Source organism: Calypte anna, chromosome 3, assembly GCF_003957555.1.
Source record: "Calypte anna isolate BGI_N300 chromosome 3, bCalAnn1_v1.p, whole genome shotgun sequence".
Classification (NCBI taxonomy): Eukaryota; Metazoa; Chordata; class Aves; order Apodiformes; family Trochilidae; genus Calypte; species Calypte anna.
Window position 1 is genome coordinate 48,256,971 of NC_044246.1, and position 144,179 is coordinate 48,401,149.

At 40.9% G+C, this 144,179-nt stretch overlaps 1 protein-coding gene across 3 annotated transcripts; it reads right to left on the reverse strand.

Annotated features, from left to right (window-relative positions):
* Positions 1 to 23,468: 23,468 nt before the first annotated feature.
* Positions 23,469 to 106,517, reverse strand: CCDC85A (coiled-coil domain containing 85A). 3 transcript variants are annotated; one of them, XM_008493241.2, is made up of 5 exons: positions 105,693 to 106,517; positions 102,306 to 103,221; positions 42,883 to 42,959; positions 32,262 to 32,381; positions 23,469 to 25,351 (listed from the first exon to the last, which is right to left on the reverse strand). In XM_008493241.2, the coding sequence occupies exons 1-5, from the start codon at positions 105,909 to 105,911 to the stop codon at positions 25,262 to 25,264; spliced, it is 1,422 nt and encodes a 473-aa protein (XP_008491463.2). In that variant the 5' UTR covers positions 105,912 to 106,517; the 3' UTR covers positions 23,469 to 25,261. The 3 variants fall into 3 exon arrangements, with proteins under 3 accessions (XP_008491463.2, XP_030304583.1, XP_030304584.1); XM_030448723.1 differs by lacking the exon at positions 32,262 to 32,381; XM_030448724.1 differs by lacking the exons at positions 32,262 to 32,381; positions 42,883 to 42,959.
* Positions 106,518 to 144,179: the final 37,662 nt, after the last annotated feature.

Genomic DNA, 144,179 nt, shown 5'->3' on the forward strand with positions numbered 1-144,179 from the left:
CTGAAGTGGCCAGTGAGAGATGCAACCAGCACCAGCCACCTGTAACTGCATTGTTGCTATGTTTGTTTAAAGGTGATAAAAAAACATACTGCTTTCATTAATTTTTTCTGGAAGTTGCAAATACTGCCCTTTGGTTTCTGCAAAAATCATAAGAGCACACTCCTAACATGCTTTAAAAGGAGTTTTATGCTACTTAGAATTACAGAGAAAGAAGCTTTAAATGCAGAAGCAGATGACCAGTGAAACTTGTCCTGTTTTGTTCTTGACAGAATGATGCTCCGAATTCCCCAAGAAATGTATTTCCTTATACAAGTTGTAGTGAAATGAGGCAACCAGGTGCCACTAATTCCCAGGGAGTGGCATGAGCTTGTGTTAAGCCCACCTGTGCCTAATTAGGGTGGGCCCTCACTGTGCATGAGCAGGACCAGGGGGCCAATAAAAAGTAAGTCTTGAAGCACAGGCTCAGCTCAGTCCTGAGCATGCCTGCAGAGAGGTTAGTTGCTTCTCTCAGCACCGCACTACCTTCATTGCACCACTAGCACTCATCACCCTCAGGGTGAGGCTTGAGTGGCGCAGCTGGCTAGCATGCAGTACCGCAGTGCCGAGGCCTCAGGTTCGAGACTCATCAGAGCCTCACCCTGTGGGCGATGAGCGCTAGTGGCGCAATGAAGGTAATACAGTGCTGAGAGAAGCAACTAACCTCTCTGCAGGCATGCTCAGGACTGAGCTGAGCCTGTGCTTCAAGACTTACTTTTTATTGGCCCCCTGGTCCTGCTCATGCACAGTGAGGGCCCACCCTAATTAGGCACAGGTGGGCTTAACACAAGCTCATGCCACTCCCTGGGAATTAGTGGCACCTGGTTGCCTCATTTCACTACAACAAGTATTACTTTTAAATGAGATTAACATCTCACCAGGGCTCACCAGACACCCATATGCATGCAGACACAGATCCACAGAATGTCAGGGAAAACTCCAAGACCTCCAGTATTTTTGCTCAGAGCATAGTATGCAAAGCCCGTTTCTGATGGCACTTGTATATTTTTGCATCCTTATCCACCTGCTCCACAATGGAGCAAGTCTGGCTTTAAAAGGGTGTTGAAGTTACTGCAGAAGGAAAAGCCCAACACCCTTAACACATCTCCTTGCAGGACAGAAAGAGTCTACTTCTGGTGTTACTCCATGAACCACTTTAAACATTTAGGTAATAAAACTCCAGAGCCAAGTCCCAGCACTGCATATCCCCAAGAGCAAGGGTGTTTTGGGAACAGAATGCAGGGATATGGCTTAACAAACAACTTCTGGCTGTGTAATTATAAACTGCATCATTATGCATGTGCAGGACAGAAGGGAAGGACAATCTGAGGTCACTCAGGAAAGTGATGCTGGCGTTTCCTCACCTCCAAGTGTCTGACTTTGCAGCTTTAATAATATTCTTGTCATGGAGGGATTTTGTTTAATTTATATATAGCTTATGGGTTGCTGTCTATTGGCAGGCTCCTGCAGCATTGGCTGATGCAGTTTAAAACAGAGATCCTTCCCTGCTTTAGCTAGAAGACCATTTGACTGCAGGTGTTAACTGCACTCTGAATGAAAGAGAAGCCTAATTATGATTCTGTGATACGTCCAGGGACGACAGCATCATTTTATGTATCCATCAAAAGTTACTAACTTGATCGTAATTGAGTGGGGGATGGTGCTTCTGACCTTTCTTTTAAATTACCATCACAGACTTTTAATGGGTTTCTCAAAAGTTATTGTTATTAACATGAATATTATAGGAACAAAATCAGCCTGTTAAATACAGTTATCACAATGCTTAAACAAAACTGATACCTGCAAATAATCTGCTGAGGTATCAAGAACTGTCTTGTTTCTAAAGAAAGACTAGATTGAGACAAATATATTGACTGGTAGAGATAATAATGATATCAACAGAGTTAATCAATTGTTCTATAGAAAGCACTAGAGATAGTGAATTAAATGGGACAGAATTAAAGTGAGGATATGAAGTTATGGACCCCCTGTCCTGTGGTTAATAGGCATAAGCTGATCTTTTGCATCTTCCACACTTGGTTTGTTCATGATGGATATTAGCTGTGTGGTGCAGGGTATTGACCTGCTATGTACACTGTGAACCTACAGCTATTATCCTGTCAGATCCTGCAGCCACATGTTATTATTAATGTCAGATTTGCAGGCAAGGTTAGAGAGGAAACAAATTCCTAAGCTACTGTTAACCTCAATGGTAACTGAACCTTTTTTAAGATGCTCCCTTTTTATTCTTCTTTCTGAATTAGGAGTGAGTAAAATGTGCAGTCATCCAAGAGGAAGGAAAAAACCTCAGTCACATCCAACTACCTGTTAGTTTGCTATTAATCTTTCTTTATTACTCCTAACTGCTAGGATCAGTGCTCCAATGGGTCTCAGCATCTGCTCTGTGTGTATCTCATGTTCTCCTCACTGGAGGAAAAACTACAATAGTGGGTTCGGAAGATGTCTACTTATTTAGGGAAGACGTGAGAAAAGCAGAGTGGTGGTAATTACTCCCCCAACCAACTCCTATAAGCACGTCTCAGTCCTAGGCTGAAGTGACCATCTCTAGGTTCAAGACGTGTTTGTGTTTTGGCCTTTTCTGCTGAGAAAGAGGCTAGTTTTCATCATGTGCAAGTTTTTTTTATTATAGTCTCTAATTTCTCATGGTCCCAGTAAAGAGCTGCCAGATCGCTGCCAGTAATAGCTAAGCAAAAACAGAGCCCTGACTGCCCTATGTGGTCAAATAGCCCCTTGTCCAATATTCCTCTTTACTTGATCTAATATGCTAAATGCCATCTTGTGAACTAAAGTACCATTTACAGAAATCAATGTGTAACTAAGTTACTGGCATGTGAAATTGGCTACAAATAGCAAAAGCATTCTTCCACTGAGGATTCAAATTTTTTCTACCAGGCCATAGTTTCCAGCTATTATGGCTATTTCTTAAGTATAATTATATATAGTTGGTGCTCAACTGAGTTTACAACCTTCTGTAATTCCCTCTCCTCATTTATTTTTCTTCCCCAACCAGTGTAACAGCCAATAACAGGAAACATCCACCCCATTTACAAAGAGAAAATCATTATACTTTATTCCACAGATGTATCAACTTAAATTCCATAAATTTTAATATGAGGCATTGAAAAAAGACCCTTAGCCATGTACTAGCTTGTTTACACTGACTCTGTATCCACAATGACTGTGTAATACAAGTCACTAAAGACACCAAAAGCTGTCGGAAATGGAGCATATCTGGATCTGTGAAGCACCATGCCAATAGCTGCCTTAGCATCCAACCTTTTACCTGGCATTTGGCCAAACCTAATAGAACTAATTACCCTGAGATGTTTTTTTACAAATGGAAACACTGCAGTTAAGATAAAATCTGAGTGCTCCACACTGAGCACTGTGCATCAGGCGAGCAAATGACTGCCAATTTTATTTTTCCTGTGGAGAAAGCAGCTATTTGCTCCCACTCACTCCAACAGAGAAAGTCATGGAGCTGTTCTCTGGGTCTGCTGTTCCTGGGAGACAGCAGCAGAGAGGCTCAGCCTTGTACCATTACAAAGAAGAAGATTCTTGCAATGGTCTTTACTGAAACACTTCCCTGCAGATCCCCTTTCATTATATGCAATTTCTGGTTGCATTTTGCAGGTGACATTTTCACACATCCTTAACAATATCACTGCTGCGCTGGGTTTCATCTAGTCAGGTCCAACACACAGACACAAAATTTCCTGCTACAGAGGATCCCACAGACTCCTTCAACCCAGCATTTATTTATAAAAGCTTTTTGATAATACTCTATCTTCTGCATGAGCTACTGCATTTCACATCACAGCTTACCATGTGGCTTATGCTCTGGGTACAACCTGCTGTCAGCACATGGCAGTGAACCTCTCGGGTGACACAGGGCTCCTGGCAAGGGGAGCAGAGGTCCAAGCAGAGCTGCTGAGCAGCTCCAGTGCCTCCAGCTATCACCTAGGACAATCCATAGCCATCACAGCAGCTCAGCCTGGTCTCAGAGCCAGGATTGTGTCAGCACCAAAAAGCACTGTTGATATCTGTCCTAACTCTCTGAAATAATTAGTGGCAAAGGAAGTGAAATACCAACGTGCAATAAAAGTGTTTCTTTACTTAGGATGACAAAACCAGGAAGGTTATTTGATCAATAAAGTAAATCTGTCTCCTTTGCACCTGGGGGGCAATTTTTTTATATTGGGATGACACTGAGAAGCCATTTTCACTATTCCATAGATGCTCTTTTTTGGTCTGTGACTACAGACACCACGGTTAGAGCTATCACATACAGGTAACCTATCTCAAGTTGTTACAGAACTCACCTTGACACTACCAAAACTGTATGTATGACAGTAAAGTGGCTGGATAGCAACACTGAGTGCCTGAATTCAGATACGCACTTCAGCATCTCCTGGGTTTGGACTGGGATTGCCCATTGCTTATTTGAGAATATTTACCAGAAGGTGCCAACACAAGGAATTTCAGCTTTTCACTTATTTGCCTTAGTTACTGCCCACATCCTAAGGACCCTGCACTGAGTCCTCTAGGGAATCCATCAGAGATGCATCCTCTCCTACCAAGATTAGTCCAGGAAAAAGTGGCTGGTAAAAGGCAAAACCCTGGTAAATGGCAAATTAACAGCAGTGTTTAGCATAAGAAAAACACAGTCCTTCTCCTTCATAACTGGATCTGCATCTAAGACCATGCACCTGGCTGTGCAGATTTAAAAACAAACAAATCAAAAAATATGGTATAAGGAAGGACACACAGAAAGGCTCTCAGGAATCCTTTTGCCCAAGCATGAATCTTTTCCTGGGAGTCTACAAAATACTATTTTTTGCCTTGCCTGCTGTCCCACTTCCTACATTGTTGTACAGTTCAAGAGAAGTCAGCTCAAAGTGTTCAGGTACAAGTGAACACAGTTTTCCATCACGACTCTCCAAAGGAGTGCAGGCACCACGCTGCCATGGACACCTTCAGACCCTGGGGGCTCGGACCAGGATCTGTCATTTCTGCAAAGCTCCAAGGACGTTCCCTCCCTCACTCTGCATGGTACAAACAAGGCAGCCCAAGCAGATGACTGCACCATTTTGGAGAACTTTTCCCACTGCTGCGGACATCTCTGCAGCCTGCAAGTACTTGGGCTAGAGTCTCCACCAAAGTCATATGAATTTTGAAACACAGTGACTCTGCAGCCTTGGCCAAGTATTTCAACTGCATTCCCCAAGCATTATGCTCACTGTGCTAAAAAGCACCTGCAAAGCATTTCTTTGTGATATTTACTTTACAAAATTAAAGCACAGGGACTAAAAAAAAGAATCAGTTTCTTTCTGCTGTTCCTTAGTTTGCATAATCAGTCGATTGTAAATGTCAAACACCAGGAGTGAATTAGAAAAGGATCCCACATAAAAACTCTCTCTTGTAGAGAGAGCCCAAACTCCTCAATGGCCTCAAGACTGCTCTAATTTCACATACAACAACCTACATTAGGACCATGCACAGTAATGCCTAATTTAGCCATCACAACTCCAGTCATGTGAGAGCTAAAAAGATTCCACCAGTACACATGTGGGGGGTTCACCCTATGCTAAATTTTAGGCAGTGCCCCTCTGCTTCAGATAGCTCTGTCTAGGTTTGACGGGGTGAATGGGGAATACTGTGAGAGCTGAGCTCATTAGAGGAGCAGGTGGAGATGACTGCGGCTGAATAAGCAGGTTGCTTTGGGAATAACATGAAACAGATGTCCTGTCTTCGCACTCCCTGAACATTTTCTTCAAATAAATTGCAAGTGCAGGGTTTAAGGCTGAGTCTGTCATTTATCTCTTTAGCAACTCCTGCTTTATTCTGCTTGTTTTCTTTCAGGGTAGCAAACTTTTTCTGTAAAAGGATGACTTCAGAAGCCAGAAAGCAAAAAAATGCTTTTTGATTGAGCCAGAGAAACAAAGTGCTCCTGCTAAATGAATTTACTGAGGCTGCAGGTAGAGAATGGCGGGAGATGCTCTGCACATGTTAAGATAGGCACATATTCAACAACCTCAAAGCTCACTGAAGAAAACCACATACTAGGCTTTACTAAGGGGATTTCCCTTTCAAAGTATTTTCCCAGCAACTTTTATTGTGCAGGTTGGAGAGGGTGTCAGGTTTTCACATAAGCCATGTATAGCTTGTGGTCTTACTTCAGCACACCAATGCACTTATTTATATCAAATATCTGAAACCGATGAAGGGACACTGGCTCTGTTTACATACCCAAGTCCTGAGAAACATGCGGGCAGGTCTAGAAGAATTTATAGTTACCAAAAATGTGCTCTAAGCAAGAGATTACTTAAGGCACATACAAGAGCAAAAGAGACTTGATTCTTCTTCAGGCATGAAAATTTTATTTTGAACGACTAAAGCACCCAGAAGGCACCTACTGATCATCAGAAAGCCCCTACACTCTCCATCTACAAGTGTGCCAATGAGGTTCCTTGAGATTAGGCAACCAGTTCCTTTTGTCAAGGTCCAGTTAAAAGCAGATTGCACAGGTACTGTACAAGGGACTGAAACAGACAACAAACTTCTTAGACATATTAGTGGATAAAATGGGATTTACAGGCCCATTGTCTTTGCTTGTGATTGACAACTTAACCTGCGGTGGTGTAGGAATGTCATTTACTATGTAGTCTACTGCCTATGCTGCTGGGATAACCTTTTTGATATGCAATGCTCTTGATAACATGCAGAATTCAGAAACATGCAAAAGAAACTTTCAAAAATCTGCACAAAGAATTAGTTCAAGACTCAAGACAAAGAGACAATAATTCATAAATTCTATCAGCACTACCAAAAGTTAATGCAAAATAAATTCCATGGGAATTTACAAAAATGTCAGATGACAAGAATACCATAGTGAGGCAGAGCATATTTTATGCATCTAGATCATTAGCTGTAAAGCCTGTCTGCATGACTGTTTTTTCTCATTTGAATTAATCACACTGTGTATTATGGCGAGTCCCACTAAGCCCTTTAGTACATAAATCATTTAGAAGATGTTAATTAAAAAGTTATTTTAAAAATTTGCAATTACACATCTATTTGTATACTTGCATTTATTGCTTTTCTTGCTGCCAGTCTGCATCAAGCTAAAGATACAGGAGCATGTTTAGAGAGATGAACATTTGCAGCCATTATAGACATGCTTGCACAGAAGTAACAGTATTATTCTTCTGAAAGGCTTTAAATTTTAAAACCCAAATCACAGAGCAGCTGTTTGGCATAAGTAGATTTGTCAAACTATTTCATATTAAGTTTACACAGCATCTCAACTTTGATATGCATCCCAGTTCCAAAGCCAGGAACCTAGAAAACCCATGTTCAGTCTCAGCCATGAACAGCACCAGCAGTCTCACCACAATGCCAGGTACTGACTCTCCTCTATGTGCAGTTATCTCAGCACATCTGGAGCATTCAACCTTAAAGGCACAGAAAGGGCCTTTTGCAACTAAACCACCTCTGTACCAATGTACATCTGCTTACATGAACTAGGTGTCATTTCTTTTTATCTTAAATGGATTTTTCTCTTAAGTGAATTTCTTTTCATCTTAAAAAGATATTTCATTATTTGCTTCAACCTTTATAGGAAGCCACTTTTGCTAGCTTGAAGCCTTCTTGCAACTGATAAAATGCAATCACTGCTAGTTTGTCCCACTTTGCTCATGCACCAGATTGCACTTCTGCCTCTCTGGTGTTCACCCCCTATTTTAAAGACAACATTATAAAATGTCCAGCCAGCCCTAAAAGAGTGACTTGGGCTACATCCTCATTTTTCTGTATAAGACAGACAAGAGTAATTTCCGCACACAGAGGCCTTCACTCTGCTAACATTATTAAAAGATAGAAAATACCTTAGTTTCACAGCCCTAACAATCTTATGAAATTTGTGAAATACAACAGACAAACAGTTTCACTCTGGTGCTCACGGACTGTGAGGGTAAAGGTTGACACAAGGACAGCAGATCTAAGCACTAAATGGATAAAATGGCATCCCCAGCAGTTTTTTTCCTCATTCATTATCAATGCACTTTCAGAGTCACCACATAATACTGCCCACCTTTCCCCACAGGGATATAAGTATTGAGCCATCCGTCAGCAGAATATCATCATGTTTTACAATATCACCCTTAAATAAGAGAGCCCTCACAGGACAGTGCTGGAGGTTATTGATTTTGAACCACTGATGCAGCAGGCAGCATCCCCCCATCAGGAGAGATGCCCAAGGTCAAATGCCTTCTTCAAAATACACATTTGGCTACTAGGAGTTTCATTACGTTCAATAAACTATCAGATATTGACTGGCAGCACTATTTATAAAAATAATCAGCCTGTACAATACTGACCCCTTTTTTATTTAATTAAATTTGTTTTCTCTTGTCAGTGTCAGGTATTTTGAGTTAGTGAAATTCTGCGACCTCTTGCATGCTAAAAATGAAACTTTATATAAAGATTGTCATAAAAGCCCAGCAGTAGCAACAGCTCCCAGAAATAGCATATATCTATTTAGGTAATGCAAACAAGATGTCAAGTCTTTAAAAGTGTAAGCTGTTAAATCAAGCGCCAAACCATCCATAAATTTTTGCATACCACAGAGAGAGAGTGAGCTCTCTCCTTCATTCAGCCTCTATGAAATAAATAATATAATATTCACAAACAGAACAGCAGTGACAACAGAACATCCTGAATTAAGACACTCAAGAATTAAAGCTCTCCTTCTTTATGCATTTCCTAAAGGAAAATAATTTCCTAAGGGCAGTATTTCTTGCACAGTAGCTACAATGTCTCAGAACATTATGGCCCCAGCTAGAGGATGCTTGTTGCAGGTTGGCTTCAGCAGAGTCACCCAGCTCTGAGCTCTGAGTGCTGGGCCAACATTCTGCTGCTCTTAAGCTCTGACAGTTTCTTAGTTCAGCATTGCTTTCTCCTCCTTATCCTAGAATTGGCAGGAGTTTTGCCTACTAGAGGCTAACAAAAACTTGTTTTGAATTAACTAATGGTCCTTTATTTCTATATAGACTTCTCTTATTTCTAATTCTGTTCTTCATGCCTTGCTGGAGGAGATAGGGATCCCTCTTCTTCCTCCCATTCCACTCTGTTTTGCTGACTTGACCTTTAATTTCTCCTGCAAGATCCATAAGGGGGGGTGGGAGTAAAGATATCACAACAAAAATATCCGGGAAACAAAAGCTTATAACTTCAGGCCATACTGCATTTAGCAGCTCCCTGGTGCACTGCTATGCTTTTAATTGCTGTTGTCAGAATTTAAGCAGGAGAGGTAGCTGCTGTTTTATGAAATTAGAGCCTTTTATACCCAGGTGTTAAGTGCATGCCTGTCATCTGACCAAGTATCAGGAGCAAGAAGTGTCAGGGTCCAATACAGCACCCAGCCCCTGTTATTTGCTTAAGGCACTGCTCTGCTCTGCTTGCCATGGAAGTTGGTTTTGTTTCTGTGCACACAGACAACACTTGAAGGGAAAAGGGTGCATTTCTGATGTGTCTATACATATTTATACAAAATATATTGCATCACTGCCTTCTGGTTTGCAAGTGACCACTGTTCAATGATGTAACACGTGCCATGTATATGGGAGATGGACAGAGTTATTACTAGATGAGATTAAAACTGGCTGAACTGTACTGATATGATTCTATGATTGTATTTTTGCATTACTGTCTGTCTGATCATCCATCTTCCCCATTTCCACCCTGCTGCTGGGCAGGAGGGGGTACACGATTTGGCTGAGACTGCAGAGCAAGGCACATATCTGCCTAGCAGAGAAAAAGCTGCCGGCATCCTTGAGTGGTTACAAATTACAGACCTCTCACGAGGGGAACAGACAAGAGGCAGGATCCAGATTTTAGTGTGCCAAAGCCAAATACAGCTAAATTATACGCTCCTCTGCTTTACCCATCAGCAACTGTGGCAGATGCCATCTCCAGAAGGTCCTTGCCCTGAGGCCACCCGACATGGCCATCCACACTGCTACATCCTCAAAGCACGGAGGGGCTGTGCTGCAGGGCCCAGACCCGCTGCACAGCCTGCCATGCTCAGATCAAGTTCAGCCCTTGTACCAGTGCATGCACACCTGTAATAGCCAAAATCACCTCAGGAAGCAAAAGTGTTGCACAATGCCAGCATCACCTGAGAGCACCATAGCCAGCAGCCACCACTGCACCAGCACAGAAGTCCTTTACAACCTAATAAAACTGATCCAGGAGCATCTCCTGTGTGACCAGCCAGTTCACATCCCTCCCCACTGTCTGCAAAGCTGCAGATTATTTGAAAGCAGGAAACAAACACAGCCATGCTGCCTTTTCCACCTTGTTAGCATTTGCCAAATATCCTTTCAACCCTAACATTACAGATGTTTAACAGTTCCATACTTGAAAGTCTTCGAACCTTGCAATCAATAGAACCGAGCCACTGCACAAAATTTACCATTGATCCGTGTTTCACTTCATTAAATGTTAGTTCTACAAGGTTCAAATGGGTCTGCTTAAAATTGTTCAACAACCTGTGCTTGCACCTCAGCTCTAAATGGCTACACAGGCTGAGGGCAGGCAAACCCCACTACTTATCTATTTCTTGTCCTACAACAATATCAGTTTGGTAAATTAACTTTTAAAATTTTGTGACATGTTCAGCAATATTCACTTTAAGGTCAGCTATGCTGGCAATCCTGCTTGGTGATAACCCTCTGGGATTCAGACCAAGCAACATCACACCAGCTGGTCCCATGCACACTAACCTGCAGCTACTGTGAAAGTAATGCCACAAATACTTTAATTACAGCCCTAAGAACTCACTGCCATACCAACTGCAATTCAGCTGTCTCCTCCATACAATGGAAGGAAAAGACTGTATGAGGATGGGAACAGGCTTGTGCCAGGGAATGTCGTCAGCTCATGCAACACACAGGGGCAGGACTAACATCTGAGCAGAAATGAGTTACAGAGACCCTGTGTGTTGCACCTCACCATGGATTATGCAAGATTCAAGGCAAATGTAAACCATGGGCCCATCTGCTTCTTTGGATGCTACTGCTCCCGAGCTCAGATGTGGATGAGCTGCCCACCCTATGGGCCCCAAGCAGAGATTCCTATTAAAATTATTCAAACTCCAAACATAGACTTTTAAAAAATGTATCAGCTCCTCTGGAGTAAGCAGGCACAAGACCTGCAGCATGTGGCATTATTCCTCTAAGGACCACAGGATCTTGAAGTGGATTGAGCCATAAAAATTTGCAGTAGTATTAACATGACCACTCAGCAAATTAATAAACAATTCTGCTTTTCTTTTTTCCTCATTTTAGTGTGAAACACAAAATCTTCATTCTACGCCAGGATGGTTGAGAGCATCTATCAAGCCCTTAGTCCACAGGCAATGCACTGCATGGGATATGAGGGCTGATAGCAAACCATCACTCTCCTACTGCTACTAAAAAACATGGCCATTTATCTTCTGGACAAGTCTAATATTTTAGTGCAAAGGGTTTTATGTACTAGTATTTCCTCATTTCAAAGGCCTTGGTTGCCAGCCCCTATATTTTCACTTCCACAGGCAACAGCTAGTAATGGAGAAAAATATTGTACATTCATTAGAGGAAAAAGAAAATGTTCCATATCACAATGATTCCTTTGTGCTTTGTTGAAAGGTTGGACTCTCCTCTTTACTCATGTCTCCTGTAATTTATTAAACCCTCTGCCACAATAAAATTAATAGTGAATCTTGGAGAAGGTAAAAATCTGTTTGTGCAAAAAATTGCTATACTGCACATGCCATGAGATAAAAATCAGCATTCTTTTAAATGAAATATATATATTTTTAAAGCATATTAGTTACTGAGGGACTTCAGCACATACCACTTGCAGATGCACTGGGGCACTCAGCCCCAGGCAGAGGTCTCCTTGCTGCCCTCCAACTGGGAACTGCTTTTGCACATGGAAATCTGCTCAAGTGTTTCACAAATTGCTACTCACTTTGCTTGTGCTGAGGATGGAGGTGACAGTCGAGCAAACTGGAGCCATGACAACACCTGGGTGTGTGGCTCCTCTTGGTGCAGAACCGCAGCCTCCAGAAGCAGCATTCCTGTTCAAGAAAGGGGTGTCAGAGGAGTAGGCCAGGCTTACAGCCCAGAAACAGCAGCTCTCCTGTTCCAAAGACAAGTAATTAGACACGGCAATAGCAGGGAAGTGCCATTTTTACATTGGCACTCCGTACTACAGAACTGTGAACTGCTCCATACCGAAATCTCCCAGGTGAGGTGCTACATTTCAGCCTTTATTCATTCCCCCTGTCACACATGAGGATCACTGAGTTTTGAGAGAAACATGGTTTTGTTGCCACAAGCTCCACGGTCAAGAGAAGGACATGGGTATGTACCTTCAGATTTGGAGGGCTGCACGGCACACACTGATCAAAACCACCCCTTCAATTACATCACAAGGATATTCATAGTGTCCACTGAAGTAGAAATAGCAAAGGCATCCAGAGAATTTTCCCCTTCCGTGCATTATTTTTCTCTGTCCCCCAGTTTTGCTTTGAGAGGGGAAGCCCAGGCAAAGGCATTATCTGGGAAGCGGTCCCTTTGACTTAACAGCTAAAGCATCAAGTAACACAACGTCTTTATTGTCACCATCTGCAGGATAAATGGTATTTCTCTGGCAGACTGAAATTCATACAGAAAACAAACAGATACTCCTACAGGACAAAAGGATGGAGGTCATAGATCAGCACAATATTGCAAGACCCAGCAGCCTCTGCCAATTTGCTTGGCACAGCCACAAAACTAACTCCATCATCAAGGCAGGAAAGGAAAAGGACTGAAATAAGCTCTCATCTGCAAAGTTTTATTCCTCTGAGCATCAACAAAAAGCAGATGGTCTTTTCTCTGAGTGAAGACTATTTTGCACCTGGAAAACTGAAGTCAGGAAGAAAGACCAGAAGGCAAAGGGGAAAAATCTGTTTGTACAGGTGCTTTTGCTTTATAAACTGAGCTGCACCCCTCTAATCAGCAGCAAATGTTCCTGTGCACAGCAGTAATGTGCAAACTAAGAGTGTCTCAGAAAAATTAAGGTCTTACTTCATGTAAATAAATATTTTTCATTGACTTAAAATAAAACAAAAACAAACCAACAGGTGCCTGTTAGAATTTCTTAAAACAGAGAAGAAAGTGTTAAAAATAAGTATTAATAAAGCTGCTTGGGATCTGAGTTTATTTTCTTAAATTACTTTGAAAGAACAAGGATGAAGTCAGTAGGAGACTGGAGGTTCCTTCCCACAGAAGCAGAGTTCTAAAAGCAGTATTTTTCTGAGCAGTGTTCCCAAGGAAAGGCCATCAGGGACTTGCACAAGCTCCTGTTGGTACCACAGAAAATAATACCACATCACATACTAAGATGAACACGAAGATAAGACCAAATAACTAAGTGTGTGTTTTAATACCAGGCTCCACAAATCCAGAGGAAACCCCATATGGACTTACTTGTCTCTACTAACAGTTTACAAAGTTCTGTCACTGATCACATTCACAGGGTTATCCCTCAAGGCGTTAACACACCCCATCTGACAGATTCTCCTGTAACAAGAAGTTTCTGCAAACCATCCAGTGATTCATAGACCAACATGAAATGAATTTCAGTTCTCATGAGCAGAGGAACAACCTCATCCAGGCTGCTGCCTTATTCATGTGAAACTATCACTGGTATATCTTCACTCCCTTGAGATGTTCTGAGCTGCATAAATTACAGGGAACAGGAGTGGGAGATATCTGACAGATCCTGTAAATTTCCTCAAGCCCTTTGAAAATGTAAGCTTCAAAATAAGGAAAACATTTTTTAAAACTCCTTTAAGATTATTTTTAAATGCTAAGTATAGCTCACTGCCCTCCATGCCACATTTTTTTTTTTTTGTTACAAAATAGCTAAATTTTGTTGCAATTCACCAAGAATTGTATGGCTTGTCTAGTACCATAGCCATCATCCCTTTGGTAAATATCTAATTGTTTTACTAAGCTCTACTATAGTTATTTATAAGAGTAAGAGCACCTGCAAAATACAACCATTTATGATTATAACGACCAGATTTTTACTGTTTATGGACCAACTTTTCCTAGCAGATACAGAGGAGGAAAATCCACTTACAGTAGAGGTGTATCAAATGGCATTAGTTCAGGAGATTACCTAGTGTATTTATCATCTATTGGAATAGCTCTGTCAGTTCCTTTCAACATGAATTACCATTTTTACCATAGTTAAAGGTTTACAATCTCTGTTGCCCTTCCTGGGCCTCAGGCCATGCCCAGAAGCTGCTAATGATGGTGATTTACCAATAGTCACAAATGATGGTCACTTATGATTCTTATGATTCAGATTAAAACTATTTCAGCTGTTTGCAGTACAAGAAAAGACTGGCAAGGTTAAATTGCATTTGAAGACTTTTTAACTACTACATTTGACAATTTCCATTGAATTTACCTACTCCTCAGGAAATAGCAAAAGACACACCAAAATCAGAAAATGCATAATTTTGAGATAATTTCCAGTGATTTATATCCATGAAAAACTGGTTAACAGAACTGTATCTATAAAGCAGAAATGAGAAGGGAAATCAGGTCCTTTCTTTTAAGTGAATACCCACCCAGCTAAACCAGCACTACCTTTCCTGGTGGATTTAAATAATGTATGACTGGGTTGCTCAGATAATTAAAGACAGAATAAAAAAATTAGTTTTGTGTGCAGTTATAGTTCAGCTGAGACTCTAGCATTGCAGTCATACTTTTCCTGCCCTTTGGTTATCTTTATTTCTCTGTAAAGAATGAAAACTTACAGAATACATTTGAACAGAGACCAAGCCAGAGTGTTATTTTCGATTGCTTTATACAACTCTCTTCTAGTATCATCCCTTAATTTATATAATTTAGGTCCTCTCTTGTTCAAGTCACCAGAAATCAGAGCCTAATAATGTCTAAAATAGGAATTACAACTATCATTAATAGCCAGTTCAGTCAGAAACCTGTTAGGAAATATATTTAATTATTACTAGGAAAAAACCTCACAGTCTGCCTAATATTTTCTCCCGTTCCAAATGAATAGCATGGGATAATGAGACTAAGTATCTTTCCCTCTTGCAGTCACTCTGATTTATGAACTACATTGTTTATGCAGTTGGTACAATGACGGGAAAGTAAAATGCAGTAAATATGATCTAGAATAAGTTTTTTTATAGCATGCATTCACGATTTTTTCCTCAGTCTTTGATAACGACAGCAGCTGTGCACACACAATTAATTACAGGCACTAAGAGGAGGCACAAACTATTTATGCATCGGCAGTTCTGCCCAAGGAAATACTCTTTTACCTCTATTACATGAAATGACAGGAACCCTCAAAATTATTTTTTTTTTTTCTTTCAGATTTGCACAGCTCCATTGGAAGGGGGGGGTGAGGAGGTGGAAATACCCAGAAAGGGGGACAGTTTGGGGAAGGAGGAGCTGGTTCTGGCTACAACACTGGCTGGGTGCTGTGGAGCCAGGCACCGTGCCTGTCTTTGTGGGGATGGGGAGGTCCTTCAGCTCACCTGAAAAATGCAGAGCTGGTTGTGAGACTCCATCAGCCTTCAGGGAGAAAAAGTGGGATTTTCAATATACATCACAAGGACCTGCCTTGTGGTGGGCATGGGCTGGGCTGTGAGGAGGGGCGAGAGCGGCTCCTGCTGGTTCCGGCTGGTTCCGGCCGGTTCCAGCTGGTTCCGGCCGGTTCCGGCTGCCCCACCACAGGGCACAGCCCAGCCCCTCAGCCCAGCCCGAGGCACCTCAGGGGGAGTGGGTTTAAGAACAGGCAAAACAGTGCCCAGCAGGGAGCTGTGAGGAAAAAAACACAAGAACCAGTCTTGCAATACCTGAGGGGAAGGTAGAAAGGACACAGCCTTGCTCTTCTCTCCGCTTCTGACATAAAAGCACAAGAGAGAAAACTAGACCAGAGCTGGCATGTCAGGGTATGTCCTAAGGTGACAAGCAATGAGACAGTCACCAGCATCAAAGCCATAATGACACAATCAGCTGGTCACAAAACCACAAAGCCTTCACCCCAACAGGGCAGACCCTGGGAAGCAAAAGTCCTCATGGTCTCCTGACAGCTTCCCAGGCTGGAGACATGGGCAGGAACAAGTCCCTCAGTCCCTTTGTCATCAACACAGGACCAAAACAGAGGTGATTTTCAACTGGCCTGTAAGCATCACTGAAAGATGCTCAGTGTCAATTATATCATCAAGATCAAAGGTATTCCCTTACCTGCACCAGTCTCAGCACCACTCAGAAGAAAACCAGATCACTTGAACATTATCAAAAAACAGCTTCTCTCTATTGTTCCTTCTTCCTGCTACGACAGGGATATTGGCAAAGAAGAAGTCAAGTATATGCTACTTGGATAGTCTGAGTATCCTTTTTTTTATCTTTTTTTATTCCTCTTTTTTTTTTTTGGGGGGGGTGGTGGTGATTTTTTTGAGGCAACTGCTTTATCTTTTTTTAATCCAGAAATTTCTCCAAGGATACTTTAAAGCTGCATATTTATTGCACACTGCTGGCACATACCTGCTTTTACATCAACCTCAATTTTCCATTAGCGCTTGCAGAAACATTTTGCTGGGCACGGTAAAGTTATTACTTCACAGAACCACATATGGATTATGGATGCTCTATATGAATATTCCTGTAGTTTCCATTCTGTCAGGGTACCAACGTTGCCTTTTTTGCCATGATATTACAGAGCTTATAAAATAGGGCTGATGGAGGTGATCCTTCCTCTCAGGTTAGCACTGGTGACATCTGGGGTTTTGGGTCCAGTTTTGAGCTACCCAGATGGACCCAGACAGACTGGAATGAATCCATGAAGGCCACCAGGATGGCTTGGAGCTGGAGCACAAGGTGTGTGTCTCTCCCCAGAGGTTCCCAGTGAAAGGATGAGAGACAGATGGGAATACAGGAAATTCTGGGCAGACATAGGAAACATTTTCACCGTGATGATCCAACTGGATCAAACACAGGGTAATGCTGTGGTTGCTAACAGGTGGCCCAGGTACAGGGGCAAACCCAGCACATCTGACATGGTTAGTGCAGAATTTAGAGAATTATTGGGGTCAGTGCAGAATTTAGAGACTGAACTCCAGGTACCATATGGCATAATTTATGATTAGAGTAATACACTGGTGCCTTCCTGCCTTTGTCCCTCTCTGCCCAGCTAAGCACATAGCTGCAAACCATGGGCAGTGCAGCGAGCCCTTTCCAAGCAGGCAAGGGATAGTGGCAGCTCTGCTTTGACACGTGGAGCCCTTGCTCTAGGGACAAGTTAATGGTCTCTTCCTATGGGACGCAGAAAGGATTTATTCCAACCATGGGGACCTGATGACCTTTCTTGATGGTATGTGGCATCTTCTGATATAAAGTGGATGTCATCCTGTATGGAAACAAACAGTAATGTGCCAATGTAGCTTTGCTCTTCTAGTCACGCCATCCCAGATTATACTGCCTTCAGCATCTATTGAATTTTTCTTCTAAAGTTCTTAATGGCATTTATGGAGACAAGGTTTAATCGTTCATCATTATTTTACATTTTCTCCCCCTTTTAAAACTATTAGTAGAACAGTTAAGACAAACATTTTAACAACATTTCTAGCTATAATTAATCTCTAGGAGGCAGAATCTTTCATGTTGTTTAACATATACCTGACTGTGGGTTGCAGACCATCCCAAAGGAGAACATTTTACTTTGAAATCACTCATTCAAGATGCCACAGAATGCCAATATACAAATAAGCAATTTGGCTACAGACTTTTTTACTTTTTTGGTTTTACTTTGGGTTCTCTTTTTATATGTTTTATATAAGTATCCTTATTAGGAAAGCCAAGAAATTGTGTTGGGACCCTTAACATGAGAAACATGCTGCCTTTAGGGCAGAAAACTGACTGCTTAGAAGAGTGTAACATCCCACCTGCATCACCCTCTAGCTGCACTCCACCCCAGGCCAGATGCTAACTTAAGCCTTCTTGTTTCAGTGGCCTTCAGATAAAGCCTGTGCACATGTGTGGACCTGCATGGAGACCCACAGAGCACATGTGAGGGCCTACCTGAGCAAAAGGGAGGCTGTACCAAACTACATATAGATCCTGACAACAAGGAAATAAAAAAATATATGATTCTCTTACTATACTGTGCATATGTTCAGTAGCAGATCCTAATTTATGAATCCTTATGAAAGGCTCCATAGCTATGATGTGTCTTTTTGTTTTTTTAACACACACACACAAAGTGTTTTCATCTGTAAAGACATCTAACATATGTTCACCTTCCAGTCTCAGAGACCTGTTGGCTATTCAAGCCTGCCAGCAGTCCTGCCAGCAAAGTGCAGTGCTCTGGTGCAGAAGGATGACATTGGGCACACCAACATTAATATTTTCTTCAGGGAGCTGATGGACAGGGGTGCCAGGAGGCAGCCAAGCAAAGGCAAGGAGGATTGTTGTTCAGTGAGACCGAAACTGAATCACAAAGCCTGAGATGTAGAGGCATATTCATGACATCTTTTTCCTTGGAGAGAAGACTTCTTCCCATGCTATGGAAGATTTTTCTTTCTAGATAGCTCCACCCAGAGCAGGGGTCCTCCAAGAAGCAGTTTTTGCAGTTATGCGTATTCAAAGCTTGAGATAAAAGAAAATAAGCCTAGGATAATCACTTGGACCTGTTACACAACAGTAAGAAGCAGTCTTCAACATATTCAGTCCTTGCTCTATCTTCTCATTCACTTCCCACAAACTAGGCTGCACTTAGTAGTTGAGCATTGCTCCCCTTTTCTGTTGGGACACACAATGACCTGGCCTGAACATCAGTAATTCCAGTCCTGCTGTCCAAGTGTGGTCAATCAGGTCTGAGAAGAACTAATTTCTGTTATTCAGTATCTCAGCTTCACCCCTGCCACTTAGGTTTTCTTTGCCCTTGGCCAGAAATGCTAATATTTAGCTAAGCTGCTCTGAGACACCACTTGTGTGCTGTAAGAGAAAAGCATAGGAGGAAAATAAAACCTCCAGAGTGCCCAAGTAGTGCATTCAAGACCCAAAATACCCAGCACAAAACAAGATCTTTAGGGAGAGAAAGCCAAAGGGATGCTTCAAAGTGGCCATAACAGTCTTAAAAAATAAAATAATAATAAAAAACCAAACCAAACAAAGAAAAAAAAAAAACAAACCACAAACCAGAAGCCAAAAGAAGAGGAAGTATGAAAATCACAGGAGAAAGAAAAGAATATATTGCTTTAACATCCGTGTAAGGCAAGAACATACAAGAATGTTTGTAAAGAAGCCTTTAAAATTAATTTCATTATCTGCAGTGATTGAAGGACAGGCCTTATTCAAGACCTCATTCATCCTGCACTTAATTGTAAGCACATGTTGGGGTTCCAGCTTGAAGCAAGGGGTTAATTCTCCAATTATTTTACAGAATTAAGACGTGGGTTTTTTTGGTTTTTATTGGTTTGAGGGGGTTTCCCCCCCAAAGGAAATGTAGTGTTATTTCATAACATAAAGCCCATAAAGACATGCTATTTCATCACTAATCCTAAATAAAAAGTGAATTCTCTCCTTTGTCTAAATAGTTTGCTTTGGCTCAGCTAGGAGCAGCAATTAGCAAGACAGCCTCCCTCAAAATGTTTGATCGGCTACAGGGTTTCCTGCTGTGTATCAGAAGTAAAAAACTGATTTCACACAGTCTATGGGGTTTATTTTGGCTGAATGTGCTATAATTAAAATGATCTTTTTTTTCCTCCCCAAGGGCTTTGTTTATATGCTTGAGACTTTTTCGTGGGGAGGCATGCATGCATGTACCTAATTTACCCATTTCGTTGATTTACACTGCTGTTCTTTACTGGTTCCCTTTGTAGAGTTCACCTTTTGTGGTTTTGAGCAGAAATTGGGACCTGTTACCATTTGTGTTACAGGTCTATTTTATTAGCAGGAGTCAAGGAACAGTTCCCATGGAAACGTTTCCATGTTTAATGGTGTTCTTTTCCTGGGATTTTAAAGATTGTGTAGGGTGGGCTCTGGGGCTTTCTAAGTGGGCACATGCAGCAGGCTGTGAACACTTCCCCTTCAGCAGAGAGTGAAAAATGAAATATTTTTAGACTGTGTGTTTCCTCTCTTATGAAGTCTAATGCCTGTGTAAACAGAGCAGCCTGACAGCTCCATGCCACAGACTGATGTTCAGGCCAATTCCCACCACTCTGACAACAAACTGGATCCGATTTTGAAAGGCCACCTAGAAAATTCAGTGTTTTTCTTTCACTGTCTGACCTTTCTGCTTAAGCCAGGAGTGATGCTATGGTTTATCAGGGCTCAGTGCGTTCACCTGAGCCAAAATGTCCTCATGTCACTGGGGACTCTCAAAGCTTCTTGAAAAAAACGTGCCCCCTCCTGCTCTCCAGCTGAGGTCTTCAGGCCCAGGGAGCACCTCTGCTCATAAGCCAACCCCGTTCTCTGGCATTTACCAAAAGCAATGCTAAAAAAAAAAATAAAATCTCTAAAATTGAATGTGAAAATAAAGCACCTTCTTTCTTACACAGCCTTTCTCTAAGTCCCTTGCAATTGCCATGCACACAGGTGAGCTGCACAGCAAATGGGTGGCACCACTAGTGACAGCAGCACTGCACAAGATTCACTTGCGGCTTGGATGCTGGCATGACAGGTCCGCAAACCTCTTCCTTTGTCCTCCTTCTTTCCTGACTCTGGGGATGAGTTCTAAACATCTTTCTTTTCCTTTACTTTTTCATCTGAAGACTTTAAAATAAAGTATTTTAAAATTTTACTTCAACCTGCTCACAGTAGGGAGTAAAACCTTCAAACTTCAGGGCCACAGCCACTCCAATGAAGAGATCCTTAAACCAAATTCTTATTCAAATGGGGAGTAATCATAATGTTCTAAGAAACATATTAAATAATTAATTATTATGATTTTGGCACTTTTGTTTGAACCAGGTGTTTAGGAAGCTGTTTCAGATGAAAACACATAACAAAATCCCTGGGCTTCCTCTTCACCAGCCAGTTGCATGAAAAGAAACACTCCAGCCTGGCCAGCAAAAACCTCATATCAATCTCTGAAGATGATATGGTTTTATTTATTTTTCATCATTCCCCATGAGTATTTTTAAGTTTTCTAATTGGTAAAGCTTCCACATTTTGAAAATCTCAGCGACTCCTTCTATTTCTGGGACATAAAACCCATGAAGAGTCTGGAGTCACAAGGACGAGGAGAGGTTACTACCAGCAAGATTACTTGCTCTTTCCTCCTTTTGTGGTTTCTACTTCCCCTTTGCTTCCCATACTGCATATATCAGATGGGAGTTGTCAGTTCTGGCAAACACCATCTAGTGATCATTTTTGGGCCTGACTGCATGGGCTAGCAAGTACCATAATCAAAAAACAACCCAGCTGGGCAATTAAATAATACAGAACCTCTATGTATGAAATCCAGTCAAGTCATCTCTTCTTACCTTCAGATTTTTGGAGTTGCAGAGCTAGTTGCTGGCTTGAGGACACTCATGGCTGTGTATGTGGTTCACCCAAGCCTGGAAAACACAAGTGTGAAGATGTAATGAGACTATTCTATACCCATTCTATACCCAGCAGCTGCATTTGCTACTGTGTTCTGTAGTAATTCACAATAAAGGACATCCTAAATCAATTTTTTCCCCTCTCTCAAAGAGGGGAAAAAAATGGCTGAACCACTCTCGTCTGTATCAAACTGGTAAGATCCATATGAAGAATTCACACTGCCCTGGGACTTACTTTGAAAACATATAAAGAATTCAACAAACCAGTGCCCTGGCAAGAGTGGTATTTGTTGGGGAGTCACCTGACAGAAGCCCGTGGAGTGTTTGGAGGTTCAGGCAGCATGAAGGAACAGAGGGCCATGTGTTGTCTCCATCCCACAGAGGCTGTTTGGGCTGGCTGTGCTCAAAATGTAAAACAGGGCACACTGGCTTCATGCCATCCTCATAAACATGTCTATCAACAGCAACCTTTGGGGAAAGGGCTCTACTGAAACCATTCACTCGCTGAAAAGCAAACTGCCACTCTTTATCTTCTAACTCTTAGCCAAAGCAGCTTTTCTCCTCCCTAAAATACAAAATGCCGTCACTACATCCACTAATGCAAGTGCTATTTAAAACTAACTTGCATAGTGAATTTTACAGCTCATTCATGCTCAGCTCAGATGCCGGGAATAGCCCCGTAACACCATGTACAAATCTTTGACTGAAGCAGAATTAAGCTAAAAACAACTGAATGAGGAGTCTGTGAGGTTTGGTGTGATTCCATTTGACTGAAAAGCACCTAACCGTGTAGGCAGAGAGCAAGACAGATGAGGTGAAGGTTTGTAACTGCTACAGCAATCTTTAGTCATTAGCACAGAGACCTATCAGCAGGCTACAGGACCCCTCCAGAGCACTGACCCTCTTCTCCACACACTGCTCACTCCCTCCTCTTAGTAAACTGTATTTTTAGGTGCCCCCACAGGATTTATAAATTGCTTGTACAATTGCTTGTACAAGACATTGCTTGTACTAAGTAATTTTTTTTCCTCAGAAAATTTTGTGCAAGTTTTCTGCTACCTGGCACAAGAAGTAGTACCAGGCAGCCCTTCTGCTGCACATTCCCCTGACACACACAGCCCACAAAAGGATACGGGAGCCTGGTCCTGGGGCAGAGATGTGTTGGGCACAAGAGGCAACCAACACACATTGAGACATAACCAACCCCCCCCCCCTCCGTACCAGGAACATCCCAGCAACTCTTACCTGAGCAAAGACAGCTCCAGGAGCTCCACATTGCCTTCTCCTTGCCTCAAAGCTGCACTCTGCAAGAAAGGGAGAGGAAGGATGCTGCACAGTGACCTAGGGCTGCCCTTGCAGCACAACTGGGGACTTCACACTCCTCACATAGGGCATGTGACTGGTGGCCTCCTGGAGCTGCCCCATGGTGCCCTGCTGCCAATAGATAAATGCATACAGTAGGTGCATCAGTTAGCATGAAAGAAATAAGCAAGTCCCCATATTGGGATTTTTGACACCTGGAAAGAAAGTGAAAAAAAAAAATTCCCAACATGCAGCTAACTTCTCAGCCAAGCAAGAAACGTTTCAAACAGCTCCTTCAAAGCAAATGCATGTGAGCCCAAGTGCCTTGCAGCTTCAGTCATTAAAGGAGAGCAAACAGCAGTGAGATTCTATAATTTATTACCATTGCTAAGATGAACACAGATACTTGATACTCAATCGTATACAGAACTGTAAAAAAATAGTTTTAATACAGTATCAAAATTTACACAAGTGTAGTGTCAAAAGACCAGCATCCCTCAAATCAGCCCCTGCACATACATACTGCAGGCACAAGTACAAGTTTTACATTTTTTCATACATATATATAGATATATAGGAATACAACAATTTAACTATGCAAACAATAAGTATGGGAGAAAACAACATGTAACGATAACAGACAACTGCTTGGCTAATATATAAGAATTATGTAAGAGTGCAACATTTCGAAATGGAAGGCAGGATTCTGCATTTCTAACTCAGACAGGGTGAACAGGAGTTTAGCCTGATAAAGCAATGCTGGATTAGAGGCCTTATGTCAAACGGTACCAGGTAAAAATAACAACAGAAACCATTATAAATACTGCTTCAAAGTAACACACTTTTTCTGAAGACAATTAGCAGCTTTACATGATACTCCTATATAACAAAAGGTTATACAGTGACCAAGCTACATTCCACTGCAAATAGCCCACAAATACAGCATGTTGCAAGCTCAGAAAAAACAGAGGTTCTGACTTGAGCTAAAATCTTACTAACCAAGAACAAACCAGAAACCCAGGAATTGTTGCATTCCTATTTTTTTTAAACTTTTATTAGTCTTTTTGATGCTTAGCTACAGTAAAAAGTTAAGCAACAGTATTCAGTCACAAGCCTGTTGCACATTCATACATGAAACTATCATTGCTTTTAGATATACACAAAATACCTATCATTGCAGTTCAATACACACAACTAGTATCATACACATAGATAAAAATAAACTAAGCACAGCTAGGGTGCTGTCTGGTCAAATCTCAGGCAATCTGAACAAGAGCTTTCTGCCTTATAGTAATGAAAGACATGCTCTGATTATAATAAACCTTTTTGGGGGGGGGGAACGCTACAGTAGCGAGAAAAGCTTTTTTTTTATAATGCAGTGCAATCTTTTAGATCCTTATAGGCTCTTTTTAAATACACCAGCGTGTCTCTAAATTAAACAGTAGAAATTAGCATCCTGACAATTGGAAAATACTTTCCAAAAACCAACTCTGATGGAAATTCTGATTTGAGACTTGCAATGGTGATACTTTAGTCTGTTCATTAAAGGGCTGTGCACATTATACACATCTTCAGAAGATGTGCACCAAAGTGAATGGAAAAGAAAGCTGGCTTTACTTTCATTTAGAAAGAAATTGCGTTTCACTACAAGTACTGTAGTTATGCTACACTACTGGCTGGTTGGGAGACTTCATGGTCTTCTAGCACCTCCAAAGGCAGGTATTCTACCAAAGCAAAAAAATCATCTGGAAATTGCCTAAGCACCATTAGCCAATATTTTACAGACTGAAGTGTGAGTAACCAAGAAGTGACTTTCTCAAAGCCGCAGACACCAAAGGCACAGTTTATCAATGTCTCTCCAGTCTGGTGAAAAACCTCTGTTAAATGCAGTGGAAAATTCATTCAGACTAGAACCTAGAGATTCATGTAACTAAGCAAAATAAAACTTATTTCATGTAACTCCTGCAGAATCCTAATTCTATTTTAGTTAGGATGGAAATACCTCAGTGTTTCTAAGTGTGGTTTGTTGAAGTGCCGATGCAGCAGCAGCGTTTCACTAGCCAGTGTACCAAAACAGCAGTATTCAGGAACACTGACCACAGGGCTCCTCTAAAAGACCTCTGTGCAGAATCTCCACTGGTTTCCAACAAAGTCTTGTGTAGTGCATACAGACATCCCATCACCATCTGAGAAGTCGCGGTGGGCACAATCAGTTCTTTCTGTCTAATCGGCAGTTCAAACACTTTATCTTCTGAGACAGGACTTGCTCAGGGCCTTTTACATAGGTCCTTTATATTGATTTCCTGACAAATGTTGTCTAATTCCAGGGCACGACCCTGCAGCATCTCCAAGTTTCCTCCACACAACCTAAAGGGAAGGATGGAAAGAGATCTCATTATCACCAGCTAGGATGTACTGGCATTCATATAGACATGCATCTGAAAAAGCTACACGTTCCTTAAACAGAGCATGCAGCACAGGTAAGGACACAGGAGAGGGACACACAACAGGAGTAGAGACTGTTTCTCAGGGAATACAACATTCCTTCTGAACACAAAAAGCACATGCTTCTAGGTAAAAATGATTAAAAACAGACACAAATGAACTAGCACGTGCATCACCACGATATTCTGTGCTTCAAATACAAGACTGGGACAGTTACAGGCCTCAACCAAAACTTCGTTCAACTATTTCCCAGACCAGATCTCTTGCAGAATGCAATTCAAAAGCACAAAGCTCAGTTCAGAGGAGTCTAAACACTGCTAGTTTAAAGAGCACAAAGCAGTTGTCCCCTTTATTCAAATAATTTACTTGATCTCTTAAAAGCAAACAAGGTATTAGAAGTGTTTGTTTTCTTCTATTTGTTCTTCCTTGAGATCAGAGGAATTGTGCATGTCACTGTTCTATACATGCTTGTGTGTTTTGTTCAACCAGAGCAAAATATACAATTTAGCAGAAGTGAGCAATTTGTCCCTCTGTGGACTATACATTATAAAGGTTTCCTTCCTCATACTCACATCTACTTGCATTCATGAGTGCATAACATCCATGTCACAATTACAGAATTAAAAACGCAGAGAAGTTATACCAACAATTAACCAAGTGTAAGCAGGAGAATCAGCAGCTTGTGTTCTATCACCAGGCTTCTCTTCCAGGAGCCACAAGAAACAAGAGCGGTGATTACCTCCATACTGTGTATTGCAAATGGGGATTATTTCTTTTTCATAATAGTCAACTAGCAACCAGCTAAAGTATAACTGCTACTAACCCACTCACTTATCTCTGGACAAATAGCAATATGACTATCAAGAAAGGCAAAACCTCTTTTCCTTAGTCATTATTTATTATTTGTATTTTAACAGGGCCTGAAACCCAGGAACAAAAGGAGATAGCATCAGCTGGGACTGAATAAACACAAAGCATCTGGATCTTGGGAAGTCAACATCCTGAAGAGACAACACCCAGCCCAGATCCTAGAGCTGATGAGCAAAGGCAGAATGACCCCAAGGTCCTTCTGTTATTCTGCACAAGAGATGGTAAAAATAACACAGTTCCTTTGAGCCTTTTCTGAAGAGAATCCAAGTATAAACATGAAAACCAGAAATACTCCTAGACTGGAAGCAGTAAGACTACAGTCTTACTACACAGGGCCAAACAAATTAAAGCCCTTTAAAGGTTATATCCACTAATGGGTGGATATAACCCAACCCCTGCAAACTTTTCATATTACCAGAACCTGAAATCAGAAAGAAAACAGGTGGAATGAAGTTATGATCATAAAAATATGCATCTGTTTCAGCTAACTTTGCTGTATTGCCAAATACTGTGCCACGGTGAAAACATGAAAAATGGTATTTCAGTGAAATTTCCTGAGTCAGCTGTCTATGGCAGAGCCATCGGGAATGGCAGAGGGCAGGATTTGACAAGACAGGCATTTCTATCCAACACATGATCGCGGATATTCCAAACTTAATATTATCAAAAAGAAATGCCTTATGGACAGCGTTTCTGAGAGGGCACATTGTACCAACAAATGCCTTTCAACAATTCTTCTCGTCAATAAACATTAGACAAAATTTACCAAGCAGATAATGCTGACACAATAATAAAGTTAAAGGTGACACTTTATTTCCAGCTGAACGAATGATCCCCGATTGCTAGGAAGGCACCAAGGCACACAAGACAGCCCTTGGAAGCTGACATCCTAAGCAGAATTGACAAGGTAGGGTCAAAAGGAATAGTCTCCTGCCATTTTTATGGGTGGAAAATGAAGAAATACTTATCAGCAACTACTTCAGCTTGTGCATACAGTGCTACAGATGCTTGAGTCTCGAAGGCATCACAATAATTTTATGTGCCTTCTTTTTAGAAACACAGGATGATATAGGTTAGGTTTATCAGACTGTAGCTTCCAACTCTCCTTTTGTGGTGGCAGTTCTTTGCACAATCATGACAGTGCACATATTGCTGTGCTCTGCACAGGTACCTATTTGGCTCTCTGTGCTGTATGTGTACTTTGAATCTGCATGTAGGGTTGATTTTTTTCAGTTCACCAGTTCAATACAAATTTGTCATAAGCAGCATTAATAAAATTGCTTTGCATTTATAAGTGACCAAGAGAAAAATGTAGTGCTTATACATTCCTGAATGTGTTTTAAATAGTTATTACAGACTAAAAAGCCCAGCACCAAAAAATTCATTCAAAATCTCAGCAGCAGCCTTGACTGTATAAAGGACAGCTCTGAGGTTCACAGTACAATCATGACAATTAATTTCTAGCTTACTTCCAACACATCAAAGTGAAAAGATGGAGAAATCTCCCTGGAAGCCAGGCAGAAACCTGAACTATAACAGCAGGTTCCAGCTGTGTCACCTACTGGCTGGGGCAGCACTTCAGGCCTGTGATGCTTCATGTACAGCATGGAAAACGCATGGAGATCTCTTGGCTCCGTGACCCCACCTGTCCCTTAAGGTGTACCCCATCTTCCCTTTGGCTCCCAGCCCATGGGATCATGGTACAGCCCTGTGAACAAAACTGACCAGTAGCCTGAGGAAAATCATACAGACCAAACATCCAGACTTAACCCAAACATTCTTATGCTTTGAAAATAGCTCCATGCTCACTACTACATGGTAAACTACCTCTAATCCTGCTGCTACATATTATTGCATTCCCCAGGGCAAGCAAGTTCATAAATAAAAAAGCAAAAACGTTCTCAAATACATTGTTGATAAGGTGGTATCAATATCATATGCATATCCTTGGTAAAATATCAACTTGATCATGTAACATCATGAAGTTCATACAATATGAGCTACACATACAAACTGAATTACAACACCAATTAAGACTATGTCATATGATGAAACTTGACATCATTCCATTGTTTTTACAGGAAAATTAATGCTGTTGCAAATGTTTCACTTAAAACACCCACAGGAAATAAAGCTGCAGCGAAAGAGTGAGCTACAAACTGGAAGGAACTGCAATGAAAATGAAAAAGAAAAGAAACATTACCATTAGTTTAGCACAAACCCATGGTACTTTTAACATGGACTAGATGAATATAAGAAAAAGTAAAAAAAAAACAGAAAGGAATAAATCAACTATTTAAAAAGCCTAATAAGACAAAAGTCAAATCAGACATAGATCAGAAAAGTCAGAAGAAAAGGTAGCACTTCAGTGCCAGTGGAATGGCTGGGAACCAAGAGACAAGGTAGAATACAAGTGTGTATTTGGGATTTACAACAATGAATTGCTAAGGTCACATTTAGTATATTAGCATTTTAGAAGCAGCATTACTTACATCACAAGAACTCTATGTATTACTATTAAATATGTATTGGCTAGAAACTGCTTTTTTATCCACAAATTGCAAAGCAATAGAGTAGGCAATAAAGTATGTAGGTGCGATTATACTGATGGGGAAACTGAGGCTGCCAAACTTTATAATATTAGCCAAATTTTATTCTTACATAGGATAAATCCAAGTCAGCTACGTCATACTTTATACCATACATATATTATCACACATAGATTTTTCTGATCAATACTGACCAACATATTAAAATGTTAGATTAAAATTAAAAATAACTAATAAAAATCCATACATATTTATATTGTTAAATATATATTTATATATTTTTATAGTAAATTAAAATATGTTAAAATTATAATGTTCCTAATAAAATAGGAATTGTATTACAGAAACAGTAATTGACTTAATTTCCATATAAAATCTTCAAGGGCATAATGTTAGCTACTAAACAGAAAATGCTTTGGAAGTTCAGGTGCTTCCAGGCCCAACATGGAATATAAAAGTAAACACCTTGAACTTACACTGTACATTTCTCCAATCACATCTTTTTCTGCCTTACCAAGGTAAGGGTACGTGTTTTTAATATCCTGATGATTCATATTTTCCTGAGCTTACAAAACAAGGATATCTTAAAAAAAATAATTAATTTTTCAAATTTGATTTGAACTGCAATGAATAAAAGCAGCAGTGTATTTAAGTTTTCATGGGTCCTTCCTGAGTATGAGCATAGACATATAACTGACCAATTCCAGATAATTAGACTGATTGCAGTGCTCTGGATTTCGGGGCAGGAGAGATCATTAAATCTTCTTGCCTGACCTGGGTACCACAGAACACTTACTTGTCTGCAGCAACTCTTACACATAGCCTCAGGCCTTGCCTTCAATTAAAGCATACCTCACCTTTATTTGTAGATGGCAGAGTAGAGAACCCAGCAGGTGACACTGAGCTCAGGATAGGAAAACCCAATGCACGTTTTGCAGGTAAGCCTTGGTTGTTCCGACAGTCAGACTAGATAATGATCATCATTCCAAAATTAGAAAATCTGGTCTGAAAAGCCAGTCAATGTGGAATATGCATACCTCCACACACAAGCATGTGGTTTGGTCACAGACAACTTGAAAAAAGAAACAAATACATCCAGCCATATAAAATAACTACTTCCAAATCCTAGTGGCAACCTAACGCAATGTCACTCACACATGGGGAATAATTCCACAACCACTGGCAGCGTGGGGAAGATTACCAAGGCCCAGGTATGGAGACACATGCAAGAATTTCTTCTTACAACCACTCTGCAGTACAGATCAGGCCATGGAAGAGCCTTTATCAGACCAGCTGCGTGGCAAAGCTCTTCCCTGTCTTTCCCTACTCCAGCAGTGGGAGGTTCAGGGGTAATTCTCTGAAGTTTTATTAAAAAGACTACTTCTTTTTTTGCCGGAATTCCAAATTGTCCAATTTGTACAGCAAAGCAGGCTCCTAACATTGGCTTGTTCATTCTCCTGCATCAGATTCTGCTAATAGATTCAGGTGTGAGCTCTGTGCTCCCCAGCAATGTAGGATCAAACCCCCATGCTTCACTCTAGGAAACAGCAGGGTCTCCTCCCTGGCTGAGGATGGCTGGGCAGTCTGTTTAGCTGACAGCTCACTTACCATTTCAAATACACCAGTATCATTTATATCTATTTCTGCCTGCTGCAACACCTCCTAGCAAACTAAAAGCTGAGTTTTCACATCATATTGAGCTCATTTCTGTGTATTTCTTATTAATCCATTCCAGCAAAAAAGGTATGACCCATTCTTCAAATATTTCACCTCCACCAACCATTACAGGTTGTCAAAAAACACAAAGTCAAACATTGCATTCAGTGCAGCATCTTTGCCAATGGGTATTTTAAGAGAAGCACAAAAGGCTTTTTTTTTTTTTTTTTTTTTAAATAATTATGCATGATTTCTTGACAAAATCTCTTGGCATAGCTTTATTTTCTAGTCAACAGCAGGTGGAATACATGGAACATGCACACAGGGCATTAAGTATTGCTGACCCGACATTCCTCAGCAGCCAGGAACGGGGGTTTGTCACACCTCTGCTGGACAAGGGTGTGACAGTGTGCTCCTGGGCAGAGTGCAGCCCATGGGGACATGGTAAGAGTGGCCATCAGAGAGGGGACTTTCAGTTGTGTGCACATGGAGAGGGGCTCAAGCACTCTGCCGCTGCTTACCCCAGTCAGGAGGCAGTGAAACAGGCAAGGTGGCAGCGGTAAAGCCCTGCACCTGGGTGTTGTATTACAGGAAGGGATCTGATTGCTGTAATTTGTGCAGAGTTCTCTTGCACAAACGTACCCTCCTCAGGCTGCACAGAGGAGAAGTCAATGTGACCCGGTCATGTGGAAGATAATTACTCTGCCCATGAACTCAGATGTCCAGGCAAGACAAGAGCACTACTGAGCTCTTACCATGCAACTCCAAGAAGCCAAATAACAGAACAAATGTCTACAGAGGTCCCTTCCAGTTCTCCCACAAAGGAGTGCAAACCCACCCCCTTTCAAGTAACCAGCATGTCTCCACAACATCTGTATCAGTGGGGAATGAGACTCACTTAACTCAAAGTATATTCAAGCAGTTTAGCTAATGAGTGAAGCATTTGGAAAGAAGATGACTGTAAAACGCTCATGACAGGGCTAGTGTAATAAGACAGGAATACAAAGACCACAGTCTCTACTCAGGTCAGTTTTTAATCCTCTCCAGAGGAGCATAGACACAACTGATGCCCATCCTGCCATGGGACAGCGAACTCAGCCATTTGTTGATCCAGACAACCTGATAAACAATTGCATCTTGTAACAGCTTTCTCAACTTCATTAGTCCCAACAGTTTCAGTCTTGACATAGGTAAGAATGTGAAGATTTGCCCCTCTGATAGCTTGTGTCAATTGTTTATCAACGCAACCCAGCTCTCTGCAATCCAACCTTATTTCAGAGTAAATCACATCTGCTCTCACAGAAGTTTCAACACTGACCTTGGGATCATGATGCATGGTCTTCAGCCCACAGTTCTGCTATTTTTATTATGAACATACCACGCGCATTGGCTTTATAATTGCTTTTAAGTATTTTTCTCTGCATGGGTTACCGGAATCCATTATATTCCACTGGAGAACAAATATGCATCCTAGATGAAGTAGAAAGACCTCCTTATTCAGAAAAACACTGCTTTCAGCTTCAAAGAAAAACCGTACAAGGGTACATAAACTGGAGAGCAGCTACAGCTGGTATCAACCCCATTGCAAGGGCCAAAGAACACACAGTCCACAGATGTGATGAGCGACAAACAGAAAAACAATCCCATTCATGACAGTAACATCCCAGTGGTGTCCACAGGAATGTTGCCAGGACAATACGACACGTGTTGAGTAACAGACACAACGTTTTGCATGGACTGTACCGGAGGAGCGTTACCTTCAGAGCATTTACCACTGAGTCAGACTGCTGAGAGGCTGAGCCATGTCCACTGACGCTAGCTGGCTCGTTTGCAGAGCAGTAACTCCCCTCCGCCCCTCCTGGCATCCTAATGGGATCCTTCGCAAAAAATTAAAAACTATTTATTAAAAGAAAAGGGTTGGTAACTAATTAAAACAGATGGCAATTTTGTAATTTTTTTTTAAAAAGCTCTGAAGCACTGCAGGCATTTTTCACTCCAATGTCCCCCTCTTTCAGTGCCACAGCAAGCAAGGTCTACGTGAGGTAGCGGAAGTGCTGCACTGCTGAGTGTCACGCCAACATTCTGACCCTCGAGGGTATCTGTCTGGAAAAATTAGGATGTAGTAATAAAACTCCTTATGTATGTACGTTGTCTCACAGATGTGCTCTCAGGTTCCGAGAGACAATTTCAGCTCAGAGAAAGGTTTTGAGAAAGACGAATTTTATCCCAACAATTCTGAAAGCTTTTCCTTCAACAGAACTTGTTTTGTTTTAACAAAACATTGCTGCACGGTTTTGCAAGCTCAGCCCCAGCCAAACAGGGAAGGAGCAGCAATCTCCAGGCTGCCAACTCACTCCTTCCCTGCTTCTGGATGCCTTGATGCAAGGGCACGTCCCCCTGCTCACCTGTGAGATGTCAACTGATACCCAACATTGATGACCTCAAGGGCTTTTTCCTCCCAGCAAACACCTGAAAGGGTCCTGCAGGACACTGCCAAACAAGCGCAAGCTACTTGGACTCTTACAGCTCAGTCACCTCAAACTTTGCAGGCTGTAAAGTGTCTCCTGGAGCAACTGCAATGCTGAAGTAACCTTAGTAAGCAGCCAGCTTCAGAAGAGTGCTAAAAATACCCCTGCTGCATCCACAGACAGCAATGTGATAGCTGCATGGCCCAAATAGGCACTGCTGAGGTGCTTTTGACCTGACCTGCTCTTCACTGTCATTCTTCATGCAGAATTTTGTTAAAAAAAAAAAAAGATAAATACAAAGAAAAAAAAATCAATGATTAAGAGAGAAGTTCTTTTCTTACAGAGGAAGAAACACTGTAGAAAACATTAAGAAATGTCCAGTAGTGCCTGCTGGAATGTGTGGGAAATGCATTTCTGAAGGAAACATAATGACAGTGGAAAGAGCCTCTGATCAGAATCAGTGCTCAGATGTGCACTGATCTGCCCTGCTGAGCAAGCGCACAGCATGTTGCAGTCTTCTTGGGTTGTCTATAATCTAAACAATAGGAAAGATGAAGGAGGATGTGGGAGAAAAAGGGCACGGACAGATGACAGGAGGCTGAACTTCACAGATACAGTCTGCCTGAAAATGTTAAACTGACAAGTACCCCAGCCCAATGCAAGTCCATATTCTGTGCATGACTGTCAAGGATATGCCCCAGGCTTCTGTATCCAAAGCTGCATGGCTCAAGGCAGCACCAAAGGAGCACCCCACAGAGGATCCTTGTTGCTACTGAACATGTTAGACTTGACCCCAGCAACTGTCTACACCCAGCCTGCAGGACACACTCAACCCACCTCCCCCAAAAAATAAAATTTAAAAATAAAAATAAAAAAAATAAAATCATAAAAAAAACCAGAATGCTGCATATGCTCAGCCCCTGGAAAAGTTACCAAAGTTACCTTGAGCCTAAATATTAAACCCCATTTGGTGTACAAACTCTCCTTCCAGTGCCGCTTTCCTGCCAAGTGAGAAGCCAATTTGGGAAGGATTTATAGATCTGTTTGTGACTGGGCAGAGTTAATGCTATACTTTGGGAAAGGAAATGTAAGAGGAAGGAAAAGGGGTAATAAAGCAGATTGGAGCCAGTCTGATTTAGAATAAATTTCCTCAGTCAGCTTGATCGTTTCATAAGTCAAAGTATTCTGTTTCTTTACTGACTCAAGGGCCAACAAAGATTTTGGTCAATTTTGAATGCTAACAAATAACTACTGCTATCAAAACGCTGGAAAATTACTACAGACCATTAATCTAAAGCCTCCTGAATATAAGAAAATGGAAAAGTCCTGCCAATTGTGCAAGTTCAGACCTTCGACCAGGCAGGTGTCCTCCACAGCCTCTGCTGTTCTGTTCCAAACGCATTTCTATCTTTCATGAGAATGACAAACTTCTTGTGAACAAACTACTTTAAGCAGACAGCATTCCCAACACATGTTGGTAGGAAACAAAAAATTAGTATTTCCCTTGTGGTCATCTTCCTTCTCTCTCTGCCCTTGATAAGAGACATAAGCTTTTCTTAAAAAACAAGGCAGGTTTTGCAGCCTTGGACCCCCATTACTTCAGCTCAAAAACTTCTCATGGCAGAAGAGTTCACTCTACAAGAGCAGTAGAGCCTCTGCCTTCTTTGGAAGAAGTTTATTCAAGTAGATAGAATGGGTAGAGTTGGAAGGGACCTTACAGAGCATCTAGTTCCAACTCCCTGCATGGGCAGGGACACCTTCCACTAGACCAGGGTTGCTCAAGTCCCATCCAACCTGGACCTGAACACTTCCAGGGAGGGGGCAGCCACAGCTTCCCTGGGCGACCTGTTCCTGTGTCTCACCATCCTCACAGGAAAGAATTTCTTCCTAATCTCTAACCTAAATCTCCCCTCTTCAAGTTTTAAACCATTTCCCTTGTCCTCTCACTACACAACCATATAAAAAACCCTACCCTAGCTTTCTTCTAGGGCCCCTTCAGACATTGGAAGGTTGCTACAAGGTCACCTCAGAGCCTCCTTTTCTCCAGGCTGAACAACCCCAACTTCTTCAGCCTCTCTTCATAGAGGAGCTGCTCCAGCCCACTGAGCATTTTAGTGGCTCTCCTATGGACACATTTTAGGAGTTTTATGTCCTTCTTATGCTGGGGACTCCAGAACTGGACACAGTACTCCAGGTGGGGTCTCACAAGAGCAGAGGAGGAGAATCACCTCCCTCCACAGGCTGTCCCTGCTTCTTTTGATGCATCTCAGGACAGGGTTGGCTTTATGAGCTGCAAGCACAGATTGACAGTTTATGTTGAGCTTCTGGTCCACTACCATCCCCAAGTCCTTCTCCTCAGGGCTGTCTGCAATCCTTTCTCCTCCCACTCTGTATTCATGCATGGGATTGCCTTGACCCAGGTGCAGAACCTTGCACTTGGCCTTGATGAACTTCATGCAGTTTGCACAAGTTCAATTCTCAAGCCTGTCAAGGTCCCTCTTGGTGACATCCCTTCCCTCTAGTGTGTTGACTTCACCACACAGTTTGGTGTCATCAGCAAACTTGCTGAGGGTGCATTCAATTCCACTGTCCGTGCTGCCAACAAAGATGTTAAACAGCACTGGTCTGAGTGCCAACTCTTGAGGAACACCTCTCATCACAAATCTCCATTTGGACACTGAGATCACAGTTCTTTGGGTGCGACCATCCAGCCAGTTCCTTATCCAGTGAGTGGTCCATCTATCAGATCTGTATCATTCTGAGTTAGAGATCAGAATGTCATGCAGGACACTGTTGAATGCTTTGCACAGGTCCAGGTAGGTGACACCTGTTGCTCTGTTGCTTTGTCCACCGAGGCTGTGACCCCTTCATAAAAGGCCACCAAACTAGTCAGGCAGGACTTGCCCTTAATGAATCTCTGTTGGCTATCATGAATCACGCCTTTGTTATCTGCTTGACTTAGCAGTCTTCAGGATCTGCTCCATGATCTTGACAGGTGTAGGGGTTAGAATGACTGGCCTGTAGTTCCTTGGGTCTTCTTTTCCCACTTTTTGAAAATAGGGGTTATGCTTCCTCTTTTCCAGTCAGCAGGAACTTCACCAGACTACCACGACTTTTCAAATATGATGGACAGTGGCTCTGCAACTTCATTTGCCAGTTCTTTTAGGAGCCGTGGGTGAATGCTATCAGGCCCTATGGATTTGTTCACCTTCAGGTTCTTTAGGTAGTCTCAAACCTGCTCTTCATCTACAGTGGGAGCATCTTCCTTTTCCCAGTCCCTGCCTTTGGCTTCTGTAACATGGAGGGTGTGACCAGAGTCCTTGCCCGTGAAGACAGAGGCAAAGTAGTCATTGAGTATCTCAGTCTTCCCTACATCTTGGGTGACCAGCTCTCCCATTTCCTTCTGGAATGGGCCCAAATTTTCCATAGTCTTCCTCTTTTCATAGACAAGATGGGAAGGAGACCAGCATTAACACAGGTCTCTTGTTCCTCAGCAAGTCCTGTGAGCCTTTAGGCACGTCAGCACTCCTGACTATATTATGAGTTTCTGAAGCAGTGAAGTGAAATAAGAGCAAAAGGCACCTTGCCAAAGCAGTGGTGTCTGAAAACAAGGTGGCTGAGAAGACTAGAAAAAGGGGCTTTTCAGACCTGTCACCACTGCTGCTCACCAGTGGGGAGCATGGCAATGTTTGTAATTTCATCAAAACTTGACCTGAATTTCCCTGCACTGAGTCTCTTCCCTGCTGCTTCCCAACCCAGATTGCAACTGGGTCCTGAGCAGGATGCTGGGGATGGGAGAAGAAGTCCTGTTCCCTTTCTCCTCTTCTCTAGCTCCACACACAGCATTTGCATTCAGACACGTAAAGCAAGCATCCCATGTGTCCACATGTTTTGGACAGCTCTTTTCATTTGTTATCCAACAAAGCTGTGGAAATGGAACCAAAACAGACAGAAGGGATGAGATCATGACTCCACAGTGCTGAAATGACTTTAAACATCCCAAGTAATTTTTAATAAACTGTGTTGCACATCAATGTATGAGAAATAACTTACTTTTTTACTCATCCTTCACTGCCAACCTTCCCTACTGCTCCCACCAGCCCTTGCACCCAAGATACAGCACAGTTCACATACTGTCATGTACTATGTGTGGATTAGACTGCTGCAGAAAGCACATTGTCTGAAGCAGATAAAACCCACATAAAAACTCCATTTCACCACAATGGTAAGAGAGTGCAGTCACTAAGTGTGCAGATCTATTTTTATATATATATATATATATATCCAAAATATCTGATGCCAGCAGTCTAATCTAGTGAATGGAAAGCATGGGAAATCTGACTCAGTCCCATAAGATCACATGACAAAAAATTAGATTAATGGAAATATAGCATCCTCCTCACATTCCCATAGCACCAGAGGCAAACCTTGCACTGTACTCTGGTCACAGTCAGATGAAAGTCTTGCGCAGAACAGGACAGCCTTTGATGGAGACAACTAAACATGAACCTTGTTGCTTGAGCCAGCAGAAAACATCATTCTTTCAATCCATGCTGTTGATAAGGGCAGTCATGAATGGAAACCACTATGGTACAAAGCCCACTGCACAGTTTGAATCAGGGGCAGTTCATCTGCCAGCTCTGCCAGAGGAAGCGTGCTGCTTGCTGCCTGACTCACAACCTCCCCATGGCCTGCAGGGATAGCTGAGGAGGAAAAAACACAGCTCAGCTCTGTCCTGAGGACACTTGCAGTCACCTGACCAAAACTTTGAAAGAACATGATTTCCCTATCCACCGGACAGTGTTCTGTTCACTTACCATCAGAGATCTACCTCAGCAAATACACAAGACCTTGTCTCAAGCCACCTTTTATCCCAGAGCCGAGTGGTTCACTGGGAGGCATTACCCTTCCTGCGGGACAGCTGCTGTGCCAGTTCAATCACTACTTGATTTTCAAAGCTTTTCTGATTTCCCCAGCCCTCGATTAACCCGTAAGCTCAAAGAAAACACAGGCTGTGTTTCTCAGCTTGTTTCACTCAGCCAGGCAGGAGAAAGGAGGAGAAACAGAAAGCTTCAGTATGTTGGTGTGTTGGATTAATTGCAGACTACACAAAATAGTAACCATTGTTTTAGGCAACATTCCTGTCAATTAAATAAAGTAATAATCTGTCCTTCTCCCTGAACTTCAATTACTTTGGTAAACTATTTCTTTCATGAATTTGTATCTTTGAAACATCAAACCTGTAAGCTCTTGCTATTCAGCCTGCCCATGTCAACCAAGGGGAAAAGCGCTGTGCTTAGGAGACCCCAGGACAGACTCTGGTCACAACCTCAGCTGCTGTAGCTGATGACCTATTAATTAAAACTGAGGGTGAGAGCACATGTGAAAATAGTGTAGGTAGATGCTTTTGATTTACTTTCAGCAAATATCTGATGACATGACTAGGTTAACCCATTGTTGAATGGGTTTTAATTACATTTTTGTTGAAGAATTTCCTATTCTTCTACACACTATGGAAGAGAAGAGACAAACATTATAGGAATGTGAGTGACAGATTTAAAAAAAAAAAAAAACAGAACAAAAAACCTAACCATACAGTTCCCATCTTCTAGTTAGATTTATAACTAAACTTATGCCATGCAGAGTGAAAAGAACACAGATGTCGGCAGAAAGGGTTTTGAAAAATTTGGAAATGAGTTGAAGTAAAATGTGATAATCTAATGGAAGGGGAAAGAAAGAGATATGGAGTGTTGGAAGCACTTAAAAATAAACTAGTGTGTGCCTAAGGATCATGCCTGCCATTTCACACTTACACATATCAGGACTGGAAAAGGCTATCCAAGGTGTCATAAAAAAAAAAAAATTTAAAAAGTGCAAGAAGCAACAGTGGAAATTAAAGATTTACAACAAAAAGAGATGGAACAGGACCAAAAGACTTGTAAAGGAAAGAATGAGGAAACAAGAGGCAGAAAAGCCCATGTGAGAGGGAGCAGAAGAATTCCAGCTCATCACCTGCCTTATGGCGTTGGTGCTGCACTCCATGGACGACGGGAGCTCAGCTCCCCACATCCAGCCTCAGGCCCCACTGATCCACGGCAGTTTGTTCACTCAGGAAGCAGCATCCTAGCAATACTTCCTTTCATTAAAAGGTAAAGCTTAGTTACAAGGACAAAGAGTTAGAATGGGGAAATGTCAGACAATATTTCATCTCTGCCTCTTGCTCCCTCCTCCCACAAAACAAACAAAAACTGAAGCAATTTAAATTGGGTGGCCTGCCAAGAATATTTTTTGCAAATACATTCACTGTCATTACATGACAGATGTCTGTATTTCTGTAATGTTTCAGCCCTGAAATACTATCCTTATGAACATTCAAGGATACCTTCAGTAAATTGACATGTGGGTGCCAGATCCTAATATTGCTTCCCCCAACATAGGGTACAGATAGATGTTATGCACCACACCAAGCCTGGGAGGACACTCCTGGTTTCAGTTAGCTGAAGTTACACCCTGACACAAGAGATCTGTCACAGCCCAGGAAGCTGAAACTGGGATCTGAATCCACTGTTTGGTCCCTACATATTTTCTTAATTCTTGCTGTCTATCTTCATTACAGCATGCACACACACCGTCCTGGTGAGACCACTGGCCATACTATGGTGTTTGGTTTTTTTATTTTAGCAGCAAAACTCAATCCACAGTGATGCTGTAGTTTTGTGTACATTCTGAGGCAGCAGAAGGCAGCAATACTGCTGAAGTCCATGGGCTGCAGAGAACTTTCCTGCTCCATGGGGGAACTACTCTGGCCTAAAATCCATCCAGCAAACTAAAAATGTTCGTGCACAAATACCTTTGCTACTTTGCACTGCTGTCACATACCCTTACCTACATGAGAGTTTGAGAAGCACCAGGGTAAGCTGAATACCCCTTGTCTCAGGCACAGCCAGTGCAGTTTGGCATTCTCAACTAAAGACCCAGCTGCATACCATAAATCTTGGGAAGTATCTGCCTCCTTGCACAAAAATCCTATTTGTGGCCAGAAAATGAAAGGGTCTGGATCATATCTTGTTACATGCTATCTGAGAGAAGGAAAAAAGAGAATAACTATGAAAACCAACTGAGCAGCTAGCTACAGCTCTCACCAACACAACAAACTTACAACCCACCTAGGGCTTCTCATAACTCCTTAACCTACTAGTACACTATAAACCACCACCAGAACTGTGAAATTTTAACGGGCTTAAGTGAATATGCACATTTTTTTACCTTTTCTACTACCTGATCAAACTAAAGTATTGACTCAGTGGTGGTACTGCATCTGCCCAGACAAATAAGCCCTGCAGTACAGCAGAGTGAACTAAAACTGAGATTCCAATTGAACAGCAATGGCAGCACTTAAAACCATTTTCTCTAAATATTAATAAAACCTTTACATTAGAGGTCTGTGGGGTTTTGAAAAGAAACTGTTATGTACAGAGGGAGAAAAGCAAAGCAAAAGGAATTGGAAAAGATCCACCCCTAAGTGACAGATGAAAGGAGTGATTTCTCTGAAGTGAGTGTCAACAAATGTGCCTGTGCATTTTCATGAGTGACACAAGCAGAAAAGGAGGGAAAGAAAGGATATTGAAAGCAGAGAGGGAAAAGAAGAAAAGCAAAGGAGGAGGAGGGGATAAAAAAAAGCTTCAGAAAGCAAGGCAAGGACTCTTCAGTAAAGACCTAGCAGCGGAATCTCACAAGTGTGTATCATCCTCTCTCTTTCTAAGTGCTGCCCCACAGCTACCCAATGCTCCCAGAGCTTCAGGACCCCCTAAGAGAGGTACTATGTGAAAAGCAAAAGGCACTGGTGACATTTGAAAGCACAACACTGTAATTAAGAGCTGTGCCAGAAATCTTCATCAGTTGTGGAGCTCATCATATATTTTCCGCTGCTTTGTCAAAAGCACTCAGGTTGGCTTAATGCCCATGAACTCCCATTCCTCCCATTAAATGGAATCAAACCAGTGCCAGGAGCTTATGAATTTCCATCCCGCATCCTTGTCTTCGTGAAAGGGCCTGATCACTGCTGAGAGCACGTTCAGGGTATCACCCACAGGAAGAACAAACCCCCAAAACAAACTCATGCAAATGTAATGCCAATGTAATCAAATGCAAAATCAGAAAAAGCTTTGTTTCTGCATTTCCTTCCTCTCCCCCAAGCAAAAGTAAGATATGCCAGGCAATATGAATCCTTGTCAGTTGTCATTTCTTACAATAAAGCATCCAGAGATATTAGGATATGTTTTTAGAACCCTACTACAGATCCTTGCGCCAACAAAATCAAACATCAGGCAAACTTTGACCCATGTATTGAAAAACAAAATGTAGTTCGCAGGCTTGCTCACCTAGTTCTTCCCCTTCAAAGCCCCATAATCTGTATATTTTGCTTCAGTTACTTTTGTAACAGTTACAGGTGCTATATTTTCACAAGCACTGTTTTCTGGGTAGAGCACCCCATCTAAAATGTTTTCAATCAACTCTATGCCTACAATGTGGGTGTTCCAGTCTTTGGCAATACCTTGTAACCTTTCATGGGTCTCCACCTGAGTACCTCAAACCCCAGACGAAAAAATGGTATGGCCACTTCTAAAGATTTTTCCCACAAAGAATGTACTGCACAATTTATCCCTCAGCGTTTTCCAGACTCAAGATAAATAGCATTATTTCTCAGGCAGATTTGTTAATATTTGCCCTGAATATGACTCTTGACAAGAAAATAATACTCTTTATCACTGAAGAACAACCTTTTCCTTTCTTTTGAAGACTGGATACCTGATAATGGGCAGGCAGTTAATCATGCTCGCTCTCCTTTTCAAGATCAACAAACTAGGGTACAGAGAAGTTAGATAAATTGTTCATGGTCAACTTGCAAGAGCTAAAAAAAAACTATAGAGACCCTTCCAACTGTCATATTATAGATGAGAAAAAAACCACCACTTACTTAAAATCTGTCTTAGGAAAGGAAATTTTTAACGTGGAGCTAATTGTGGCTTACACAAATTAATAAATCAGAGATAGTGGATTTTACTTCTTATTACATTTCACTGCTGTTTTAGATTTTACATTCAAGTAACAGTACTACATTCAATAAAAAGGATGTTTTTTTCTTCAGACCAATGTTTTCATTTAAAATAGTGTTTGATTTAAACAAAATGAAACTCCTTTTCTCTTCCAGTAAGCAACTTCATTTGGAGAATTTATGGGTTTTCCTAAGGATTACTTTATGAAATATAGAAGAAATATGCGCCGTTTTGTACGTGTGTGCATAAAAAAAATACAACTGTCTTTGATTCATTCTTAATGAACTTCAAAATTTTTTGTACTTAAAAAAACATATTGGGTAAATCTTCAACTTTTTATTTGCTTTTGTATTTGATTTAATCTCAGTATTGATTATACACCTAAGTTATTACTCCAAATATTAAAAATACTCCTACCCAATTATTATTGCTGAAAACATTTGCATTTTTAAAGCACAATATTTTGGTTAACTGTAAAAAATACTTGATATAGTAATAACAAAAAGCCCTTGGATTAAAACCAGAATGTAAAGGGTCAGTCACTGTAATTTTCAAACTTTAAATAAATCATAAGTAGCAGATTCCAGTATACTTTTTTTTTTAGCTAGGTATCAAAACCTGCAAAGGAAAAAAATTAATGAAAGCATTTTCATAGTATTAAATAAATATCCCACTCAATTACGAGCAAGATGAACAAACAGATGGGAGTGCCTTTGATTATCCAAATGATCAGCCTGACTGTTCAAAGGCAGTAATGTCAAATGACAAATAATACTGGGTTTATCTCATGCCTGAAGACTCGAGCATCACTGTCTAGCTGCTGGCTACTGTTCCCACCAACAGAAGTCACCCACCTGGGGCAGCATGCGATTTTCCTCCTCCAGCTGTCTTACTCTTGCCTCCAGCTGCCTAACATAGGACAAGGTTGATTCTAAAATCAAAAAGAAGAAAAACTCACATTATCCACAGAGATCTGCTTGTGTTTCCTAGTGTCAGAGCCTGCTCTACATTCTGACTTGTATTCATAGCAGATTGTCTCTCTCAAATGATCATCAAGCATTCAGCTCTGCTCCTCTCAAGGGCAGTACGCATAACACTGATGCTAGAATTAACCTAATTCCTTGCTGCTTGTGATTCTAAACTGCTGCACTTTAAGGTGGTCCCTCCTCAAACATAAGATGTCTTACAGAAAGGCAACACAGACTTGAGTTCTCCCATCCCATCTCCCAAGCTCTTGTACTGTATTTTGGAAATACTTCGTAAAAGTAATGCATTAACTCATCAACTTGCCATTGAAAAGCTCAGAAAGAAAAGAGTCTTCTGCAGGAAGATGAAGTCAGAGGTCTCTGATGGAACACACAGACACACATCCTTACAAGCCGTGACCTTTCCTGAGGGGAACGCAGCAGCTTGCCAGCATGAAGGCTCCAGCCACAGCCAGGCAGCAGACATGCTGGCATAGCTTGAGCCTGTGGTAGAAACCAGATGTGTGTCCCCAGGACCCTGAGAAGGTCTGGAGCCTCGCTGATCACACAACACCCCAGGGCACAGCACTGCTCCCAATGAGTTCTCCTCCAGGCTAGCACCATACTAGGACATGCTCCAACTGCACTGATTTGCTATGTAGGCTTGATTGAAGAGCAAAATCTTGCCCACCCTATTCAGAAGTAACCTCACTGACTTTCATAATATAATTAGGCTGATAATAAGAGAAGAAAATTCACTCCTAGTCTGCTCTGTTCCCAAGAACTTTATGTAAGCAGAATAGATTCATGATCCATAGCTAAAGGCACCTGAGAGCTTTCATGAATCGCATTTCTTGGGTCGCACAAAATTTATGCTATAAAAGTCCTGCATCTAAAAGAAATACATGCCTGAGAAAGTAGTACTCATTGACTGCAATAGAAAATTGCAGTCCAGAAACACTTCTCCGACTCTTGTACCTCCTTGTATATAGATGTACTCCATCCTGACTCAGTGATCCACTCAATTTTCTCTGAGATCACAGAATAGTTGGAAAAGATTTCTAAATTCACTGCATCCAACTGGCAGCATCCTCCTCCCCCCCACCTCTCAAGTAAAATAAAATCAAAATATATATATATACCACCATCCTACTACATCATGTTCCTGAAGTGCCTCATCTACACAGTTTTTAAATACTTTCAGGGATAGTGAATCTGCACCCTGGGCAGCCTATTCCAGCACCTGACTGCTCTTTCAGTGAAGAAATTCTTCCTAATATCTAGGCTAGACTTCCCCTTGGTGCAACTTCACAGCATCTCCTCTGGTCCTATTATTCACTTGCAAGAAGAGGCCAGCACCCACCTCATTTCAGGTAGTTGTAGAGAGTAATAACGTCTCCTCTCAGCCTTCTCTTCTCCAAACGAAACATTCTCAGTTCCCTCAGCCTCTCCTCACAGAACTTGTTCTCCAGACCCTTCACCAGCTTGGTTGCCCTTCTTTGAACTCACTCCAGCAGCTCAAGGTCTTTCTTGTAGTGAGGGGCCCAGAACTGAACACAGTATTCCAGGTGCAGCCTCACCAGTGCTGATTGCAGAGGCACCATCACTTCCCTTCTCCTGCTGCTGGCCACACTGTTCCTGATAAAAGCCAGGATGCTGTTGGCCTTCTTGGCCAGCTGAGCATAGTGCTGGCCCAATTTAGGCAGCTGTCAACCAACACCCACAGGTCCTGGTTTGGGCCAGGATAAAGGTGATTTTCTGTCTTGTACTTTTGCTTTTAGCTAAGTTTCTCAGATAGTGTGTGCTTCTAGGATTGATAACACTTGATGTTTATAGTTACTGCTAGAGACTGGTATGCAGAGCCAAGGACACTGCTCAGCTCTGAGGAAAACATTTTACCGTCCAGAAGGAGTAAAGAATCCCACCTGAACCCTCCTTTGGGGAGGAACAGACAAGATAGATACCAGAATTGACCAAACAGAGTATTCCATCCCATATACGTCACACTCAGTATAAATTTGAGGCATCACGAGGGCCGAGCCAGATCTTTTCCAGATCTTTTCCCTTCCTCCCTTCCTTCACCCGGCATCCTGGAAGGATCCTGTCTGTTCATCTGCCTGTGGTCCTGATCCGTGCCAGCCCATATCTGCGTGTTCCTGCCTCCAGTTCCCGACTGCTGCCGACTCCAGGAGTCCAGCCTGGACTTTCCCAGGGCTGCCCTACAGCCTCGGTGGTGACGTGAGAGTTATTGGGGGAGAGGGGGGAGGAATGTGGTTTCCATTTTCCTGTATATTTGTATATATTTAGTAATTTTACCTATTTATCATTACTGTTCATTAAAGTTGTGTAGTTTAGTTTCCAACCCATAAGTCTCTGTCCCTTATTCTCTCTCCTTTCTCTATCAAGGAGAGAGAGATTAATAGAGAGCGTCTGTTATTCGGTTTAATTGCCAGGCCAGTGTTAAACCGTGACACTTTTCCACCAGCCTGCTTTGCAGCCACTCTTCCCTAAGCCTGCAGTGTTGCCTGGTGCTGTCATGACCAAAATGCAGGACCTGGCACTTGGCCTTGTTAAACCTCATGCAACAGGCCTCAGCCCACTGATTCAACCTGTCCAGGGCCTTCTTTGCAAAGCCTTCCCACCATCAGGAAGATCAACTCCCACACAACTTGGTGTTATGTGAAAACTTGCAGAGGAAGCACTCTATCCCCTTCATCTAGGTCATTGACAAAGACAAGACAGACCCCAGTACTGAGCCCTGGGGAACACCACTGGTTAGCATCCACCAACTGGATTTAACTGTTGATTACTGCCAGAGTACACCTCTCTGTGCCATGAGCCACCAGCTTCTCTAGGAGAATGCTGTGGAGATAGTGTCAAAGGTTTTACTAAAGTCCAGGCAGACAACATCCACAGCCTTCCCCTCATCTGCTGGGTGGATCACCTGGTCATAGAATAAGACCAGGTTGGTCAAGCAGGACCTGGCTTTCCTGAACCCATGGCTGGACCTGATCCCCTGGCTGTCCTGCACTTGCTATGCGAGCGCACGTGAGATGAACGTCTCTCTAATTTTCTGGGCACGGAGGTCAGGCTGACGGATCTCTAGTTCCCTGGATCCTCCTCCCAAGACATCAGTTCCAGTAATGTACTTGTACTTATACTACAAGATAACTACTATAATTATCCATCTGATGATTAATCGCACAGAACTCTCAGCTATGGGGACAGTACTGTCAGTTGTTATAACTCTGCAAAGCTGCATTAACACCAGAGCTGCTCAGTAGCTTAAATGGACAGATGAATTTGTGCACCAGCTTCCGGTAATACCTAATCACTTCATCAGCTGGCCCGTGAAACAGAGGTGATGGGAAATGAGGTGTCACTTACTGCTCTTAGGAGACCGCAACAGGCTAAAATATGCATGCACAGACAGAGCACGGGAATTTACACAAGATGAAGTAATTTGTCGAAAAAGATTAATACATAGCAAGGCACTGGATTAAAAATAGAATTGTACAAGAGAAGGGAAAGAGGTAATCTGAGGTTCTGTGTGCTCTGCTGCTTAAGTATGTTCATAGCTAGTGATGTGTGCATCTCATGAGAGTCACTAAGCCTAGCTCAAATGAGCACTTAGAAGATGAACAGCTTATTCAATTAACTGTGTATGACAGGGTCCCTCCCATTGCATCACCTTCCTTCCCAGCAGCCACACACACAGGAGGAGTGCAGAAGATCCCTTACCATTATGGCCATTGGCACAGGCAACCGCTCCCAGCACATCTCATCTTTGTTTTCTATATAAGATGCTTTCTGTGGAGCCATCCTTTCGGAGAGATTGCAGTGGGCAATTTTGTAGTGAAATGAGGCAACCAGGTGCCACTAATTGCCAGGGAGTAGTCATGAGCTTGTGTTAAGCCCACCTGTGCCTGATTAAGGTGGGCCCCCACTGCGCATGAGCAGGATTAGGGGGCCAATAAAAGGTGAGGCCTGAGACACAAGCTCAGCTCACGCTGGAACTGACAACCTTGGCATGCTTGGCTTTTACTGCTTCTATGAGCACCATGCTAACCTGACTGCTCAAACCCACAGCCTCAGCATTGCTCGGGTTTGCTGTATAAGTACCACGCGCTAACCAGCTGCACCACTCGAGCCTCACCCTCGTGGTGAAGAGCTCTGATGGCACAACCAAGTTAGTGCGGTGCTGAGACAAAGCTCCAGGGGCGCAGTCAGGTTAGCGCGGTGCTCATAGAAGCAGTAAAAGCCAAGCACGCTGAGGTTGTCAGTTCCAGCGTGAGCTGAGCTTGTGTATCAGGCCTTACCTTTTATTGGCCCCTAATCCTGCTCATGCGCAGTGGGGGCCTGCCCTAATTAGGCACAGGTGGGTTTAACACAAGCTCATGCCCACTGCCTGGCAATTAGTGGCACCTGGTTGCCTCATTTCACTACACAATTTCTTTTGCAGTAGTCATCTCTAAAGACACTGCAGCTCCACTGCTATGTTTATTTTGGGCTTCTACTCCATGCTCAAGTCCACCTTTGCAGCAGTGCCCATTTCTTGCAAGCTTCTTTCTGGATTCTCTTTAACTCTAGGTTTGTTGTAATTTTCCATTTATTTTACCATATTTTTACCATTTATTTGCTCCTCTTACAATGTTTACTTCTTGGTAAAGATTCCCTCTTAGTTTTATTTCTCAAATTGCAAGCTGGGAGGCCAGAGGTGAGATTTCTGCTACTTCAAATCACACAACTCTTCTGTCAGCTCACAACCTTGCAATGCCACTTCATACCATTAGACTTGGTTTGAAATCTCTGTGCCTATTAGCTCTTCTAAACTGTGAAAAAGTTATTTAAATCTGCTTTTGTAATCTGATCAAACTGAAAATTCAGTGATCTACCAAAGGCTTGATCTAGCAAATCCTTATTTATGTGAGTCTTCTTAACACAGAGACTAGATCTATATATTGCATCTGTTAACATATTTACACTGCGATGCTTTGGGCTTTGAGGAAAAAAGGAGCAAAAAAGCCAGTCAAGGATGTAAGAGATGGAGAAACTGAAAATACACAAAGCAAAACACTGTCACCAGCAAGATATTTTTTTTTTCTTTTTTTTTTTTTTTTTTTAAAGTTACATCTTAAAAGTATTTAGAAGAAGGAGTATACCATCCATCTATTCTTAATCAGCCTGGAGACCAATAAAGAGCTTTAAATAAAGAGCAAATCTCTAAATTGTCATCCAGAAAATGGTTACTCGATACCACTCCCATTCTCATTCCAGGCAAATTTTCACAAGACAATTAAGCAATTTAAAACTGAAGCAGAACCAATCAATGATAGTAAAGCTTCGGATTCAGTAGCTGAGCTGAAAACAAATTTCTCCCAGAGGGAAAGCAGTACAGGAGCTGGGCATCACTTCCACAACATTACTGTTGTCTTATAATAAAGCACTTAATAAGATGCTACAGTGTGTCAGGCAACCAGTGCTCTGAAACATAACCCGCACAAACAAGACAGTCCCTAGATGATGTCATTAGTCATAAAACCTTTTTGTGTTTTATCCTTCCCCAAACAGACTTCTCTCACATTGCTCATTTACACAGAGTTGCAAGCACACAGAAAAGCCCTTCATTATTTGCAGAATCTTAAACTTGAGTTGCAGACTGCTTACAGACAAATTTCCAAACATAAATTTGCTGAGCTTCCTCTGCCCAAAACACAACGAAGGAAAACCAGCATCTTTGTTCTACAGAAGCTCAAGTACTCTGTTCTGGGTAATAGCTTAGAAGCCCTGTTGAGATCAAACACATACCTAAATAAAAAGAGACAAACAATTATTTGGGGCCCATGCTGAAACAAAGTCTGACCACAGATCTGTAACACTGCAGTAATCAAACTACCAGTTTCATCAATTGTGGCCTCCTTGGTTACACTGTTTCTGCTCCCTCCCAACTGACTTCACTAGATACTTATAGAGTAGCAACAATTGGAACAATTTATATTCTCAGAAATGGGTTCCTACCAAATGAGCTTCCCTACCTGAGCTTCCCATGCTCTTCGCATGACATGAAAATGTGATCACCATGAGGTACTTTATTCCAGGGATGAAACTAAAACTTTTTTCCAAATTATCAGAAACACAGAAATATCTTGCTTTTAGGGAAATTCAGTGACAATCCACCCTTTCTCCACATCCATCACTCTAACATGCTGTAAGACACCAATATTTGGGTAGCTGATCTTTTTGGCTTTTGACATTGACACTCTTGAAGCTGGCAGGTATTTTTGGGCTACGTAAATCTTTATCAGACACATTGATGCCAAAGGCATATAGGTGCCTTATTTTCATGGGTTTATTTTTTGGTTTGGTTATTTGTTTTTGGTTGGGTGGGAGTTTTTTGTTTGTTTCTTTTTTCAGAGACTGAAGGGTTACAGCTACAGGGAACTGTGAGATTGCACTGGAGGACTCAGGAAGTAATGCACTAGAAATGCTTTACCTCAACAACTGAATTCTGTTTTTCTGCATTTAAAAACAAACAAACAAAAACCCCACAATGATTCCAAGTTATACTAGTTGTCTTCAAAAACTGAGCATGGGGATCCACAGGCTTCCTTTTGACCAACTATAAAGGATAAATAAATCCATGCAGAAGATACTACTTGTTTCATGGAAAACATATAGAACCTTTTACATTTGGAGAAAACTAGAAATACAGTGGAAGAGCAAGTAGACATCCCACAGAAAGCAGAAAAAATCCTCCAAGATGAAAATACTGAGAAGGCTGGAGGTATTAGGAAAAAAGAGTAATACCGTTTGCATTGATCTCTAGCCATTCTTTTATGGCCAGCATGGAGAGATGTGACACTGGACAGAGGCTGCTCTGAAGCAGCAGCAGCAGCCAGTCCTTACATCCTTGTAGACAAAAATGAGAAGAACACAGTTTCATGCCAGTGCAGACATCACCTTGGTCCTGTTCACATCAACATTTTCTGCTTCCACTGGCTCAGCTCTATTTGGTACTCATGTTCCTAAAGGAGGTCACCACAATTTGGAAAGCTGTCACATCCCCATATGCCTATTTTAAACATCTCCAGTATAAATGAGGGAAACTGCCAGCAATTACAGAATCACAGAATGCTTTAGGTTGGAAGAGACCTCCAAGATCATCCAGTCCAACCTTTGATCAACACCATAAACTAACTACTAAACCATGTCCTTAAGGACCAGGTCCAAAGACCTTTTGAATACCTCCAGGGATGGTGGTATACCATCTCTGCTCTACCTCAGCAAAGAATTTTATCACATTCTGTGTAGTGATACTTTGATGGATGGCAATGAATGGTCAATTAAGGTATATTCAGCTTCAACATGCAAAGTAATTTGTAAGAATATAATAACCGAATATCAATTTTGGTCATTCAGAGCCTCAGCCAGAATCCCATGATGAAAACTAAATAATCTTTCAATAAAGGGAAGATGAAAAACAAGGCTGTGCAAGGGCTATTTTAAACCCTTCTGTAATTAACTGACAGCTCCATACATTTATGAAAGGGTTTTTATGCTAACTGGGGAGCAGATTCAATGACATGCAAACTATCTCCCTGCCCTATAATTCTTAGACATCTGATTTAATTACTTCAATATTAATATTCATGACTAAAACGTGTTATTACTGCAATCCATCCCCTTTATGCTATATTCTGTAAGAAAAAAAAATAAAAATCACACTGTCAGATTTACACTAACATAAATTTACACTACCAGCATCTCTAAATTGGTGAAGCTGCTCAGTGTTTGCACAGGCAACGATCAGCATCTAGCCTCCCAGCAGCAGGATTAGATGACCTCAGAAGGTCATTTTTAGCCCTGTCTTCTATGATTTTTCTATTACAGTTGCACATCTTACATAACGCTCCAATGGAATAAATGCCAGAGAACTTTTGATTAAAGTGCAGCCCAGTTTCCCCATAACGCAGTGCCTTTAGGATTAGTGCTACCATGTAGACAGAAAGACATCTGTCTAAGGCAAAATTTTATTAAACTCACTAGAATGTTTAAGAGCTATTTACCACTAAGGCACATATTCTTGAAAAGTTTTGGGACTGCAAACACAACAGCATTATCATTAAGATAAGATTTGCATTTCTCAGTATCTCTGTTGTCTGAAATTCTCCCACTTTAAGCTGAGATTTCTTGTGATTACTATCCAGCATTTCTTGATTTCTCCCTGTAATTAAAAAAAGAATTAACTATGCTTGGCTAGTTCACGAAGTCTTTAAAAACTGAATCCCAGCAAAGGGAAAAGCTTACATATGCAAACATCCAGAATGCAACTGTACCCCTGCCACTTTGTGTTATCTTCCAGGCGACACATGCCATGTTTCCCCGTGTCAGTACATATTACACAGAGACATGGGCTAATTACAATATCTGCAATCAGATGTTTTAACCCATATTACACATAAAAAGTGTTAAAAGAGACAGCTTTTAATCACAAATTATGTATTTGCTAATAGAAAAAATACTTCTCATTGCTTTGGGGCAGCCCTAGCCAAGCCTTTAAGGATCCATCAATGCTGTCCAACTCTAACTGCCAAAGCATTTGCATTCATCTGTATTTAAATGCCACTGTGATGCTATAGATTATGCAGTTGTAGCGAGTGGCCCAGGCTGGCCATGCTTCCCCATGGCAAGGAGCAGGAATCATCCTGCTGCAGCAGCATCTGAGGGTTTCATTCCTGTTGAGGTCACTCAAGGAATGTCTGAGGTCACCCAATTGCTGTCTGTGACATGATCTAGTAAAAATACAGGGTTTGCTTCCACTTAGAAACTGCATTGATTTAGACTGGCATTTGCTGGAAGAGTTTGTTGCAAGTTTAGCTTTAGGGCGCTTTAGGACGCAACAAAATTTCCAGTTTAATTCATTACAAAAAAAGCTCTGGTTTAAACAACTCTAATAAAGAAAGAGGACTCAACTACAGGAGTACCTAAAAATTGTATCAGATGAGGTAAGGTTTTGTTTTTTACTTCTCTGAGGCTATTAGTTACGCTTTTGGTAACAGCTGGAAAACACTGTCATGCTAATGGTCTGCTGTAATACTAACCTTGGTTTGTTTGGGGTTTTTTGGTAACAAAGATGACAACAGCAAAGCTTTTCTTGCTGACCTGCTTGATAGCCTGTTAGCTCCACTTCAGCCTGTGCTAAATGCATTTGCCACGTTATTGATGAAAACTGAGAAAATCAAATCCATTATGCTATTGCTAAAACCTTTACCACTGGCTGTTAGTTTGTTCTGGTATTGATTTTGTGTGTTTCATGATTGGTAAAATCCTTATCGACTCCACTTGCTTAACTGCTTGGATTTGTCCCTGTGCCACCACTCTCATGTGCTCATTAGGGTTGTCCCTCAACTGCAGGTACATTCTCCTGACTGGCAGAGTAGCAGAAGGAGAGGAAGGGTATTCACTGGGCTCCTTGTGCAAAATCTAGTGAAAGCCTGGAAAAGGCAAGTTTGAGAATAGTTTTGCTTAGGGATGGAAGGTAGATGAGGACACTGGCTTGGAGACATAAATAAGGGAGGGTTTCACTACCTTACATAGAAAGAACCTAGAAAAAGACATTTTGACCTTACACCAGTGCCTCCTGATCACATTGATTTGTTAAGCATTTGTTAAGTGCTTCCTTGTGCAAACACAGGGCCAGCATTAAAGCAGGCACCTCTTCATTGCCCTATGCATTCACAGAGTCACCTCTAGCTTCTCTCAGTTCTGCTGTGCTCATGTCCAATAACCATTTGCAGTACAATGAAATGGAAAAAAAAAAAAGCAAAACACAACCTAAATGAAAATACAAAGCTTCCCAGGAACAGTAGCATTAGGGGAAAAGACAAAGGACCAAACTGACTGGACTGCACAATACTAAATGCACTAGAGGTCCCTTGCCATCCCCACAATTTCTCACAGATACTCACGGACTCGTGGCCACATCTCTTATCACATAGCACTATGTTTTTCAGGCTAAAATCATCAGATGTTGAAGAAACATCATGTAGAAAAGTTACTTTGGTTGAGAACTGCAGTATTGCTGCAACTGCAGAATTGCAGCAGGCTCTAGTTAAGACTATATTGGTTTCCACTTGGAAGTGTGCAATGTAGGCCAACACTGAAAACAGCATCTCCAGCAATTCTGAATCAGGCCAAACCTATGAATGATTCTTACGCTCATCTACTGCCTCATTAGGAGGCAGTTATCCAACCTGTATACTCCCTCTTCATGGATTACTATTTGTGTGACTCAAAGCCAAATTCAAATGATGCCCCCACGAGAGCTGAGACAGAAGCTTACACATTACTTAAGCCACTGAACAAACAGCACACACTTTTTCTTGCTACAGCTACAACACAGATGCCAAGAGATATTTGGGCAGCAGGCAGTGCCATGAAATCAAGCAGGGCAGCAAGACCTCTCTCGGGCTCCCTTTCTAGCTCCTTGGCTCCATTCCAATCCTACACCTTCTCCATTTGCTGCAACAAAAGCACCCCACAGTGAGTTGCAGTATGAAGGCACCAAGCCTCACATCAACCCTGCCAGGAAGCTGGCACATCAACAGCATCTCCTATGTTCAGAATGATGCCAGCACACCCAGCCTTCAAGGGAAAAGTATCCTAAGAAAAATGGGAAAAAGATAACCCAGAAGGACACTGGGCTTTAATATAGCTGTTAACTGTGAGACCCTGCTGCCTCAGGGGTACAGGAAAAACTGCTGAGAGGGTAAAAAGTGTTTTATGTTCACACTTAGATGAGCCAATTGACATTTGTTATGTAAAAAATCAGGGAAAATGCAACCAACCCTGCTTGGAAAATGTCTTTCCTGCATTACACAGCCCTATTACAACCATTTTTTCCAAACTTTTTGTGGCTTCTCTTAGTTTTAAAGTGTTCTAAACCATTCGCACAATTCAGCTATCTGGACAGCAGAAAGGCTTTCAGAACACACCTGGACAAAAAGAGAAGGTTTTACATTTAGCAAACACACAAGGGATAGTGACTGTCTCAGACAAATGAAGAAATCAATTCCTTAACCAATGTCAGAGTGAAGAAGGAAGAAGGAAAGGAGCAAGGAGAATGCAAAGCTGCTAAATTTAGATCGGCTGTTATTCACACTCTGCAAATATCCATAGACAAAGAACCTTCACTTTTGGAGTTGCCATTGCAGATCACACAACCTACAACTCAGAATTAAAGCACATGGACCCAATACCAAATAAAGTTACAGCAGCACAAATACACCAAAATATGTCAAGCTATGTGAATTAACCAGGTAAATTAAGAGACCGATATCCCAGGTGCTCTCACTACTTACGTTGTCTCCCAACTAAATATGGAAGACAAAAATATAAATTTTTCAGTGGTTCTGCCCTTTTATCTTCATCAGCACTCAAGCAAAACAACAGAAATTCTGCATCCAGTCATCTCACTCACCCATCCTGCAAATACCTACAATGTTATGGTCCTTCATTGAGAAAATCAAACCAGTATGTGGTCTGTATGACATAAAGCCATAAAAGAGAGAAAAATTTCAGTGCATTTATAGAAAGCTTTCGTTTCATTTGTAGCAGGAGACCTCAGAGTTTTTCTCACAACATTGTGGTTATGAAATAAGCATATTATTTATATGAATGATGAGGAGTCAGTGAGGGATTTCATTACTTAAAGACACATAGAAGACGAATACATTTCATAAATAGTGACAAAATGCAGAGAAGTTTCTTTGTGATACTATTAGTCCTTCAATTCATAACCACAGAATGGGAGAAAAAAAATCTAAAAATTTAAAAAATTATTTGGCTAAGTAGGAAGAAGAGGGCAAAGGGGGACAGCTATGCATCTGGCTTTTAGAAACAAAGGCATCAGAACATCCAGTGTATCAACGTGCCTGCAGGCACCCTCTGGCCCAGAGCAGGCTGCCTGAACGCCCATCATCTCCATCGAAGCTGCTGGACCCTGCAGCAATGAGCACTCAGCAGCAGTGTGGCATCTCCTCCCACAGACAGAGCATCAGCAGGAGGCACAGACCCCAGCACCGACACACTCTGCCTACCCAAAAAAAAAAAAAAAGGAGAGAATGTGATCCCCAAAATCCTGAGTGTCTCATCATAGGATGGATATTTACTGGGAAACACAACGGGGGAAACTACAAATACAGGAGTTCTCCAAAGGAAAGAGAAACTAAATTTATACAACTATCCATCTCTATGGATGAGCGAGGAGGAGCACTTCTGCAATCAAACACGTGCAGAAGCTGGGGAACTGCCAGAGGAAGGCAGGCTAATGTGGGCAAACACAGCAAGGATTGAAAATATCAGGACAAAAGGAGGTTTTGGATTAATTTGTCTACACAGAGTGATTAAGACGTTGGACAGGGTATTAAATGTAGTAAAAGATGTTGCAAGATTAAATACGTCCTTGGGACTGAAACAACTCACTTGCTTCCCCCAGCCTATTAAAGAACCATCCCATAATAACACTTTCCTGTCCCTGCTGAGCCTGCTCACGTTTGCAGCAGGAAAGATGACCATTTCGTAAAATTACCACACTGGCAAACTCAGCATAGAACCTAATTCTGAAGAAAAATTAACTATCCATATTTCATGCTGACAGCTACATGATAGTGGAGAAGTGGGCTGTCTGTATAGCTTCCACCTCTTCTGTAGGACTTTTTCAGGCTGATTGTGGAAGTGTGTAATAAAAAAAAGCATTCAAATTACATGGATTTTAAGCCAGAATCTGTCAGTGCAAGTATGTCACTATCTATAGGTACTCACATCTCCAATAGTCTGTCTGCCAGGCCACATAACAGAAGAGCCTGGGCTGTTTCCTCTCTCAGCTGGGGCATCCGTATCTTCAGACAAGATCCCTGGGAGGAGAAAGCCCCAAGAGGGATCTGAAAGATCAGGAATAAGAATGTCCAGCTCCAGCTGAAATCAGCACCTTACTAAGCTACTTCAGCACTTTGGAAAACTGTAGATGTCTGCTGCATGCTATAGATACCTCAAACAAACCTGATCTCAGGGGCATAGAGATGCCTGTAGGAGCAGACCAGGCAGCCACTGAATGCAGGATCCTGCCCTAGCTCCATCTCTTTATTTTCTTAATTTCTGGGAAACTGACCCACCATCTCTGGGGTTCTGATACGATGCTGAGATGATAAGATTATTCCAGTTGGACTCTGCTTCCTCAGCACCACAGCTGAGGTGACTGCCAGGGGGGACTCTGCATTTCACTGCATGCCAAATCCTGCCACATTGCATTTTCAGGCATCCAAGCTCTCACCAGGACAGGTTTTAGGCACGTTTTGCACATTCCCCCATTTGTGTGGTTAGACATACAGCTTTCTCTACCTTGAAACCACATTTTTCACTGCCCCATGGCCTCTTCTGCTTTCTCCAAGATTTCCGTGGCTGTATCCAGCACAGCTGCTGGGCCTTAGAACTAATCAAAGACTGCCATTTGTTTTGTCAAAGTATACAGATCTAAACCCACAGCATTAAGTGATCCAGAACAATAACACTTGTGAAAGGCATAAGCCATGGAAACCTGTTTCAACAGGGCTTTAAAGGAAACTACATGCTCCCCATAAATAGAGTTTTCTGGTTGCTCAGTCCCTGCTCACAGTCATTTCACTGCAATCATAATATGCTGCTATTTGTTAACATGATGCTGATTAAGACACCAGCAATTTATAAGTAATCTTAAACTAAGGTAACAAATCACAGCACATACCATTACTGATAGGCTGCACTATACATATTTACCTGCTTTAAAACTATCAGCTTGGTAAAACAAAATATGCATAACAATAAAACTCCCAGACCAAGCAGATGGTGGCTGAGTCCTTTGTGCCACCCATCTGCAATGTCTTCACAGCAAAACCAGGCAAAGTTTCCTAAGTCAGCACATTCACTGACCATTACCTGGTCAGCATAATTGGTCTCCCATGATCCCATATAGGTTGCATAGGTTCCAGGACAGCAGATGTAGCAGCTCTGTTAGGATGCTGCTTGTCCTGCTGGCAGCCACTCCACTGATGCAGCTTTCTTACCAGAATTAGTAAAGTTAATCCTTGGGCTTTACTACAATGTCATCATCTTCCTAATTGAAGAGGTTAGTGAAGTGCTTTCATTTTACTACAACTTAGGAGAGAAATTCAAATATATCTCCAAGCAGCTCTAAATAAAGAAGGGCAAATCTCCTGAAAAATCACCCATACACCTTTGCTGATACCACTGCCACCCACAGCCCAGCAAGGCCACGTCTGAGCCTACACGTCTCACTCTGAGCTCTCTTCAACACGCCAGATGTCACACTGCTGTTGGCTGCCCCTGCACCTTCTCCTTTCGTGTTCCAAATATCATAATATAACGGGGATGAAATCAGTCAAATATTGGAAGTACTCCACACCCTGAAACAGAAAAATAAGCAGTTGCAATAATTCTGCAAGTCTCTAAACCATCTGCATTTCTTTAGTCAGGAGTGCAGTAGTTTGTTCAGTTGCACAAGGGGCTTCAAGAACCAGACAAAGCTTAGAATGATTCAGGGAGCAAACAAACTTGAGAGCTCTCACAGCTGCTGCTCTACATCATCATTAAGAAAACAAAGATTTTACACAAGGTCTCATCTGTTTATTTCCTGGTTACTTCTCCAATGGGAAAGCAATTTACGTATTACCTCTCCCTGAATATATCATATAAAGACTTGAGCAAGGAGCTTGGCTAAAAAGACTGCTGGAAACCGTCGTGTCCTTTTGTGTCCAACCAGGATTTACACTGAGCAATTCCTTGTTGGTCCCCCTTGCCCTGGCACCAGGGGGTGGGGCTGGGCCATCCCCCCAGCTCCCTTTCTCACCCCATTCAGCATCAGGTCCCTCTTAGGCTATATGAGGCACACAGAATAACAAGACACAACTCAAAATTCAAAACTGCACACATCTGTCACTGACACAGTTATTATGTCTAGGTGGCTAATATTAATATTGAAACAGAAATATAATAATGTTGTAAAATGTAACAAATGCAAGAAAAATTAAAAATAACAACATGTTACTCAACCAGCAGTTGCAATCTCGGACTGTATCTCCCAAGACTATCAAGAATGTAGACAAAAAGACATAATTATTCCCATAGCTCTGGACAATAAAAGACATATGTAACTGTAGCTACATACTGAAGGAAAACTACAAGTAAAAAGTCAGGGGGAATTACAAAGTAGATTATATTACACACATATGACCAGTGCAATTCATGTTAAAAAGACAACAAAATGAGACTACCTACTACTCTAGTGCTGAGGGCAATGGAGGTAAAATAAGTGTATAAATGAGCTGTCAGGGTAGCTGCTGTAACAAAATGCATCCTGGAATTTCAGAAGAAAATTGAGAAATACAGACAGCCTCAGAGGTTTAAGGATAGAAAAATGCCATTAAAACAATGCAGTCTGGCTTCCTGCACTGCAGAGACAAAGGAATTCTGATAATAATTCCAGGAATGCCTGGTTTCCTTTTCGCTGCTGGAAGTGGATTCAGTCAAAAGAAGGCTGTGGGCTTTTTCCTTCTACAGAGAAGTTTGGCAAAAATGGAAAAAAACAGTTTATGAACAATTTTTTTAATACAACTTAGGACATAAACACAAGACCTGCAGTAATAAATTAATGCAGGAGGGCTATACTCTCCATTTCTGTGTTTTTTGTGAAGCTCGGCAACCAGTTCCCATCTCTCGGCATTCCTTCCTGCCGTTCATCAGGACAACCCTGCTTTCATGTTCACCTATGGAAACAGCAGGAGAAAAACTTTATCACATACCCTCCTGCACTTCATTTACATCCCGTTGCGTACAAGAAGGAAACCCATCCGCCCCAGCTGGCAAAGTGCCCAGCAGAGGACATCCCCTCATGCTTCCTCCATCCACCTGCTTCTACGAAGGAAGTGAAATAGGTATTAAAGTGCCAAGATTTGTCATGGTGCAGTGAAGTGTTACCAAAGCCCCTAAATACAGTGAGAAATCTTACACAGATGTCCCCGAGCAACCCACGGTTATTTCCTAAAAGGTAACAACCACCTGGGCTCCACCAGAGTTTACCAGAGAACCATCCTTAGCTCCTCTCTAGCAGAAACTGGGGCTTACAGTTCAAGGGGAGGGTTTGCACAGGGCTTGTGCCACTGGCCACAGAGAAAAAAACATTCCCCAAAAGATGGTCTTAACAAAGACTAAAAGTAAAAGCTCAAAGCATGAGATTGGAGAGTATGAGGAATCTCCTTTCCTCCCATTCTTCTAATAGCAGCAGTTACGACATACAGACTCCAGAAAGAGCTCACATACAAAACAACTTCTTCCTGGAGACCTGCCAGGAGCTCAGGAAAATTATAAGCTTGCCTTTCCTGTAGCATAAACACATTTCAATGAGGCTCAACAACAACAACAGCAGTAGCAGGATTATCAGGCAGAGCAGTTGCTAAACACTACATGCCTCTCCGCCAGAAAAGTCGGCACTTTCCAAGGAAAATGGCATTTCCTCAGACAGCTGAGATAGCCTTTTCTTGTGTACTTGGGGTTTAATGCTGGTGGGAACTCAACTCTTCCAGAAAAGTGGCAAGTTATATAATTTCTCATCAGACAAGCAGAATTTGGTAGACCAAAGCACTAGGGCAGCACATGGAGCTAGAAGAGTAATGACAGGAACTGTGTGCTTTGTTCTCTGAGGGGCTGTTTGTTTGGGGTTATTGTTTTGGTTTTGTTTGTTTGGGCTTTTTTGTTGCTTTTTTGTCCCACTGATACAAAGAGGCAGGAGGAGAAAAAAGGTATTTAACACAATTTAAACCACTTCACAGGCTGACAAGTGGCAGTGAACTGAGTTTTTCCACCTCAGTCTCCTGCTCCCACAACTGCTTGTAACAAGCAGGTCTGTGGTAAAGTCCTTCAACATCAAGGTACTCACAGTATTCCTGAGTTTCATTTTCACTCTTTCTCAAGGGAATGCTTGCAGGGGCAGTCAACATTGCTGTCTGAGTTTTGCTGAGAGTAGCTGTTATACCAAGACAAGAGGCCTGACTCCACAGACAGCAAGCAGGAACAATTTACACTGTATAGGACAGCAAAAAAAGTGCTACGGTCGCAGAACACACGTGGTGAGTAGAGGGGGTTATTCAAAGGCCACAGGCTTTTGCTGGTTTGAGTGAAGTAAATTCATTCCTTTACTTCCATTAGTAAATGATACCAGGATGATACGGAGGGTTAACTTCACTAAATAGAGAGCTAAGCTGGATTTTGATACTGAAGATAGGCAGAAGGATTTGGTTTCTGTATTCCCCATAAAAGGAATTGTTACCTGCTCTTAAAACAGGCAGAGAACTCTCTTGATATCACTGTTCCATTTGAGTTTTCTACAAGCTAACTCAAATTTCTCTAAGACGCAAAATTGATTTCTCAGCAACACCCAAACTCCCAGAAGCCCTGACTCCAAGGGCTCCTTCCCATGACCAGAGAAAGCAAAGCCCAAGATCCAACAACAGTGTTATACCAGAGTATACACCCAAGTGTACAAAATTTGGTAACCATGGTGGAGTCTGTTAGCAAAATGAATCCGAGTTGCCTGGGCAACATTTATCACTGTGTCACCTAGACATCAAGAGTGTTTACTGAACACCACCTAAATGTGACTGAGTGCTGTTATGGCTGAGGGCACCTCTTACTTACAGCTGAACAAATAGGTTCAACACACAGCAACACTGTTTCCTCCGAGATTCATTTACCCCATAGCTTCCGCTGGCTTTGACATCACACAAAAACTTCAAGTGTGGAAACCAAAGCCAGCAATGATCCTGTGACCAGAAAACTGCTTCAGGGCAATAAATGATCAAACACCATCTTTTTATTTGACACCATCTTTCCTCACAAGAAATACAGTAATGAGCTTTTGGGCACCTTCCAGCTTTGCTTGTTGATTACCATCCTTACCAAGAACAACTTATATTTTGATAAAAATGCTTACACTTGTGTTGAACACAAACATACAAGTCATTGCTCTGTTTTAGAAGAATAGAAAATCAAAGGGTCAGGTCTCAAAGGGATTGTGTCTTTTGGTTAGAAAAAGATCACAGGATGGACTCACACTTGGGTTTGAAGCTTTTAGAATGGAAAAGAGGAAGAGGAGAAGGTGGAGTGGGAGAAAGGAAACTTGACCTCAATTTGAACTCACAAATGAAAAAAATCTCTCATTGTGGAAGTCAGAGGAATGCAAACCTATTTGGAAAAGTAAAATCAAAGGAAGTATGTAATAAGCAGTAAATTTGTTTTCAGAAAATACCTTTATCTTTACTGCCTTATTCTTAACATTAACACAATGTTTCTTATGTTATGGTAAAGAACTCCCCATAAATTTAAAAAGAAGGTTTTTTTTTTCCTAGACAGTTTTGTTCGAGTCATCCATTACCTCCAAAGAAAGCCTACAGTCCCTTGAGCATCAAAGCACTTGCTAATGAACATGTTAAATGTTGGCAAGAGAAAATTTTTTTTCAGGAATGCTCAAGGAGCAGTTTCAATTCCTACTTTTCTCTGTTAGCTCTTGTCAAAGGCCAAATAACAGCCATTGCTGGTGCAACCTAAGCAGTTTCTTTCCTCAGCTGTCAACAAAGTACATTTCAGAATTTCAAAATAAATACATCAAAATAAGTTGAATGAGATTTTTGTTGAAAGTTCTTATGACTGCATATTAGTTAAGCTTCATACTTACAGCAACAATAGCTTCAATACTGTCAAAAGCATCATTTTACTGTTTTATTTAAAATATTTGTGTTAGCACATAAGACATTTAACAACTCTAGTCAACAGAGATGAAAACAGAAGTCGGGACTCTTCTATCATAACTGAGTTTTCAACATAACACAGAGAAAGCTGAGGAAAAAAAAAAAAGGTATATACTCTGCAACTGCAAAATGTATGTAGAGTAAGCATTAGCCAGATCTAATCTCTGGCATTTTGATCGATAGAGAGATTTCCTCTGCACACCACTTTCCCTATTTCTATATAAATGTTTACACATATAAGTAAAACTATCAGTAGAACTAATTATTAAAACTGAAACCAAATTGTTTCTCTCAAAAAAACACCAGTAAATGTTCTTGCCCAACTCTATATTACTACTACTGGCATCATCTTCCTGAACTTGTTCCAGGTCTTTGACACTGTCCCACATGACATCCTCATCTCTAAGATGGAGAGATATGAATTTGATGGATGGACCACTTGATGGGTAAGGAGCTGGATAGAAGGTCACACTTAAAGAGTTTTGACCAACAGCCAGATGTTCACCTGGAGACCAGTGACAAGTGGAGTTCTTCAGGGGTATGTTCTGGGTCTAGTGCTGTTTAACATCTTTGTTAGTGACAAGGACAACAGCATGGAGTGCACCCTCACTAGGTCTGCCGATGACACCAAGCTCCACCTGGGGGAAGGGATGCCATCCAGAGGAACCTGAGCAGGCTTGAGAAATGGGCCAGTGTCATCTACATGAGGTTCAACAAGTCCAAGTGCAAGGTCCTATACCTGGATCAGACCGATCCCAGGCACAATTACAAGCTGGATACAGTGTGTTGAGACCTAAAGAGAAGGACTTGGGGGTGTTGCTTGATGAGAAGCTCAACATGAGCCAGCAGTGCACTCAGGCAGCTCAGTTGGCTCAGAAGGCCAACTGTATCCTAGGATGCATCAAGAAGAGTGTGGCCAGCAGATCAAAAGAGTGGATTCTCCCTGTCTACTCTGAACTCATGAGATCCCACCTTGAATAATGTATCCAGTTCTGGTGTCCCCACCATAGCAAGGAAATAGATCTGTTGGAACAAGTCCAGAGGAGGGCCACAAAGATGATCCAGGGGCTGGAGAACCTCTGGTATGAGGAGGGGCTGAAGAAGCTGGGATTGTTCAGCCTAAAGAAGAGAAGACTCCAGAGGACCATATAGCTGCCTTCCAATACCTGAAGGGAACCTACAGAAAGGTTAGAGAGGGACTTTTCATAAGTGTGTCCAGCAATGGAACAAGGGGAGATGCTTTTAAACTGAAGGAGAATAGTTTTAGACTGGATACTAGGAAGTTCATTAGTACAAGGGTGGTGAGACTCTGGAACAGATTGCCCAAAGAAGCTGTGGATTCCCCCTCCCTGGAAGTATTCAAAACCAGGCTGGATGAGGCCTTGAGCAACCTGTTCTAGATAAGAGGTGTCCCTGCCTATGGCAGGAAGAATCTTTTAAGGTCTCTTCCAACCTAAGCCATCCAATGATCTATGGTGCTACAGTACAACAAGTGAAGATACCATAAAGTTACCTGGAGGGACTGTGCCTAGAGCTGACATTTGGACATATAGAAATGTCCATTTCTATGAGGTTTGTAAAGGTGCCTCAGTCCTTAATTGCCAGGTGTTCAGATCCTACCTGTCTCCCAGGGATATCCTAGCAACAGGACAACCCATCATAGACATGGACTGCTTTAAAATCTGAACCAGTTTTCCTGATCTTTAATCAGAGACACATTAGTGTTTAAAAGCTTAATGCACTGACCTAGAACTAATGTAAGACACTTGCAAGTTGACATTCAATTTTAAAAATACTCATGAAGTTGCAAGATGCTTTTCCCATAAAGGCAAGAATAAAATTCAGTCCAAGCTTGACTTATTTACATATAGGGTTTTTTATATTTGCATTGTAAGAACATTCAATCAAATCTGCTGATTCCAGAAAATGGTTTTACAAGAAGAAGCATATTTGCCCTCTGTATTCAGGTTTTGGAACACAAGTTTTCACAGATCATGTAGTAGGTGCTGATATTCTGGGGAAGTGGCTTTACGAATTATTTATTTCTGGGGGATCATATTTGAGGAAATTTCACACGTCACAGAAAAGCTTTCCTACACTGTAAAAAAATAATTTCCTGTACAGTATATTGCCACTCTTTTCAAATTAAATTCCTTTCCCTGCTGAAATAGTGGATCAAACCCATACAGCCTACAGTCCATTTAGTAGATTGAATAGATCACATATCAAGCCAAAATTACTAAGAAAAAAAAAGAAAACAAAAGAACCCCCAGACACCAAGAGCTTGACTCAGCAGTGTCATACGCTACATTAAACCTACCACTAATCCAATCAAATACAGCACTTACTTTGTCCTACATGCTAAGTACACACCCTCCCAACCTATTAAAGACCACGTATTTCATTAAGTAGTGCTGGTTCATAATTCCCAGATAATGGCTCCACACAAATGAAAAGGGAGTTTAAATTCTACTTCCCCTTGCTGATGTGTATCTTTGTGATGGCTGCTCTGCCACCCCTGGCAAGACGCATTGCCACTAATCGCTTCCGTTTTTATAGGGCAGTAAAATGGGTCATTTAACTTTGGAGGTGACTGATAGTGGAGCAGACATGAACAAAGAGGCAAGAATAGCTGGGCACAACCCATAGGGCTGGCTGAGGCCCTGGCTGCTCTGCTGGATGCAGATGATGCCAAGGGAAAGAGGAAGGACCTACTTACTCTGGTTTGCAACACAACCAAGTAAAGACAGCCCAGCCAGCAAAGGCTGTGGGTCCTGCTCAAAGTTTCCCTGTGCTCCTGGGCAGAGATTGATTATGTTATATAATTTTGATCCTTTTATGATTTCTGTATATTGACCCATTTGTTGCAGGTAGGCTGTTGGCCTCCCTCTCTGAAGTTCAGTTCAGCCACACGCTTGCTGCTCTTTGTGGTAACGCTGCCTGTAACTTGACGGATGGTTTAAGGCCCAGGGGAGGCATGACTCTTCATCTGAAAAGTTTATATGTTAGCCAATTAAATACCCACAATGGGGACCCAAACTAAGGAAAAATTCAAACTTCCCCTCATCCAGTTGTTAAAAAAAGCTTCCCGGTGTGCCTCAGAGCTGAGACAGCTCTCCCAGGTCAGTCCCCTTTCCTTCACCAGCAACCTGGAATCAATATTTTTAGATCAGTATAGATTTTCACCATGCCAGCAGTCATTTCCCAAACACTTGCCTTAACCTGCTAATTGTTAAGTTTACATTTTCACCAGTAATTGGCTTTCACCTGCTGCTCTGGATGCTACAGGCTCTATGAGACCTTAAGCAATTCTTTCCAAACACTCAGTCTAACAGAGCATGGTGAGCTGCTTCACACTATAATTAGTCTGCCTGACCCTCTGAACCACAATATAGAAGTTAATCAAGCGCAAAAGAAATCTGTTACTCAGAACACCCAAAATTTATAAATCCTATTTCTTAACTGTGAGATTATTTCACATTTGTCATTCATGTGTTCTAGCTTCGCTGTGAAAAGACTGCAGAAAAATTACATTTATTAGAAATGCCACCTTTAGCAATATTCATACCAAGTTTAAGCTCAATAAGCTCATATGACATTAAATTGAAAAATCTGTTGAATGAAAGATGAGTTTGACTGAACTGCAGTTTTCATAGGTAATAGCACATAATCAAAGGTAAGTTTGTTATCCCCAGCAGGACTCTCTACAGTAAAAGGCTTGTTTCATGATAACAGGGCAGGTTAATTACTGTTTTCCCTCAATAAAATTACTTTATTTAGGTTGTGCTTACTACATTAGAACAAATGATATAGGCACATTTATGATTTCTCTCTTCATTAAAGAAATCATAATTACCTAACTTCTAAGTCTTCTCAGTTTTCACTCCTTAATTACTTGAAGAAACTCTCACTAAGGGCCACAACAAAGTCTGCAGATTTTATCCCATTCTCCCTGCTGTCATTGTCAGACAATTTCTGGTACTTAAGAAGTAATATATAAGTATTTTCCTTAAACTGCAAGTTCCTCACATGTTCGGATCATCCATCAACATAAATATTAGCTTGAACACTTTAAGATACACCAACAAAAATAGCTGAAAGCCCATGGAAAACAGTAAGAATGGTCATGCCTCCACTTCTTCAAAACTTGGCTTCCTATCTACTTGTCAAAAACATCTCTTATATTTGACATGTTTATAAGCTGAATAAATATGCACATTGTCAAATATGCACTCAGAATCATCATTCTGACCCTGGGGCAGACATTCACGTTGTGTGTTTTTGCAGCTGAAGAACCCAGAGAAGACAATGTTCTGAAAAAGACAGCAAGATTGAGGCCATAAGAAGGAAGACTTAAGATTAAGATTTACTTAAGGAAAAAAAAACATTTTTAAAAATAATAATTAAAAAAATGAAACCAGAACATTGAAATGAAGCTAGATCCTATTGAAAAAAAAAAGGCAGTGGACAAGTTTCAAGAGACAAAACCCCTCCGTTTTCAAGTGTGCCACTTAGAGCCTTTTTCAAAGTGTTAGCATACACACAAAAACTTCTTGAATGCTTATATAGGTATATTTAATCTCTAAAAACCATGTAGCATTTCATATTATTCTGCTGCAGATCTTGTATTTGCAGTGAGAATAGCTCTGCCACCAAGTCCTATGAATTAATTCAGCATTTTACAGAAGAGTTGGAAGATTAAATATTTGATACTGACTACAAACAGAGATTTCATCAGAGCATTTTTAAGATCAGCACAAGATGTTCTTCTATGGCAACCTCACTCCCACAATATGCAGTTTACTGAGAGGGGCAGCCCATACCAGAACATTCAGGGAGAAGGAACACCAAACTGCACACCAGTATTTCCATCCCAGTAGTTTCACAGCACTCTTATTTTCAACCAACAGTTTTCTCTTGCATGTAGAACTTGCCATATAGCTGCAAATTTTAGATATTCAAGGGTGGATGAATTATTTATGTTAGTAAGACTAACATAATCTGAGACAAGACCGAATTGAAGATCTGTCTGCATGTCTTTTCATTCTGAAGGTATAGGTTTGCTGCTTCTTTTTTTCAAATTAATAATAGCATAAGGAGGGCCTGTATTTGGCCATAACAAAGTCTGTAATTTCTTTTACATGTCTGACCTCTTATTTGTACTTTTTGGCAGTCTTACTGTTTCTCTGCATCCCTCTTTGCAGCCAGCCATGGACCCAAGTCATTTCTCAGAGACTGAAGTTTTGCCCAACTGGGAATTTTTAGCTTGAAAATCTGTGGCACTGAGCACCAGGCACATGCACTTTTCTAATGACAACATCTGCAAGCTTAGCCTGGGTATTTTTAGTGGTTGTCTTTACATATATCTGCTTTACAACACCTATTTTGTTATAGAAGACTGTAAAACCCCTTCCAAATGAGTGTGATGCTATAGACTGTGGAAGAAATAAAGTTCTAAAGGGTCTCCTTCAGTGCAGTCCAAGGAATAGTTAATATCTGCCCAGCTCCACTGCCTGCTCTTCTGTCTGTCCCACACATACCATGTAAGGTGGGCAGAGCCATAGGCATGGGGACAAGAACAGATCCTTTCCTTTAAAAGCTCCTATCAAAACAGGAATTGTCTATATTTATCCCTGAGAACCCGTCCCATCTCCAGGGAGAGCATGTCTAGTTCCTATGCTCTTTTCAAAAGTTATTCACTCACTGACTTACCTTAATGGGAAAAAACTACTTTCAGCATTGCCTTTTAAAGGTTTTTAATTTTTAAAGTGTCATAAATGTCATGAACATTATGATATATATGTTAATGACATATACTTCCAGTAATGAAACAGTTCAAACAATGTTGTTGTCCTAAAGAGGCACAATGGGAAGCTGTATGGCTAAGATTCTTAAAGTATGTGCATGGGTTGAATGAAAATTTGGTCCTGATTTGTTTACTTGAATTATCCAATGAAACAAGGTGTGAAGAGAAGCAATTTTCAAAAAAAATACGGGATGAGCTCTGTATTCTTTATTCTCTCTCCGGCTTCTGTGTCAGAAAATCATAAAAGCTTTCCAGCTTTGCTTTTAGAAAAGAAAAGAAAAAACAACAGCATAAAAGCTTCTTTAAATTACAGCAGATGTGAAGTCAGTGACTGAAATGATGGGAGACTGTCCACAAAGCCATCCTAGAGGATATGCTGTCAGTTAAGGATTTGGTTGCAGCTGTACCAAAGTTGTCAACAACCTGAAAATAGGTCTCTGGGCCTCCAACAAACAAGCTGCTGCTCTTCCTAAGGGTCTGTCTGGGTCCTGACATACCCTTGAAGCTCCAAGTGATGATTTTTAAGAGACATGTACCACAGCATGCCTCTACCACCTATGTGCACCTATGGTTTCAGGTCAGATTTAAAGCAGATTTAGACATCTACAGCAGGATTTAGGTGGAGCTCAGGCTACTAGATCCAAAATTGCACTCTTTTCTTTATGTGTACTCACTCAGGTACATGTAAAGAACAGGCGGTGAATTCCACCAGCAATGATCAAGAACTGTTTTACACAGCAGCATGTTTTGTATAGTCCTGCTACAGCACATCCACTGCTTTTCCCTGTGGGTCTTTCAGAACACCCACACTCAGCTCAGTGAGAGCACAATTTGACTTGCACTGCAAGTTACACAGATACCATACAAATATGTACCTGTATTTGCATTTTCCCGCACAACTACTGTATTAATAATTATTCCAGGCACTGTAAGAGGAACTCTAGCTTGTGTCAAGAAGCACAACACCACTGAAGCAACAAGAAACCTATGCAGCCATTGAGCAAAGCACAAGCCACAATGCCAAATTGCCTAAGAAAGCACCCACTGCAAGTAGCCAGAACTGCACAGCCTGATCTGGGCTGGCAGCCAGGCCCAGCTGAAGCCAACAGTAACTCTTCCACTTGGGCAATGATGAATCTAATGGGTACATTTATAGTGTAAATGCTGTATATACCCACTGTAAATGCTGACATCCCCTGTAAATCCACTGCAAATGCTTACAGGGATTTGTTGTTTAATAAATTATGGGTCTGGTTTTCAATGGCAGCCAAGTGCCAGCTCTGTTCCCACTGAAACCACTAGGAAAGAAAATCTCTTGCTTTCAGTAGAGACAGATGAAAACAACACTTTTTTAAAGTCCTCATTGCATAGAGATATAAACATTTGCAGAAACAAATCTTTAAATGTACATCAGACCAAGTTTTGCAGTTTACAGGTATTTCACACCAAAGCTATGAGAGATGTGAAAGCCAGGAGGAAGAGAAAGAGAAGTAATTGAGATTTATGACTCTCGTGTTTCTTAAATCCAGATATAATGCATAATGACTGAGTCTTAACCTTGCCCTGGAGTGTAATACATGACAGTCCAATGTTTCTTACAGAAAATGTAGCTATAACTACATGGCAGTAACACCTAAGAATTAAGTTACATTAATAATTAAGAAGGGATTCATAGATACCTTAAATAAATAATAAGTTTCATGAAAACAGCATCACATGCATGTTTTAAAACCCTTAACTGAAAGTGTAGTAAACAGAAAAGCACTTGCATGAAAGAATTTTTACATTCACAAAGCAGTCTATCAGTTTACAATGCATTTACAGCAGTAGCTACCACATATCTAAAGTGTCAAAGCAGGGCTTTCTTACGGACAACTTAACATAGCTGGGTTTGATTACATGTAAGTAAGGATCCAATCTGCTACCTTTACTCATATGGAGCTTGTTTTACTCACAACCCGACCCTGTACATCTGTTCCAAGATGGCATTAAGAGTACAAAGGGTTTGCCATGCAACACAACTCCCAGAACAAAGCCCATTTCCTCAAGAAATCTCAATTTATTTCAAAAGTATCTCCCATCCAATCACTAGCACATGTAATCCTCGGTGTCTAGCTATTTAGGTACATCTAAGAAACTAGATCCTGTAACATCTAGGTTAATGAAAAACGTATTTCCAAAAGAAGTGTTGGTGAGAAGAAGTTCTGTCAAGCTTATGAATCCTTTCAGCACTTAGAAGATCAGCAGTCAGAGGCTGCAGTTCACACAGAACCAGCAGATATTCCTTGGCCTTGAGGCAAAGGTAACAGTTTGAAGAATCTAAAATAACTTCTTGCATGAGGTCATACAAAGGTACATTCCTCTAACTGAGCCCTCAGCAATCAGAGCATTCCCCCGTTCCTCTGCCTTCTCAGCTGAGATTTTAACAGTGCCCAAAAAGCAACCCTACCTCTGCTACTCGCCCTCCCTGTCCCACACAAAGATGAATTGGAAAAGTCACTTCTGAGGATCTCACAGACCCCAAAAGACAGTTAATAGAACAGCAAAACTTCCCTGCCAGGACACCAGAGACCTATGAAGTAGATTTCACTGGAGAGTAAATGTTTCCAGGTTTCACTTATAAACTTCCAGAAATAGGACTTCAACAGTAGAATTTTCACATTCCCTTGGCTATGGCTCTAAAAAGAAACTGCTAGAAATTATTGCCTGAGGTATGATTTAAAATATGGTTTCAGGGCAAGTTCAATGCAAAATTCATATGTATTTAAGAGACCCATTTATTCCATTCAGTTATATTTCTCCCAGATCTTCCTTTTCTTTCCATGCAATTATATTTGGAATTAATAGGATTTAGAATAATATTTAGAATTACAGTCAAAACTGTAGAGCTGTGTCCATCCTTTTAAGCTGTTTTCTAAACTGATTTTCTCAAAGATTTCTCAGCCATCTGAACTAAACAGGGATTTTTTTCCCCCAATTTGCAACTTTACAGATATTTGGATTTTAAAAACCTAATGCTTAAAAAATTAAAGCTTAAAAAAGTACTTGCTCATAGCAACCATTTGCTTCATGGTAGTTGTACAGACCCTGCAGAAAGAGATTGTTTGCATCTGCAGAAACCACTTATAAAAATTAGTCTTATAAACCACCAGACATGATTTCCCATGGTTTTTATTAGGAAATAGTAATGAATTATTACTTATCCAAAAAGTAAAATAAGCTCTTCCCCCCCATTCCTACTCCCCCTTGATTAAATTCAGTAGGCCAGATCCAAAATCCCTAAGTCGGTGAAACTCCACTATCACTTCTCTAGGCTTTGGATGACACCCTTCACCTATCCTTAATCTTGTCAACAAATTCTATCATAGTGTTCAGAGAAAATCCTGTAGCTGTTTTAAGTATGTCTAATCCATAAGGACAAAGCTTTAATGAGTTTCTAAATTTGTATCTTAAGAAGTAAAATAAAATAAAATAAAAGAGCCCTGTGACCTAGAATCTGTTCCAAAGCACGGCTCATCTTTTCACAGGCTCCATACACTCCCCTGGAGTGAAGTCTCCATATCAGATTTGTCTCACATATTTGACCTAATAGGAAGAAACCAGGAAGGAATTCTCATACTACACAAAAATATGGTTTTCACCATACCCCTTAAAAGAGAAAGGAGCCAAGCTCTGCATACCTACTGTCACCCCTTAGATGCTTCCTGCTCACCTACTTGTAGGTGTACATTGGTGAAAAGCTACATATAATTTGGTTATGTGATTCAACATGCAACCTGCTAACAGCACATGCATGGTCTGTATAACCGTGTGTGCTAATAGAGGGATTTAGAATATGTATTTGTATTTAAAAGAAAAGATCACGTAAAATTTGCATGCAAAAAAATCTTCACTGCGGTCACTTTCATCACAGGGGAAAAAGAAGATTTCACCTTTCAATGAATAAATCATTATCTTACACTTTTAGGTAAGCATAGGAATGGCTTAACATTCACCAGAGCTGAAGAAGGGCAACCACAAAGAAATGGTATTCAAAGACAGACTGGGGAGATGGTGAAACATTCATTACTGGGGGTTTGAAGAAAAAGTGAGAGAAACATTTGCCAAGGAGGGCTTAGATGGAGCTGACTCTGCCTTGGGAAGCAGGTAAGTTAGCTGACCCCAGAGTCCCTTCCAGAGGAGTTTTCTGTGTGTCTGTGCCTGACAGCATGACATCATTCCTAGATGAAGAGATAGTAGTTTTAGAAAAAAGAAGTCAAATAAGTGAGTGCTGGAGTAGGCCCCTGGGAACATTAATAGACTTCTTGGTTCTCACTGCCTGTCCCCTAGGTAGTTTAATAAAGGGCAGGATATTGTGTATCCTAAAATAAAGGAAATAAAATTCATAAGAACTTCTTGTGTTCCATCGAGATTTTTTAATTTGACAGTTCTGTAATAAAAGAGTTGAACAATAATTTTCATGCAGACTTTATCAACCTGAGAGTAATAATACCCTAGCCTGTTACCAAGGGTTTATTACACTTCTAGCAAAATGAGAAATGAAAGCAAACACCAACCTTTCACTCCTTCCTGTTCAAGACTTTAAATTCCTTCAAATGACCCAATGATGTATCCTACAGGAAACTGCAAGTCAAAATCATTTACCTAGTCCCTTTTTATTTAATCTTGCATTTGAGTTTATTGGCTTTAAGGTACAGAAAATAAACCAAAGCTGGTACGCAGCTGGAGGAGTGGAAGATGAGTAGGCAGTGTATTTATCACCACGCTGATCACTATAGCTGCCCAGTGTAGCTATTCCTTGCATCTCCTTTTTCTTTTATTATTTCTCTCATTTACGTAGTCTTTATGGAAAGGATGATATTCCTTTGTGTTTTGGCATTGCAAGGCACATTTGGGAGTCTGCTGCAACCCAGCCCACATGAACGTAACCAGGCTAATGTGCCATACAAAAGAGGGTAGAGAGCAGTAGAAGTTTAGCAACCAACATCTGCTGCAGCAGAGGAACCTACAAACCAACTTCGTCTTCTCTGGTTTTGACCTTTGGGTATTGCTCTTAAGGCATGACTCAGAATAGCCATGACTGGGTCATAAAGAGAGGGCCAGCACTGCAAAGGGCACAGGTCAAGAAGACGCAACTTGAAATTCTCACACCTTGTGACTCCTAACAGTGATAAAATAGACCCTACTGATGTTTTGACTTTCTCCCATATGCTGCCAGGCAGAATTCTAGAAGATGACCTGTCTTTTGTAAAAACAGATGGGGTTGTAGACAAACTATAGAGAGGAGCACTGGCTCCTTGACAGGCACGTGACAATACAGACTGCTCCCCATCACATCAGTGGTGGACAGAAGCTTCCTCCCTGCCACTGGGGAGGAAGCAAGTAAAATCCAAGCCAAACACCTCTTGTACGTGCCCCTCCTCCTGCAGCTTCTTCTCTGCTTGATCCTGCTTAATAGCTGAATATATAGTAGGAAATGCCTTTTATCTTACCTTCAGATACTGTTGGAGAGCTTCCCATTCATCCTTGTTTCATGTTTATGTCTATTCAACCTCCTTCCTAACTGTTCAGCCACATTTTCATATAAAAGTGACTGTATATCTGTGTTATTTCTGCACATAAAGCCGAAACAAAGTTTCTACTTGCAAATTCCCTTAGTTATAACCATCAACTAGCACTAAGATAAGCTACAGTGTTTAATGCTCACAGACTTTAAAGTCACAGCACCTTCAGGATGAGCTGACTTGGAGTGCAAGCTAAAGGCTGCATTTTAGCTGTGCCTATATTGCAAATAGAGTCAGACTCTTCACGGAAGGTTCCCCACCAGATGAGGATGTCTCTGTGCACTGAAGTGATCTATTACAGAAATAGGCAATGCAAACAATTGATGGAATAGGGCTGAAGTATGAAATGAAGCTTCATCAAGTAAGGGTATATATGCAGCCCTTAAGTAAACAAATGAACTTGCTGCAGCATAGGGATTGCCACACAGATCTGAAATCAGAAGAGCCTCTCAGTGATTAGGCAAAGATGCTGCAGAGCAGCAGGCAATCATCCCACAACAGGCTGCCCCTGTTAGTAGGGAATACACCCTGTTCTTTGGTGGGCAAAAGTAAAGAGAACCTTGTAATGTAATTCCACATTTCAGTCTTTTTTCAATTATAAATACCTTTTTAAGTATCAAAAATCTGTCTTAGTTGTAGGTTTTATTTATAAATCTAAACATTTTCATTTCTTTCACTGTTTCTGAATTTCCTGCTACTGTGTTTCACAGAGTATCTCCTACATTTTCTAGAAGTAAAATAAAGCTTCAATCTGTATTCTGTGGCTACTCATGGTTAATGTATTTCTATTTTTTTTCTCCTCCTCAGGTATTTTCCACTTTTTCATTCACCAATTTATTCTTTTTTGTCCCCAAGACAGGGATGACCAGAACTTTCCTTATTATTTACAACAAAGCTTTTATTTACAACAAAGCTTACACAAAATACACAGACATTACAATGTTCTCCACACATTCACAACCCCTAGCATCATCTTTGCTTTTTCTAAGCAATGGTGCACATGATGAGGACCTCCTTTCAGCTGTCAGTATTGCTAATGCCAGCATTTTAGCACTGGGAAAAGCACCTTGGTTATTCCACAATCCTAATAAAGTTACCCTAGCTGGACAATACAGTGGTGAAAGTGGGGCCACAAGCAGTGCCCACGTGCTCTTTAGCCTTAAAAATCCAAGTAACAGGACATTATTCACGTCACAAAGGAAAAAATTCTGTAAAAATGGAAGAAGTTTGCTAGCCATAGGAAGACAGATAACGAGAGCATCTCTTTTTTAAAATGATGACTTTAGATCAAATCTAGAGGAACTCCTCAAACTTACAATATTCAAGTAAGTTGATCTTGCATATGTTTGTTTTGCTATGGAACACATCTTAAGTTTGTTTTTCCAGGCATGACCACATATTAAACAAACACTGTCCACAATGTGTTTTTACTCCAAAAGACATTTGAAACCTTTTCTAAAAAAGTGACAGAAGGACAAACAGTTGAGACTTCCTCTGGGGAAAATCTTTGTTCAATTGCTACTTTACTGAGATTTTCTTCCACTGCTCGCTCACACCTTGGTTGTAAATTCTGCAGATGCTCCCTTTATTCTATTTTAAATGTCACTCTTTTCATGTCCCAACCATTTATTTAAAGACAGTTTTTCATACTTGGTAAAAGGGCATTTGAAGGCATAGTGGTAGTCTTAGTTTCAGTCCCAGCCCTATAGTGTGACAATTTAATCTCACCACTTGCCTCAAAGTCCTTTCATTATTCCTGTTTAGGAACCTACAGACGTGGGGCAGAAGTCATTGAAGGCAGAAAGAAGTGATGTGTGGCATGAGCTTAGTGCATGCTAAGAAAAATTAACAAGCAAAAGAAAAGGTTTTTCACTAAAGTTAACAATGTTAAATATAACAGGTCCAAATGCAACAGCAGCACCTTCTGCATGGGTGCTTACATTATAAATACCTGATATCCAGGTGGCAGATTTTGGTTGAGTCCAGGCTATGAGAATTTTTCTCCAAAATGTGGAATGATTAAATTAGAGGAGATTTAGTCTATATAGATATTTGGCATTTGCCTCATTTTCTTTAACCTAAAATATTTCAACATAAGAGTATGGACCATCCCACCAGCAAAGGTATATAAAAGTTCACATTCCCACACCTATAAGACATACTTTCAGGTACAAATCAAATGCAGAGTAACACAGATGCTGGTATTAGAGATGGGTCAAGCTGTTGAACCCCACTACAGCAGCAGCCCATGTTTTAAAGTTAACAGATAACTGGTCTTCCCATCCAGACCCCTGTGAGGTCTGAGCTTCAGCTGAGGAAGAGTCTTGAATATAAATAACACACCTAGCCCACTAGCTGTTAAATGCTGGATATTCTATTTTAACCCATTACTGATGCTCCTTTGCTGATGTCTTCCTTTATCATTCCCAGGGAATACTGAAAAAAAATCTGTCACCTTTTATTAAACTTTAACTTTTACCCTTTAAAAACAAAACTGAAACTTAATGGTGTTAGTATATTAGCACAATAAAAATAGTACCTGATGGAAATCCCTGTAAACACAAAATACAGCTAATTATTCTTGCTACTTTACATGCAGCACGCATTTCTTCCTAAGCTTCAGGAAAAGCCAGGAGACAGACTATTTATCAGAAAACCATCAAGCTAGAATTTCAAGTCAGGCTAAAAAAGATCCCAGCTGAGCTGGGATAGAAGAACCCATGAAGTATGCATAGAGCTTGATTTCCTTATTTTTGAACCTAAAGCAGAATGGTCAGATTCAGAGAACTCTAACCACAGTTCAATTCCTCATATTTTAAAGTACTGCTGCAGCATTAGTGCCCTCTGGATTTGCTATCAGGCCTTTCTTGTGCCTCAAACCAGAAAACACACCCATGGCCCTGCTTCATCTGTCAGCTCATTAAAGAGAGCATGTTCAAAATTACACCACTATGGACACATACACAAAACTCTGCTTTTTGCATAGGCTCCTATAGAGAAGGCAAATAAAACAAGAGCTTGGGGTGAACTATGCACACTAGATGCCATGGTAATGAAATGAAGTGGTTAAATAAAAGCACTGGAAATTTAACAAGATCTATGTCTTAAGCTCTTCAGGAAGGATAGACAGGGAAGGACAGGTGGTGGGTTCGCTCTGTATGTTAAGAAATGTTTCAACTGTTTGGAATTTGATGATAGTAATGATAATCTTATCATTATCTGACTATCTGTGGGTAAGGATGAGGGTTAGGATGAGGCTTGAGTGGCACAGCTGGCTAGCACGCAGTACCACAATGCCGAGGCCGCTGGTTCGAGACTCTTCAGAGCCTCACCCTGAGGGCGATGAGCGCTAGTGGCGCAATGAAGGTAATACAGTGCTCCAAGAGTGACTGACCTCTCTGCAGACGTGCTCAGGACTGAGCTGAGCCTGTGCTTCAGGACTCACCTTTTATTGGCCTCCTAATCCTGCTCATGTGCAGTGGGGGCCCACCCTAATTAGGCACAGGTGGGCTTGACACAAGCTCATGCTCACTCCCTGGCAATTAGTGGCACCTGGTTGCCTCATTTCACTACACTGTCAGCCTAAAATAAGTGCCCATAGAAAAACTATGGAACAGTTCCTATGGAGTGCACTCACACAGCAAGTGCAGGACAGCCAGGGGATGAGGTCCAGCCAGTATGGGTTCAGGAAAGGCAGGTCCTGTCTGACCAACCTGGTCTTGTTCTATGGCCAGGTGACCCACCTAGTGGACAAGTGAATGTGGATGTTGGCTATCCGGACTTTACCCAAGTTTTTGACAGTCTCCCACAGCACTCTCCTAGAGAAGCTGGCAACTCATGACACTCTTTGTTGGGTTAGAAACTGGCTACATAGCACGGCCCAGAGAGTTTTACACAACAGAGTTAAATCCAGTTGGCCACTGGTCACCAGTGGTGTTCCCCAGGGCTCAGTTTTGGGGCCAGTTCTGTTCCACATCTTCACTAATGATCTAGATGAGGAGATCACTACAGGCTTGGGGAGGAGTGGCAGGAAAGCTGCCAGGCAGAAAAGGACCTCTGTGTGCTGGTTGACAGCTGCCTGAATATGAGCCAGCAGTGTGCCCAGGTGACCAAGAAGGCCAACAGCATCCTGGCCTATATCAGGAACAGTGTGGCCAGGAGGAGAAGGGAAGTGATGGTGCCCCTGTACTCAGCACTGGTGAGGCTGCACCTGGAGCATTGTGTTCAGTTCTGGGCCCCTCACTACAAGAAAGACCTTGAGCTGCTGGAGTGAGTTCAAAGAAGGGCAACCAAGCTGGTGAAGGGTCTGGAGAACAAGTCCTATGAGGAAGGACTGAGGGAAATGGAGTTGTTTGGTCTGTACAATTACCTGAAAGGAGGTTGTAGGGAGCTGGGTGCTTCTTCTCTCAAGTAAGTAACAATAGGACCAGATGAAATGGCATGAAATTGCACCAGGGAAGATTTAGACTAGATCTGAGGAAGAAATTCTTTACTGATAGAGTAGTTAGGCATTGGAATGGGCTTTCCAGGGAGATAGTGGAGTCACTATCCCTGGAAGCATTTAAAAAACATGTAGATGAGGCACTTCAGGACATGCTCTAGTACGTGATACAGATATTGATATCTATATTTTATTTTGAGGAGGGGGATGTTGACAGTTGGACACACTGATCTTTTCTAAGTGTGGTGATTTTGTGATTCATGTCACACCCATGGGATTCCTTAAAAAAAGTTCAGCACTGGTCTGCTTTCAGATGGAGGTGAAGGCAATTATGGTTTTGACAATGGTGGCAGAAGAGTTATGGATACGTAACAGCATGCCCCCCACCAGATCCTGTGCATAACACAGCTTTAGTGAATTCTCTATTCATGAATTACATAAGCTCAGCCACTGTTTTACCAGTTAAATACTACTTTTTTTTTTTTTTTTATTAAGCAGTAAATCAGGGTATGAAAGCAAGATGTAAAAGAAAATCTTAATATCGCTGCAATGGCCACTATCCAAATCTTTGTAGCTTTCATAAGAGCTGTCATTATTTGATGTAAAGTATGAAATGGCTTGAAGCTCTGAAAATATAAACCAAATTCTTAATCCATCAGCAGTCTGTTGCACTATGCCACCTTGCATTAGCTAAGGATTTGGCATCTCATCCATTATTTTTTTTAAACTTTTATTTGGTGATTCAGATCACCAACGCAGACTGATCCCTATTCCCCTTGGCTGCAGGGGCTGGATGGACAGTCACCTTCACAAGGTCTTTCTCTTAAAACTGCTAAAGGGAAAGATATTTAATTTTCACAGCTCTTTAGTCAGGAAACATTTTCTTACCTCCTTACTACAGCATCTTTGCATGTCTTAAAACTCCTTTGGGGAGAAAAGAGAAAGTGAAAGCAGCAAGATGTGTTAAGATGCATAAATAAGTCAACAAAAAATATTTGTTTTCTAGCTATTACTAAATTAGATCAAACTAGTTCCTGTGGTCAGACCCACCCCCCCTTTTAATGGGGAAAGTAGAAGTGAAGAAATGATTGCGACATAAGAACTGGCCTCAAGGAAAAGATCATCATTATTCCCTTTCCACTCTAAAACCCTAAACATATTCAGTCTTTCTTGATTTCATCAAGATACTGCCTAGGCAAGCGAAAAGATTCCAAGTATAGCGTTACCACCAAGACTACTTGCACTGCAACATATTCCTGGACACTTTCTCCCTGATCTATCCCTTCTGACATGACATCCAGAACACCGCTAAGCCTTAGTATCAGGCTCTGGCATTCAGCATCTGACACTGCAGCAATTCCTGTGTTACTGTGACTGAATGTCATTCCCTGAGTAATCTCCAGGGACTGGTACTTGGCATGAGAATTTCACTTTTGAAGAGGACACTGATCATCTACACTCTGACACTGGATGTGTTTGTTTCCAAGTCTTGCACATTCAGCATAATTCAAAACAGCCCTGATAGGAATTTCAACCAGCAGATCAAAGTTCTGGTGTTCTGCAACCTCTATTTACCTTCCAAACAGCAACTGTTTATGTCATCTATCCAGACAAAAATCACCTTCAGCACATCCTATTGCTTCCTAGGTTTCTCCCCCACTCTTGGCTCTCTTCAAAATTTGACACCAAATCTGCTCATTGTTTTAACCACTCATTGCATTATATGTAAAGAATACTGCCTATAAATTCTATCTTGCACTTCTTCCCTATCCTTCTGCCCTTCAGAGGCTTTCTGACTCCTGCTGACACTGCCTACCAGGGAAACCCCAGCTCTGGAAAGAGGTTTCATTTTGGTTTCTCTAAGGAAAAGAATGTGCATGAAAAAAACCCACAGAATTCCACCAAACCAATCGCCTTACCCATTAAGTGGGCAAACATTTTGAGGCACTTTATGTATAAGAGCTCAGATTAAGAACCAAAATTTCCACTGCAGCTTGTGCCACGTTCAACTGGGAAAAGCTAAAGTGAAGCAAATATTGCAAAGAGGACACATGACACAAAATGCAATATATCCTCAGGTAGACATCACATGCAAATTCTACCTTGAGATGTAAGCACAAAGCTTCTGCAAGTATCTAAGAAATAGAAAACTTAGTCAAGATTTAAATAAGATCACAAAGTAGAAGTGTAATAATCAAGTTGTCTTAATTGCCAGAACCAGAAGTCTGAATGACACCTGCACTTTTTGGAAATACAACACTTCATATGATCCAGTGCAGGGAGCTCCAGTCAACTTCCTTTCCCTGCTCTCATGGGCATGTAGAGACCAGACTATCAGTCCTTCATTGGTTTCCATTCAAGAGTTTTATCCTGCTTTAAGGTTGGTTCCAATTCCTTACTGTCTGACATGACTTTTAGCTTTAAGAAGTTTTAATTCTACTAATTACTTATATCCCAAAAAGCAACATTTTTGATGCATATGCTGTTCTTGGACAAAGGCTTTTTTTTATCCCTTTGTCTACTCACGTTGTCTATGGAACCATTTTTGGTTTGCTAAAATGTCCAAAGAAGGAATAGTTTTACCTGCATTGAAATATACAGCATCACTCTTATCTTACATAAAAACTAAGCCCAATCTCCCATCTGTTCAATCTGTCACATCTAACACCTCCTGCAAAATAGAGTTTGTTTGATCATCACCCATCTAGACTTTGATAGAGTGATCACAGGATCTTGTCTAAAGGATAGTAACAAATTTTAGTGTCTCCTGCTAGCAGTAATAAACTATTTAAAACTTATTATGAGATTCAGAATTATGCAAAAATTCCTCTACTATTCACAATAATAAATGATAAAGTATTATTGCCACTATTATTATTACTATTTATTAATTTATTATTATTAAGGGAAGTAGAGAGTACACCATGGAGACAAAAACACCCTGAAGCAGTATTTGCAAAAGAAAACAGTAAACATTCTGACATCAAAACCAAAGCCAAAGCTGAAGGGTTCTGAAAGAGTTCATGCTGTAAGCATTCCTGAATGATATGGCAGGACACCTATAGGAAATGTGGGAAATCTATACCAGGGAGAAGACCAAAGACCTCTCAGATGTGGCCAAGTTTGTTCTTTTATGTCCAGGAAGGACCATACATAGTACAGCCAAGTTAAGATCTTTTAGGAGCTAGTAAAAAGCTCACAGAGGTTTGGCTGCTAAGGAAAACAAACTTATTTTGGGCCCAAGATACATTTTTCTAATAGAAAAAGATTTTTTCCATAACAGAAGCTTGATGACTTCACATTCCAGTAGTCAATAATCTGACATCATTGTTTTACAACTATACCGAACATAAAGCTTAGTCCTTGAAAACAAATCTTTGTCTACTGAAACATCAACATCCATTCACTGTTCCCATTTTTCCAAGGGTGAAGACTGAGATGCCAACAGCTCTGTAAGGAAACTGTTGCTTCTGTATCTAGTGTCATTCATCAGACAGTGAAACCAGATTCAAGTATGAAAGTCCAAACACTGATCATTGTGATAAATCAAAGATGACAACTAAGAAAACAGAGAGATGTAGAAAGAATAACAATGACTGATTTTAACCAAACAGAATATTCACTGGCTTGTTGCACTGCAGGGATTGGTACCATGTACATATAGCAAGGAAAAGAGCTTTCTAAGACAGACAAGGGATTTGTTCCCTACGATGGGAATGATCTCTTGACATAGTTCTGGATCATTTCCATGCTTTGCAGGTTATTTTGCTTATAATTAAATCTACTTTATCTTCTAAAAATATAACACAGAAGAGTGGCAGGAAAAGTGGCAAAGAAATGGCATAAGACAAAAGATGGTTGCAATAATGAGAATAAATAGGTGCTACAACAAGAGATGAGAAAGTGAATCTGCTCCAGCACTGCAAGCAGGCAGGCATGTTGGCTTGTGCTTGCTCAGAACCAAATAATAATCCCAGAATTACTGGGGCTGGAAAAGACCTCTGAGATCATCAAGTCCAGTCTATGACATAACACTACCACATCAGCAAGACCATGGCACTAAGTGCCACATCCAGTCTTTCCATAAACACCTCCAGGGATAATGACTCCATCACTTCCCTGGGCAGTCCATTCCAATGCTTAATCTCCCTCTCCATCAGGAAGTGCTTTCTGATATCCAACCTAAGCCTCCCGTGGCACATATTCAGGCCATGCCCTCTTGTCTTACTGATAGTAGTCTGGGAGAAGAGCCCCCACCTGAATACACCTCCCTTCAGTTAGTTGTAGAGAGTGATAAGGTCCCCCTTCTCCAGAAGTCTCCTCTTCTCCAGGCTAAACAACCCCAGCTCCCTTAGCCTCTCCTTAAAAAACTTACCCCATAGTCACTTGCTCTTCTCTGGACTCACTCCAGCACCTCAATATCCTTCTCAAAGTGAGGGGCCCAGAATTGTACACAGTACTTGAGGTGTGGCCTCACCAGTGCCAAGTATAAGGGGAGAATTCTATCCCTGGTGCTGCTGGCCACACATCGCAGCACCATACAGCTACTTCTCACAAGAAGTGAATGATAACACATTCCACCTCCTATGTCAGCAGAGTTCCTTGCAAAAACTTTACAGCTCTTGGCAGTTCAAATAACAAGTAGAAATAACCTCTGCTTAATACTTCAACCTTTACCCTCATGGTATTTTTGAATGACTTAATGTTTTTTCCATCTCTGTCTATCACAGTCGTGTTCTTTCCAGAGGTGAAAAATCCAGGTAATGACCCAGACTGACACCACTCAGCTTACAAAATCTTGTAGAGAAGAGCCTTGCTTGCAAAAGTACAGCTTCTTTTCTTTTAAAGAAATACAGAATTAAACAGAACACTGTGTCTTTGCTTTTGATAGCCCAGACACTGCTGAGCTCCTGTGCCTCTCTGGAACTGCACAAAAGCCTATGTATAAAGAAGGATTATGAAACAACCTCTGAACAAAGTAAAGTCATGGGCTCACCTGACCTCTGTAGGATAAGGACCAAAACTACTAAGCACCTGCAATATTTCCTGTAAGTGCAACATTATGGTGTTACTAAGACTATCAGAGTGTATATTTTATGTTGCCTAATTCCATGGATTTATGAAGTGTAGTCAACACTGATGCTTTCACCAGTAGCCATGTAAGACCTTGAAGCCTGATGCTACCGAGCTATTTAGCAGCTAATCCACTCTTTACTCCATTAGGACTCTCAAACATGCTCTGCTGTCCTCCAGGATCCAGTGCATGTCCCCAGCTCATTTAATTTATTAGAGATAACCAAAACGAAGCTTCCAGTACAGGCTAGTGGTACAGATTTATGTAGCTCTATGCTGAATGAACCCATTCAGGTAGCAACACAGGTATTTTCAAATCCTCTGAAACCCTCAAAACCCTTGAGTCAACCACAAGCCTTTTTTGTATCAGGAGAAACCCCTGAACTCTGCACCACTGAATGTTTGTCCTCTGGAGATTTCATATCTGCATCACAGCTGATAGTTCTCTCTAAGGGAGGATACCTTGAACACGCCTCTCCTCTCTTCATACTCTCCTAGATGTCTTCTCCTCTCAGTTTTCTTGTTTTTGCTAATCCCATGACTAAAAAGGTTATTCTACTTCAAATGGTTAATCCAGGTACATAACTTAGAGCTGAAACTTTCCCTCGTTGAGCAAGCACTGACATGGGCATTTCACGCTGACTGCTCTCCCACTGCCCAGGGTGTCAAAAGGAGGCCCTGTCAGCTGAGATCAGCCCAGAAACTGCCGTGGGGAACAAAGGGGATGCAGAGAGGGATGATCTATGCACTTCAAGTGACATCCAGCCCCTGAGAGCTTTGAAGAATAAGACCAGTAATTTTATGAGGAACCAGAATAAAGGAAGCTATAAACATCTTTTACAGCATAAACTGATGTTAGATTAGGTTCCTAAAACATCTCATGGGGAAAAATTGGGATATTGTTATGAAAAGTACAATTTTAGAATGTCTCATATTTTATTTTTGAGTTTTTGGTGTTTTGTTTTTACATTATGCTTAGCAATCATGTAAGATTCCATGGGGTATAAACAAGTGATAACATGAATTATCCACTGAAAATTAATTCTGCATGTTGGTTCTACAGTTTTAAAGGTAATAAATCACCAGTCACTAGTACAGGACCACAGCATCTATTTCATGCATGAAACAGCACTTTATCATGGTAAATTTAGCTGTGTCTTATTAAACTGACTGCAGTCCCTGGCCAGCTAGCAGAATCTGAATAGGTTTTCACATTATATTCCTTAGAGCTCAAAATAAATCAAAAAGCCTCAGCTTCATATATCTATGTGATTTTTAGAAAATGTCTTAACTATTTCAACTACTGAACTACTCAGCAAGCATGCAGTTAGTCTGAGGACTAGAATGTTCAAGAAAAATCACTCCTCAGTCAAGCCTGGCTCTAACATAATCACATTAAAAATTAAAAAGTTAATTTTGTTTCCATGCAGTCCAGTAGATTTTGTTTATTCATTTTTGTTTGTTTTCTTTTGGCTAGGGTTATTTTTTGAGTGGCAGTGAATTAGTCTATACCATAGAAAAGCACAGAATTGCAAGCAAACAGTATAGCTATACTCTGTCTCTCTAGAATCAATGGCAATATTTCTACAAGAGGATAAAACCCTGTATGATCAATTTCTCATTCAAATTCATTCCTTCTTCCCACTAAAACAAAATTAAGCAATGTAATAATTTTCAAAATCCCTGTGTCCTCCCCATGACTTCCCATGGTCATTCTTTCCTTGAGGAAAAAGAAATTGTCTCCTCTGTTTATGTTCTAAGGGCTGTACTATGTGTGGCTGACTGTGCCAAGGTTTTATGCCCACCCCACACCTGTTTCCTTCACTATATGCATGCTAATTTTTTTATTCTTAAACTACTGTGGGAAGCAAAGTTTTATGGAAAAAGCAACCTATCAAGTATGAAACATTTGTTCCCATGAAAATAAAATCAAGAGAATTTTTATGTGACCAGTTCTTTGCAGCAAGATAAATTTAATCTCTTCTTCTGGCATCCCATTTTTCTTAAAAATCAAACAGGCTGAAAATGGCACTTTAGAGCTACCAATGTCATCTGCTAATATACAGCACCCTAAGTGTCTTCTCAGAGAGGTGATCAGGCATTGGAATGGGCTACCCATGGGTGTGGTGGATTCTCCATCCCTGGAGGTTTTTAAGAAGAGACTGATGTGGCACTCAGTGCCATGGTCTGGTAACCACGGCGGTAGTGGATCAAGGGTTGGACTTGGTGATCTCAGAGGTCCCTTCCAACCCTAATGATACTGTGATTCTGTGTTGCAGGGTCAATTGCTTCTGTCAGTCGTAATTCTCATTTCTGCTTCAAGGACTCTGCTGTTTGGCAAGAAAACAAGCCCAACAATCCTGGTACAGTCTTTTCTTGATTCTACTTTGAGTCTCTCTCCTGTGCATGTATGAGAAGTAACACAGGATACACTTGTATATGGATTGCTCTTCTTTTTTTCATCACTAGCAAAAGGGGTGATGGAAAAAGCATATTATGCTCTTTTCATTAAAAATACTTAAGAACCAGAACATCTAATGTTAAGATACATTCAGTGAGTTCACAGAGTTCTGCCAATCTACCCTTAAGATTCTAGGATTATTATTTCCATGTCTGTTTCTATGATGAACACAGGGTCACAGCTCTGTGACCCGAAATACTCATCACACTGACAGTTGGAAGCTACCAAAGTACTCTCTTTGCTTTCTTTAACCTGAGATATCAAGAAAAGCAAAGATTTCAAAAGAAAAGTCTCTGATAAATTTAGAAACCTCTTTTTGATGTATATGGAGTTACAAAGCTTTGCATCTACCACAGATTTCTGTTTACCCATCCTTCTACTTGGCACTGCTAGGTAAATTCTGCTCGTATGGTTTTCCTCATGCTCCTATTTATAGGCCAACTTTTCAGAAACGGGAGACAATGCAAGTATTTCTACTGACTTTAACCTCACCTAAAGTGATAACAGGAGTAACTGCAGCACAGCAGATCCTCATCTAAAGGCTGCACAATCTTGTACTTCTCCACAGCTTTAACAGCAACCATCACCAGATATTTCCCCACATACTTCAATTTCCCTGCAAAAGCAGTGAAATACTTCACACAGTCCCTTAGTTTAAGAGGAAGAAGCTCTAAACCACAGAGCCAAAATCACATGCACAGTAATTGTGAGTTTTAATATATCAAATAAAATCTGCATTTCCTCAAGAACAATTATCTTACCAGCCTACCACTATTTAGCTAGCAAACACTACTGCTCCTTAGCTGTCACCAAAGCAATGTCAAAAGGAAAACAGCAAAAAATTATTCCAATCTCCAAAAAAGCAATCACGGTTCATGCTATAGCAGCTTGAGTGCTACTTGCATGCAGTTCCTTTGAAGCATTAGATTCAGCCTAGCACAGAGCAAGGATGTCTCAGGCTTTCATAATATTAAATTATTACAGAGAGCAAGTCTAATTTCCTGTCCTCAGTACAGTAATAGATTTGAAACATTTGTATTAATTCTATATTCTCATTGTTGATACTTAAATAGACTGTGTATTTCAATATTGAGCTTATTTGTATAGCTACAATATTGTATTATATCATATTCAATATTGTACCATATTGCACTTGGCCAATCCTTTTGAAAAAGATTGAGAATTTCCCATGAACAGGTTTAGGTCCCACCTGGCATAGGAAGGAAGGGAGTAGGGTATGTGAATTAGCCTATGTCTATATGTTTTCCTGAGAAGCAGTATTACCTTACAATACAATTGGAAACATAAATATGCTCTCTGATAAACATTTTAACTTTTCACCCAACCCCCTGGCAGTGGATGGTAGCTCTCAGGCCCCTATGCTGGATTATACTCTACTCTCTGCCTCAAACAGAGTTTACATTTTTTTGAAACAGAAAGCAAATTTCATGCTAGCTCTGTGCAGTTTTTCAAAAACAATCTATTTCTTTTCTCAGTGACCTTCCAGGAAAGTTTTCACACCCACAGTACCATTGTTTCATGTTAAATTTATCAGAATTACCATTTAGACAAACAGAGGGATTAAAGGTATTTGAGGCTATAGTTGGAAATTAAGCATTACAATCCAAGCATTACAAATTATTCAAGAAAGCTTTCAGACCTACTGCCTTTATTTACCAAAGTTTATTGTTAATCTCAAAAACAACAAAAACAAACAAAAACTCAAAAGGATTGACCAAAAATTTGTACCTTAACATGCTAGTGATACAGTGTCTTATATCTATGTAACATGAAATTAAATTATTATCAAGCAACGCATGGCAGCATTTTTAACTGAAATTTATTCACTGATTATACTTTAATTAATCTGATAGGATAACAGGCATACAGATGGATAGTCTTATTTGTGCCGTTGATTGAGCATTTTCTAATTGACTTTAAAAAGACAAGTGGCCCCCTAAGTTAGTAAATGCTGCCATGTATGGAAACACATAAAATGGATAATTGGATTCTTCCTCCATTCAGTTAATTTGAGTTTTTTTCCCAAGTGCTAAAGCAGAGGCACCTATAGAAGCTTTACAGTGCTGTGAACTTCATGCCACCATAGTCAGACAGCACTCTGTGAGCTAGGCAAATACCTGCAAGACAAGAACTCACAGGAAGAATCAGACGGATTTCCTATATCCCTGTCTCACTCTGAATAATATATCATTCACTATCAAAAATAAATCAAAGAAAAACAAACATCTTAGAAGTGTCTCCTCTTTAGTCACTGGTAGATGTTCTGTGCTACCTCTTGGTATTGATACAGGTGAAAGTCAGCCCTCATGGAAACAGGCACGGTGCTGTTGAAACTACAAAAGTCACATGAGTTCTGGGTATGTTTCCATGTTTATCTGACAAGCTGTACTACACGAAGGTAGAAAACACATGAATTAATCTTTTGCCATTAAGTAAAAGAAAGTAAGTCTATTTGCTACTGCACTGCACCCAAAGTGCAAACAGGCCCTAAAACGTAACAGAAAACTTTAATTAAGAGATGCATTAAAGCAGCAGGGGGGGGAAGGGGACAACACTGTGGGTTAGAAGTACAGCAGCTCTCAGCTGGGTTTGTGCTGTATAAGACAACAAGGGCAGACCAGTCTTTTTTGTGAGGATTCTGGTCAACAGTATTTTTGACTTTGATCTACATAACATTTCTTTTGCAGTGCCACAGTGTCCAAACCCACATTTAATTAAAGTTTACTTATCAACACAGTTTGAACTTAAAAGTGTGTATCAGATTCTCTGTACAACATTATTTCTTGTACTGCCAGGTTTAATGAAGAATTGTTTGAAAAATTACACATTTAATAATGAAAGTCTTCTGCCTTCTAATACACAGGAGAAGAGTCCTGCTTTACAGAAAGCTCTAGTGGAAGAACAGAGGTTATATAAAAAGAAATATGCATTTCTACACTATTAACTACTAGTATTGCTAAAGCAGCTGCAGTAATAACTCTCCACTCACAGACCCCAACGAAGACCTCCCATTGCAACTACATCACTACCTTCACATCTAAGTGACATCTCCCTGGATGAATCAATGAGCTTCTGAACCCAGTTTCAGAAGTGAAGAGAAAGGGGATCCACTTCCACCAATTGTGTACTTGCTACTCCATCTGTAACTCCCTGGTGAAAAGAGCTCTGTGCCTCCCTGCTCCAGCCCTCTGAGCACGGCTGGTAGAGCTGCTCTCTCCTTTCCTGAAGAGGCTTCACCCCTCAGTGTTGTACAAGGTATTTAGGTTATCAGAACTCTGTGCTTGTTCATGCTTTTCCCACTTAGACAAGCTCCAGAGGCAGCTCCTACCAAGTCTTCAGGGAGGGCAAGGAGCCCAGACCTGAGGTGATCAATGAAGGCAGCACCCCAGGGAGAGAAAGGCCATAGTGATTTTTTTTTTTTTTTTACTCTCTTCAAACCTGGACCGAGAGTCCCCATGTCAAATACCAATCTGATGGAAAGCAGACAGTGGATGGATAGAAATTCTTGAAAGACAAGCTGCAGGATTTTCCCTCAGATCAGAACATTATGGTCAAAAAGGTATTTCTGCCTGCTTCCCCTGGAATAGATTTCTAACCTCAACTCATATTTCAATGATACAAAAATCAACAAAACAAAACAGAAAATAAAACACCAAAAACCCCAGTAACCTTGATTCCAAGAGCCTGTGAACTCAGTGAGAACATGCAAGAATATAAAGCCTGCCACCTGCATAAACAAGAGGAGCTAAATTATTTCATTAGCTAGATCAGTATTCTCCACATAACAGCACAGTTTTCTGAAGTAGCAAAATCAGGAAGTGCATATCTGCACACACATGCATTTCTATACCACAGTACACAAGGGTCTAGGAGAGGCAAGCAGTCATTTATTCCAAATAGCAAGAGGTGTCTCAGGTGTTTAATACAAGCTGCCCATATTCCTATTAGGTGTGTGTGTGTGTGTGATATTTTCTAGCAGCTTGTCTTTTGAAGTCTGCCCGATTCCATCCTCAGGTATTATGAAGCTGCTGGCTTCTGCATCACGTAGTTGCTGGGAAGCTACAGAGCAGAGTAAGACCCCTTCATCAGATTGGCACCAGTCCTACAGCCCAGAGCATTCCCTGGACTGGCAGGCAATACAGGGAATAACTATCCTTACTCATACCTTGGCAACCTGCTTTACCTCAGAAGGATCATGTTAAACAGAATCCTTGCTTTTCTGCTGCTATGTAAAAAGAGTAGTTTTAGATCTGCGTCATTCCCTGCAAGAAATATTTTTGTTCATTTCTAAAGTAATTTATGTACCAGGCCAATTTGCCTCCTGCTAATCATCTCTCATGCTGGGTAACAGCTTAGTAATGTAGACAAAAGTATACAAAAATATTCAGGTTGTTCTGCTCCTCTAACTTTTTTAGCAATGCCAAACCCTCCAGTCTCAGAAACATTCTCAGTTTTATATAGATGAATGTGCTGATATTTTACATTTTTAAATCCATATTCATGCCTCAAGCTTTGCACAGCTCAGGCAGAAGAAATACCATCACTTGGAAAGAGTGTTCACTAAACTGAACACAAAACATGAGATGTAACCAGTCACCATGTGAGTATCCTGGACGTTGTGTTTGTTAGAGGATTTCATCCTTACTGTCAGTGACATTCCAAGAGTTCAAGACAGAAACAAAATTACTGTTTTGTCTCTTTCAAACTCTGTGAAATGTTTTGATAAATTATTTTTTACACTTTTATCACTATCACATTTCTTACTAGTCTCTGCATTTCTAACTACTTACTGTTTACTATTCTTATTCAGGGTTCAGAGTTTAATTTCTTGACCTACATCCAGTAAAACTGCACAAGAACAAAAACATGATAATCCCATGCTGTAGTTATAAAATTGGTTAAATACATAAGGAATGTTTTCACAGGAGGAAATTATATGGCTCTGCAGAAAATTTTACAAGCAAAGATATTTAGACAAGTGCTACACCAGAAGTAGTACCATATGTTCCTATACTTGACCATGAAAGACAAAATCTCTGTAAAATGAAAAGCAATGAACTTTTTTTCAAAAGCTACTGCCCTGAGAACTTAAAAACATGCACCAGTTTACAAGTACCAAATAATTAGAGCAATCTAATTAGGAAAGAGATAATTAAAAGACTAACAGGTTGCTAAATCATGCTCAGGACACACAACCTGGTGTTTGCTCCAGTTTGTAAGTAAGACTAAAATAGTAACAGCACCAACGTCTCTTCAATCTCTGCACAGGTTTGAAACATCAAATTGCACTCAGACCACATTTCATCAGAAGAAGTGCCATTAAAATCTCTGTGCCCTGCACAGCAGGAAACTGCTGTAATTGCAGTAACTTTCTACTCATAACAAGAATTGTTACTGGAGTCCCGTCATCACGTACCACTGACTGGAAGTGTTTAGGCTGTCATTTTTGAATGTCAAAGTCTGATTGCCCACTGAGCGTACATTACTCTGAAGCTTTACAATCCTGGAGTGAATTCTGATCAGTGCCATTCACAAACATTTTAAGAAATTACTTCACAGCAATGACTTTTTTAAAGGAAACCTCTGTATTTTGGCAGACAGTGAGAGCCTTTACCCAGTCTTCCTTCAAACACAGCCACTGCTTCACACAGCTTTAAGTAAGCATTTTATACTGCTGTATTTGATAGATAGTGGCAGCAACAACCTACCTGCTAGAAATGAGTCTACCAGCATTCAGCAAAAAAACCTCAAGGGACACAAGTTTATGAAGTTCCTATCTTCCACATCTGCCAAGTCCCACAGATGTTAAGCCTGAGACTCAGAGATTTATACCTGCTAGACCCCACTTCCCCTCTTCCCTGGCGTATTGACAACATGCCACACTATTGATTGGTATTAAGAGCCAAATTACCATCTTGACAAAATAATGTTCTCATTTTTCTAGCATATAAATTTATTTTCAAATTTTATTCTAATGAATGATGAATACTCCTTTTACCAGTTAGCAGTGTGAAACCCACAGCTGATAGATCATATCTCTGATTTCAGCATCTTGATTTCTCACATGAAGACAACCATAGTCACATAACTATACTGCAACATTAAAAACAAGCCATGAGAAACAAGGCAGAAAAATACAGCTCCATCTAGGAAAACTATCATGGCACTTCAGTTTCATTTCATGTTTGAATTCATTGTAAATTACTTTCTCTATGTACAAAAAAACTTTTGAGCACCCTGTAAATGAAAAAAGAACATTAACGACTTCTAATATGCCTGCTGTACACAAACAAAATATAATTAAAAATAGCTTTGTTCCCCACTGGCTTGGTTAGCAAAACTCAGGAAATTCAGGAAGGAAGGAAATGTTGCCCTAAAAGTTGATTTGGAAAGGAAACACATTGAGAATGTTAGTATGAAGCTAAATGTTCATCAAGCTAGGCATGCAAGTAACCTCGGCCCCAATTTTTACACCACACTCAAAGCAGACTTATAAAAGAAAAAAAACTGTTACAAAAGGGGTGTGATACACAGGAATAATCAGTAGCTAGAACTCAGGAAACTTGAAGCTAAGGTTTACTTAATGTCTGATTAATCCTGTTTTTTCTTTAGCCCAGCATTCTTCATGCACAATATGTCAGTCACAATATTTGCTTCCCTGGTAAACTGTTTTGAGAACTACAGATAGAAAGTTCAAAGTAATAACAGGGCACTAATAACAGGTGTACAAGTTTACTCAGGTTAGCAACACATCCATGGCTCACAAGGCACACCAAGATCTCAACTACACAAAGCCATTTTTTTTGACTTTCCACACAATATAGAAGTAAAAACGTGTTCCCGAAACCAGAGTAAGACAGCAGGGTATGAGATCTGGTAACTCCATTGCAGTGATGCAGTAGCAGACAGTGAAAAGACCCCCTTAGCACTGAGGACACCTTGACTTTGAAGAGAGCACATGATGCTCAGATCTCCCCACCAGAGTACTCCCCACCCTAGGGGAACAGACATGAGCAAACTCGCATGCAATGAAATTGCTACCAAGACTTATCTGACTATCACCAAAGTCTCCCACTTACAGGAAGCCAGCTTCTATCCCAGCTGACTGGTTTGCTGCTACCAGACTACATCTTGGATCATAGAATTATAGAATCATAGAATTGGCTGGGTTGGAAGGGACCTCAGAGATCATCAAGTCCAACCCTTGATCCACTACCGCTGCAGTTACCAGACCATGGCACTGAGTGCCACATCCAGTCTCTTTTTAAATATCTCCAGGGACGGAGAATCCACTACTTCCCTGGGCAGCCCATTCCAATGCCTGATCACCCTCTTGGTTAAGAAATTCATTCTAATATCCAACCTAAACCTCCCCTGGCACAACTTAAGACCGTGCCCTCTTGTCTTACTGATGGCTGCCTGGGAAAAGAGACCAACCCTCCCCTGGCTACAACCTCCTTTCAGGTAGTTGTAGGGAGTGATGAGGTCTCCCCTGAGCCTCCTCTTCTCCAGGCTGAACAGCTCCAACTCCCTCAGCCTCTCCTCATAGGATTTGTGCTCAAGTCACTTCACTAGCCTAGATGCCCTCCTTTGGACCTGCTCCAGGACCTCAATATCCTTCCTAAACTGAGGGGCCCAGAACTGGACACAGTACTCGAGGTGTGGCCTCACAAGGATGCCATTGGCCTGTATTAGGAATAGCGTGGCCAGCAGGTCCAAGGAAATGATTCTGCCCCGGTACTCAGTGCTGGTGAAGATAAGCAATGATGAAACTGAAAGCAGATAGGCCCGCAGGTGACAGCTTAGTCAGCATCAAACCAAGCCAAGGTCTACAACCTCAACCATTCCTGGACCTCCCCAGATTTGCAGCTGGCTTGAGCTCTGAATCAGAAACACATTGAATTACTAAAGGGATGATAGTTACATGAAGCAGAGAACTGGGCCTGTAATCTGTAGGTCAAAAAGCTATTTCTGGTTTACAGCACTAAAACAAAGAAATCTATGTTTGTTGAAATATATTCCTTTAGATATTCAACAAATGTCTTGGATGTGGCTGAAACTGAGAACATTCTTTGTTCTGTCTTCTTCAGATTTCTGATGAGACCTCTGAAGCAGGGAAGAAAATGTCTCTCAAAATATTTGTTTCCCTATATATAAAGGGACACAACTTTAGTATTTAGTAACCACCAGTCAAACAGCTAGCTGGATGAGTAAACCAACTGGCTGGTTTATTCATCACCTAACTAGCAAAACAATTTACACTCCTGAGGTACCCGAACATTACACTGATCAGTAAAAAACAGATTATCAGTGAGTCTCAGTATTTGGAGTTAAAGTTCTCCTGGTGCCCTGGGAAACAGCATTCCCTGATAAACAGAACACAAACTTTATCTGGATTTTTCTCACTGAGCAGTGAAAATCTACTGCTTTCATCTTTCATTACAGATCCTTTCCCAAAAGTTCCAAGAGCCTCTTGCTTACTATGCATCATGATGTATTTGAGTAACACTGCAAGAACAAATTAGATAAAATTTAACAGGATTTTAGGGGTATTAAAACCACTTAATTAAAAATGTTACATTCGAGGGTGAGCATCACTCGATCCTATCTTCACAGTCAACACCCTGTTTCTCCTATAACAAGGACTGTGAATATCCCAAAATCTCACATTAGGTTTCAGTGGTAAGCAAGACTGACATTTTGCATCAATTTACTAAAAAAATACAACTGCTCAGTGCACCTCTACCAAACACAAAACAGAACTAAGGTTTACTTCATTTGAAATACAAATCTTAATAAATTCAACAGATCTTTCGCTCTCAAAGCAAACAAATTATTTCTCATGCAAACATTCTACACTAGTCCTTCAAATATTCATTTTCCAAGCTGATATTGGAATTGACTCTGTCAATTTTGTTAGCTAAAAAAATAAACACACTATCAAGAAAGAGAGGTAGAAAAAAGTATGTCACCCAGGAAACTTGACTCTTGGCTTCAGTGACTGAAGTGCACATTGCCAGGTGGCAGCTGCTAAGTGTTGACTTGTCATCCAAAAACAATAAACTCTGTTTCATTTGGATTATTGTGGAGTTATTATGAAAGAGGGTCAAAACAAGTTCTTTTGTGCTACATCTCTTTTTTGACTTCAAGGATCTTTTCAGTAACCCATGGATCTACAACTTGCTGTACTTGCAGAAGGGTGATCAGTAAGAGGAGTTAGAACTATTCAGCCCATTCTTGACCAAATGAGGCTGTGGAGTGACTTGTGAAGATAAAACTCTGTGATGCAAGCTTCTGAGGTAGTCTGATCAGTCACTTCCATGCTGTTGGACAATCCAGCAATTAATTTTTATCACTCTGAACAACACAATGTTTCAGGACACTCTAGAAGTTCAAGAAACCTTTCCATTTTATTCTATTCACAGAGAAGGCAATATACACAAATACCAATGCCTTAATGCTGAAATTAGGATTTAATTTAATAGGTTCAGGATGCCTTTGTCCTCCTAGTTCTCCAAAATATTTGCACATGCTATGGTTGCAAGCAGTCAAAATGCAGCATTCACCATTTCTGACTGGAGCATAGATCAGGTGTCAAGTTACAACAACAAGGAATAAAACAAAGTTCTTAAGCACCTGTACCTGGAGGAGGCAGATTCTGCTATGTTCTGCTATGTCTGTTAGTTAAGACTGCAGAACCTTTGGTCTTGGTGGTTGGAAAGCTGGTTAGGGAAAAAAAAAATGGCTGGAGCAATTTGCTTTCAAGTTTTCTTTATGGGCTTTATGATATTGCAAAGACCTGAAATTCAAATTTTAACTTCAGGTCACAAAAAAACCCTGAAAGGGTTGCTAAAGCAAGCAAGATGACTGACAATAACAGGCAAACTACTTCATTCAGAGCACTGCAAGAGCAGGGATATTTAAGCATCTTGCCTCTGCCTGGGCATCCAATTTCAGTGCAAGACAGATGCCAATGAGGAGTAAAGTGCTCAAATACTTTGAAGGATCTATGCCAATTTTCAGTTTCTACTTCATCACATTCATATGCTTGTGCTTGATATATTGAGCTGCATTCAGTGAAATGTTCTTTTTCTCCCTCATAATCAATAAGTATTTTTAGAGGCTCATCTTAATGTTATCAGTAATGTTTTCAGGCCACAAAATCATAAAATTGATTTTTAAAATCATTAAGATTTATCCACTGTAAAACAAAAATAGACTCAGAAACCAAGAGGGGATGTAGGTCACCTATCAATGCTTTTTCCAGGCTTATCTCAATTTCACATCAATGTAAGTTGAACAGTGATGAATCAGCCCTGGAACATTTGTAAAAAGCATATATTATGTATATATATAATATATATATTATATATGATGTATATATACACACCACATATTTTCTTCTAATCCAGATCACAAGTACACACTACAAAAGCCTACACAAAGCATTAATCAAGGCAAAGTTCCACTATTTACAGGAATTTGAGACTCAGGGAAAGAAATCTAGTGAGTTTTGAACTCAAACTTTTGAAGGTGGTATCTCAATATTGCTTGTGTTCAAGAAGTTCACTATTAAGATGCATAAAATCTCTGGAATAATTTAGGTAGCCTTGAGGAAGTGCCAAAACAGAGACCTGCAGAAGACATTCAATATTGTTGCTTACCACATGGCTCACTGTGCATTTGCAGTCAGAACATTTAACTCTTGACAGTGCTTGAATACTACTGTGTTTGGTTAGCCTAAATAACCAGTTAATATTATATGGACTTCTACAAATCAGTATTACAAGCCTTGTCACTATTTTTCCCCTCTGTAACCTGACAAAATATTTGCAATAATTCAGCACAAAGTTCACACAAATCCTGCAAGTAAAAATTAAAGGATTGTAGAAACATGTGCAGCAATGCTTGGTCCTTCCTCTCTCCTCAGGAATGTCAAGAAACAATGCAAATATGCCAGAAGTTTTATAGCAGAACTGCCAAGTTAAATTGAGACTGTTATTCTCAGCCTTCACATAACTGTTCATCTTTTAAGACAGCCTAGCTCAAGATAGCAGCTTTCCCATTAACAATCAATAAATGTGCAAATATTTTCATTCTGGATACCAAATGCTCACGGACAGTTCTCAAATCATGAGCCCAACTCCTTTTTTTTTCTATCTCACAAAATTAAAAGTACTAAAAACAATACAAAAATTTACAAAAACACTAAATGTGCACAGACTAGTAGAATTATTTTTTTAAAGACTACTTTAGTAGCTATCCTTCCCTTCAAGGTATATTTCTGTAAATAATTTCTTCCAAACAGATTACTCTTATTACTAGTACATCTCATAATATACCTTGCAAGGCTGAAATTCTTAAGCATGCAGCCCTTACCAAGCATTATTATAATATTCTAACTCTGAATTATAACTGCTAGAGTTCAAAGGATTCAACAGCTTAATCACTGTAATATTTCAAAAAAATGTATTTTCCTATTATAAAGCCTAACACCCTAACTCAGAAAGCTGTGCAAAGGACTACACTACATTAGGTTCTGTCCTCTGGTTAAAGGGGCTCTCTCCAAGCGAGGACTCAGGCAAGGATTTAACACGACTCTACATTCTGGCACTAAAAAATACAATTAAAAACTGCCTGCAGACTTCAAGCAGGCAATACAAACATCTGTGCAAGCTCCTGATGAGCTCTCAGAGGTGAAGGCAAACATCTTGCACCTTGACCCAGTAAACATGAAAAATGAACTTTTCTATTGTCTTCAGTACACACTGAAACAAACTCCCACTCGGTAATCAGAAAATAGACTATTTAAAAAAACATACAATGAAATAAAAACAAAGCAAAAAAAATCAGTGCATCAGATTCATCGCAGATGTGAAGTCAGGAGATGCGCACAAGCGCCGGCTTGCAGGGTGTCTGCCAAGACACTGCCAATAATTGCCCCGTGATTCATTGTTAGCCTTTCACTTCTGGAGGTCTGTGGTCAAGTGTCAGTGAAGTTCCAATAGCCACTCAGAACAAGAGATATGGCCACACAGCTCAAGTTAATCAGGCAGCAAGCAGAGCTGCTAACACTCACTTCATACTGGTTAAATGCTTGGAAGCTTGGAGGGCTTGGAGGGCCCCTCAGTTTAGGAAGGAGACTGAGGTCCTGGAGCAGATCCAAAGGAGGGCAACTAGGCTGGTGAAGAGACTCAAGCACAGATCCTATGAGGAGAGGCTGAGGGAGCTGAGGGTGTTCAGCCTGGAGAAGAGAAGGGTCAGAGGAGACCTCATCACTCTCTACAACTACCTGAAAGGAGGGTGTAGCCAGGGGGGGGTTGATCTCTTTTCCCAGACAACTCTCAGTAAGACAAGAGGGCACGGTCTCAAGTTGTGCCGGGGGAGGTTTAGGTTGGATATTAGAAAGAATTTCTTTACCAAGAGGGTGATTAAGCATTGGAATGGGCTGCCCTGGGAAGTAGTGGATTCTCCATCCCTGGAGATATTTAAAAAGAGACTGGATGTGGCACTCAGTGCCATGGTCTGGTAACTGCAGCGGTAGTGGATCAAGGGTTGGACTTGATGATCTCTGAGGTCCCTTCCAACCCAGCCAATTCTATGATTCTATGAAGGTAAGGGCACCAGTCACAGGTCTGGAGGAATAGGCTGTAGCATCACTTCTGTGTCCCTGTTACCCATCACACCAACAGGGACAATGAGGAACTGATTCACTGCAGCAGCTGCACCGTTATCACCAGTTCCCTCCCACCCTGAAACACACACACACATATCACACACATACCACAGACTAACACAGACCTTGCTCTAAAAGGCACATGGTATACTGGTGATGGTTTAAATAGAATACGCTCATATACCATACTCTGAATGTTTCAGTGAAAGTGCGATTGCTTTCATAGAAGAAAGAATGAAATAGTATCAAGTCCTTCATGCAAAACAAAATCATCTGTGTAGCAGGACATACAGCCTAAGGAAAAAAGGAAAAGCTATAAACTTGGAAAGCCGTGCCTGCACAGAAGATACAGTGTTTCCCACACAGCTGTGTATTGACAGTGCTGTAACAAGACAGGTTGTTCATACCCATACTTCCCATATTCCCCACCATAACATGCTGTACCACTGCCTGGCAAGCATCAGATATAGACAGAGGCAAACCTTTGGCCAGTCCCTGAACTTTTCAGCAATCAGAGGGCTGGAACTGTATGTAGCTGAAGCACTGTAAGTTTCTTTTTACTGAGTGGCATCAGTCATCCCATTAACAGTTCAGTAGTTCTGCTGGAGGGATTATTCATCTATACTAAAACATTCAAACCAAAACTGGGTTGGATATGCACAAACACAAAAGCCCTACAACATGAGTTTCTAGTGGTTCATTGTTTTGGTATTTCAAGCCACATTTTCAACCCAAAAAATGACTCCACAAAAAGAGTTTGGCAATAAACACAGCCTGCTCCAGTCGGGTACATATCCACATACGATGTCCCAGTCCTCTTACCATGTGCAACAGCTAAAACTAATTTGCAAGTTTGACATAAAACCTATGGAATTCAATAGGGCAATTCCAACTAACATCAAGTTGCAGAACCCAACCCTTAAGATAAAACAAGTTCTGAAATAAACAGTATTTCATACTGCATGGCAAGAAAATCTATCAATCCTGTATAAACCTGTTTATACAACATGTTACTCTCAAGAGTAAGTAAATGCTGCATCAGGCTCCCAGTCGCAGATACACAGCAGTGGCTGCCATCAAGAAAGCTCAATTTGCACACCAAGTATTGTACACTGCTAATACTAACAGGCAAATTATTTCCACTTCAGGGTAAAGAAACATAAGACATAAGCAAGCCTAAATCAAAACATGACACCATGTCACTGCTTGGATGCAGCAGGATGCGACCTATTTCCACCAAGAGTGTATCAGTTAACTCAGTAACATAACCAGAAATTTTTTCTCTCTGATGTCATACTGCAGTTTTCTCTTTTTACTCAGTGCAGTATTTTCCAATTTTATTTTCCTTATAAGAACATTTATAGCACAAATAGTTCAAAATGTGAGCTGAGTCTCCATTTAGTCTACAAATGCCTTTGCTCAAGGAGAGGTGCTGTTGCATTTGTTCTTTAAGAATCCTCACACCTCCAGCAGTATGTACAATGTTAGTCAGCAGTTTTGCTTCTCTTCATTAATAACCTCAGCAGGAAGCAAAAAGCACATATGAAAGCTTGATACTTTCCTTTCACACAAAAGTCAAAGCCCAGACTGAAACAAAGGACTTCTTAAAATAGAAAGTTTACAATAAATGGCTTAGAATAAAAACCACCACTTAGACTGCAAATGCTGAAAGCACATCAGTTTATATAGAGGCACTTAGACCCCAAATATTTGTGCCAGAGTTGAACTGTCATGTAATATTCTAGGTTGCATAAATGTTCTCTTTGAAAGGTTTTCAATGGTGGAATTTTCTCTTCTAATTTCAACAATCTTTCTATCCCCAATACCTCTGTACTCATTACCCAGAATGTTTAGGTGTGATCACAGGAAAAGATTGTTATTATACTTTAGTTGGTTATAGCCTTCAAAATGAAATACATTTTTTCAATTAACAAACATTAAGACAAATTTAGCTGTCATATCTCATTTTCTGTCACTCAAGGTTAGGAAAATCATTTGAGAAAAATATGTACCCTGAAGTAATTTTTTTAAGCTTTATATATCTTATAAATGAAAGCTGACATATCATACAAGAAAAAATACCAAGATCAAAACTTTGAGCACAGAACTATTAAAGAAAATGTTATCACCTCATCCTTTATTCCTTCAAATGTGCCTATGGACCAAAGACTGCTTCAGACTGACGTAACTTCCTGCATACCTCATGACAACCTAAAATATTCATGAAGCCCAAATGATTAATGCATACACAATATCCTGTAAAGCAGAGTACTGCTACACATTGTATTTCTGCTAGCATTGCAATGTTATATAGCAACTGCTTTAACTTCAGCTTCAGAATTTGTCAGAAACCTGCAAATACTCTAACTCCATTCCCTTTACAATGTGTCTTTTTTTTTTATATCTCGCCATAGAGTCCGAGTTCTGGGATTAAGGAAACTGTAAGCTACTGAATACATAGTTTCCCTGTGGTCACCCAAGTGCTGACAAGACCAGAATTCCAGGTAAATGGGAGCTGTTGATTGAATATGTAAGCTCTTATTTCAACAGGAATAGACAGGCTGTTCACAGACATGCCTTCCAGTTAGCTGAAGTAGATGGCACACTAATTTTTTAGAATGAGGTCTGGCATCCAGAATACCTTCTTCTCTCAAACCTGATTCAGAGACCAAGGAAGATGGCACAGGCTTGTACTGAGCCTGGTAAATTCTGATTAATTATTTGTTTACAAAGGAATCACAAGATGTCTTTGCCGTTCATCACTTAGGGCTATGACTTCACTCTTGCAGCTCAAATGACGACAAGTATTATAATAAGACAAAAAGCACATAATAATCACACAGATGTGAGACAAAATATCTACTAGCTAGATATACTCCAATCTTTAAAACAAACTATATGCCACCAACATGATACAGTATACTAACAACATGATTTTGGGATAAGTATATAAAATAGCATCTTTTAATATTGCTCATCAGAGCTTAAAGCCAAGTTTCCAAGCCACTTCTAACTTCTGTTTTCACAATTTTACAATTCCTTACAGCAGATGCAGAAAATTAGGATCTTCCTTACAGTTCAATACACAGTTCGCTACCTATACATGACTGGCAGGTTCCTATACACAGAGAACACATGCATGAAGATTAAAACATTATTTTCACAACAGTAACAAGTGAAAATGGTCAACACTTTTACCACTTCAGTATTAACTGTTCTCCACAGCTCTACAGCAGCTGGCAAAATCAAAACAAAAAAGTTCACATGATTCAGCCTTGCTGTGAAGGCCAAGTTATTTTCCTGAAGTTTAAGGCCACTTCTACAGAACAAATCTGTCAAGTTTTACCACTGACCAAGGTCAGATGAATGTCAGAATTGAAGCTCAGGCTTTCACCAAATTATATAAATATGAATGGAGAGGTTTGACAACCAACTGGAGAGAGAAGTCATCTGCAAAAATGGTTATATGAAGTGTAGAACAGAAAAAGCTCTGATTAAAGTCAATAAACACTCCCAAATCACCAGCTGCCCTCCCCAGCATCTTGTGGCCCCAGTCCAAACTGCAGATAGTTGAAATACTTTGTACAAAGAAAGACAGTCAACTCAGGTTTAAAGTTACAGCTTTTTTCCTTACACTAGGAATAAGATGGCTGAGTTCTTAACAGGACTATCTGGACACACAAAAAAATCAGAAAGCTCACCATGTTGGGAGTAGGAAAACCATACCTCTGTCTGCACATGAATTTTAAAAATACATACTTAAAACCTGCAATCACCTTTCTACATTACCAGTGACTGAACTGATGAACATCACAAGCAACTGAACATCAATTTTTACTTTCCTGTAATTAAACACATGCAAACTAGGCTTTGAAAAGCTTTAGGAGCTATCAGATTAATTTATACCGAGCCTAGCTCTTCAACTGGGGTCTTCTCCAAAGTTTATGGAAAGGGATCCAAGAAGCCTTCCAGCAGGAGACAGGAAATTTCAAAATTTTTAAAGCTACAAAGTTAGGAAGGTGAAAATGAAACTGGAGACATTCAACTCCATTCTGCTGACTCAAATATAGGGAGGACAAGAAACATACGTAATTCCTCTCGAATGTAAAAAGAAATCTACCCAAGGACAAACAGTTTATATCTACCAGTCACTGAGCAGGATCAAGGTCATGAGTTACTTCTCCATACTTTATGCCAAGACACTTTTCCTCTCTTTTTTTGGCCTACCCTATATATGCTGGATGGACTAATAGGTATGCTCCAATTGATTCACTTGCTTAAGGAATCAAGCTGACATCAGACTTGGTACCTTTCTTTTCACCTAAAGCATTATTCCTTTTCCAGAAACAGTTGGAACAACACTGAAACTACCTTAGTAATTTGCAAAGTGAGTTTTCATTAAACGTATCGACCCACCGTTCATTCCATTGTATATACTTCTGTGGTGAGGTGACAGGTCATCTGTTACTTGTCTCCTGAGGGTACCTTCTCTGCTGCCCCCACTGAGATGTTTGAGATGCTCTGGGCTTCCTCCATAGTGTTGTTTGAGATGCTCAGGGCTCGTACCCCTCACTTTGTGGAGATGTTCTGTACTTCCACTTGGTGTGTGCTTTTGAAGATGATCTGGGCTGCCACTTCTGTGCTTTTGATGCTCAGGGCTACTACCCGGCCTCTGCTTTGAAAAGTGTTCAGGACTACTACTCAAAATGTGCTTTGGGAGAGTTTCTGGGCTGCTGCTGCTGTGCTTTTGTTGTTCAGGTGCTTTGACAAGGGTTTTGTGGTGTTCTGGACTTGGTCCTTTCAGGTGATGATCAGGACTACCAGAACTCCTAGGCTTCTGCAGGTGTTCTGGGCTGATACTCCTGTGTTTCTGGTGCTCAGGGCTTCCTTCACCCCGAGTTTTTTGAAGATGCTCTGGACTAGTACTCGGATGATGTTTATGATGGTCAGGACTGTCTGTACTTCCTGTGCTGGAAGTACTGCTCCCATCCCCAACATCTCTAATGTAAGTACTCGCAGTGGTCAGCTGGCACAGGCTGATTTGGCTGTCGATAGAGCTCCGGCTGCCTGCTCCACCACTCTTTTCCTCATCCAGCAACACACACAATTCTTTCAGCTCCAGGTTTTCCTTAACCACTTCTTCTTGTCGAACCTCCAGTTCTTTCAGCTTCTGTAAGTATAAAGCAACCTCTTTGTGCATAATACTAGCACTGAATCGGCCCAGTCTCTGCCATTCACGGGACACTTTCTTGCCCTTCTGCCTGTCATCATCAAGAAAGCAGCAAAGGTCTCTTAATTCTTGGTTATCTTCTTGCAGCTTTTGGTTGATATCCTTAAAAAGAAAGATAATCATGATAGAGAAGTGTCTGAAAGAATTAAGATTATGCCATTACCATTATGCAGCCCACCATCTAAGCACTCAAGTGAGGTACAAATAGTTGCATGTGCAAATTAACTAAACTGCAGTCCAGTAAATGTGACTATAACATGGAGCTAATCTCAAAGGGTTCAAAGACTAACTTCTGATACAGCATAAAAGTTTCACTTACTAATTAATTTTCATGCTAAATATCAGAATAAATTAGCTCCCAAGCTGGGCAAAGATCATAAGCGCTCTCATGATGATCTCACTCCCCTGAGAAATATTCATCTGCTGAATAGAACTGCAAGATATATCAGAAATTGTAATCTCACTTAAATAATTAATTATTAACACATATGCTCTCTATTCCCTAAAGCATATTCACACATAAAGATGAACCTTTCAGAGAATTAAAATATTTGGGGGTTGTTTGATTTTGTTTCAGAGCTGCATAAAGGAACCTTGTCATTCATCCTTCAATCAGAATTGCCTCAACCACTCTAAAATGACATAATCTTGTTTAATATACTTTTCACTACTAAGAAAATGAAGTATATTATTCCATGCCATTCTTTAAGTGAGGAAGTCTGAAGGTGAAATGTTCAAGCTATTGTCACAACAGAATAATATGCCAAAGAAAACACTTTCAGTATTTTATCTTCCTAACTTGTTTGTGACCATGTTTATCTTTCTCTTATCTAATTATTAATGGGTTTTTTTCTTATGGATGATATTAGAAATAGAGATTAGACACAACTGTCAGAAATTTAGCTTTATGGGAAAAAACATTTTAGCATTGTTTCTTAAGAAACAGATGCTTTCACAACTCCATTGGATTTGTGTACAGGCATGTGTTTGTCTGATCTTTGCCTCAAAGTAACTTGACCGATTTCAACTCATATTTGACAGAGGAGAAATCTCAATTAAGTTACAAGGTAGCCTTAAAAATCTGTGCTGCTGAGAGATATTGAAAATTACCCCATTGAAATAAAATTTGTGGTGAAGCCTCAGCCAGAAGCAGGAGGCACCCATCCACCTCCCAGGTGCATTCTGGTCAGTGTGACTCAGGGACCAGTCATTTCACAGAGGACAATGGAAGTAGATGCCCAGACACAAATATAGAGGTCAAAACCTCATGCTCCCAAATTCCTTTAAAAAGTTCCAGCTGAGGCATGTGAACAAAAGGTGGAAGTTAAACGTCACCTAAGGAGTCATTCCTTCCTACACATCTTGATGTGTTTTGTTACTTATCTGGAAAATGCATAAATCCATATGCTTTCACAACACCTTTGCATGTAACTGGGAAAATTACACTATTGTTGTAACTTAACTTACACTGAAAATTTAAAACACTGATACACCATCAAAAAGATGCAAGGGAACAAGACACATTTTGCAGCATCAGAAAACCTAGGAGACAGCAATAGTATTTCTTTTTATGCCACACTATTATCAAAAACACTGTCTCAGTAATTTAGCTATAGAAATCTATTCTACATGTCAAAACCTCTTCTAATGCACTCTAGCATAACTATGCAAAGCCCATAGCCCATACTGCATCCCTGTCTCTCCTCTCCCCAAGCCTCACCTCACTGAAGTAATTTCCTAAAAACAATGTCATATCTCAAAGCAACAACACAGAAAATGTTTTGTAGTCATGCCTACTTAAAGGTAACTCTCTAGGTCCCCAGTATGTGTGTCCATGCTACATCGGGCTAATTATCCATGAACAGTCACACTACTTCCCGATTCTCAGAACTGGAGAGGAGACATTAGGGACTATGCTTCCCATCCAACAGAAAAGTTAATTTAAGAAGGGATAAGTCATTACAGACTCGGTCTGCCCCTCACTGTAGTCTACAGAAATATACAATGGAAAACAGTTTGTTCAGAGATGTGTTATCAGATGTCAATAGTTTCAGACAAGAAACTAGGGATCAGTTCTGATTGTGCTGAAACCAAGCCCCGGGGTTTGCCACCACCTGCCATAGGCTGCACTGCATCCTGGAAATGAGCAGCTCTCTCCAGCCTGCCTGACAGATGAGTAAATCATTTTACACTAGGGACAAAAGACAGCATATGCTACACAAGACCTTTTGAATGTTTACAGCTCTACACGCTGTTCTTTCACGTGTACTTCAGACAGGATTTCACCTTACTAAAAAACAATGAAGTCTAACACGAAAATGACAAGACTTCAGTGTTTCCATCACCTCAAAGCATACCGGGGCAAAGCACACAAACAAATGTGCTACACAACCTGCTGAATCGTTGGTCATCTCTTAAACGGGCACTTGATTTTTAAACGGGATTAGACACTATTCACTCCAGCCCTTGCTCACTTTCCACGAGATTCTCGGAACGGCTCCTCCCGGACCATCTACCTGATGAGCTCGCTCTGGACACACGGCAGAAACTTCCCACCCTCCCCTCCCCGCTACCTTCAAGCCGCGGATCTCGCCGAGGTGGAGCTGGAGGCGGCGGTTCACCTCGCGGATAAGGTTGCTGTGGTCCAGCATCGCGCTCATCTTCTCAGCCTCGGCTCGGCGGAGGCTGCGGATCAGCTCCTCCTTGCTCCACTTGAGCAGCTCCTCGTCCGACACCTTGGACAAGTCCTCGGCCGGCGCCGCCCCGCAACTTTCCGCTGCCACTTTCGACATGGTGGCGGCCCGGCAGCCCGGGGACACCCCACCGCCAAGGGGCTACAGCCCTCCTCGGGGCCGCCCCACCGCCCCGAGGGAGCGGGCAAGCCCGGAGCTCGTGGGCAGGACCTGCGGGAGGAGGTGGGGGAGACAGGAGGGTGTCCCCAGCTCCAGCGCTGGCGGCGGCTGGGGGCTGGGGTCGGGGCTACAGGTTACGAGGGAAATAATTTCTGGCCCCAAGCAGCGGATCCTGGAAAAAAGGAGGAAGAGGAGGAGGAGGAAAGGGTGTGGAGGAAGCCGGGCCACAATCTAGGGAACAAACTTCCCTCGTCGAGAAGAAAAAAAGAAAAAAAAGAAAAAAACAAGAAACCGCAAGACAAAGGAAACCCCAGTGAGCCCGGTCCTTCAACAGGTCAGCGGGAGCGGAGAGCGTCTTGTCCTCCCTGCGGCGCCGGGGCTGCCCGGCCCTGCAAGCGGTGCCTCTCACGGTGACCGCCGCCCCTCGGCTGAGGGATGCTGGCGCGCCGGGCGGGCAGGATGCGGAGTCGCGATGCGGTGCACCATGACGGAGGGCGGGCGGGCCGGTCTGGGACGCGGGGCCCGGTTCCGCTGCAGCGGGTAGAACGGGGCGCGCGCTGCCGGCGCCAGTGGCGGCCGCGGGGCGGCTCGCGCCTTTTCACCGGGGCGCGCGCCACGTGCGGGCCCGCGCGGGCGGGGCAGGAACGGGGGGGAGAGAAGAGGGGAAAGAGGGGGGAGAGAAGAGGGCGGGAGGGGGGGGGGAACTCTGTCGCCGCGCGGTTCACGAGCGCCACCTGCCGCGCACGCGCCATTTTCCTCCCGGCGGGGGCTGCCCCGGGGAGAGCCTGGCCGGGCCTCCCACAGCCCCGCACCGGGACCCGCGTTGGCATCCCGGCCGCTGCCTCCCCGAGGCGTGTGGGAACGGCCCGGGGAGCCCTGCGGGTGCCCCTCCGCTGTGAGAGTCCGCATTACATCACGGAGAACTGGCACCGCCCCAGCCCTCGCCTCATCCTTCGTGTGCAGTGAGGGCGGCGGAGCCCATCGTCACCAGCCAGGAGGAGGCACAGCCCCTGGCTGCGACGCTTGACTCGAGCCGAAGGTCGCATGCCATGGAATGAGCTCCCCCCAGCAATCCACATCGGGATGTTCATAGCGCTTCCTCCCCTCCAGAATATTCCCTCGCGGTGCTGGGAGAGGTTTACATTTCCCACTTTGCTCAGAGATACAAAGACATAAATCTGCCTTGCAGATGCTTTGAGAATGAAACATGATAACCCATTCGGAGGGCTTACAGAGAAAGCTGATCCAGTGTGCCTCACTGGCAGAAGGGTCTGAACTGAAACCATTAGGGGAATAATTGGTTGAATTCCCACTTTTACATCACCTCGTTTCCCTGGAACAAACCCCTGCAGGCAGAGGAGGGAACATGGCTTAATAGGCCCTTACTGCCTCTAATTTTGCTATTTTATAATTACATAGCATTAAAGATTTCTGGGTTTTGAGGGGAAAATTTAAAGTACTTAATATCGGCACTGGCAGATCCCAAGGCTGCAGCCCCAAGAGCAGGGTGGGCTCTGCCAAAAGCACCTGGAGAACATGTGCCCTCCCCATCTCACCACCACTGCCTTGGCTGGCTCCCTGGTCACTTTGCTGCCTTGCCTGTGGGGAGATCAGCCAGTGCCACAGCATCAGATTAGCCAAGGGTTATTTTCTGCTCTGGCCCTGTTTTAAAGTGGTTAAATCAAACATTGCTCCTTTGTTCTCAGTCCTAATCTTCTCAAACTATCAGCTGTCCTTTGATCACAACAAAAGTTCCCTGGCTCCTGGGGCTACACTTTGCATTCTCACCCTGCTAACAAGTCCTACACGTTTTCCCTTCCCAAGCACCATTCAGAGATGTGCTTTTAGCTGAGCCATTTTTCAGTCACCTCCAGTTTCCCAGTGCCACTCCAGACCCTCTGGCCCCATCCAGTTGTGTCCAAGGATGCCCCAGCAATGGCGGCTCCAGAAGCCCACACCAGCTTCCTCCTGCAACAGTGACTTGCCAAAGTCCTGGCATGGGAATTACATTTGAGCTCCTACCAGAGATACAGACTGCTCCTCAAGACACAGGAGAAAGACCTTCTAGTACCCATGCCACAGAGCAAAGCACAAAAGGATGGACATCTTTGCTGTGCTGCAGTACAAACTCTGAAGTCCATCACTGGCAACAAGAGTCCCAGCAAAGCATAGAGCTTTGCCACCACAAAATCCCATTTCCTGATTAGCACTAAGTATTGTGTGAAATTTTTATTTTCACTGAAAACTCTATCACGCTCGTAAATCCTCTGAATTTTTTTCCACTGCAAAGAACAAAGCTTTAGATAAAAGCATATCACCAGCCACAGCAAAAATACAGTAAAAGGCCATGAAAAGGAGTTGTCATCTTTTATGCTCAAATAAATTTCATTTCAATGCAACTAAAAGTGGACAGCTTGGGGAAAAGGAAGCAATAAATAAAAGGTTTTCTTATTCTTCCAATTCAACAGTGTATTAGTTGAAAGGTCACCTGATGACAGGTTTTTAAAAGTTCTAGTGTATTTCTTTCCACAAAATAAACAGTTCAGTGAAAAATATGTGAAAATTTATAATCCAAAAGTTTCGGGAAAGAATGTCCACTTGTCTCAACATTAACAGTGTCCCTCAAGAGGAGCATTTCACAGATTGTGATGATGGGGTGCCATGGTAAGCATAGATCTGATATGAACAGCTTCAGGAAACACCATGTTCTCCACCAATATGAAATGCATCCACATATGTGCCTCTAGAAGGCTCAGCTTTATTGTACAGACACAAATGGGAAAGGAGAATTCATAAAGGACAGCCATTAGATACAGTTTAATAAAGATAAACTAAAGTTTGGGACAAATGTAGCTCCAGAAATGGAACCAAAAACCAATCAAGTGAAACTAATCTGGAACATTTCTATAAGGAGAGGATCTAATTTCACATTCACTTATGCTTGTGTAACAAGATCCAAACGAGAGTGGGAAGTGCGACATAATTATTCCCATCTCCTGGAATTTTAAAACTTTACTTTCAGATAGTCCACCTTATTGCTCAGATGCCAAGTACTTCCCTGCACCTGGGATTATGTCATCAGTGGTGATGACAACAATTGCCTTGGAACAAACGTTTATTTATCACATTAAAGCTGATTTTTTTCAATACTGTCTGACTCCCCTGAACACTTCTCATTCACAAGCTTAAAGGGAGAGATGAAGCAAATGAGCTTGGGGATGTCACTGAGATCGTAGCAGCCTTTGTCCAGCAGCAAGGAGGATGGCAGTCCCCTTTCCTCCCAGTTCTTTCACATCATGCATCAAATGCCAGCAGCAATCTGGGCCCTTATCCCACCAAATCCGCACACCTGGCCATGATTTGACAACTTGGTAACATCTTCCCAGCTGTGTACTGCTCACCCCTGTACCTGCAGCCACTGTTGCTGGCAAATTCTCACTCCTTGAGGGCTTGAGCTGGCTTCTCATTGCATCTTGCAGACTATCTAGTGCTTTAAGTCTGTGATTGCTGGGCAAGTACTCTAAGCAGTATTATAACAAATAATAATTATACAACAATTTAAAAATCACTTTCGGACATTTCCAATCAGACCCTAAAGCTGTTCTATATTTGTCAGCCAAAAATGTGTCATAGCAAATTAATAATTTCAAAGCAGTCATTTTACACAAAGATGGCTAAACTGTTTTTGTTCAGACTTTCCAAAAATACTTTTGAGAAGAGTTCAGACTTGAAAAATGTCACTTCCCAAATTGGAAGGAACTGGAAAGAGCTTTAAAAATGAAAAGTTCAAGTAATTTTAGTTATATTTGCTTCTAGATGTTCTACCCATCAGTCATGTGTCTGTAGCTGACACCCACACTGGCTGCTCTCTAGTCCTAGCCCATTAGTTTCCTGGTGGCTCATCACCCATCCCTAGGTAGAGCTACATACTCTCCCATTGCTAACACAAAGATAACTCCCCCTTTTCAGTTTCCTATCGTATAGAGCCTCTGTCCATCCATGGCAGCACTCTGGTCATGTCAGCTACCCCACCATGCCCCCATGATCCCAGCAAGATCATAGCCCTGCAGCTGCACACAGGCCTCTGACTTCTGTGTACTCCCCATAATGGCTGTATTAGTCTGCAGGCATTTCAAAGAGGTGCCCAGTTGCACTGGTTTCCCAGAAGAAGCACCTTAGCTTGCCCTGCACTGCTGTCCTCTAGGCACCTGCTCACTTAAGTGCATGAGCTTCAGATGGACACCTTTCATTTCTGTAATTTCTGATGTCTCTCTTGCCTACATCACCCCTCACCCCTTGCTTACCCCTCTGGCCCACTGTTTCCTCGCTTAGCTGTATCTTGAGTCTTGGCTTGCTCTCCCCTGCCCATTCCTAGGTAAAAGGTGTCACCAGGTTTGCATGGTGGCATGCATGTGGCAAGAATGATCTGGTCAGGTGGATCCCACCTCTTCCTAACGCTCAGAGAGAGTCCCATGATCATAAAAGCCAAATTCCTGTTGTCAGTATCAGCAAGGGAAGCACTCACTGACAGGATCCATCCACTCTTCCTCCACTCGTTTTGCCATCAGAGGAGTCTTCATTTTACAACCTGACAAGCACAGGCGCTGGCTGCCCCTCCTATAGTCACTGTACCGGTACAAGTTAAATTAATGCATTCACATACTAATATTTTACAATACAGTATAGAACAACTTTTCCTAACTGAGTCTCATGCAGTATTCATGGAGTGCTAGTACATACAACAATTAGTAGACTAATAGTAGACAGTCATGCAATATTTTCTACTTCATTGCATACCCACTCCCATCACACATGAGGTAACATGGGTAATGCCATCTAGCTAAAGCTTGCCAGAAACAAAATCCTTCATTACATACATCTTGGTATTCAAAACACTTCCAGACAGAATCCTCATCTTTTGCTCCTGACTTTACAATAGGTTGATGTAAACAGCCAAATTTGAACAAACCCAAACATTGTTATGTTCACAAGCCATTGTGAACTGTACTCACATTGCCTGAAATCCATTGCTTAGGCATGGTTTGTTTATACACTATCTCCTACTAAATCTGTAGCAGGTATAGATACACCAGCAGACTTTTCAGCTTTAAGGGAGGTTAAAGACAGTATGCTATGTGAAAAGAAAGTGACTCAAAATACCAGGTTTGTTTTCCAATGCTCTGGTGCCCACATGCCCTTGGCATTTTGAGATGCCTGTCATCACTCTCTGCTTTGACAGGATTTCATTTGTGAACTCCCTCCCAAGCAACACTGGCACTATGGCAAAGCTGACACACCAGTAACAGCTGCAGAAAGTGAAAAAGTTGAAAAGTTAATCTGATTTTTTTAAAAATTAGGAATTCATTATGAAACAAAGTTTGCTATGAACTTCCTCCTGCTGCTACCTACACATTTCTCATGATCTAGCGTTCATGCAACTGTGTGGTGAGCTGGATCAGTTTCCTGAGTCAATGAAAAAAATCTAAAAAGAAATAATCACTAAAAAATAATTACTGGTTTTCCAGTGGGTGATTGCACTGATCTGGCTCACAGTACCTACACTGGATGCAAGGGAGGTGGAGAAAACACACAGCTCCAGGGATGGGTGTGGAACAAAACCATCTCCATTTACGGCAGCCCACATTTAGAGCCAATTAAAGACACCGTGACCCTGAGCCTTCAGGAGAACCACCAGAGATGCCTCAGGCAAGAGGACAAAAGAAGAATTAGCTCTTCCTGCTCCAGTTTTCCGGGTGACTGTGGCTCAGCCAGACTTGCAGATTTGGCTTTCAAAATATAATAGAACAAAAAGTCCCGAAAGGCCTTGTGTGGCCACTTAGCTTTTTACCTCAATGCAAAAACTAATTGGAGACTTTTGTGGTCCTCCTCTAGAACCAAGCTGGGATTCCCAGGTCACAGATTACTCACAAGAGTTTCCAGGAAAAGAAACTGCAACTCAAACTGCCTTAGAAATTGCTTTTGCAAGTCTTGGCCAATATTTCTAAACTGTTTGTTCCTCTCAGTGAGGTACATGTAAATGAATATGCTTTGTAACTGCTCAAGGTTAAACAAGTGGTTAGATGCCTGATCCTTAGACACAAAATGAAATATAGAAACAGGCACCTTTCCAACTCAGTAGAAAACATACCTGAAACAATAACTTAAGGGTATCCAAAGATGTTAGAATGAAATCATTAATTATAACATTTTTATGGGGTTGATTATATAGTGAAGAGCTTGGCAACTTTTCTCCACAACTAACAGTTTGTTCTGGCTAAGGTCCAAAGCAGAGCCAGAGCATCTGTGGCGTTGTTTTAATTGTACTCTGCTCATCATTTGGGTAACACTGGACTTTGTTTTGTGTTCATATTTGATTAGCGAGTTAGTAAGGGGCCAGATATTGCTTTCTACTATTGCTGATGGAAGAAAAGTAGATGATTTGTGGTGGGAAGCAAGAAAAGGTGCATAATCTTTTGCTTTGCAAATGCTGGCCCAGTATCTACAGGGATGAAGATGGACATCATCTGTCCTCCTCTAGCACATCAGGTTAACTGTAGTAAATCACAGCTTTAAGAATTTACAACATACTTAATAAACAATAACATTGAAATGAGACTAAGGTAGGACAAATCCATGGGGAAAGAAAATTTGGAAATTAAACAATACCATACCAGGAAGACAGGCACTGCTGTCTGGAAGGAGAAACATGGAAAAATCCTTTGCCTAGATGGACAGCTTTTTTTCCTCCTCCCCTTTTCCTTTTTTTCAAGTTTGAGCTCTGATATCATGAATGAAAATTGACACGAATTGACTGCACTGGCAGGTTCCTTAATAACTACACAAAAAACGACAATTACAGACTTCATGTCCATTTACATGTATCATCATACCAAATCACCCACATTAAAGTCCTAAGAAACATGATCCAAACCAGCTTGCTAACCAAGTGGAGAGGCAAGCCTCCATACCCTATAATCACATCCCTGAATCTATAACAGACTGTACTTCCCAGGTAAAAGTTTATTTTTATTCTGTCTCTCCAGTGGCTTTATTGTTACTTGTTAATAAAATGTTTTCATGAAAAATAAATTCTTCGTTGTATTTTTATAAAGCTATGTATGCTTAAATAAAAACTAATCTACAACAGGAGCTTATGGGACAGATATCCAGTGGTCTGTAACATAATACTTTTCATTTAGATTCATCTTCATTTATCCCAAAATATTTAAATCAGCCAGCCACCCAGTCTGCTTGCTTCATGGAGTCATGAAGGCTTTTTATACTCATCTTCTTCCTTGGTAGGATAGTACTTTTTTGTAAGTAGGTGTTGCAGTTTCTACAGATCTCTCCAAAATTCAGTTCTGTGAAATACCGTGGGCTTTTGTGAAATCATCAGTTATTTATCCACCACTTACCCCTTTGCCAGGGAGACACTCGCAGTCTGTCGCTAAATGTGATATCTCCCTCTATCTTGAACCTTTGTGACAGCTTAGACAGTGGAGCTCAGTGGGAAACAATACCAGGTACTTCCAAATAAACTCAACTTCTCATTTTCAGATGTCCACATCTTTACTTCAGAGTAGTAGCAAAATGAGATTCTTTTTAGTATTTCCCTATCCTGACTTGCAATACTACACTAGTTTAAAAATGCAAACAAACCCATTCTTTCCAGCCAAGCATCAGTTCTTGAGTACAAAACTGGAAACCAAGTAATAAAAGCAAAGCATAAAACCAAGGATGCCACGTTGAAGGCATTCACACATCAGTCCATATCAGTCTTTTGTCCTCACTGCAATTCAGAGTTCATATACAGCACTTCTCAAGGCCAGTGACCAGACCACAGTATCTGGAGCGCTGCCTTCTGACACACACAACTCAGGAATAGTTCATTTCCTAATGAGTATTTCTCAGAGCTAATCTGCAATTTTGCATTGCCTTCCCCAAACCCCTGTTTCATCTGTTGGGGCTTTGTTCCATATAGCTCTTTCTGGAAGTCAGTATTCCAAGGAAAAAAATCCTTCAGCTTTTATCTAATAAAAAGCAGCAAGAGTAACACAACCTCTCCAGCAGATGTGGCTGTGATAATATTCAATTTCTTTATACCAGCTGCAGCTCTGATAATTCCTATTTGTTTCTTCAGAACTGGGCTTTTTATCTGTTCCTTTTGAATAAAAATAAAAATTAATAGAAAAAAAAAGGAAAAAACCAACCTTCAATGTCTGGGTTCTTATGAAGTGAAGTGTTCAGAGCTTATCTAAAAGAAAGTGATACTTCCTATTGAACACACTATTCCTTTTGAATAGTTAAAAAACTATTGCAATATTTTTAGAGTGTCTATCACACATCTGATCAATGCCACAGTCTTCAGTTCACTGGTAATTCTTCACAGTGATCTGGTGCAACATGCTAATAACTCAGATGGAGAAGCCAGCATTCAGAACACTTCAGGCTTGTTTAAAACATTGACCGAGTCTCATTTTGTCCAGAGAAAACAACACAGGAGAGCAGACCTCTTTTGTCAGGTTTTTTTATTGTTATTCACAGATTATTTTAATGAGAAAGCAGCTTTATGCAGCTATTGCCTTCCCATCAGTTAAAAATTACATGAGTGCAGAGGCAAGCTGCCTGCTCATAGACTTCACTTGCTCAAGCCTTGTGCAGACACTACTGGCTCCAGCAATTAAGGACCAGTTCTGATGTCATTCAGGATGGAGTAAAGACTATGGCATATTTAGTCACCTTGAGTATTATTTATTTCTTTGTACTGCAACAGCATGGAAGACTTCTGGCTGTGGAGTATGACCCCTTTGAGCTGGAGGTAGAGACCCACAAAATAACGATACTCTCCTTATTATAGTGCATTAAAAAATGCTCCTGGAATGTAAAAGCTACACCTTAGACCTCTGCATTCTACAAGGTGCAGAGGAAAGGGCAGAACTGCTTAAATAAGACTGTCCCTGTTGATATATAGTAATTTTATATTGTAAAACAACACACACTAAACTAACGAAGGAACAAACCAGACTAAAAATGCAGCAGAAGTTAAACAGGAAAATTGAAGATTCACAACGAGAAGGAAAATGGATTATAAGAAACAGAGTTCTAAGGAGTGCATTAGTGAGAATTATGTCAATTATAAACCTAGTAAAGTAACCTGAAAAGATAATTAAGTCCATGATATAAAAAATAAAACAGAATTCCTGAGCAGGCAACTTTTCATGAAACTTTAGGACAATAGTGGACACACAGCATTAAGGTGTAACAGAAAATGACAGAAGTATTTCAGTCTGCAAAGCAGCAGTGGTCCTCCTATGGTATGCCTCGACCTGGGCAGCCACAGGGAGATTTCCTGAGGTGAAATGCTTGAGGAGAACAGCACAGTGTCCCAAGTGACAACAGCCTGTAGGACTGGAGACAACAGGGTCTGTAGAGACTGCAGGGGAGAAAATATCATTGTCTTCAAAGAGGCAGTATTCTCATATCAGTTCAGTCAGCCTAGCTGAAGTGATTGTGTAGCTGATACAGTGATGCCAGAGATGGCCTTGTCAGTGACACTGTCCATTGCCTTGGCCTTTCCTATTAGAATAATAGATTTAGACTGGATGCTGGAGTACTAGGAAAATGGAACAGACTGCTCAGGGAGATAGTTGATGCCTCATCCCTGGAGATGAGGGTGAGGCCTGACAAGGTTCTGAGTAACCAGAACTCGTTGAGGATGTCACTGCTTACTGCAGGAGGTGACCTTGAGAATTCCTTCCAATTCAAATTATTATATGATTCTATGATGGCTGCTGCTCGCAGTGGGTGAAGTTTTCTAAAACATTTTGAAGTGTGCCATTGGTGAAATGAGCAGAAAATGGCCCATGAATGCCATGCTTCCAGGCATCTCATCTGCCTCTGCATCACTTCTAACCTCATGTTCACTCTATGTTCTGTTGACTCTTTGAATGTGGTCAAATGATGCATTGGCTTCAGACTATGTCATCAGTTCATCAAACACTAACTGACTTAATATTTACCACCATGTCATACAATAATACTTTGAAATTTTTAAGTGGTTTGGGCTACTGAGATAAGCATATACATATTAATGTATGGAATACCATGCTTAGAAGAAAGGTATAGAGTGCCTGAAAAGGCAACTCACAAGGTTACTGAATGGTGATCCCCAGAGATCACCTCCCTCAGCAACTTTCACCTCCATGAACACACTCTGTTGTAATTCTGCTGATTCCTCTCAGCAGGAAAAATCCATTAAATATTTAATTAAGCTCAGTTCAATATATTAGGTAAGTGAACTATTCTATACAGTGCTCACTTAACATCACATGATGTATCATAATGTTCTGCACGACACAGTGCTGCAATATGCATGTTACTGGAGATTTTGTCCTGTTTACTTATGATCAGTAAAAGCTAAAAGAAAACAAATACCCAAACCAGGATTTCTAATCTAAGCTATTATTATTCAATCAATTTAAGAGGAGATGCACAAACTCGAGAAACTGCAGATGCACTGATAGGTGGGCACTGAAGAGCAAGGGTTTTTCACTTGTCTGGGTTTTCAAGCAGAGCAGATATTCACTGGTAGAGAAAATCCCTGTGTATGGCTTGCAGAGCCATATGGCATGCCAGACCACAGTGGAGATTTTAAACAGCATGAAACAGAGAAAGGGGCAACTGGAGATTCCAAGAAATAACATTTAACCTAAGTATAGAACAACCATTGCTTCAGAACAGCCAGCAAACCCTTGCCAAACTCATCCAGGTCCCAGCAATTAGGGAGGACACATACCATAATGTTAGGAATATATACAGGGAGAGCAAAGGAAACAGAATCAAATTGCTGTACATTTTGTCACAGCTGACGTGTGAGAATTGCCAAGGGTAAGCACTTCTGAAGATAAACTGATAGGCTGCAGTTAAAACAACTGCTTCCAACAAGGAAATACTAGAGACTAAAAAAAAACCACACCGATCTTCAGGGGATGAGTATTTGCTCTGTTTGTAACATTAGACAAAGTTCACAAAGCAAGATCACTGCATAGGGAATTCTTGCAGCTGCAGCACCATGGAAAATAAAAGAGGATCTAATCCAGAAACTTGATTTCCTAGGCTGACACAGCAAACATTCATCAGAGGTTAAATAAAAGATTTTAACTTCCTAACATCTGAAGATGAGGACAATTGGACTCAGTCCTATAAAATCTGAAGAAATGAAGATGTCACTACAAAAGACTCCAGACCTAAGAGAAATCTATGATTAAAAAGAACAAACTAGGATATTTTTTTATCAGGGACTCAGTGCTATGGAACCACACAGTTCCTAGATGGTTTAGGATTTGTCTCAAAACTCACTGGCTTCAATAGGTGACTTTCCATTATTTGCAAGGAGAACTGGATTGGCACCCTGCTCATTTACATACCTATCAACTTTATTCCTGATCTCTTATGAGAAGTAGGCTGACATTTGCAAAGAGAAGATGAGAGAAAAAAAGTAGAAGAAGGAAATAACTAATTAAAAAAAGCTAAGGAGAAAAAAAAGTCACATTGCTTGCTTTTTTCTCTTGTCAACTTGAATTGCCTTATGGCTTCAGCAATCCAAGTGGGAAGTAATTCATTATAGTGCCAAAAATGCAATGATGTTAAAGAGAATTTTGCAAGTCAGCCATGTATCAGAAAATCCCAGCTGATTTAACTTTCATAAATGTATCCTTTTTTCCACAGTACTTTTTTCTGTTTTGTTTGTTGGTTTTTTGTTTTGTTTTGGGGTTTTTTGTTTGGTTTGGTTTTCTGTGGAATTTTGAAGCCTAGGGTCTTAAAAGCACTAAAACCAAAACACCCTGAAAAAATGCAGAAAACGGAGCCTTGCAAGCAGACGTGGGACAATTTGCCAGCTGCCCAATTACTGCTTTGGAAATAAAGCAGGCTCTGGAACTAGACCATCTACAACCTTACTCAAACCCAGAAAGTTCCTGATCTTTCAGCAGGATGAAGGGAAGCAGCTTGGACCAAATTGAAAGGAAAACCTTCCAACAGTTTTCTTCCAAGAGGATGAGATGTTGACACTTGGTTTCAAAGTAGTTATTTCTAAATAAATAGACAAGGCTGAATAGAGACAGTTCTTTTCCATACATCCCTCTGAATCACAGGGAAGAACGAAGGACAAAGTAAGCAGGCTTTACCAGTATTACAGACATGGAGAAAAAAAAGAAAAATTATGAGATACTGTTAAAGATACTATTGGTTTAAATCTAATTCCCCATCTTCAAAAGGTGACAGAAACGTGCTAGAACCACAGGGAAATCAAGAATCTTCTAATCTTTGTGTTTCTAATATTCATAAATCATGCTTCTGTAGTAATAATGTCACTATGCCCCAGCTGAATGTGTCTTATCCTAGGCTTAAACAAGACTAATTTTAGGAGAGAGGGAAGCCAGCAAGTGTACATGTTCATACAGGACAAATGTAAAAAGATTTCTGTATCAAGCCACATAAACAAACTAATCATCTTATTTGTATGTACAAGCACTGCAGCTGCTCACTTCACCAGAATTCTGAGGATAGTATTTGGTCCAAAATATTCTCCAAGCCTACACTTCAATAATCCAATTAAAACATACAAGGACTAATTAAACTTAGCGGATAATGGCAGTAACAATACTACACAGTAATTTATAGTATTTTCTACCTTCAATGCACTTTGCAGGCATCAACTAATTAATGGATAACATGAATTTAAAAATCAATGTATGAACATAGTGTGCAATTAGAATTAACATTTCAATTACTCCTTCTGACCACTACATTTACAAAACGCTTGTTTCTTTGTATGTACATGTAATAATTAAAAAGGATTCTGTACAACTTATTAAATAGTAATTATACAGTTTCTAAACCATCCTATACATTCAACAAGATATCACATCTGCTTTTTTATTTTCTTCAAAATATTGCCTCTTTCAGTGGGTTTCCACTATTAACATAATCTCCTAACTTTGCTCCCACACAGAGGATTCTATGCAGTAAGTCCAATCCTACAGCAGCTCTGCCACACTAGAAACAAGGGGAAGCTCCTCAGGAAAAGCCATTGGAGCAGCTGTTACCCTAGAAGTGAAGTGCTCACATGCAGAACCAAAAACTAGATTTGAAAAGCTCCACGGACAAAATCCCTAATGATTTTTTCCACCCACGTGGCAAGTGCTCTCACTTGACTCCTTGTGATTGCAGCCTGCATTGATATACCTCAAAAGTCACCACTTCCAGTTCCACTAGTGCTTCAACCAGAGTAGGATGGAGCTTGCCACTGGCTAACTACTCTGGACCTACTTCATGGACCATTTTATTGGAGCCCGAGCCTTCTCATTGTGCCACAGCTAGTTAAGTGCAATGCAAGTACATCTGTGCAGGGGCCAAATGGGGAAGTCTTCCACTAGGGTGAACTGAGGCTTTCAGAAACAAAAAAACAAAGACACATTTTGGCAACTCATCTTCTACTGCTGCCAATTTCAATCTCAGAGTTTAAAATTACTTCCTTTCAACATCTGTTGGTTTTATGGCTAATGAACTGACCTTTTTGAGAAAGGAAAAGTTCCGTCTGTTTTGGGTTTTTTTTTTTTGCAGGCCACTGGATGTCAAACTGAATGCCTGGGTAACTCACTGTTGGTTGAGTTTTCCAGTAGTTTTCAAGGGGTTTCAGGTACTAAAACCAAACCAAAATTGCCCAGAGCCACAAGAGCCCACATCCACTAGCTGTCATCCACAGCCTACAACAAGAAGAAACCTCCCTCAGCTGAGAGAGTAAATGCATTTGCCTTTCCTGCACAATGAAAATTCTCAGCACAGGGTCTCCCTGCTGTTGCTTTCCTACCACTTTTCCTCTCCATCTGCAGTTTCAGTTTGTCCTTCTGCTGCTTCAAACACCTTATTAATGACAATTAATTCATATTGCAGCATTTTCCCTGCTGCATTTCCCTAGTACCTGAGGGCCTTTTCACTTTGCTGTTCTCCAGCTTTCTTTATGGAAGAATGAAAATTACCCAGGTGGAGTTTCCTCTAAGAATCTTTTTTTTTTCTTATGTCCTTACCTAATTGTCACACAACACATTTGAACTTAAAAGTGTAAAGGGATGAAAACATTCATCCAGCCTGATACAGTTACCTCTTTCAAATGACTTTTCTGCTCATCCTTAACTCTTCAGCTGGCTGTAGAAGCATCTGAGCAGCTGGTATCCAATCTAACTTGTCCTTTTTGGTGCTAGTTATGTTTTGCAATCAATTAAATCAATAGCACACTTCTCAGGTTTCCCTATTACATAAATAAGTATAGATCTAATGCCTACAGCATACAGGTCATGGCAAAAAGGAAAGGGAAGCACCACAATGAAAAACAATAAAATCTGTATAAAGTACTTAGTGATAATTCACTTATCAGATTTTTTTCATATAAATTAATAGGATTATTAAGAGGCAGCACTGATTTTGATCTTGCTCATTACATCATTTGCTTCTGACTAATAGGGCTGCAAATATTCATTCCTGTACTAATGATTTTTAATTACTATTATTATTATTGAATATGGAATATTTCTTTAATATAGAGAGCAGCTAACTGGTGAGATCTGCATAGCAGTATTTCAAGCTAATTACATTTTACCTTAAGTCATGAAAAAGTCTGTATAACTATGAAGACAGGTTTCAATCAAAAAGCAACTGATCACTTCAGAAGAGCATTTCTGTACAAACTGCAGAAGAAAAGACTGTGTTTATTCAGTGCTAATAAAATTTCCAGGACTCTGAGTAGAAATTCTCATTGTAAGTTTCATAAGCAGGATGGTCCTAAGCTGTGACTACTATCTGTGAGAAAGATTCTATAGTAGCAATAGTGAGGAAAAGTGGCTAAAATAGGAAAAACCCAAAACATAACCGCTGTTGCCACACTGAGAAAGAACACAAAGTTGAAACATTTGGCTGCTGCAATATAAGAATCACATTTAGTGACAGCATTTTCCAGGCAAAAATAAAATGCAAGGGTTCCTGGTACGAAGGCATGGAGCCCACCCCAGGAATCCACCTGAATCTATGTACATGTGCTGTGACTACTGCCACTGGTATTGCTGTGTGATCTCTGAAGAAGATAATGAGGGAAAAACTTCGAACGTGTTAACTACAGGAAAACATTTTTAGAAAGGCAAGTAAGTTTGTCCCGTCTCAGTGGACGGGGCCGGTCACTGGAGAATAAATGAGCACTTGAGAGGAATAATGCTCTGAGCCTAAGAGATTATTTTAGACAAGATTCAGGCACTGGCCCAGAGCATGAGGAAATTTCCATTGCTCCTAGTACTGTACAACATCTAGATAAATAAAGGCTTTCCTAAGCCATCCCCTTCCCATTGCCTTTCAGAAGTACTGCACTTATAAAAAGCAATAAAAACATGAAGACTGCAGGAAATGCAAAGTATTTAGTTTTTAGAAAAATGTTCTAAAGGAAAGAGGCATCATATGGAGAAATATTTCATTAAAAATTATAGCCTCATAGCTATACCATTTTGCTATACCATTTATTGTTTCTACCCACCTGCTCTCCCACCCACACCCCCTCCAGTATTATTAATGCTATGAAAGAGCATAAAGTTTTTATAATAAAGAATTATTTTTTTCATTATGTAGAGAATAACATAGTTCATTCTATATGTTTCCTTGGAGAATAAACCAAAACATTTTGGTCTGCAGTAACTAGATACTCTTTCTCAGGACAATACACTACACTGAACTACCCCATTTCCTCTTGGATCTATAAGGGTTCAAAACAGCTCTGCCTGAAGACAGTGATTTTCATTGTGATGGTACTCACCCAGTGTCAGGTGTGCTGTTCATTACATATCATCAACCTCTACAGTGTGTTATGTGTAGAACAAGGAGATATATTTTTGATTGTAAAAGCTGGTTCTGTTCTTTTTAGCTCATAACTAAAAAGACAGATGTGCTCAGCTTTTGTACCCAAAACCTACTGCAAGGATATGCTTTGCTGCCATTTATTATTTGCAGATGGAAATTTCTTTATTAGCCAGGAATTTGGTTATGTCACTATACCATATGCTTGCAAAACAAATAAACATTTGCTTATGCTAAGGCTAAACTACAAAAACGTGAGTCAGTTGTGCAGCCACAGATTTTAGTTGACAATGCTTGTATCCTAACATCTCCAAACTTATTGTTAAGGTAAAAAAAGCAGAAGCATCTCAGGCAGGCAAAGACATTTTGGCAGAAGAGGGGAGAGGCAGTGCTCAGGATAACCAGCATTCAGGCAAGTCAGTGCTTTCTAAATGGAAACCAAAGTTTCAGTGTTTTCACAGCAGCAAATTGACAGCCAGTGTCAAATGTGTGAAACGTTGGTACAGCATGCTGATGTCAGCCTATAAAATTGGTGGTCATCTTCAGCATGACCTGAAGGTACAAAGCAGTCTTCAAGAGTGAAGAGTTCTCTGTTATTCTGCTTTATAGTAATCTACTCTAGAAGGAGCCAGGCAGGAGTAACTAGAGCAAGGACTACAACAGAAAGAAAAGTTTGCAAACTCCTGCCCCATTGAAGCTGAAAGTACCTATATTAAGGTTTATGCTGCCACTCAGGAATCTGGGGCTTGTAACAAAACAAGACTGGGGACTATTGCAACCTCTTTAACAGGAGCTGACATGATTTTCATTAGTGCCTCCCATGCTTTCTATTGCTATATTCCTAATCTCCAAACTCAATTCATATCATCATGCTTTCTTGGGGGTGCCCTCTCCATGTAGACTTACAAACACCGGGAAACTATGGAACTTCAGCTTGCATGCTGCAAAGAGCACTGGCTGAAAGCTTGATGCCTGATGAAGAGGATATGGTACAGCTGTTGACCAAACTGGTACACACACAGAGCCAGCAAGGCAGCCCTCCAATTTATTGAGAGACAAGAGAGATCTGGCTTTTCACAGCCGTCAGCAAGTATTCAGCAAGGTGGAAACAGTCCCCTAAATATCATCTCCCAAAATGAAAGAAACAGTTTAATAGCAGCCTCATCTGCCCATGAGAGGTACTGCATGAGAAGTAAAGCAATAGTGAATTGGCTTCAGTCATCTTAGTGAATTAATTCAATGCATATGTTATTCAGCATATACTTCTTACAAAGAAGAAAACAAACAAAACACCAAAGCATAAATAAAGTCTCAAACAAACAAAGCCTGAAACCAAGTAATTAATTTAAATTTTTTTCAAAAATAACTGATTTAGTCCTGAAATTACAGATACTAGAAACAAAATAGCAAATAAAATATAATTGTATTCATGAGCTAAATTCCTCTCTGCCTTTTATCTACAAAGTCAAATACAGTCTAAATAAACTTTCTCTATGCCTGGCTTTAACTAAAAATGCTGACCCAGACTTATTTTCCCTAGTTTTACCACTTACCTGAATGTCCTTGCACAGAGCCAGTCAACCTGTGTGCTCCAGGGGGACAAAGAGGTTCTGAGAGAAGATGTCTCAGCTCTCAAAGAGCCCTCCCCGTATGTCCCTAGCACACAGACCCTTAGGGACAGCAGGCTGCAGGTGCTACCTGGACCAGGCCAGCTTTGCCCACAGGACCAGGGCTACTAGATAAGGAACTCCAGAACTTTCTTCCAGCTTAGGAAAAGAGAGAGTTCAAATTGTGACTTCCAGCACCACAAACTGGAGAAAAAAAAAATGAATGCCGAAAGTCCAGCTCTGTGCCAGGCTAACAGTGAATCTGCTATAAAGCAAGGCAGATTCCTTTAAATGAAACTCCTGCTGCACTGACCCAGAGACAGCAGAATACACCTGTGCAGCACACCTGAGATCCCCCACAGAAAGCAGAGAATACAGCCTCACACAGCTCAAGTTTTTCCTCTGGGGCTTAACCTTTGGCTCTTCCTTTGAGCACCTGAAAATACACGGCGGGACAAATGTGTGGGGCATGTAACACAGCATCGGTCAGACCACCTAGATTTCAAAATACCTTACGCCTGCCCCAGCCAGGGCCCTTTCAGCGGTGCTCGCCTATGCTCCTCTCTTAGTCAAATCTCACGATTCACCCCCATGTCTCTCTGCAACAAACGGATGAGGGAGAGTGCAGGGAGTGGCTCCGACTCCCCTACAGAAGTACAGCCGCACCACCGCCCTCAGAGGAGCCGCGGTCCCGGAAAGGCCTAAACGACCCCTCGCCCCGCAATGGCGCAGGCAGGAAAGACGAGCGCTCGCTGTTCGCCGCCGCTCCACCTCTGTGGAGCCGGGCGCCATCTTAGCCCGCAGGTGGCGCCCGCACACAGCCGTTAAAGGGCTGTTGGGCAGCTGTTCCCCCCCAGTCCCGGGGGCCGTGCTTAGGCGCCATGCCCAGAGCAGGGCTGGCAGCGGCAGCTCCCTGTAGGCAACGCTCCACTAAGCTGTATGATGGAAGGGTTAATATAAAACGCCTGCTAGTATTTGTCTGGGGGTCACATTGACCTGATAGGAGCTAACACAGAATGCTTGTTTAATAGAAGCTAAGAAATCGTTTAGGTATCACCTTATAAGGGAAATAATATGTGCGAAACTGATAACTATAGCAACCTTGAGATAAGAAACAGAACATGTTATCGGCCTGGCTGAAGACTGAAGAAATGCGCATGCCCGGAGAAGAAGAGGTGAAAAGTTTACCCAGAGAAAGACCTTTTCTTCATTTTTACTTCATCCCCACGACCACCACCAGGAGACACTACACAAGCACAGGAGGGGAGAGGATATGAAAATGACCTCTAGGGACTAATTTTAATACAAAGCGGGAGTAGGTGATGCATCTGTATAGGCGTATTGCAAAATCTAATGAATATGTAAAACTTAAGTGTATATAACAAAAGCCCAATTGCAAGATTGGTGTACACAGATTCCAGAGGAATTATCCCCTCGTGTGTCCAGCGCTGAATAACCATACCCCTCTCTATAACTTTACAAGTTGTAGAGTCGATTTCCACAAGTCATGTATATACGCGTATATACATATACAGGTATCAGCAGGCTCCCTGGCCAGCTCAGACCTTCGATTTCTCTAGAACAAAGGGGCTTCCCCTCAGGCCGTGCTTTGCACCTTCCAAAGGGGAAATGGTGGGAAGCCGTGCAGCAGCCTTCACATCTGCCTCGAGTGCCATGTGGCAACATTGGCAAGGGGAAACTGGACCGCAGAGAGCGACTCCCACAGGTGCCTGTAGGTCCTGTTCCTGTTGTGCCGTTCCTGCTCTTTAGGAAGGTCTGCCCCTTCTGGGAAACCTGTGACCTGAGAGAGAAAAGACGCTTCCATCAGTACCAAAAAACAACTGCCTTTTTACAGGGTTTCCTCTTTGTAGGTCCTGTTTCACTGCATCTATATGCAGGTATTGCTAATGGCATTTTGTATCTCTGATGAGTATGAGGTTATACACAGCTGCAGCTCAAAGACCACTGAAGTGATTCTTAAATGTACAAATAGCAGCTTACAATATCTTTTTTCAGAGGAAGGAACCTTAGTCATCATTTACAGATAGAGAACCAAAGCAAATATCTGAAAATCTGAACAGAACAGGACTCCTGCTCTGACTCCTTGCTTTAGCTTTATGACATTGTTCGCCTCGTAACAACACCATGAGTCAGTGTTACTAGAGTTATTTTTCAGACAGAAATCCCTGTGAATGTGGGTTTGGAAATGATAACTTCATTGCCTCAAACAACAATGAGCCATGACTGAAGCAGGGAAAGGACAGAAACCCTCCTGCTCAACTGCTGCTCTGAACATTAGGGCCATCACTGTAAATACTTCCATCTGATCTTACTTATATCTTCCTCTCTCAGACACAAGGCATTTAAGTTTGTTCAAATACTGTCATATTGAAATAAAAACCAAAATCAAACTGAGCAGTTTGCTTGCTTGTTCTCATGACATGCTGAAGGAGAACTTAGGGACATTTCCTGAAAGGGCCACAGTCCATCCAACTACAGCTCAGAAGCCTGGAAGTAGATCATAAAATAAGCACTAAGCAATCCAGAATTCGTGCGCTATAGCCCTATCAGCCTCTCCAGAAGCACTTTTGCCTCAAAATGCATTTGGGAAACATCCTTCTCTGCCAGTACGCTGCCTTCCATACAGGAAGGTAGGAAGAAAATATGCCCCTTCAAGTACTGTATTATGCTAAGTACAATAGTGAGATTTCTGTAGAATTGGACAGTTCAGTCTACTGAACGATACTGCCTCACACTATCTGCACAGGGATCTCTGCCAAAGGCCGCTGGCAGAGGTACCTGACAGGCTCATTCATGCTTGTGGGGCTGAATAAGTTCATTAGGCTTACAAGGAAGAACAAGCTCAAATAGAACTGCACACATCAATGTGCCTTGCTGTAATTAAAATGTACGATCATCAAACAGCTGACACCAAAACCACTCCTGACACAAAGGAAGCACACATGTCTCTCAGTTAATAGTGCTTTCTTTTCTGTCAAAATTTTTCAGGCAGGGTTTTTTTTTGTATGGTTTGGGTTTTGTTTTTTGGTTTTTTTAGGGGGGAGGTAATGTCTCTATTCAATGGGCATAAGAAGCTGCACCATGTGAAACCAGGTCTCATGAGTTTCTGCATGTGTTTCAGAATGCGCTTGAAAAGTCAATGTTATAATAATAACTGGAAAAGATGTGTATCTTAGGGATTTTCAGATTTTTTTTGTGATCAAGATTTTGTGAAATAGTTTAGAAGTATTGACCATCTTTTCTTCTGTTTCTCTTTTTTTGCAGCTGATTGCTACATACATAGAAAAGTAAAAGGTTTTCTGGAGTTTGAGGAAAAAGCAGAAAATCCCAGATCATGCCACTTGACTTTTCCACTTGAATTTTCCCCTGCATCTCCATTTACATGAGGATACACAGGGAACAGCCATTCCCATTGTACAACCAGTGGCTTACAGTTTTCCTCAGCCTCACAGGTGCCCTGCCCTCTGCCCAACAGTTGTAGCACCAACGCTCACAGGGATGTCCCTTTAGCCCCTTTCCCCAGCCTACCCAGAGACACAGGATACCCTGGTCAGGCTTTAAATGGTAGCCATAAAGCCAAGGAACGTGTTGGCATGTGGTTGAGAGAGGATATATACACATATATACCTCAATAAGATCAAGACAAAAGCCAAGACAATGTACTAGAGCAACCAAGCAAGAGCATGGCCCTTTTGTCTTCCTCTCATTCTCTAAAAGGTCTCACAGCTCATGCTTCAGGCTTGATCCTGACAAGTGGCTTCCAAGGGAGGAAGCATGGAAATTCAGAGAGTGAATGGTTTGCAAGATTAGCCCTTTGGGACAAGCACTCTGTGTTCAATGTCAGACACACCTGTGGCACCAGGAATACTTTAGGTAACAGCAACTAAAAAGCAAACCCAATGTTTGTCAAGCCTAAGAATTACAGGACACAGTTTTAAATTCCAATGTTACATTTATAATTCAGAATAAAATATGAGCAGCTGACAAATTATATAGGTTTCTCTCCAGAAGGGGGGGTGGGGTGTGGTACAGAAATCAGTCCTGTGCTGTGTTTTTAATATTGCCAGACCCCAAGTAATGAATGTTTGCCACAGCTGTTTCAATACTGCTTGGCCCACTAAGTGTTCGTGAATGTATGATATGCACTTTCTTCTGACAGCTGACTAATTGATTCTCAGATAGAATCAGCTTTCTAAAGGTGAGAAAAAATGATTTATGCAAAGAAGCATTTTTGTCACAGCAAGCATAGCTTGAATTGAAATAAAATTTTTCCTTGAAATATGACAGAAAAAGCATTTCATCAAGCAGAATTATGTTGGCTTGTGTTGCTTCTGAAAATAAAAATATATCTGTATTTTTCCTTTTGATCTATTAGTTGTGATGTAGAGAGTTTAGATTTAAGGTTATTTTTCTGTGCCAACTTTTAACACCATTGTATCTTTCCAATGGCCTTGATCATTCTGGCTGCAGAAACTGTGGCTTATGTTATGCCATTTGCAACCCATTACACTATGTTGTTCCAGTGATTTGCAATAGAGTGCAATATAAAGTTGTTTATAAGGCAGTTACTTGTGTATATATAGTTCAGTGTAACTACAAGATATTGAAAAGAAAAGCTCCCAGAGCCATAATTTCTTTATTTGACCATAAAACTATTTTGGAACTTTAATATTCAAGTGTAAATTTAAGCCAAATTAAAGTGCTGAAATGTTTACAGACTCATATTTTAGGAACGAGTAACTTCAAAAGCATTAAAAAAAAAAAAAAGTATCTGAAAGTGTACATCTGCACAGAACAGCAAAATTCAAACAGGATGGTTTAGCAAGAAAACAGTGTGTCCAGTGAAAGTGAGAAAGCAATGAATAACCCTCTTATAAAGGCGCTTCATATTGACAAATTCCACCACACACAAGAGGCTGAGAGACACGTTCAAGTCCCTTTGAACATCAGGTGAAAAATTTAAATCCAATGTACATAGACCTTGCCTTAAAAGAGGCAGGTCTTTGGTAAGTAAAAATAGTTTAACCTTGCTAATTTCAGTACAGCACTTGAAAGTTGTTTGCAAACGATCTGGACTTAGCAATGTTCCCGGAAAGGGAGGGTGTTACTATGCCCATTTTATAGAGAACATGCATTAAGCAGATTCTTGCTATCATACTTTAAAACTTTAAACATGAGCTAGAAGAGATGTGGGGGCTTAAAAGGGGTTTTGGTGACCACTGCTGCCAGGATGTTGAACTATTGGTCTGATTCTGTACAATAATACATGTGCTTCTAAAACTGAGGCAAGAGGCACTTAAAGTCATCACGAAGAGTACAAAGGCTGGGGAGAAAACTCTTATATTTTACACTGTGAATAAACCATGTCTGCTTACTAATAACCCCAGTCCAAAGGGAAGCTCCTTTTGCAATGGCCTTGCCTAGGAGCAAACCAGAAGCAGACACTGAAGGGGCCAGCACAGCTCCCAAAGCTCTCCCTGGCAGTGCTTGCATGGTGCCAGGAGAATAGTAGCCCCTGCCAGAGCAGTCAGAGGTTGAATTTGCCAGGAGGGGACAATGATTCCCTCCCAGGTGACCTTTGGCAATTTTTTTGCTTTCCACATCTTTTACTGTTTTGCATTACTGATAACCAGGCAGCATAATCTGGAAAAAGCACATGTTTTTAGGAAGCAGAGAGGCTGTTTCTGACAGCCCATACAGTATGCCATGCAAGATGGCCCAACTATTTTTCTTCTCCCCAAAAAAGGTTCCCCTGAGCAAGCCTTAATTCACTGACGGGCAACCAGGAGTAGATGAGCGCTCCAGATCACGCTCCTCACAATACAGTTACAACTATTTAAAACCCAATTAATTCTCTTTCTAACTTTCCCATCAAGCTGTAAAGCTCCAGTTGGCAAGGCTTTTTACTTTGATTTTTAATTCCTGCTTGGAAGATTAACTGAAAATGGATTTGGCTTAACAGCTGCACCCAACATATTTTGTTTTATTTTGTTGCCATCTCAAATAACAATGCTTAGCACTTTTCATCTTCAAAGCATTATACAAACATTGAGTCACATCCCTTCACAACAATCTCGTGACATCACCTCCTGTAAATAAAATCATTCTCACTGCAAAAAGGTGGAGAATGAGCAAGAGATCCACAATTTGTGCAGGGTCACAGGAAGAGCCCTCAGCAGAGGCAGATGTGGAAGCGAGGGGCTCACAGGCCCCTTCTGGTCCTCACTTTATTAATCTCCACTTTTGCAGACATGTGTGGGTTATTCTGGGGTGGAACTTTCTTTCTTTTCTTTCCTTTTTTTTTTCTTTTTTTTTCCTTTAAATGATGGGGGGGGGGGTGTAGGAACATGTATGGTTTTTTATATCTCTGTTCACCCTGAAGTAAAATCAATGGGAACAGGTATACACACACATTGCCTTGCAAGCACTTTCTGCCACCTGAAGTCCAGCATGGCTCCATGGCAGAGGTCCCTTTTCCCTCAGTGACTAACACGGGTACCTCCAAGTGCTCTCAGGTGCCTGAGGACATATATCTGGCTACATGGATCCCAGAGTGATCACCCTTTCCTTTAGACACACTCCACTCTGACAAAAGAGTGAGCTCCTGAAGATTTCACTGCCTGTGAGGAGGAAGCAGTGCCAGGGGCAACACTTCATCAGAATATTCCTTACACAAGGCTCATGCACTGGGCATGTGGTTTATGGGCCTAAGTTAGGAGCCTCAGGTCATTCTGAAGTCAGGGGAGAAAGGTATGTCTTTGCAGGAGGAAATTCAGAGAGACTAATTTAGGCTCTGCTGACTACAGAGAGAGCCTGTGCTCCTAAATTAGACATCAAAATCAGTAGTCTGTGTGAAGCTGAAGTTGTGTGAATACAGCCCTATAAATATATATTCTCTGCAGTGCCAACGCCCAGAAAGTGAATTAACACGAAATGTGTAGACCATATAGTTGTCAGGCTTCTTTTCCTGAGGGAAACAGCTGAAGAAAATATGCTGTTTGTGTTCCTCACACATCTTGTTTCCCCCTTTGTTTGATTCTTCCTAACTCTCTGAATAGATCTTTCAAGACTAAAAGATTTGGATCCTCATGGTCAACAACAAACTTTGGCCCTCTAAAATAAGCTGAATTCTTACTGACTTGACTAAAGGAAATTCCAGCCAGGAGGGTCCTTCAGTGATGAAAGCTGAAGCCAGCAAACCTGAACACAGAAGGACTGATGAAACTGTCCAAAGCCTCAGCTAGACATTAGGTCACCTTTGCCTCTCTTCTCAACATAGATAATGTACTTCTGACATCTTGAACTAAAAGAAAAAAAAAATACAAGTATAAATTCCACAGTTATATAGCTTTTCAAGTAGCCAGTTAGCAACACAGACCCAGCCTGTGTCAGCAGCAGCAATTCCTGGCACTTGAAGTCTCCCATAGAGGGCCATTTCTGGCCTTTCTATCATTGGGATGGCAGGAACGCATAAACACACCAAGAGCATATAAAACACCCACAAGAATAAGAAGGGGATGTAGCTGAAAGAATTTTTGAGAACCTCTTTCTCTCAGCATCAAGTCCCAGTTGCTGGCTTTTCCTTTATTCTGGATCACCCTTGTTCCTTCTGAGACTGCTCTGTCGATTTCTCATGCAGGGACTTAAACTAATCATGTGGATTATACTGTAGGAAATATGTAAAATAATTAATATTTCCATATTTATCATCCATTTCCACATATTCTAGTTGTAGAATGTTAAAATATTGTGTGAGAAACTGTGATGGAACAAAATGTTGTACTGTTCCTCTTGTACACATTTAAGTGCAGAGGATTACAGAGGTGCAGAAGGATGATTTGATATTGATATTTCTCATTGTTTAATCACGTTACTAAAGTTAACAGAGCACCAACACTGAAAGATGGATCAGATTCAGATTCCCACTGACATTTTGATGTATATTTTAGATCTTCCACTAACCATACTGAAGCTTCAGGTACTATTTCAAACCAGAAGAGAAGGATATCCTTTTGTTTAATATAATCTCAACTTCACAGGACCTGTTTTTCGGGCATAATGAATTGATGAGCTCTGGAATAAAAAGGAAGAAAATGGTCAAGGTAACTATCTAAGTACCAAAAGACTATGTATTTATTACTTCCAAGTGAAAACACACTGCAGACAGGAAGGGGAAAAGGTTCAGTAAAAGCAGTTTCAGCAGAGGAATACAAAAGTATTCACATATTCCTTGGAAACAATCCATAGAATGTTCATCTGGTAATAGTAATACAGCATTAGGAAACAGCATTTAGAAATTCTGAATTAAATAGCTATCTGGTAAATAATCCAGTGGAGGGTATTAGTCCTAGACATCTAGTAAATGCTCAAGAGTGGAAAAGTCCTTTCTTGCATACTGAACTTTTGACAGCTGAGCAGCTTTACCATGCTCCTTCACAAATCTGCAAGATCTCTCCAAGCCATGTGAGTTAATAATGAAATGGCACAGGGGGATGCTACGTGCCTGTCATCCCTGGACAGGCTGCAGTATAAAGATCAAGATCCTCACTCAGGACCAAGAGAAAAGCATTGACAATGAGCAACTAAAACGTGCATGCAGCCAGATCTTCATATAGTCCACAATCCATTGAAATTAGCAGAATTTTACAGTTCAAAACAGCTGCCTTCCTCCAGTGCAAAGAAATTATACTTGTGGGGAAAAAAGCAGTATAGGCACAACTATACATGGGTGCAGATTTCAGCTGGAACGTTTCGGGAGTCAGTGCTAGATGCCAGCTCACATGCAAGTTTTTAACAAGTTTAAAAATTATAATCTACCTAACACTTGATTTTGAATCAGCTGACATGGGAAGAACAGGAGAGAAAATACACCCCAAGCAGTCCAGAGCTGAGAGGTTTTTTTGTGACTGTAATAGCACAGATGCCCTCCCCTAGGTAACAGCTGTTATTCTAAATAGCTCCTGAAAAGCACTTTCATGAAAATTCCATTGCTAAAAAAATAAACAAGCAAGTAAATGAACCACCATAAATACACAAATAAAGAGTAAAAATACACACCTGTATGTAAGATATACATAAAAATATAAATACAGACAGAGAATGAAATGCTGTCCTTTAAGTCCAACAGCACACAAAGAAATTCTAGTGTCCTTGCCAGCCCTATGGACACAAAAAGCCCAGCAATTGTGGCCATCAAAGATATATAGTAGAAAATTTTCTGTAAAAAGCAAGAGGCAAAAACCCAGAAGTCACTAAAGCTCATTTCATTAGACAGGCCAACTTAATGAATTTGTTCAATTTGCTTCTCTTCTATGCATGGGTGTAAATGCAGGTCCAAAAGCAGAAGGCTAGAGGTGATGGGAATGAAGCTCATTAGGAAGCAATAAAGGAAGCGATGCCAGAAAATGAATGCTAGTTCATTGGGAGAATTGTAAAAAATGCCATTTGTCTTCATGACACAGAAGGAGAAGAGCTGAGCGAACCTGTGCATATGGTTAGTTTGCAGGGACCTTTGACTTCTGCTGGCCTTTGACCCCAGTGTTTCAATCAAGACAACACTAAGCTGTGCACAGTGCCACATTTTAGTATCTGGTAACTACAGTTCTTAAAGATTGCAAGTCAAAGGCAGCATAAAGAAAAGGATGCCTAATCCGGGATTTCAACAGAATGCAGATCACCAGTGCCAGTGCTGAAAATCCCCAAATCCCATCTCATTTGCTGCTTAGCCTCTGACAAAGCCTGGCCTCCTACACGCTGACATGCATGAGTGTTACTGTATGATGAGACATCCCACACTTTCATGCTTGCTTGGATTTAAACTGGGACCATTTCTCCAGGTAAAAATTTTACCTGCTTTTGCAGAGAAATTCATTCTGCCTCAGCAGGAAGGTGCATACTCCCTAGGAAGGGAGGACTGTGGCTGGTGAGTGAAGCTGCATGTGTGGCCATATCCTGGGCTCTGGCTGATGGAGGGGCACAGAATGTAACACCTCTTTTTACTCAGCCTCCGTGGACAAAATCTAGTCCAGCATCCCCAGGACTCATGCTGACTGCTGACTTACTCTTTGATGACTCTCAAGCTACAATCCCTGCATTTAAATATAACTGCATGGATCGAATTATGCCACAATTATTAACTGCTTTCCTATGTGGTTTCTCACTGTTTTCTCTTTGACTGCTCAAAACCTTGACTCTTTTAGGGTCTTTGAAAAGAGGAGCCAGGGTCATTTCTGCAGTAGAAGACAGTTACGTGCTTAACCTGGCCAGGGACTGTGACAGCCATCAGTCATCTCTTCTTCCCTGAGCTGGGCATTGAGCCAGCAGTATTCTCAAGGAATCTCCATGAGCCGAGACTGCCGTGTCCCATAAATAAGTCAGACTCAATTATTTTATATCAAAACAATATCTTGGCTTTTAATGAGTGCAACTGCCAATAAAGAGAATCACGCATTATGAATCACTATTTTCTCCCTCCTAGCACCTTCTAATTTCCTGCTAAGGAGACAAGCTGAATGGGGTCATTAATCTGAATTAGAAATACCGTGACCTGCTCTGCACTTTATCTGCTAACATTTTCTGGCACAGTAATATAGGATGAGATTTTGTATTCCAGACAACAGTAGGATGTGAGAAACGTAGGTCTTAATTTTAAATAACCTCAGGAAGAACTGTATTTTTATTAGCAAACTCTTAAATTTAATTGCAAAGCAGGGTGTCTTGAAGCATCACAGAATGTATGTTGATCGGAGAGGAGATAACATGCCCTTTAAACAAGCTAGCATGAAGGCTTTTCTTCTTTACCTTCCAATTAAATACTGAGATATTTTTGAAAATACATAGATGAGATCCTAAAACAACTATAAGTAGGAATATAAGGTATTAAAAATAGAGTACAAATAATAACAATGTTCAGAAAAATCATTTAAAATCTGTACCTAATTTTATTTTCCACTTACAATGAAACTTGCCTCACTTGGGAGTCCAAGAGTTCTGAAAAAAGATAGGTTGTGCTAGGTCTACATTTTTCAAGTAGAACTGTTCTCTGATCTCTGCAGAGAGTTGTTGAAAGACACAAACACGATACAGCCCAAGGGGCCCAATTTCTGAAACCACTTATGGAGTCGAGCCTCTCTTTTTTAATTATTACTTTTTATTAGCTTAAAATGGAAAGTGCAAGCTGCAGTCATGGAGAAGCTTCCCATTGTGTGAAGCACAGGACAAATGCAGGTCAACAAAAAGAATACACCAGAACTGAGACCTAAGTGCTGCCCAGACTTCTTGCTATCCTTTTTACAAACAAATGCACCTCCCTCAAAATAAGTTTCTGCAAATAGCTAATCCCAGCAAAGTCAGTGGGAGTTTTCCACAGGATTGAAACTGTTCATGGAAACAAGAATTTCCAGCATCCAGCCCAAGGCCCTGATGAGCTCAGATGTGAGGTCGCCTGGGTTTCCAGAGTGCCTCTGGTAGGACTGGGCCTTATTCAGGGAACTGCACCTATAGATGGGCCATGCTTGGAATGACAAGAGCAGCAGCTCTCATCTGAGTCTCTCATCTGAGACCCAGCATCCTGAGCAGCAGCAGCAGCACAATGATAGATACAGATGATATATACACAACATACAGAAGCAAACGCAGAACATCTATCTAATGCAGCCAAACACAGACAGTTCTCACTACAAATTATCCAGTAATTATTTTCTGATCCCTATATACATTTGAGAAGCCAAGAAGAATAAAAGCCACTGGTAAAATTTCCACCCTCCCTATTTCTCTGGTAAAGTCCTGTCTTTCTCCTGCCTATGGCAGTTTTACTATGCCAAAATCCCTTCAGCATTTAATTCTACTTAGAACTAAGCCATCTTTCCCCTGACCCAGGCCTCTGCCTCTCAGGGTGTTATTTTGATGTCACCTTAGACAGTTACGTTTCAGAGCATGAACATTCTTCAGCTCTGCAAACCTTGTTGCTAAACATGTATTAATACAGACTACAAGTAGGTTAACTCAGGCATAAGAGACAGGTTTTCAATTGTGCAGATTTCAGTTGTTCAGATTCAGTGTTTCAGTCATAGAATGAGAGAATCATAGAATGTCAGGCTGGAAAGGACCTCAAGTATCATCTGGTCCAACCCTTATAATATTTTTTTTTTTTAATGAGTTGTTTCAGCACCCTATCAAGCTGAGACCAAAAACTTTCCAAAATGGGGGAATCCACCACTTCCCCTGGGAGACCATTCCAGTGCCTGACTGTCCTCATAGTGAAAAATTTTCCTCTTGTGTTTAGTCAGAATCTCCCCAGGAGCAACTTGTGCCCATTGCACCTTGTCTTGTCCCTGTGACTCCTTGCAAATAGAGAGTGTACAGTCACTGGATGGCTGTCCCTCTGTCCTTCTCAAGAAGGTGACAAGCATTTCATACTTCAGCAGCATCACAGTTTGCTGTCAAGGTAGTGGAGAGGGAGAAAAGTTAATGCTGTGCACCTGAAGTTTACAAATATCAAGAAATAGATTTAAAAATTGCAGACTAAGATTACTCCAATTTTTGTCCAACACATTCTTCTATAAAGAAGCGCTGCTCTATTGTCCTCCTCCCTCATTCCTGCACACTACATGGCAAGAAAACATGGAATAAAATGTTAGTTATGTTAGTTCTTGAAACAAGACGATCACTGTTGGGTGAACTGATTTCTTCCATTATCCGTGTAAAGAGGTTTTACACGAACATGGGAGTTGTCTTTTCAATGCATACAGATTGCAAATAGTGCAATGTACAAACAACAGAACCACTCTCTTTTTTATTTTTTTTCCCTTATTTCTGTTAACAAGTGCAACTCATACTAGACAGAATGGAACTAGAGAAAATGAAAAATGCCTACATTGCTTCCCATCATATTTCCTAGGCTTACCTTCCCCACATCTCCCTTTCTTATTACCAGGGTATAGCAATTTTCATATATATTAATATAATTACTTCCTTTGACTCAAAAAGACATTCTGTGCTGAAAAAAAGATTAAACGGGGCAAAGAGATGGAAGGCCCTGTCTTGGTTTTTTAAATGTTCCTTTAATAAATATATAGTCTGTCATACAAGCTAAAAAAACCAAGGTAGCCTTAAAAGTCTGAGTGTACTTAGCAGCAACCTATCTGTTGTTCGATCAGTTCAGACTTCCTTTTATTCAACAGAAAGAATTGCAGTCTCCAGTGCTGATGGCCTGTGGTGTAATAACTGGTTTAGTATCAGGAAACGACTTGCTCTACAGTGGGCCAGCACTGTTTTGTTTTATTTTTTCCTATTTTCAGTCTTTGACTAAAAAGAAATTTAAAAAAATACATTTTGGCAAACAGCTAAAAGTTCAGGAATTGCTGGTCAGCAGTCTTGCCATTTTGGCAGCCTGACTTTGCCAGCAGCTTTCAGGAAAGCCATCTCTTTTGGGTCAAACTTTAAAGGTTACTATTGTCACCAGGGCCCATACAAACACCTCCACTCATAGCTGTGCCCCCTTGGCTAAGAACATCAAATAGTCCTTCCTCGACTTTGAAGATGATCCAAAAAGTCATCTCATCAACCTTCTTCATTGCACACTACTAGCCTTTGAGGAATTTCATTGTTTCTCAAGGAAAACCTCATGATTTTCCACTGACACATTTCCACTGCTGAGCAGTTCTGTCTTTTAGATGGGTCACAGCATGTTAAGAATAATATCCCCAGAGGAATTCCTTGTCCTGTTTGAGTTGTGACAGTAATAGGTACATCCTAAATTCTCTATTATATTTCCAAATCCCAGTAAAGCTGTAACACATTCTAACACCTTTTTTTTCCCCTCTCCATTTGCTTCCATCCAGTTTTTCCAAAGGAAACACAGCAGTTCTTTTCATGAGCTTTTTGAGAATTTCAGAGGCTGACACTCAGCCATGAAGTAATTCCTAGAAAAAGTAAAGCAGAACAACTGAACATTTGAACTCCCACAAATACCCTCCACAATGATTTTCCACATGACCTAGAAGAATTATTTTTAGAACCAGCAAAGCAGTTTTATTCTCTATTTCCATTTAGTCTTTGATGTTGAATAGGACATTCAGCAAGGATGAGTATTATTATTTCTCTGTGATGGGTATGTGTTTGGAAAAAGTCTAATTCCTAGAAGTACCAGCCATGATGAGGAAACGCTGTTCTTACCACTGTGTAATGTATGGTAAGAGACAGCTTCTGCCTCCTGAGAATTTACAATCAAAACAGGTGAAACAGAGAAAACAAGAGAAAGAGAAGTCCATTTTGTAGGCAGGGGATCTTCAGTTCTCAGTTTTGCTTCACAGTTCTGTGAGACAGGACAAGCTTTCTAGACTTAAGACTCCTGTTTCTGTTCCATCACAACTGCCTTCTGTCTTGACTGACCTGGGAGGTTTTGGCACAGGCACTCAAACACAGCTTTTCTGAGGGTCACCTCAGATCTCTCAGGCAAGTGCCCTCTACCCTTGATTTTAGTTTTCCTTTATTCCCTTTCCAGCACCTGGGGGCAATTGGCAGGTCATAGAAGAGGCTCAGTGGTGCAAATCAGACTATCCCATTTCCAGTTTTGATGCACCCTGTGACTTCGGAGCCCATATTTTTAAGACCCCCTTACAGGGCACCAGTATTTCTGACACCAGTTCTTGAATTCTATCAAGCCTCCCATTACTAATGCTGAGGGGAGATACATAATGTGATAATGTACTAATACTCCCCACACAAATTTACTTATTTGCTAATCTCTTACTTATTTCTACATCCTGAGGACACTCGACAGCCAGTGACAAATGCTGTGTAAGCAGCTGCTTCTGCATGAAGCTACGAAGAACTTTAATTTGCATGCTGTAGTAAATGAAGCCATAAATTCTATTTACTGTAAAAGCCCATTACTATAGCTCATAATACACACTAACACAAATTCTAGCGCATGCAACTAACATGTATTGCAGCAAAAGGTTATGGAGGAGCTATAGAGTTGTGGACACTGAGTCATCCATAAATGGGTGATTTTATTATCAGATAGTTTTTTGGTGAGACAGAATAGGGTCTGTCCATTGAAAAATGCTGAGATCAAGTATAAAAATATAATTATGTAATCATATAATTCTAAGATCAAATAAGAGCACCTGCAAATATCTCAAGAATTATTTTAATACCTATTTTAGTAGCTAATAGTAAACGTAATACAAACCTATTTAGAAGCCAGTCATTTATTTCTGAAATACTTTCTAGAATTGGTATACTTTCTGTCAGACCTCTTTGGCCCATCCACAGCCAGAAGCATAAACATACCCTTGTCCTCCTCCCTCATCACTGTCCAAAGAACACTCACACCAGTATCTACATGTGGAGAGGGTACCAAGGTACTGAAGTCTACATATGTAACCAAAAACCATAAGATGTAGTTCAGATTGCAACGTCAGCTCTTTCCCCCCTGCTGCTCGGGGGCTCCAGTGGAGTCATTGGTTGGGTTTTGTTGGTTTGGTTTTGACAAAGCCATTAGAAGGCAAGAGCTCTCTACCACTAGAAACTTCATTTGAAATCCATGGAAATCAAGGGGATCCATCCACTGGTTAAAATAAGTTTAGGATTTGTACCTACATTCACAGCAGAGGTAAACCAGGACCTGGTTCATCTCTGGACTTTTCCTTTACATCAAAAGTACACCAAAACCTCCCATAGCATTTATATTGCTATTTCTCAGGATGAACTATTCTACAAAGATCTTTTTGTGCTATGAAACATGGCAGATGATATACCTTGGCACAGTAAATGGTTCTCTTCAAAGCTTTGGTGCCTGCAGCTTCTGGCAAAATCCAGGTGATGCATAAACATCAATGCTAATACAGGTTCAGCACCCACATTCAATACACTCTTTTTTGAGTAGGATTTATCACAGATCTATAGAACCTAATTATATGCACCCTGTTTGGTACTGACTTTGAAATCTTGCTTTGTTAATTGTGTTGGCTTATTTATATATTGTTTAAAAGGTGGGTAAACGCTTGAGTGCCTTTAAGATAAAGACTTCATGAGAAAAATAACTTCAAAAAATCACTGAAAAACTTCTGTGAGAACAGTAAAATTTACAGTGAATCAAAAGGAAAAATTTAAACTACAGATTTTTTCATTAAGGAATCTTGTACAGTGGATTTTACTTTGTGGTCTCATCACAAATAGTGCAGAATACTTTAGAAACTCATGGAATTTCATGTGTCATCTGTCCATTATTCACAGACATGTGGCACATCAGGCTACTTGTTTGAAACAAGTTGTATGAATGTGCACATTATAAAAGGTTAACTTGTCTTTATCCTCAATTTTATGGGTAGACATAGTTAAATGATAGACTGTAGGAATATCACAGGACAGATCTGGATGCAAGGCACCTCTCAAGACCTGGGTCTACACAGAAATTCATTTATTGTGAAAACACCCACAGGAATATACGCAGAAGATATTTGACAGATGAGACAAAACCACGTTATTGGTCCTTTTTCATTTGCTTCCTTCCATGAGCCCTTCCCTGCCCTGTTCTGGAGAAAATTAGATTATTTTTAGTACAATGTGGTGACATTGCTGTTGTGTTATCTCAGCAGGGATGAAAGGCAGAATTTCAGCTGCCAGTGAAAGCCAGAATTCGGCAAGGACTACACGGTGCTGCAGCTGCACCCGTGCATTGTCCCACCAGGTGCTGCACCGTGCTCAGAAGGAAAACTTGTTTTAGTTTCTCTGATGCCTCACACTGCTCACAGTTAGAAAGAGCTTGGAGAGGAGGTAAGAGGCCCAGCCTGGCACAAAGGGCTCTATGTGAGCCCAGGAGCAGCAGCGCATGGCCAAACATTGGGATTTGTCCCTCCCAACTCAGGCACTGCAGCCCAGCTCATGAGGGCTCTCCCCATCAAAGCCAAAGAGGTCAGACTCCTGTAAGGAGAAGGTGGTTCTGCACGAGGCATAGAATTTTATAATCTTTGGGGTGGTGGCTGTCTATAAAACTCCGCCTTCCAGTGAGAACCCACACAAGGATGAATGTGCATTTTAGTCTTCTGGTTTGCAAATGATTCAATCTGAAGAATTTTCTTAATAGCAAAATCATTATCAGCATCAACAAGTCAAAATTTAGAGAGGCTTTTTTTTTTTCTTCTTTTGGGCTCTGTTCTTTTTTATATCTCAAGGAATTGAAAGTCTGATTCTGAAGATTCCAAGATGAATTTATCCATAATTCAAACAATCAAATCCACATCTCCATGCCTGTGCAGGGTCAACATTCTGGATTCCCTTTGCTTAGGTGGCTCTCATCATCATTCAGTTTCTTTCTCTCTATTTATAATGGCTGTACCAAGAGGCACATTCCATTTATACAAATAGCATTCTGATTCTTTAATTAAAAAGCAGCATAATCAGAAACAATTGACTAGACATCACCAAGGCACAAGACAGAACAGCTGGTAACACACAAGCCACAGTATTAAAAGGCTGTAGATGATTTTCATTTGTTTCCTTATTAAGGACCATAAATGGAGCCTTATATAATTTGAAGGTGCTTAGAGAACATAGGTATGAGCACTTGGTGGGTTAATTACTTCCAGACAGAAGACTATTGGTAATTTCTTTAATTACAGTACAACTAATCAAACACAGAAAACTCAGAAGAATTGGCTGGTTCCTATGGATTAGCCTGCAGGGGTCCCATCTAATTTCAGGGACTTAACCCACAATTTCAAGTGATGTATTTCAACTTGAACGCCAGAACAAAAAACCAAAGCTGTACAGCAGATGGTGAGGTCACTATGACATTTTCTCTATTTTTATTTAATACAGCTACAGCTGAGGTTTGGTGGAAAGAGAATATTAACACTAAAGTAAACTTAGTGAGTGAGGAGAGGACTCTTTCTATGAAGTTAATATAATTGGTTTAAACTTCCTGCAAAAACATAAATTCATAAACTCTTAAAAGACACTGAGTGTCAACCATTGTTCAAAGGACCAAATGCAATTGTCAAAACAAATGCAGTTGTATAAAACGCTTCTTTTCTATGTTTTTAAGGTATTATAGTTTAAGACTATAATTTCTTTCCTTAACATTGTTTCTTAGTTATACTTGAGGTTTTTTAAATATAAGTCACTGTTATTATCTTAATATTTGCCTGAATTGTAATCTAGTTAATTTAAAAATTATTTTTATTATGCAATTTTCATATTTTTAGAAGTCTTTTATAAAATTAAGATATTTATACTTGGTTAATTCTGACATTAAAAAGAACGAAACCAGTGAATCAGGAATCAATTCTTTCTAGAGAAGACCTAAAGAATTTTAAATACATTCACAGTGACACGTGGAATAATAATTACTTTTACATGGCGATATAATGGAGGAGCTAATAGAGTATATTACAATACATGAAAATAATACCCTGTCTTTAATCCAACATATGGTTTTCATGAAAGATGAATTTAAATTACAGAGCAACTAAGGGGGAAAAAAAAAAAAAAAGAAGACTAGCAAGTGAACACAGGGACAATTTACTACCTTAGTATTAATACAGAAGGAAAAATACCTTTCTGGCAAAGCCTGTAAGCCTGTTCATACAAGGATGACAAGTTAAATTTCAGGGAAATTCCCCTCGTCAAGTACAGAAGTTGGAAAGAATGCATAATTCTTTGCTCTCCCACCTTGAAGCAGAAAGGAATTGCCCAAAGACTTTCAGATACCTCTCGATTTTCACAGCTACTCTGTAATATGTATTTCTGCATCTTGATTCTCCAGAGAACTTCATCTTCTCCTGCTACAGCTCATTTATAGTCCAGCCAATTCTCACCTTAAATCTTCTAGGAGCCTTCTGACCTCAGGTGCATAAAGTTAATTCTTCTTAGCTCATTTATCTTCACCTTCTTTTCAGCTAATTCAATTATGTCTTGATTAATGATACAAGACAAGGAAGAAAACAAAACTAGTGTATCATCAATAGCAGAGTCAAGAAATTCACCCAAAGGTTTTCAGGAGAGTTCTCTTTAGTGGACCCCAAGGACACAAAAAATGAATCTCAGTGGATCTCAGTGCCATCCTCTGGGGCAGCCCTGACACAATAGGACTGGTTGCAGGCCACCAGTGTTCACTTGAGCTGCTCTTACTCACCTTATTGCCAGCGCTATGGGATTCACTCATCATCCAAGGTCTCATCTGTAGGACATCCTACACAGGCCACCACACTGCTACCCCTGCTTCTAGGGGCAGCTCTTGGACTACGACTTCCTTCAGTGTCTCACCTCAGCATCCTCACTGACACCAGATACACAGGGGTTTATTTCTCTGGCCCTCCAACCTCTGTCTTCATGCTGGTCTTTGGTGCTACCATGGAGCTCCCACTCCACACTCTGTCCCTGCAAAGCTGCCACTGCTCAGATACTGACCAGATGACGTGTGCATACAGACAGCACTGCCTTCCCTGTCTGCTGATTATCTTTCAGCACTGCATATTCATTAAATATGGATTAGAGAAACAATCAGAGCATTTAAGAAATAATTACTGTGTACTGGTTTCTGCAAAGGAATGAGACAAGTCAGTTACAAGGTAATTATGGGAGAGGCTTTTTCAAGACTTTTGTAGCAGCAACAGCAAAAACTGTAATGACTGGTTTTTAACACAAGTTCCCAGTCCACCCTCCTACTTCATCTGTCACTACCTAAAATTGTAAAGAAAATAACAGCACATCTTCAGACAAATATCAAGTTAGAATAAAATTATTTAACCTCTAGTAAGCACAAGAAAGTGTATATCCTATTATAAAAAGAGGTTTAAACATGCTTGGACCAAATTAAGTGAAGAAGAAGACTGGCACACATCTCAAGATACGTACTGGAAAATAAACACCTCTTCCTCATTGAAGAGTTGTTCAATTTCCCTGAAAGCCAATTCCCCAGTAAGAAAATAGGAAGAATAGCAGTTCATTATCTCATGCAGATATTCTAAAAATAAAGACACTAGTGCCTCAAAGAAGGCCAGGAACTGGGTAATTCACACAGATAGCTGAAGATAGACCTGTCAGGTAACTCAGAAATTTCCTTATTCCAGAAATGTTTGGTTTGAGTGATCCAAGTTGAGATGTTGTACAGCATACAAATGTAGTGAGGCAGACTGCTCTCTGAGGCTGTGGAACCCAGAAGTAATGAATGATTTGCTGCACGTGCCTTCATGACGAGCTCTGCTGACTATTGAAAGGTTTAATCAAGTACACAGAGGATTCCCAAAATGTTTGAGCAGATACTTAGGCAGACCATTCCTTCTAGTGTCCACACATTTAACAACAAACATTCCTTGTACTCTTAAAACAGCTCCCTTTGCTTTAGCTCCAGCCAAAGAGGATATGAGAGGGAAGTGGAAGGCAAATTCTGTTGCTCCCAGCACTCCAGGGAGTCCTCCTACCAGTTTGTTTAAGTGCACTGTTAAGAGACCTACTATCCTGCAACCTCTGACCTGCTCACCAAGTCCATGCCTACAGGAAAGGAATTTTCTCCTACCAGCTACCTCCAGCTGGAGGAGGATTGCTCTTCTAGTAAATACCTCCAAGTGCTAAAGATGCATACTGCTCCACTACTGCAATATGGAAGATGTAAGTCTTATAACTGAAAACCATAATAAAATGTGTATACTCCTGGAGGTTAAGAAGTTGTTATAACTGA

What these genes read in the sequence shown, in the direction of transcription:
- CCDC85A (XM_008493241.2), bottom strand. Translation starts at nt 105,911, where the DNA reads ATGTCGAAAGTGGCAGCGGAAAGTTGCGGGGCGGCGCCGGCCGAGGAC. An exon ending in TATATACAATGGAATGAACG is followed by an intron (nt 42,960 to 102,305) that starts GTGGGTCGATAC and finishes TTTTGATTTTAG; the next exon opens with AATCAACCTTGTCCTATGTT. An exon ending in CAGTGGTAAATGCTCTGAAG is followed by an intron (nt 25,352 to 32,261) that starts GTAACGCTCCTC and finishes CCTTCCCTTTAG; the next exon opens with GTTGTGTGGAGGAAACTTGG.